General features: G+C 37.5%; 1 protein-coding gene across 4 annotated transcripts; it reads right to left on the bottom strand.

Annotated features, from left to right (window-relative positions):
- Positions 1 to 55,603: 55,603 nt before the first annotated feature.
- Positions 55,604 to 118,156, bottom strand: NAF1 (nuclear assembly factor 1 ribonucleoprotein). Of its 4 annotated transcripts, none has more exons than XM_070257357.1 (13): positions 117,989 to 118,140; positions 116,864 to 116,950; positions 108,732 to 108,984; positions 107,576 to 107,696; positions 106,036 to 106,081; positions 98,719 to 99,903; positions 95,650 to 95,824; positions 80,106 to 80,199; positions 76,946 to 77,028; positions 70,343 to 70,503; positions 66,890 to 66,941; positions 63,251 to 63,353; positions 55,604 to 56,478 (listed from the first exon to the last, which is right to left on the bottom strand). In XM_070257357.1, exons 6-13 carry the CDS (start codon positions 99,075 to 99,077, stop codon positions 56,018 to 56,020), a joined length of 1,488 nt encoding a protein of 495 aa, XP_070113458.1. In that variant the 5' UTR covers positions 99,078 to 99,903; positions 106,036 to 106,081; positions 107,576 to 107,696; positions 108,732 to 108,984; positions 116,864 to 116,950; positions 117,989 to 118,140; the 3' UTR covers positions 55,604 to 56,017. The 4 variants fall into 4 exon arrangements, with proteins under 4 accessions (XP_070113458.1, XP_070113460.1, XP_001498495.3 ...); XM_070257359.1 differs by having other exon boundaries at positions 98,719 to 99,805; XM_001498445.7 differs by lacking the exon at positions 108,732 to 108,984 and having other exon boundaries at positions 117,989 to 118,156.
- Positions 118,157 to 132,856: the final 14,700 nt, after the last annotated feature.

The following is a 132,856-nucleotide window of genomic DNA, read 5'->3' as shown; positions in this document are numbered from 1 at the left end:
TCCATCAAGTGTCCCTCACCATTAATAGGTTAACATTCTAGTAGGCTGCCCAGAGAAGTTTGGGATTTGCTAAGGTCAGTGGTTTCCAGAGAAATGCAGTAGGGCTAAAACTTTATTTCATTCTAGTTTAACTTTATCTTTTAATATTATTTTGGTTATGAGATGAAATAATGTCATATTTCCATTTCTGTAGTTAACAGAAAGTTAAATATGATTTTATTGTCATAAACTAGGATTGTCATTTGCCTAGCCCTGCTATAGAATTAATTACCACCACCAGGAATGACTCAAGATAAACTATTCCAAATCTCAAATCCTTATTTTTAGGAGCAAACTCCCAACATTTTATTAGCATAAAACTCACAACACAGAGCATTTCATGCTGTAGGTATCCTAAATATTCATGGTGTATGCCATAACTTGAATGAAATACACCTGAAAAAATTTTGGCCTTCATAGAAGACACTACCAATAGATCATAGCACTAACTTATATCTACGTGTTATGTCCCATTTATGTTTATACCCAGTTTACAATAACTTTGAAAATTCTTTTCAAATTACTGGCATAAATTCCAATTTTCCTGCCAAATACTTACTAGGATTCCCCAGGGTTTACACATATTCATGAACCATTCACTAACATTTACCAAGATAATGGAGGAACAAAGTTTCTGCCCTCTAAGCCAGAACCCACAATTCGTGGCCCATCTGCTGGACTTGATTGCTTTTACCACCATCACCCTGTGTTTGGTAGTGAAACACCACTGTCACTGATGCTGGAGCTGCCACTCCACACAGGAGGGCAATTTCATGTAATACTCAATTGGGAGATGTCATAGCAAAATTCCCTGGCCTAAAATGTCATAGCTCATTGAATTCAGGCACATATTACTATAATCATTATATGTCTTAGATTCACAGATTTTTGTCATAGGTTTGTGCTGCATTCAATAAACTCAAATGAATGCTAACATGTGGTTTAAAATAAAGAGTATTAAGGGCATCCAAATAAAGACTCCACATTGTCATTTATAAGAATACCCTTTTACCTCTACATATTTCCCTCACTCTCTACTGCTATTCCAATATGTCCTTCCTCAAATTCCCTTTAAAAACTCTTTATCCAACCACTGAATTATAGTCTGTTTCCCTTCTCTTCACCAAACTTTGTCTGTCTGTATTTTCTTATGCAGATTGACTCAGTCCCTTTACTAGCAAGAAGGCATCTTTTCTTTATTAGAGGAAGAAAGAGAGATGATTATCAGTAGGGAATTTGCAGATTCTCTGTGGTGCCTGCAGAAAGGAAATTTAATTTTTGTACCATAACTATAGGCATTTTCCTCAATGCAAACTTCAGCATTAGTATGAATGCTGTGAAGATATTAAGCAACTTTGGAATAAGTTCATACAAGCCCTATGTCCCTCCAGTAAGATCTGCCTTTGTGGTTAATACAGGTCAACTGTGTAGACTCAACTCTTTAACTCAATAAATTCACCTTTAAAATCCCATATTGTCCTTGCCTACCGTGTACCACTGATTGGGACTATCTTAGTTTAAAAGATACTTTGTTAAGTATTTTAACTTTATGGCAATGGAGAATTCAGAGTCCAAACTCCTATTTGCTTTTTTTTTTTTTTTTTTAAAGATTTTATTTTTTCCTTTTTCTCCCCAAAGCCCCCCGCTACATAGTTGTATATTCTTCGTTGTGGGTCCTTCTAGTTGTGGCATGTGGGACGCTGCCTCAGCGTGGTTTGATGAGCAGTGCCATGTCCGCACCCAGGATTCGAACCAACGAAACACTGGGCCGCCTGCAGCGGAGCACGCGAACTTAACCACTCGGCCACGGGGCCAGCCCCCCTATTTGCTTTTATTTAAAACTGCATATTCAAATTAATATATTTGAGGAGAGATCCAAAATATTTCTCTCAGGCATAGCAAAAGCTGAAACGTAAATGGATTAATCAGTTAAAGGACGACATTATTGCCCCCCACCAGCAATTCTATCTACAAGTACTTGCCCAGTTAAAGTTTTGGATATATCTGGAGCAAAAATGGCTATCTGTCCACAAGCCCAGGTATGCTAGAAATAAAGTATTATTCATTTTATTGTATTATTCAAATTAATTTCTCTTGATATTCCATTCTACTGGAATTGTAGGAAACAATTTCATTCCATGTGTAGTTTCCCGCCATTTCTTCAGGACTGTATCTAATTTCTGAGGAGCTTACAAAATACCAGGGATCAGAGTCCTGTACACTCAGATTTCAATGTCCTCTGTGTAAGCAGGCATCTGCTGAGACATTCATCTTCATGTCTGATCCACAAGTCCTTAAGTCAGAGGATTCTATATTATTTCTCCACCATACTAAAGACCTAAGAACCACAATTCTGCTCCAGTGCAGGTCCAGTGCATGGGAAATTGGGCAAGGTGATTTAATCACCCTCCCAGAGCCAAACCCCTCTCCAATGCCTTGCTGCAACCCTGGGATTCTGACCACAGTGCAATCCTCTTTGCAGTCAAGTCTTCCAAAACTTTCGAGGATCTTGCCAGTTCTGAGGACCCTATGGCCCTTTGATATCTATCTACCCTCCTTCAGCACAGCATTTTTAAATGAAGAGAAAAAGGAACAGCAGAGTCATCCTTTATTCAAGGATGCTCTCAGTATTCTGTATCCTTGGCATTCTGAGAGCCCAATAAGAGACATGACTCTCAGAAACCCAGAAATATTTTCTTATCACAAAAACTTATTTAAACAAGTAAATTGCTATGAATAATATAGAACTCCATCAAAGAAAGTCAGGTAGAATTTAAGGGAAATCCTGGACCAGTGTCAGTTGCCTGCTATCCTGATAGAAATCTTTGTATTATTTTCCTTCTTCATCTGGCATATATAAAACTTATAAAGAAAAATCAAAATTTTCTTCCTATTGAACTCACAAAGTGAATGAGCCACTTCTGTGTAAGCCTGTCTTTTTCTGTTTATAGAACTGTGTTTTTTCTTTTGATGTTGTGAAGATGTTTGATGAAACATCAACATTTTCTACAGGTTTTTTGGAAAAGTTTAAACCAAAGGATGGTGAAACATGAAAGATGACTTACCATCTTCCCCTTTTTAAACTGCATCCCAAGACAACAGGGAAATAGAAAAAGAAACCCCATCTTTAATGGCATAAGGATACACCTGTAGCCAAAATCCATACAGGATGTTTGCTGGAGCCACGGAAGACTGGACCACAGTGAGAGAACACATGAAGAGGATTCCAGCAGCTAAAATGTCCGTCAGGGCACAGGGTTCTCCAAAGTCATGGCACACTCTGAGGGACACAATCAGTGACTCCTTACTTGGAACTACAAGATTGGGATACATGGACTGTCTACAGATGCCATCCTAGATGCTTTCCTATTTCTTTCTGACATCACAATGTGGCAGAAGCAACAACTAAATTTGGAAATGTACAGAAAACGCCATCTCTGCAAATGTGCTGTGATGCAGAGATGTGTGAATGATCAGTAGCTTTGAAGCTTCTAATTTCCCTCAGCTAAACAGCTGGAAGGCTTCACCCTGAGCCAGGAAAGGTTTCCATGACCACAGTCAACAGCTCTGGATCTCTAACAATGATCCTCTAATAAATTGCTGATCAGGAGAGACATCATCTCATTTAAATATAATTTTTTTAATTATGTGAGGTTTATAAAATATACATATATGAAAAAACCAAAGGAACAAAAATGAAGGGTGAAAAATAAAGAGAAAAATGATGCCTTCAAATAAATGAAAATCTTGAGTAAAAACATTTCTAGTAACTCAAAAGCAGTGATGAAAATATTTCATCTAAAACATGAGTTCGAGAAAGATACAAAATTTGGTGAAGAATTAAGAAGACAACCAAAGGAAATGAAAAATGACATTCGGAGCTTAAGAAAGAAATAGTAGAGAAAATAAAATACATCATGACAGAAATAAAGTCCACAAAATTTTAATTCCAGAAAACTTTCTCGAAATAAAAAAAAAAAAATGTGCTTGAAACTATGGATTAAAAGGGTACATCATGGGTCAGAATTTTCAGCTTGAATACATGTACCAGGAATGTCATTGATTTTCCAAGAAAAGAGAGGACTTTTGACAATCTGGGGAAAAAAGTCACCATTTCCTTTTTAAAAATCAGAGTGGCCTCTCCCTTCTCAGAGCAGTTCATTGTTGTGCAGAACAATGCACACAGCATCCTCACAAGGGAAATCATTACACAAGAAAAATTTACCTAGCCAAGCTATCCTAAAAGTTTAAAGACCACAGAAAAATATTTCCAACGTATAGAACTTAGGAAAGGTGATGCAATGATCTCTTTTTGAAAAATGTATTAGAGGAAGAATTTGAAAAAGAAACGAACAGAGACACTATGGTAAAAATTGCTGATATAGAGCATTGAATCCATTTAGATATAGGACATAGGCTAAAGCAGGTAGAGAAGTTCTGGTTACAGAGAAGAATTTTAATGTGGCGCTGTAGAAATAGTAATAAAGGTTGGGATGGCAAAGTACAGAGAACATATAAAGAAGGAAAACTATGCTGCTGTCTTCATCTTTTTGTACCTTGAGACCAAAAGATATAGTTTAAAGCTGATAAATCTAGTAATAGATATATACTCAAAGGTTCAAAGTTAAACACAAAGTGAAATAACATTAATAATATAAAATCAGATAAAATAAAAACAAAAATCAGACAATGGAGGGAACAGAGGTATGAGGATGTCAAATCATGCTTATTTTATCATCATTCATAGTAGAGAGTCAGTAAGTCAATAATGATAAAATAAGAACTAAAATTATTATATCAAGTAATAGTAATAAAGGTAACTATTTGAAGAACTAAAACCAGGCTGCAAAAATTATAGAATATCAAAAGAATAAACACATGAAGCCAAATAAAGAAAATAAGTGTAAACTTATCTCTCCATATATAGAGTAATTGTGGAATGATAAGAAGCCAATAATAAGATCAGGGGAAGAGGAGATGTTGGCAAGAGACTTGAACAACCACTGATCCAAAGAGGATATCTAAGTGGCCAATAAATACATAAAAAGAGGGAACAAACTCATTAGTGATCAGAGAAAATAAACCTCAAATTTCAATGGGATGCCACTGCAAATCAACCAGAATAGTTAATTTTTTAAATAAATAGGCAAATTTTGGCAAGGATATGGAGAAAGTATGAATTTCATATATCAATGGTCAGCGTTGTGTAAACTAGTATACACCCTTTGGAAACTTTGACCTTACCTACTACATTTGAAAAGATGTATACCCCATTATCAACAGAAATGCTTTCCCATATACATCAAAAAGTATGCACAAGAATGTTTGCAGCACTATTATTTGTAGTAGTCTATCAGCAGCAAAAGGAATAAATGAGTGGTCAGATGTTTATACAATGAAATACAATACAGTAATGAAAATGGAAGCAATAGTGTTACATGCGACAAAATGAAAGATGATGCTCAAAAACATAAATATCGGGTAAAGGAAGGCAGACATCAAAGAATGCATAGCACAGAATTCTATTAAAATAAAGTTCAAAAACTAATACAGAGTTTTAGAATTAAGGATAGTGGTGACTTTAGAGATATGGGTAGAGGCAGTAATTGGGAGGGGCCATGACAAAGCTTATAGAGTGCTGAGAATTTTCTGTGTCTGTTTGGACCTATGTAGTGTATATATACAGGTGCTTCCAATTTGTGATAATTTATCAAACTATACATATACGATTTGGAAACTTTTCTATACATATATTTAAATATTTAAATAACTTATTTCTAAAAGAAGACAGATTGGAAGACCAGATTTGTTTTTGTTTAATCTATAATAATTACAGTAGAACATTGGTTCTGAGAGTGTAGTTCCTGGACCAGCAACATTAGCATCACCTGAAACTTGTTAGAAATACACATTCTTGGGCTCCGCTCCAGACCCGCTGAGTCAGAAATTCTGGGAAAGAGCCCAACAATCTGTGGTTTCATCAGCTCTCCAGGTGATTCTGATGCACACTCAAGTTTGAGAACTGCTTCTGTAGATACACCTAAAACTTAGACATAAAAATATTGAAAGTAAAAGAATAGAAAAATAAATATCTGGCAATCCTAATCAAAATTAAGTCAGCATAGCCATATTAGCTTGAAATAAAATAGAATTTAAGTAAAAAGAATTATTAGAGATACAGAACAACTTTTAATAGAGATACAGGGTTAATGTCACTTCTTTTTGAACTGATAAGGTCTATCTAACTGAAATTACCACTTTTATATTATTTTATTTTATTGTCCTAAGAAAGTTTAACATGAGATCTACCCTCAACAAATTTTTAAATGTATAATAATATTATTGAATATAGGCACAATGCTGTACAGTAGATCTTTAGAGCTTATTCATCTTGCTTGACTGAAACTTTATGTCCATTGATTAGTAACTCTCCATTTCCCCCTCCCCCAACTCCAACAAACCACCATTTCACTTTTTGCTTCTATAAATTTACTATTTTAGATATCTCATTTAAGTGGAATCATGGGTTTGTCTTTCTGTGACTGGCTTATTTCATCTATAATGACCTCAAAGTTCATCCATGTTGTTGCATATGGCAGGATTCCCTTCTTTTTTAAGGCTGAATAGTACTCCATTGTATGTACATACCACATTTTCTTTATCCATTCCTCTCTTGATTGACATTTAGATTGTTTGCATATTTTGACTAGGGTGAATAGTGCTTCAGTGAACATAGAAGAGCTAATCTTTCTTTGAGACCCTGATTTCAATTCTTTTGAATAAATACCCAGAAGCAAGATTGCTGGACCATATGGTAGTTCTAACTTTAATTTTTTAAGGAACCTCCATACTGTTTTCCACACCAGTTGCGTCATTTTTCATTCCCATTAACATTGTGCAAGGGTTCCAATTTCTCCATATCCTCACCAACACTGTTGTCTCTCTCTCTCGTTATTATTTTTTGGATAGTAGCCACCCTGAAAGATGTGAGATGATATCTCATTGTGATTTTTATTTGCATTTCCCTGATGATTAGTGACATTAAGCAGTTTTTTCATATTCCTGTTACCCATCTGTACATCTTCTTTAGTGAAATGTCTATTCAAGTCCTTAGCCCATTCTTATCTAGATTATTTTTTACTATGGATTTGTAGGAGTTCTTTATGTACTTTAGAGGTTAACCCTTTATCAGATATATGGTTTGCAAATATTTTCTCCCATTCCATAGATTGCCTTTTCACTCTGTTGATTGTTCCCTTGTTGTTCAAAAGGTCGTTAGTTTGATCTAGTCGCTCTTGTTTATTTTCGTTTTTGTTGCCTGTGTTTTGGTGTCATATCCATGAAATCATTGCCAAAACCAATGTCATGAAAATTTTCCCTTATGTTTTCTTCTGGGAGTTTTATAGTTTCAAGTCTTACATTTAAGTCTTTAATCCATTTCGAGCTGGTTTTTTGTGTGTATGATAAGGGTGCAATTTCATTCTTTTGCACGTGTGGATATCCAGTTTGGGGAGCGCCATTTGTTGAAGAGACTATCCTTTCCCTATTGTGTAGTCTTGGTACTCTTTATGAAAGTCAGTTGACCATAAATGTGTGGATTTATTTCTGGTCTCTCTATTCTGTTCCATTTGTCTATTTGTCTGTCTTTATGCCAGTACCTGTTTTGATTACTATAGCTTTGTAATATATTTTAAAATCAGGAAGTGTGATGCCTGCAGCTTTGTTCTTCTTTCTCAAGATTTATTTGGCTATTTGAGGTCTTCTGTGGTTCCATATGAATTGTAGAATTTTTTTCTATTTATGTTTAAAAATGCCATTGGGATTTTTATAGGGACTGTATTGAATCTGTAGATTGCTTTGCATAGTATAGACATTTTAACAATATTAATTCTTCCAATCCATTAACATATCTTTCCATTTGTTTGTGTCTTGTTTAATTTTTTTAATCAATGTTTTATAGTTTTCTGTATACAGGTCTTTCACCTCCATAGTTAAGTTTATTCTGAGGTATTTTATGCTTTTTGATGCTGTTGTAAATGGAACTGTTTTCCTAATTTTCTTTTCAGACAGTTCATTGTTAGCGTATAGAAACACAACTGATTTTTGTATGTTGATTTTATATCCTGAAATTTTATTGAATTCACTTATTAGTTCTAATAGTTATTTTAGAATATCTCCAGTGAAATTTCCGTACAATTATTATATTCTTCAGCTCCACAATTTCTGTTTGATACTTTTTAAATATTTCTTATCTCTTTGTTGCAGTTCTCACTTTGTTCACACATTATTCTGTTGATCTTGTGAGCCTCTTTGTGAGAGTTATTTTTTAAATTCTCTGGTATGTAAATCATGTAACTCCATTTCATTAGAGTTGGTTTCTGGAGATGTTTCTTGTACCTTTGTTTGGAACATCTTTGCCTGATTCTTCATTTTCCTCCACTCTCTGTTTTGGTGTCTGTGCAGTAGATAAAGCAGGCATCTATTTCAGTCTTCGACAACTAACTTTGTACAGGAGAAGACCCTCACCAATCAGCCCAGCCAGAGATTCTGGGGGCCTCTACCAATTCTTTCCCTCTCCAGGGAGTAGCAGGCAGCTGTAGTTTTTGTCTGCTCATTCTGTGCCCAGAAAGGATGGGGAGTTATGGCATCTACCAGCCCAAGCTTCTGCCTTCATTCTCCCCTTGGTGGCTAGGCTGTGCTGGTTTCATCAGAGCTTCAAGACTGGCAAAATAGATCCTAGTTCTTTGAGCAGCTTTGGAGAAGTTAAGGCACTGAACACACAGATCAACTCTTTCTCTCCCCAGAAGGAAGCTGAGTACTGGGATTTTTCATCCACTCATTCTGTGCTGAGCAAGGGGGAAAATCAACAGCATCTACCAACCCAAGCCACCACCTCTGTTCTCTCCTAGGTAGCTAGACTCTGCTGGACCCACCAGAGCTCCAAGATTGGCAAGACAGAAGCCAATCCTTATGAGGAGCCCCCTGAGAAAAGTTTGGGACTGGACATGCAAACAAACTCCTTCTCTCCCTAGGTGAAGCTGAGAGCTAGGGGTTCTCTTCCTGATCTTATGGCACTGCATTGGGTGTAGAATCTCTGGCAAAAGATGTCCCAAATCTTCCTACTGGCTTTGAAGAGTCTGGGTTTGCATTCTCCTGTGATGCAGAAGCCTTTCAATTAGTTCCTGATTTCTCACAAAGGAAATTTGTTCATGAATTATTGCTGAATCAGCATCTTTGTGGGGGTAAGGAGGGTCCAGAGCCAAATGCCCTTGAGCTAATGTCTCCGAAATTAACATATTATATGTAATTAAAACATTAACACAATTGTTTTAAAATCAGGAACCAGAGAAGAATACCTGTTGTTATTGGCTGAACTGTGTCTCCACAAAATTTATATGTTGAAGTCCTAATCCCTAGTACCTCAGAAAGTGACTATATTTGGAGGTAAGGTCTTTAAAAAGATAATTAAGTTAAAATGAGGTTATTTGATGTGCCTTAGCACTATGACTGGTGTCCTTCTAGGGAGAGTAAATTAGGACACACACGCACACAAAAGGAAAATCAGGTGAAGATACCAGAAGAAGATGGCCATCTAAAAGTCAAGAAGAGAAACCTTAGAAGAAACCAACCCTGCTAACACCTTGATCTTGAACTTCTAGCCTCCAAAATTGAGAGAAAATAAATTTTTCTTGTTTGAGCCACTTTGTCTGTGACATCTTGTTATGGCAGTCCTAGCAGACTAATATACCTATCATCACCACATCTATTCTACAAGGTATTGAAGGTCCTAAAAAGTACAATGATGACAGATAGGTAGATAGATGATAGATAAATAGATAACAAAATATAAACATAGAAAAATAATAAAATTGTCACAGTTTGAAAATTTTATTGCTGTATATATACAAATCCAAAGGAATCTCTCACTAAATTAGAAAAATTAATAAGATAATTAGAAATTTGCAGAATGCAAGTATCAGTATATAAAATTTGATCTTTTTTGCCCAAGCCAAAAATAATTAGAAAAAATACTTTTAGTAAGCATACTATTTATATAAAAAAAAATAAGACACTCAGAATAAATCTTTTAAAATAATATGTGAGACCTTTATGGAGAAAATTATTTTTAAAAGTGTTGACTGATGTTAAAGAAAATCAAATTACATGAAAATATACTGTTCCCAGAGCTAGGAAGATTCAATATTATAAGTGTTCTTATTCTCTCAGATTAATATAGATAATCAATGCAATTACAAAAGGTTTTTGTGGAAATTGACAAGTTGATTCTAAAAGTTATATGCAAATGCAAATAGCCAAAAGCAGCTAAAATACTCAAGAAGAAGAAAAACAAGTGGAGTTATCAGATATCAATATTTCTTATAGAAGTACAATAATTAGGAAAGTGTAGTATTGAGAAAAGAGAATGGAGAGCCTACAAACAGACCCTTGCATGTATAGAAATTTAGTAAATGATAGATCAGGAACTGCATGTCAGTAAGGAAAAAGTAGACCATTGGTAAATATCATTGAGCCACCTATTCATCCCATGAAAGAAAAAGAAAAATAAGAAATTCGACCACTGTCTCACCACACACACAAGAAACATAGGCAATGGAAAACACAGACCTTCAGTTTAAGAGCAATAGCATGTCACGATGCTCCTTCTATTAGTTATATTACTGTCATTTTTTTTTTTTAATTCTAATTGTCTTTCTAAGTTTCTTCTAATTCTAGATCGGTTTCACAACACTGGAGAAGAGTTAAAAGTAAAGCAAATAAAAGAGTGTATTGAGATTTCTACTTGCCTCCAGAAAGTTCATGAGTAGAGTTAATGGTAAGCCTTCACTCAAAGAAAAAAAAAAAATGGAATTAAAAGAATTAGAACTTAAAGACCAAGAATTTGGAGAGCAATCAGTAATTGCCACTTGAAATTTTCTGTATGTTAGTAGGCAAAATTCTAAGATGACCTCCAATGACCTTTGCCCTTATATTGTCCCCCCCTTTCAGTGTGGGTGGAATCTGCGGATATGATGAGATAACAGTCTTAGAATTATTACCAGTTACATAATAACACAGCTTATACTTGAAAAATACACCAAGAAAAGCATTCAGGTAAAGTTACTGCTTCATTAGCTGTTAACAGGTATCCACACATCCGAGCCTTAATCTTCTATATAGATGACATCGACGTTAACGTGCAACTCATAAAGCTGGTGCATGCATAAGGGTGTGTGTGTGTGCATGCGGTGTGTTTCCAGAGCTTCAGAAAAGTCTGAAGTTAAGAGTCTGTTTTTGCCTTTTTCAGTGCTTACCCAGGGGTGCAGTGGGTGGAGGCATTAATCATCTGACTGCCCAACTTCACAGTTTGCTGTTGAAGGATTCCCCACAGACTACAATCTCCCTTTCTTTCAGAAGACTGAAAAAGGAAAAAGACAGAGCACTTTCATGTTTAGAGAACAAATTCCCTCTTACTTAGTAATCTAAAGAAGTCAACTTTCCACTTTATCCCTATGGACTCAGTAAATTTAAAATCTCAAAGCTGAAGTTCTATCTTTTTATCCAATAAACACGTGGTTTTTCCATAAGCTTTTTAGTGATAAGTTAGCTAATTACAATCTGAAATTTTCTAAGTTATAAAGATCTTTTAAAATCTTTTTAAAAATCTCAACCTGTAAGGCTCTCTCAGCAAGAATTCTCCAAAATCTGTTCGCAGAGATCATCACAGAATAGCTTGGGGGAATTAATTAATTAATTAACTAACAACTAATTAATTAACTCAGCTAGCTGGGGAGAGACTAAATGATGTCATGTGACAGCTATACCTATGCACAAGCACAAACACAGCATCTCACCATTTTGGTCAGAAAATTGCCTGGTGACACAAATATTTACATTCCTTCCTTCCTACCTCAATGCCTGTGGTGGTATCTACACAAACCCAAGGACACTCACTGTCTTCAGTCATCACCTCGTTCAGCCTACCTGGTGCGCTTGGGGTTGTACCACCCATGCCTCCCACTTTCAAGACAGCAGCACTCTTTTCCCAGCTTCTAGGAGGGCTCTTAAACTATCAGGTCACAGGATCCCCCTTCCAGGTTACTACCCTAAGCTAAAGGCAATTGCCTTGCCCAAGATTACATTCCCTTCCCAGGGCAGCCCTCAGAATGGTCTATGGGTCCAGAGAATGGCTGTAAAGACCCAGACCTCCTGCCCAGACTCAGGATCACTTGGAAAGCTTCTCTTCTTTCAGAGCTCCCTGTAGCATTAACTACTGCTTTCATGGAGATTCCTGCCGTTCAATCCTGCTTTCTTCTCTCCCCATCTGTTCTGATCCTGAGAGCTCTCCCTAACTTTGTGCAAGCCCATCACTGTCTCACAGTTGGCTACACAGGGAACTTCACCTGTGACTGTGGCAGTTTCTTAGTAAGAATATGTTATATAGTCCTAAGGCCTGCTTATCTTGGGTTTCCTGGTTTTATAAACTGGTTCAAAAAGTGAGAGATAAGGAAATTAACAAATTCATTTAGGCAAAATAGCCAAAACATACTATATAGAAATGCATTTTGTTTTTATTCCAATCAGTTCTAAGTCATTATTATACTCCACTGGGGTGTTTGCTGTTGTTGTTTTAAGACAGGTTGTGGGTTATTTTTACTAACTCTTCTTCATGATCTGGGAGGGTGAGGAGGAGCGAGGATCGCCATGTAGGTGACTTCCCAGTGATAAAAGCATAAGCCTCTAAGTAAAATTTCACCCTGAAATCTTTTTTACTGTCCATTTCTTTCCATAAAGACAAGAAAATTTTGTTCCTACTTTGTAAACTCCTCATGCCAGAAAGAAGACACTGCCAGCATGAAAGAGAGATAATAGGATGCATTTATGGTTATTTTGATATTTCAAGCATACTTTAAGTATATTCATTTGTCTTTGATGGCTCCAGCAAATTATAAGGCAAAAAAATAGACTAGTATTTTGAATTCTGAGAAGCAGGTATATTAGAAGAAGAAATAATCTTGCCCAGTCTTCATCAGTGCTAAACTCTCAAGGCAGTTCTGAGCATATAATAAGCACTTAATAGTACTTGTTAAAAAAATAACCAAATGACTGGATCTCTAAGTATATTCTTAAACCTTGGAAGATAAGACTCAATTCTTTGGAATATATTTTCCTCATCTCTAACAAAATTAAAATTTTTCTCTCTCTTATTTTTCCTTCTCATTCTCAACATGTTTGATAACACGTGATAATGGCATATTCCATTTGAAAAGCACATAGCCTGTCCTTTCTGTTAGAAGCAGAGCTAGGAGTAGAAAAAAACCTAGAGAGACCATGGGCTGTCACCTTTAAAATGAAATTTAACGTTTTTTGAGACAATTAACTTATTTGGCACTAGTTTCCGTCAAAATTCTCCTACCCTTCATTCTTTCATCATCATAATAGAAATAGTAACACAGACGGAGAGATGGAAAAGGTTCTCCTTTGTATTCTTCCATCGTTTTAAAAAAAATATTTACTATATATCTACTGTGATTCAGACACTGCATAGCATATACAAAAAGGAATAAAACAAGGCTCAAGAGCTCATAGTCTAAAGAGGAAAAGATATAGGGCCCATATAAATAAGCAATAATAGCAAAGATACTAGTAAGGTACAGAGCTACAGAGTGCAGAAGCAGGAGAGGCCAAGTGTCTGGCAGAGGGGGAGGAGGGGAGGTGACTACATAACTAAGTCTTGAAGAATGAGTCAGGATTCACCGGATTTTGGGTCAAAGAAGCTATGCTAGATAAGGATTATGAAAATGATGGTAGTGGGAATTGGCCAGAAGGAGTAGGCAGGAGAGTTATTTAGGTGTTGGGATTAATAGGATGTGGTGATGGGCCGGAATGGAGCAGGAGTGAGCTGAGAAGAGTCAATGGGAGAAGAAGAAAAGAATTGTGAAAGAAAAGTGAATAACAGCTATGGCAAAGGTCTGGGGCAGGAGTCAGGAAACTGCTGCGGGCCAAATCCAGCCCAAGGCTTGCTTGTTTGAGGCTCATTTTCAAGGGTTGTAAAGAAAGATGAGGATGAGAATTCAGAGACCAAAAAGCCTAAAATAGTAACTATCTGGCACTTTACAAAAAAATGTTTACTGAGACTTACTCCAGAGAGTGGGCTCAGGTTTACAGACAGATTATTGTTGTGAAACTAAAAATAACATTTTTTCTATAAAATGCCAAGAGGAAAAGTTAAGAATGAATGAAGTTAGGGAGAACTTAGGAAAGAGTGGAGAAGGATAGCATTCTCTCCCTACAGCTTCAACTTCTTATAAAAAAAACATAAGGTAATCTGTTGAAAATGAGGGAGCAAAGGTCTCTATTTAAGGTGGTGGTGGTGTTATTTCAAGGGCTGGTGGTGGAAAAATAATTTGGAGGAGCTTTACTAGAATATCTTCAGACTTATGTGCTTAGCCTTTTGCTGTCATTCAAAAAATATCAAATCAGGGGTTGGCTCCATGGCACAGTGGTTAAGTTTGCACACTCCACTTCAGCAGCCCAGGGTTCCTGGGTTCAGATCCTGGGCATGGACCTACACACCGCTCATCAAGCCATGCTGTGGCAGCATCCCATATACAAAATAGAGGAAGACTGGCAACAGCTATTAGCTCAGGTCCAGTCTTCCTCACCAAAAAAAAAAAAAAAAAAAATCAAAATATTATCAGGATTTATATACTAAGAAGACCATACAATATGACCAGTTTTTCCTGAAGAGTTTCTGATAAGGCCTCCCCAAAGTGCCACTTTGGCATGTGGATTATTTTGAGCTAAAGGCAACCAAGACCCTATGAACTCAAGAGAAACTTCTGCCCCTCCCTTAACTACCTAGACGAATTTAAATTGGGAGTCTTTCTCAGAATGCAAATTATTGCCAGAGATAAGTTTTAACTGAGTGACCCATCTGTATGGCAGGGCAAATATCTAATTACCAAACATCTGTTCTTCTTCTTATCATCCCATGAAATGCCCTCCTCCCTTTTAAAGCCCCAGGTCCCTTTTCCACTCCTTAGCTCAGGATGGCATATATACCTCATTTTACCTTACAGTCTTTGAACCTCTCATGTATGTGAAATTCCCATGTGTATAAAATTAAATTTGTTTTACTCCTGTTAATCTATCACATGTCTATTTGATCATTAGACTAGCTGAAAAACCTTTTGAAAGAGGAAAATTTCTTTCTCCATAAAAATTTTGGCAAGCCAGCCAGGAGACCTCACTGGCTGGGCACTGTTCACCCCAAAACTGTGGCAGTGGAAAGATCCTGGGACCTCTGACAAGAGCCAGCAAAAGTTAAGAATTCTTACCACATCAGATGACCATTTTTCTATCTGCAGAGTCCCATGGAAGCAGAGTGGTAAGGCTTTTTTTTTTTCCTTTCCTAAATTTAGATTAGCAGGAGAAAATATTTGTGAAACCACTTCCTTTGGTTAGCAACTCTGGTTATTTGGTATAAGGATTCATGGTTTTTATCGATCCTTTTCTTCCTAGAGATGGTCATTGTTTTTCTTTGTGACTGTCTGCTGCGTAGTTCCATGTCCTAAGAACTTGGCTTTTTCTGAGCCAGCTCAATAAACTGGGGTTCCTAGAATCATTTTGCTTTCTTAGACTATCTTTGCGAGTGAACTTTTTGGATCATGGAGCTATGTCAACTGCACCTACTTCTGGAATTCCTCTTGTGTCTATGGTAATGATTTATTCTAACCCTGGTGGGTTACCTCCAGGTCTTTCCACAAAAAGCTTTATTGGCTTGAGTTGCTATTGGAATAAATATATTAAAGAAGATCCTACTCATCAATGGCTGGAAGATGTATCCCTTGAACTGGAAAAACTTCTGTATTTGAAAAAAATTTTAAAGAAATTTCCCCCCAAATAGTTCTCTTAGTGGTACTAAGGGAAGGTGAAATTGAAAAGAGGACACACAGAGCATCACGGCTCGACTTAGGGATTCTCTTAATAAGATGAAAGAACAGAGATTGGACTTAGAAGAAAAGTTACAAACCTCATCTACTGTAAACTTCCCTTCGCCTCCCTCCTCTACACTCCTTGATCCCTAGCTCCCTGTCCTCAACCCTCCAGAAGATCTTTCGGATCTCTGGACCTCTGCTCTAAACCTCTCTTCTAAAAACCCAGCTTCATCTCCTCAATCAATTCCCTTAGATCCTAAAACTCCTCCGACTTTCCTTAGGAAAACCCTGAAACAAGCAGCTGCCAGTTTTAACTTCCCTCTCTTTACAAAAGTTGCAGAGAGCACTCCCATCTGCTCTCCAAGCCCGAAGTATACAGGTTACTCAAGCAAATGCTGAAAGCCAGGAAATAAATGTAGCAGAAGCACTGCAGTATATTATAGTTCCTCTTACTTTCCAGGGCTCTGCAAACAGGCTCTGCCAGCTTCAGTCACTCCTACGCAATGTCCTTTGTGGATGCATCCTGGCCCCCACTGCAAACAATTCATGTCCCCTGAACAGATCTTTTAAATTATAAAGCTCTTTTTCCTGTGCTTTCAGAAGATCCTACCAAATTCAGAGATGAATTAGAAAGATTAGTGACCATTCACAATCCTATTCATAGAGACCTTGATTGGCTGCTAAGGGGTGTTCTCGGATTATAGAAGATTATACAATAGTTATCAGACAAGCCATGACCCTGTGGAGAAGAACCCCCTCACTGGGGCAACAGATGACCAGAAATTCTCCCAGGATCTTCTGCAAATGACCAGGATGTTCCTCAGCTGGAAGCTGATATTCAAGGTTTGGTAGGAGCAATATTAGAGGCCTTCAGCCCTAAGGTGAATTGGTCTAAGGTTGACTTACGCAGCCAGAAAGAGGAGAACATCCAAAGGCTTTTGTTGACCATTTTACACAGACTTTTCAAAGACATTCTGCATTAAACCCAGAAGCCCCAGAATGCAGAAACCTTTTAATTTCTGCTCTAGTGGGAAATTTTCTCCAATATATATAAAAAAAAAAACTTCAAAATAGTGTGGTCAGGTGGTCCAGGCAAGCATGAAGAGTCGTAATGGAGGCCATCATTCAATTCTTCGAAAATAGCTTGCAGGAATGCATGAGAAAAAAAGAGTTAAAAGCAAGAATTTTTGCTCTGCAACTTGAATTGCTAGAAAGGCAAAAGCAAAACTGAGAATTCCTTAAAGCCCACTCAGAGCCCTTCTTACTTTCCTCCAGACAATTGCAGGTATTGCAGGAAGCCAGGACCTTGGAAGAAAAATTGCACTGCACTTAAGACAAAAGGAAGTTAAGAAACAACCTCCCTACACCTCATTACCCACAGAAGGTTCATTTTTCTCCTTCTGTGGGACAATTCCCTTTCAATTGACAGGGCCAACCAATCTTCAATCATACCCCAGAACCTATGATTAAACTTAAAGTAGAGGATCATGTCGACCAAAATAATCCATAACCAATCTATAAATGAAAATTTGGGTGAGTTTATTCTAAGCCAATAAGTGAGGACCATGGCCCGGGGCCTTTCTTCCCAAAGGAAGAAAGGGCATCAAAGAAGTGGGGTGTACAGAGTGGTTATATACCCCCAAAGAGGATGTTTCACATATGATTGAAATGTCCCTTTTACAATAGTCATGAGACTGCTGTGTAGGCACAACAATTGATGGACACAGCAGATATTAGGTCTGCTGTCTCGGTGGACACAGCAGGGGGGCAGGCCTGTTGTCTTGAGTTGGTGGTCACAGGTGAGCTGGGTAGTCAGAGGTGAGCATAGCAATCAGTTCCTAGCCTAAGGAAAGATGCTTGGCCTTAAGGAAATGCCAACGTAGGGGGAAGTTGCACCTTTATCTTAAGGGCATTTGTTCTTGCCATAGTAAATGTTTAAAGCAGATATACAATGCATGCTCAATGCCCACTTCAGCCCCTTTTGGAAAAACAAAGTCAGGCCAAATTAGGTTTACACCAAATGGCTTCCTCATATACTCCAATTTATCCTATTGCTTGCCATTTCTATTTGTCAATCAGAAACTGGATTTCTTAATACACATCGATGCAACTTTCTCCACCATCCATTCAGAAGATTTATCTCTGCCTGTCACCTGTGATTCTATTCCAGCTGTTGGAGTCTCTGGGAAAACTTTTCATTGCCCGTATCTCAGCTCACTCCAATATCCTTAAGAGCTCTTGATAGCCATCATGACTTCCTAGTTTCCATCTCCTCACTAGCAAACCTTTTGGGTAGAACTTTGTTACTTAAATTTAATGCCGCTATAAAATACAATGAGAAAGGTGCTTTCATTTCCCTACCCTCAAACTGAACCCCAAATTTCCTACTTTCCTTACTGGAAGCTCATCTTGATTTACATTCCTCTGCAGAGGATGAGTCTTTAAAAGATGTCCCAATTAGTCTCTGGGCTACACATGCAAATGAAGTTAGATTGTTACTGAGTCAGAGCCTGTGCGCATTGATTGGAAGAAAAACCAACCTTTTCAATCAGGAGTCCAATATCCTCTTTCTCAAGATGCAGAGCGAGGAACTGAACTGAAATAAACTCTGTGTCCTGCAGAGTGTGCTTGTCTTTACCTCTTCACCCTGTGACACTCCAACCAGGCCAGTAAATAAGGAAGGGAAATTTGATTCAGATGGGAACTAAATCTATCAATCTGTACAAGATTTAAGAGCCATAAACCCTTCTGCAATTTCTTGCCACTCCGTGGTCGCTAATCTAGCTACTATTCTTACCTCACTTCCTACTGATGCCACCTGGTTTACTGGAGTTGACCTCAGCTCAGCTTTCTTTTCATCCCATTGCCTCTTGACTCAATTTCTTTTTGCATTTATGTTTAGAGGGAGACAGTTAACATGGACTCACATACCTCAGGGATATTGTGAGTTTCCCTCAATATTTTCCCAAATCCTTAAAGCTGACTTGGATTCTGTAGCATTTACTGAGGGCTCCACTCTTATTCAGTGTGTTGATGACCTTTTACTCTGTAATCAAACAAAGCAGGGAGCTCTTACAGACTTCCTCACCCTCCTGAAGGCACTGCCTGAACGAGGCCACAAAGCCTCTAGATCTAAACTTCAATGGGTACAAATGACTGTTAGCTACTTAGGGCATAAGGTATCTCAGGGCATTCAAAAGCTCACCCCAAAACACCTTGAGTCAATTTTGTCCATCCTTCTCCCCAAAATGGAAAAAAAGTTATGTAAATTTCTAGGGGTGGTTGGCTACTACCACCAATGGATTCCTAATTTTGCTGCCTTTGCTAAACCTCTGCTATACCCTCCGCCCAGATATCACAGAGCCCATTTCCTGGCCTTCAGAGGCACTAACCTCCTTTGAAGTCTTAACATTAGCTCTGTCCACATTCCCAGCTCCCAGCTTATCTAATTTTGGCAAACCTTTTCATCCATACTGCCATGAAAATAATGGGATTGATGCAGGCATTCTAGAACAAAATTTTTCCTCTCAGATATGGCCTATAGCATTTCTCATGCCAACTAGACCTTGTGACATAAGGTACGCCTCCATTCCTGTGTATAGCGGCTGCAGCTGCCACCCTGATTGAGAAAGCCAGGACTCTTACATTAGGCTCCCCCATTCAACTCTCTTTTTCCCAAGCTGTATCTGCTATTTTGCAAGTTCATAGAATGTAGTACCTCTCTGCAAGGCAAAGACCACTTATGAACATGCTTTGTTGACAAACCCTTCCATCACCTTACATCACTGTAACACTTTAAATCTAGCTACTTTATTACCCCTCTTGATGATGGAGAGCCCCACTCTATTCCACACATTAGCTTTGCAACTGAAGACATGGTCTCAGAGCCACAAGGGAATCTCCTAGACACCCCTTGGGACACCCAGACTTACTTCTATTTTGCGATGGCTCTTGTAAACCAAGTTTCTAGGGAAACATAATAACTGGTTATACTTTGGTTTCCCTACATGAAACCATTGAGACATAGTCTTTGCTCACTGTAAAATCAGCTCAAGCTCATAGCTATTACTAGAGCTTGCACACTGGTGGAAGGGAAAACTGCCACTATTTACACAGATACCGGATATGATTTTGGAGTCCGCCTTGCTGTTGGCACAATTTGGAAATCCCAGGATTCTTAACTTCTGCAGGTTCTTCTATTGTTAATGGGCATATAATCACTGCCCTATTACAAGCGATTCACCTCCCTTCTAAAATTGTCATTGTTCCTTGTTCAGTCCATACTGAGGAGACTCATACTGTATGTTTAGGAAACCAAAGGGCTGACAAGCCTGCTAAATGGACCCGCATATCTTTTTTCCACCCAATTTTTAAACCTGTCTTTATCCCTGACTGATACCATTAACTATCAGGCAAATGGCCCACAATCTGAAAAAAACAAATGTATATAAAAAGGCACCAAACAATGATCAGATGGATTATACTTTGAGCCAAACAAACTTCCTGTAGTCCCTTTTCTTTTGACCTTTTGGCTTGTACTTATCTCCCACCAATGGGACATATGTACGGATAGGAGATAATTAAGGAAATAAAAGACAGTTGGTTCTGCCTTGGCATCCATAAAATTTCTGACCAAATTATTTCCCAGTGTACCACTTGCAAATCTCATCAAATTTCTGGAAGAAATCAATACATCTCAGAAAATCCTTCTAGGCCTGTACTGCCCTTTGCAGCACTCTAAATGAAGTTTATAGACCTACCCTCAGCTTTAGGCTATTCTCACTATTTGGATATTGTCTACACATTTAGCAGATGGACCAAATGCTATCGAACTAGAGAAGCCGATGCTACAACAGTGGTAAAGAAATTAACAGCTGAGATTATTCTTCATTTGGGCATTCCTTTATGGATTGAATCAGACCAAGCAACTCATTTTACAGCAGAGATAAACCACTTGCTTGCCAAGACTCTGGGGTATGTATTAAAATTTCATACTCCATATCATCCTCAATCATCAGGGCAAGTGAAATATAAAAATCTAGATATAAAAAAGACTTTAGGAAAGATCTGTCAAGAAACTGGACCTAAATGGTCACAAGCATCACTTTTGGCCCTTATAAAGACCCAGAATACTGCAAATAGGAGACATGGATTGACCTTTTTTGAAATAGTCTTTGGTCATCCAATGTCTATTGGCATCTCTAAACCTTCTATTCCTGGATTAAGTGAGCCTTATGGGAACTTAAGTGAACAGATTGATGCCATGACTGATTATATTCAAGAACTAACAAGTATACTTGAAGCGTATTACCAACAGGTAAAAGAGCCATTACCCTCACCAACTGACAAGCTTCGTCATCCCTTTTGACCAGGAGACCAAGTGTACGTACATCAAGGTTTTTAGAAGAAAACACACGCTGTTACCTCCATGGACAAGACCTTATGAGGTACTGTTAACCACCTACACGGCCATCAGAATAAAAGGAAAATCTTCCTGGATTCACACAAGCCACACCAAAATAGAGCCATATCATCTCTTTCAAGACAATTAGGAGACAATCCATACTACAGGTGACCTCAAACTAAAGATTTACATGGCCAATTCTCAGGCCCCAGAAGCAGACAGCATCTCAAAGTAGACAGCTTTTCCCAATTTCACAGATCAAGAAACTCTGCTTTGGGGGCCAGCCCTGTGGCCTAGTGGTTATGTTCAGTGCACTCCACTTCAGAAGCCCAGGTTGAGTTCCCGGGCATAGACCTACACCACTCGTCAGCAGCCATGCTGTGGCAGCAGCCCACATACAAAATAGACGAAGATTGGCACAGATGTTAGCTTAGGGAAAATCTTCCTCAGCAAAAAATAATAATAGTAATAATAATACAAAGGAAACTTTGCTTTCATCTTTTGCCCCCTCCTCTCTTTTAAGCCTCTCTATTCAAAAAAACAAAAAACCCTTCCCTTTTAATGAACATTTTCTCTACCACAATTATTAGAAGGCTGACTAGAGAATGATGGTCTCTGTCTGTCCTACCTTCTCCTCTCTAAAGAGGAGGGGACCCCTCCACTGTGGGCTCTCTTCCAGTTTGTGTCTTGCTCTCCTTAACCCTTATTTTTTTAATAGGTGTGACACAGACCAAACACCCTTTTATTTCAGTTTACCAAACCCTGGCCACACTAACTAATCAAACTGATTTTTGGTTATGTCAACCTCAAGATAGGGCAAAAGAACTTGAATTAGTCTTTGTTACTGCCAACGTGAACACCTGGTGGACTAACTGTGGAAGATGGATGAATGACAGGATATGGTATCCCCAATTAGAAAAACATCACTCTGCCTCTCCTTCTGGTGAGTCATTTGGTCCAGGGAAACTCTCCATGGAAGCTCAAGGACTATTTCTTGCCCAGGTAAAGACATTAGGTGGGAATCTTTTCCTCTGCATTGAAAACAAGCATGAAACTAGAGCTTTCCTGGGTGATATACCAGGGCGATATTGCAATCAAATTCTGTGGTTTGATTCCACCAGGTGGCATCTTCAAACCTCTCAAGGAAATTGTAAGTGACTTCAGCACTACCTTTAATGGCCCAAACACTTGCCCAATCACCAAATGTGTTGGATGGTTCACAGGCCACCCCTGTGTGACTTGGGGTATCATGGTTACTCCCCTGATTAGGTTGCCCAATACCATGAACTATATATGGGTGGACCAAAAATCTAGACTAAATTGGCCAGGTGACAAAACCAAGCTTTATAGATTCCAAAACCAGACTACTGACCTCCTTTATCAGTTATTTTGCAATCTGTTCTACTTTTATAGATTGACAGGAGCACATGGAAAATGGAGGTGTGTGAATGCTAACAATACCCATGGCAAAGGACATGGACTTCTCCAGACCCTGGGAATTACAGGTTCCACTCTAACCTTGTCTATAAACCACACTGGTCTTCTTACTTTATGTGGCAGCAAAATATATAAAGAGTTCCCATCTAAATGGTCAGGATGATGTGGACCTGGATACCTGACTCCTTCTTTCACCAAATGCTCCACCTTAAACACCAGCAAAATCATAAACTGGGCTTGTTTGTTCATAAAGTCCTGCCAAGTACACATATTGGATGAAAAGTCATAGAAAATGCACTTGTGTATCATACCTTCAAGTTCTTTTCAGTGTTCCTTATTCCCAAGATTTGAAACTTAAAAATTGGAAGGGGGAATCCTAAATCTTTCCATGGCAATAGAACAAGAGTTCAGCACCACTATGCAAACCTTGGGAATACTCCAGTCAGATGTTAACAGCTTAGCCTCTCTTACACTCCAAAATCGTCATTCCCTAGATACGCTGACTGCCCAGGAAAGAGGAGCTTGTGCAATCATTGGTGAAAAGGTTGCTTCTATATAAATCAAATAGGACAAATAGTATCTAATTTGCATCTGTTAAAAGAGAGGCTTAACACTTTCCATCAGATAAATGAAGCCAGCTACTTCATTGGACTGAAGTATTCCCAGGCTTGGGAGACTGGTTTAATGGGGTGTGGGATTATGTGCTTCAATTTGTTCTCTTCTGTTTGCTCTGCCTCATTCTAATATTTGCTCTTTTCTTTGTTTGCAGATCTCTTATCACTCAGCTACTAACCTGATTCTCCACAGCCACTAACTCAGCTTTCAATGTGTGAAATTTCCAGGGAAGTTCCAGCCAAGGGAAACGAAGGGGTTCAGAAAAGGCCACCCTAAGATATGCCATTTGGCATGTGGGCTATTGTGAGCTAAAGGCAATCCAGACACTGAGGTCTCAAGAGAAACTTCTGCCCCTCCCTTAACTACCTAGAAGAATTTAATTAGGACTCTTTCCCAGAGCAAGAATTATTACCAGAGATAAATTTCATCTGAGTGACCCATCATGGCAAACATCTAATTATCAAACATCTGCTCTTCTTCTTCTGGTCTTGTGAAACTCTCTCCTCCTCTTTGAAGCCCCAGACCCCAATCCCATTCCTTAGTTCAAGATGGTATATACACTTCATTTTACCTTTCTGTCTTTGAACCTCTCACTTATGTGGGGTTCCTGTACATATGAAGTTAAATTTGTTTTTATCAGGTTAATCTGTCTCATGCAATTTGATTATTAGACCAGCTGAAAGAAATTTTGAAGAGTAGAGAAAAATTTTTTTCTCCCCAAAATTATTAAGCCACTAGCTGAGGAAAAGATAATCAAGAGGATATAAATAAAATGATCTCATCTTCTTCCAGCCTCACACATAGAAACACAAGGGTCAAAGAGTAGACGGTGCTTAGCCATGGTTGTTGAACCACAATCATCCTCATTACCCAACCAATTTTGCTTCACAGAGGAATACTAAGAGGAATGGATACGCTTTCTCTGCCAAATGCTGGCACTGAGAACTACCATGAAGGCCAATATTGGCTGATGAAACTTTGGAGTGCATCTTCCCTGGATGAGAGGAGATATAGCTTTGATACTGGCTCACCACAAGGTTGACATGAGGGAAGCAATATTGTAGAAAAGAAGCCATACTGTAACTTTGAATGACCTCTGACTAACCAACCCAGTTGGATATGTACCCTCCAGGAGATCTAACTGCTCTGTAGATTTTACGACCCCTGCTAGCACAGGTACCTCCCAGCTACCATAAGACAATAACTTTGTTCTTTTGAGTTCCTTAGGAATGAGATGACCCCTGGAGAGATAGTCTATCTGATGTGGCCACTCCTGGTCTGTAACACCAGAGGGTCAACATTCCTAGCCCCCTCCCCTATAATCCACTAGTCTGTATAACTCTCTCAAGATTCTGTGCCCCCTTAAGAAAGTTCTTTTGGACATTAGTTGGCCATCTTCCCTCTTGTTGGCAAGCTGTAATAAAATGCCCTTTCTCTGCCACCATCTTGCCTCTTGACAGTTGGCTTTTGTCTCATGGGGAGCAGATCATGCCCTTTGTGTGGTAACAGCTTCACTAGAGCCATGGGGATAGGCTTTTCTTCTCATCTTCCAAAAGAAGTCCCTTCCTGAGAGTTAAATTTCTTGGCTTGGTTTCTCAGAGCCACAACATTCGGCCACAGTCATGAGCCAATTTGATGTCCCTTTGTAGTCCAGCTCCCTTTTCTTTCTCCCTAACAGGCTCTGGTCACCAGTTCCAATGTGGGGAGGAAGGTGTTTTCCCCACACCACAAACAATTCTCAGATTACAGCTGAGTGTCCTACAATTCAACTCAGTTCGGACACTATTTATCCAGAGATAGCATCAGATTCCAAGGGTGAGGGCCTCAGTCCCACAAGAATGCCCCCACACACTTCAGGCACAAGCTGCAATCCCTGGTTGTCACCTGTGCTTCTGACCTACTGGCTATACCTGGAAGTTCCATTGACACACCTCCTTGGATTCGATTAATTTTCTAGAGTGACTCACAGGGCTCAGAGGAACATTTTACTCACTAGATTATCAGTTTATTATAAAAGGATATAATTCAGGAAAAGCCAGATGGAAAAACTGCATAGGAGAAGGTATGGGGAAAGGATCTGGAGCTTCCATGCTCTCTCTGAGCGTGCTTCTCTCCCAGCACATCCACGTATACACCAACCCAGAAGCTCTCCTGCCCTTTCAGGTTTTTATGGAGGCTTCATCATGTAGCGATGATTGATTAAATCATTGGGCATTGGTAATTGAACTCAATCTGTGGCCCTCTCCCCTCTGGGAGGTGCTGGTAGGCGAATGGGAAAAGATTCAATCCTCTAGCCACACAATTGGTTCCCCTGGTAACCAGCCCCCAACAATTAGGTGCTTTCTAAAAGTCACCTCATTAACATAAACTCAGTTGTGGTGGAAAGGGGCTTTGTTATGAATAACAAGACTCCCATTTCACCTTCAATGGCTCTGAAACAATTTCAGGAACTGAGGCTAAGAGATGAAATATTATGACAAAAGATGCTCCTATTGCTCTTATCCCCCGGGAAATTCCAAGGGTTTGGGAGCTCTGTGCCAGGGATTTAAGACCAATAGATATTTCTTATTGTTACTCACAGTATCACATTCCCCATACATTGCTTGCAGGATTTCTCAGTCTTCCTCTCCATCTCATCTGTTTTTCCCTCACAGAGCTCTCTGCCATTCCACTCGCCCCCTTCCAGCTAGTCATCACTCCCTTCAAAGTTTAGTTAGGTGATAAGGCCTGCTTACTTAGAAGATATGCCTACATAAAATGCTCATAATTAAACATTAGTACAATTCTTTCCTCTGAAGAAAGGGAGTGGTGTGATATTCTTAAAGCTTCCTAAGGGGATCCTAATTGGCAGCCAAGGTTGAGAAGTACTGTTTTAGAGGAACAATATGTTTAAAAAGAAATGACATTCTGAAGGAAATCAACAAGGAGGGAGCAAAACTGAGGCACTGAGACAAGCTAAAATTCTAACACAGTAGAAAAAGTGAGACATGATTGTGGGGGAGAGGGGAAAAGATGTTGATGGGTTTTAGAGTCATTTGGAAGGATCAAGAGAGCTTGCTAATTGGCTGAATATGTTGGCTAAAGATAAAGTATTCAAGGATGACACCCAGGTTTCTGGCTTGGGCAACTAGATCTATGTGAGAAAAGAATTAGCAGCCTTGTGTCTGTTGTCAAGTAGCTGGCCATGGTGTTCTCCTGCTGAATATAAACAATTGCACGACATCAGACAAGCTCGTTCTGCGATCATGAAGGTGCAAGACAAAAACAAGACCCTCTGTAATCACAACTGAGCACAAATAGAATAAGAACACTATGCTAATAAAGTTAATGCATATATCAGGACCCACAAAATGGACGCAGCCCCAGTGCAACAGCCCATGTCACAAATATAAACCTAAATCAGCCTGTACTTATGGGGAACACCTGTCGAGAAATCTTTACATACACCAATCATAATCCTCCAACTCAGCTTTAGCTTGCTTATGTAGGGGACAAACTATTCCTCTGTCCTCTAGGTCCTCCTGGCTGGTCCAAGAATGAAACTGACATGAGACAGAATAACAGGAGAAAATCGAACAAAATTTAATAAACATGTGCACATGACAGAAACCCAGAAAAACTGAGCAACTTGCCAAAAGAGTGGAAGCAACCACTTTAATACCATTTTCAGCTAAGGACAAAGGAGGGTGTTAGGGGTAGTGATTTGGAACTTCAAAGAGGAGGAAGGCAATTCACATGGAGATGGAAAAGCAAATATTTGGTAAACAAATGTTTGCTGGGCCATCTATAGACAACGAGACCTGAAAGAGAACTTTGATAAAAATGGGCTTGCTGCTGCCTTCCTGTCTACTGCATCTAGTTTATATTATACTATAGTTATCTTACGGCATTAGCTCCTTTCTGGAACAGGCCTTCTATCTTAACTTCTTTTAGGAAGTTTTAAGCAGTCAAAGTTTCTGTCAGAATTTTCTGTTCTTGAAAATAATCAAGCCAAAGAGACATATCTTGGGGTGACAAGTTCTGATCCCCCACAATTACCTTACCCCAGAAAATAACACCTGCTAGTCTGATAAGGAAATCCCCACACTTCTAGCCAATCATGCCCTGTTTCCATGTTCCTTCTTCTGATGCTCTGTAAAAGTCACTCTTGCCCTGAACCCCTCGAGAAGAGAGCTCCACTGCTTGTGAGGTAGTGTACTCTCCCAAACCATGGATTTTCCTTTGAACAAAGGACATCAAACTCATTAATAAATTGTTTTAGTTTTGTCATTTGACAAAGCAAACCTCAAAAATGACCAGACATCATCCTTTTCCAGCAAACATGAATGACTACTGCTTCTCTACCAACCACAGGGTTTAACTTGTGCCATTCATCCTCCCTTAGACAAAAAGCATTAAGATACTCAATTATAGAATCACCCCTATTAAATAGAGCCAATCCCAACTTCCACGAAGCCTCTCCAAAAGCACCTAACATGAGCTCGTCTTCTATAACCATCCTCTGCTAGCACACTCTTACTGAGATGCCCCATAGTCCCTGTGTGAGCAGGTTCTCTTGTGGCAGCAAATAATAAATCCAAATTTGTTTGACTACAAGTGTCTCCAGGTGGCCTTTGACTGGTGACATTTACTGAGAAGAAAAATACTGGAGAAGAACAGGATTGTTTGAGCATAAGAGGATAGCTTTTTTTTTTTTTGTGCATGTTGAGTGTGACATATAGATTTTCAGAGGTAGCTAAATTTATTGATCCAGAACTTGGAAAAAGAGTTTGTGTTGAGAAACGAATCTGAGAGTTATCAGCATAGAGATGGTAAGTGAAACCAGAGGGAGTGAGGCAGATAAAGTTTCTCTGGAGGAAATCTGTATGGTGAGAGGAGACTAGGTCCAATACAAATCTTTTTTTTTTTTTTCTGAGGAAGATTAGCCCTGAGCTAACTGCTGCCAATCCTCCCCTTTTTGCTGAGGAAACCTGGCCCTGAGCTTACATCCGTGCCCATCTTCCTCTACTTTATATGTGGCATGCCTACCACAGCATGGCATGCCAAGCGGTGCCATGTCCGCACCCGGGATCCGAACCGGTGAACCCTGGGCCCCCGAGAAGCGGAAAGTGCGCACTTAACTGCTGCACCACCTGGTCGGCCCCAACCCAATACAAATCTTTACAAGAGGCAGGAAGAGAAGAATCAGGAATGACCAAGTACTTAGGAGAAAAGTACATCACTTAGGGGTAAAGACAGTGCTTCAAGGAAAAGTAGCTAAACATATCTGTATAATGTTTTCTCTTATGCTTTTATTATAATTTGTGTCCTACATTACTTAACACTTAAAACAATTTTATCATAAAAGTAATGCATGCACATAATTTTTTAAAAATACGTACGCATGTGCTCCATGTATTCCTCAAGTACAACTACTATTAGCAATGTCGTGTGCTTGGGAAGAGGTGTTTTTCCTGGAACTTTTGTGAATATGCAAGCATACATACACTTTTTGTTGTTACATAAATAGGATTATATTATACATTGTATTCTGTATCTTGTCTTTTCTTTAATAGTGAATTTCTGCATAATAAAAATTATCACATAAATGTCATTCTTTTCAATGTATGTTTGATGTCCTATTGTGCAATGTACCATAAATTACTGTGCAATTTTGTTTCTTTTTTTAGCATCTCTTGATCTTTATTTAAAAAATATTTTGGGAAGTTTTGTATTAATATCAGTATTGAATTGTTTTTCTTTTTCTTTTTCTTTTTATGTTATTGTAGTAACATTGGATTATAACATTATATAGCTTTCAGATGTAGATCGTAATACATTTTGAATTCTGTGTAGATTACCTCATATTCACCACCCTTATAGTCCATCACCTCACATGTGAACCCAATTAGCCCTTTCCCCCCTCCCCCCTTCCCCTATGGTAACCACCAATCCAATCTCCATTGCAATGTGTGTTTGTCCTTGTTTTTATCTTCTACTCATGAGTGAGATCATATGGTATTTGACTTTCTCCCTCTGACATTTCATTTAGCATAATACCCTCAAGGTCCATCCATGTTGTCACAAATGGCCAGATTTTCGTCATTTCTTATGGCTGAGTGGTATTCCATTATGCATATATACCACATCTTCTTTATCCATTCATCCCTTGACGGGCACCCAGGTTTCTTCCAAGTCTTGGCTATTGTGAATAATGCTGCAGTGAACATAGGGGTGCATGTATCTTTATGCATTTGTGTTTTCAAGTTCTTTGGATAAATACCCAGCAGTGGGATAGCTGGATCATATGGTAGATCTATTCTTAGTTTTCTGAGGAAACTCCATACTGCTTTCCATAGTGGCTGCACCAGTTTGCACTCCCACCAGCAGTGAACAAGGGTTCCCTTCTCTCCACGTCCTCTCCAACTCTTGTTCCCTGTCTTGTTAATTATAGCCTTTCTGACCAGAGTGAGGTGATACCTCATTGTAGTTTTGATCTGCTTTTCCCCGTTATCTAATTGGGCCGTTGGTTTTGTTGTTGTTGTACTGTGCCATTTTTAACTAGTTCTCTACTATGGTCATCTGGGTTGTTTCCAATTTTGCAAACAGAGCTGCAATAAAGATCTTCAAACATAAATATTTAACTGCTTGTGCAAGTACATTTGAAGGATAAATTTCTCAGATGGGAATTTCTGAGTTAACAGGTTTGGGTGTCCAATTTTTAATAGTTAATTATGCACTTAAATGATTACATGAAGTAACATACCCACAACAATATGTTTTTATTTCCCAAAACCTCAGCAAATACCAGATATATTTTCCCTAGCCTCAAAATGAATTTCTTCTTTTGGTTACATCAGGCACAGCCCAACACCTGCTGACTCAGCATTGCTCTGAGCCCTCAACACACAACTTTGGTTCCCAAATGCTAATTGCATTAGTTCGCTTTCCAGCCTGCTAAGACTGTGCAAGAAAGTTAGGAACTCGGATTATACTTTTAACGGTATTTGGTGGTATTATATCCAAAAATATAAAAATACCTACAACCTGTCAATCATTCCCCCCTCTCCCTTCTTCCCACGGGTTTCTTGAGGTAGCTCTGTGAAAGGAAACATAGGCCACTCGAGAACATAGCACCACTTTAGTACCCGTGGAATCAGTAACCAGTCACCACAAAGAAAGATTTCTGGAAGCGGGTCTGTGGCTTTGGCTACACTGTCCCAGGCCCCCACTCAAATCTGTATCTTGGGAGGCCCTGAGCATCACATAGGCTATTAGGTGAAAGACTTGGAGAGAGTTTGTCAGTGAATTCTCTAACCAGCCACGTAGAATAGAAAGACCAGAGAGGAGAATATTTCTGGACTAACATGTATTTTTGACTTAAAGTTATCTCAACCCTGGTGAAAGACGTGGAGAGTCTCAGATTTCTATATCAGAGCAGCTGCTCCTCTTCCTTTGATGAGTGCTGGAGGGCGAGTGGGAAAAACCGAGCAGAAACGTCTTCCTCCCACAGCTATCAAACCATGACTACATCAGACTAGAATGCATCTCCCTGAAACCATCTTTTTCTGGGCAGATTAAAATGAGTGCCATAATAAAGTCGTACCTATATAAACCTCTCCTACTGTCATGAAACTGCTTTCATCTTTGTTTTTACAGAAGTAAAATGAAAACATAAAATATTTAGATAAAACTGAAGTTCATTCTGAATTTAAAGATGAACTTCATCCTTAAAGACCAATGTATGAAAATGTATAAATATGCTACTGGTTCCAATTTTTAAAAGATTACATGACAAAGATTTATCAAAGATATAATTGCTGTGATTTTGCCTAGAGTCAAGCAGAATATAAGTAAAATAAAGCTACAGTTTCATAGTCATGCTTTTTCATTACTCTCTGTCTTAATACATGCTGTAGCCTATTTTGAGTGTTATTCCCTCTCTTTGGTACCCGGAAAACTACTCATCCTTTAAGCACAGCACTACTCTTACCTCCTCTGTGGTGACTTTTCCCTACTCTCTCCTTTATTATCTCACTGTGCCTCATAAGTATGTCTACTCAGGCACCTGTATCACCAAACGGAAATCATTTACTCCTTTCTCTGTCATCCCCACTACACATGAGCTCCTTAAAAGCATAGTTTTGTGGTTTAGTTATTGTGTGTTTCCAGAACTTAAAGCAACACCTGGAACACGGGCACTCAATAAATATTTATAGAACAAATAAAGGAAAATAAGTCCTTTTTTTGCCCTTCTGTTCAATAATTGGAACCAGAAATGATAAGAAAACTTATCTTAAGGAGTATCTTCTCTGTTAAAGAATCCCCTGGGGGAGCAACTCCAATAACTAAAGTTCCTGTAGCAAGAGAGCTCCTGAAATGTGAAAATTGATGCCCAAAGAAAAATTTCAGGGATATTAGTGGTTTCTGGACACCTAGTAAGAACTTAGGAGGAAAGGAATGATTTCCAACTTCCGAATTCATCTGAGCACTAGATCCAGTGCTTTTCAGTGAGTTTCAACAATTTGCTAGGAAGGTAGATAAGTGTCCTAACAATACTTGCCTCTTTCTTCTCTTAGTCATCTCTAAGCCTTCCTGGCAATCAGAGATGATTGTATAAGAAGAAAATCGGCACTTCTGCTTAAGAGTTTGTCTGTAGCTCACTCAACTTTCTCTCTTTAGTTTAACTACTGTCTGCATCCATGCAGGCTGCTAAGCACTCTCACTTATCCTTTATAGGGAGAACAAGAACTGAAATGAAAAACATTTCTCTTCTTGTTACAGTGAAATAGAAAGGACTTGCATTGTGAGTTCCACTTTACTGATACACATACAAAATGCTTTATTTCTTCTTGTGATTGCTTATTTCTCTTTTTTTTAGTCACACATACAAATCTGATAAATTTATTTGATATTATCTAAGAAGGTTTAACTTTATTATTCCAAAACAGGATTACGTAGCAAGCAATAGCCTCACTGACAGATTTGAGAGAAAATTTTTTAAATTAACTTTTTTCTTCCCACTAGCACATCAACAACCAGTTTTGAAGAATGTAGTTCGCAGACATTTTTATAGTGTAGAGAAGGAACTGCTATCTATTATTAAAGTTTAGCTAGAGTCAGAAAGAGGAGGAGGAGAGAAAGTCAGAAGAGATGATGTAGAGAAAGTCCTTTTACTGGGGATCATGAGGAGAAAGGGTAGAGAGAGAGAGAGAGAAGGATAGTGAAGTGCTCATATGTATGTCAAATTTTAGGTACTCTAGGCTGAGAGAGAGACTATGCGATAAGACCAATTAGAGAGGGCTCTGGGAGAAGGCAGCCCCACACCCTGCCCATATCCACCTGGACACAGCCACAGCAAAATAAACTTAGCAGCACAGTGTCATCAGGTAGATGGAAGATGTTATGGAAAACTGTGCCCCCCCCCCCCAAAAATTCAGAAGTTGAAACCCTAACCCCCAATACGACTGTACTTGGAGATAGGACCTTTAAAGAGGTAATTAAGGTTAAATGAGGTCATATAGGCCCCTAATCCAACAATATTGGTGCCCTTATAAGAAGAGGAAGAGACACCAGAGATCTCTCTCTCACCATGTGTGCACAGAGGAGAGACCACATGAGTACAGAGCATGATGGCGACTGTCTGCAAGCCAGGAAGAGAGGTCTCACCAGAAACTGAATTTGCTGGCACCCTGATCTTGGCCTTCCAGCCTCCAGAACTGTGAGAAAATAAACGTTTGTTGTTTAAGCCACCCAGTCTGGTATTTGGTTATGGCAGCCTAAGCAGGCTACTTACTACAGAGGGCCTAAAGTTTAGCTTTCTTGGCTGATTCAGTACTAGTTTCCAAGACATGTTGCTTAAGAAGAATTTATAGTTTCGGGAACTTTTGGTGCAGTAAGGTGTGCTACCCATTAGCTGACAAAAGTACATTGGTCCCAGCCCCAAGAGAAGGACAAAGCCTATTATGTCACTGTAAGAGTTGGTCTGAGTGAGACACAAGCAGGCCCTCTCCATTTTTCAAAACTAAAGCTTTACTAAGTCTTCAGCTTAAACATTCAACAGTCAAGTGTACCATCTTATAGAAAAAACTTTTCAGTTAACTAAAAACCTGAATAAAAATTCTCACTAAACTTTTGTTTGTGGTTCTCAGTATTTACCGCTACTTCTCCTTCTAATTCAGAGAGACATTCTTCCCTTCTCTGCCGTGCTTCTCTTCTGAGCTCTCAAGACTTTACCAGCACTGATCTCTGAGATTTCCTCTGCAGTAAACTCCTCCGGGCTTTATTCTCTGCTGCAGGCTGTAACTTCAAACTCAGATTCTTCCCCTTCATCTGTCAGAGGACCAACTACCAAAGGAGAAAAGAAAATAGCCCTTCTCCTTTCTGATCGCTTCCCCCTATGATTTCACCTTCCGCATACGAGGCAGAGAGAAGGGCGAGGGAAAGGAAGAAAACAAGCTCCACGGCTCTGTTTCAACACTGAGAGGGCAGAACCTCAAAAGTGATCTCCCACAATTTTAAACGACTCACCGGCTCCCAGGGAGTTAACCTTTTTTTTCTTCTATTCTATCTTCCAGTTACTTGAGTTTTTGCCCAGTATTTTACTATTCAAACACTAATAGTGCACTGCTTCGTTTTGATGGAGGTACACAAGTTGTAATTGTCAAAATTTGAGTTGGTAACGTATTGACTTGGAACTTTTCTTAGATTGTTCCTTAGACATTTGTTTATTACTCAATTGCAAGCTTGTTGCAGATAGGGAATATATCTTCTACTTGCTTGGTCAAACTACTCTGCACACAACACTGCAGGGTGTACACTGGGTGATTTCAACAGCTCCTTAGACATGTGTATAAATGAACATGTGGTTAAGGCTGTAGTTCCTATTAATGCCATATTTAACGTACTTAGCATTTCATAAAAATGGGTTTTTACTAAAAGTGAATGTATCCACTTAGTGAAAAAAAGAGATGCTATTGTACAAATGTCCATAAAAATATAGGTAATATGGGACTGTTCTCTATTTCGTATATGTGATTTCTTTTTGTTCGTAGTTTTGCTGAATATGACAAAACATGGACACACAAAAAGCTTGATATTTTTATTTCTGAAAATAAAAATTGTATTGAAGTGGCCAGAATGGACATTTATATTTAAGGAGACACACCCATCCCAGTCACTAAGCTCATTAATTTATTAGCCAAAGTCATAATGAATGATCACTAAGAAACAATTTACAATAAAATGGAAATGATAAGCTTCACTTTCTGAATAATCTCAGAGCGAGTGGTTCCATGAGAACACCGGGAGAGTGGTCTTCCCAATCTCCATAGGATCACTTAAGTCTTGTGAAATTCCTGGTGATTTAGTACAAATGACTAGAAAAGCTATTAGTTGTGCATAAGATAAATCCAACTTAATTATAGCCACAACTCAATAATTTGTTCACTGACTTTTCATGCTTTGGGACATTTTAAGTCTCAAAAAAAACAAAAAAAGAAAACTAGTGTTTGAAATTTTAATTATTAGGCTCAACACAAATCTTTCTTCTTCCTTGATATTACCAAGTTATACTCTCACAGTGTTACACCAAGACATCAGCAGATCCCTCCTTTATAATCACTAGTTTGCAGAGTTCCTATTGTTCCCAGCATGTGACATTATATATTGGAAAATTCTTAAAAGGCAGTCAGTGCAGAGTTAAGATGCGAGCCCTGGGCTCTAGACTGAGGCAGGGCCTGATCCAAATCTCAGCTCGGCAATTTGCTGTCTGTGTGAGCCTTGCTTAGTTAATCACCGTGAAGGGCAGTTTACTCCCTGGCCAATTCCGATAATAATAGCTCTTATATAATAGCAGTGTTATAAGCATTGAGTGAGACAACATCTATAAAATTAGGACTTAACGTACGATCTCACTCATAAGTGGAAGATAAAAACAATGACAAACAAACACATAGCAACGGAGAATGGATTGGTGGTTACCACGGGGGAAGAAGGGGGCGGGCAAAAGGGGTGATTAGGCTCACATGTGAGGGGATGGACTATAATTAGTTTTTGGGTGGTGAACATGATGTAATCTACACAGAATTCAAAATATATTATGATGTACATCCGAAAGCTATATAATGTTATAATCCAATGTTACTGCAATTAAAAATTAATTAATTTAAATAAATAAATTAGGACTTAACATAATGCCTGGCATATAATTTCAAATGCTTAATAAATGTTACCTATAATTAGATCACAAAATGAAAACTGGAGAAAAACATGGGGAATAATTACAAGCTGAAACTTATACTTTTAAATCTATTATCTATGACTCTTAACAAAAAATACATTAGCAATTTAATATTTGACCAATTAATGTGCATATTTTCTCTCATACTATATCTAGACTTCAGAAGATAGTCTTTTATAATTGCTGTAAAATTCTGTTGGAAATGATAATTTCTTAAGAAAATGAACATGCCAATGGCATTTTTATTTTATTATAAGGAAAATGTCATTCCTACAAAATAAAATAACTGTTTAACTCTTTCTAAGAGTTAAGTAAAATAAAATATACTTGTGTTTTGGTTTTTTTTTTTTTGAGGAAGATTAGCCCTGAGCTAACATCTGCTGCCAATCCTCCTCTTTTTGTTGAAGAAGACTGGCCCTGAGCTAACATTCGTGCCCCTCTTCCTCTACTTTATATGTGGGACGCCTGCCACAGCATGGCTTGATCAGCGGTGCCACGTCCACACTTGGGATCCAAAGCAGCAAACACTGGGCCACCGAAGTGGAACATTCGAACTTAACCGCTATGCCACTGAGCCAGCCCCCCTAAAATATACTTGTTTTTAGACATAATAAGTGTTGGTGAGGGTGTGGAGAAGAAGGAGTACTTGCTCACTGCTGGTGGGAATGCAAACTGGTGCAGCCACTATGGAAAACAGTATGGAGGCTCCTCAAAGAATTAAAAATAGAACTACCATCCAGCTAGCTCATTTCTGGGCAAATATGCAAAGGAATTGAAATCAGGTTCTTGGAGAGATATCTGTACTTGCATGTTCACTGAAGCACTAATCACAACAATCAAGATATGAAAAGCTGTGTCCATCAATGGATGAATGTATAAAAAAGATGTGGTATATATATACAAGGAAATACTATTCAGCCGTGAGACAGAAGAAAATCCTGCCATTTGAGACAATTTAGGTGAATCTTGAGGGCATTATGCTAAGTGAAAAAAGTCAGACGGAGAAAGTCAAAAACTGATACCACTTAAATATGGATTCTGAAAAGACCAAACACAAGGAAATAGGCAGTAGCGTGGTAATTACCAGGGGTTAGGGGGTGGGGGAAAGGGGGAAATGCTGGTCAAAGGGAGCAAACTTCCAGTTATAAGATTAACAAGGTCTGGGGATCTAATGTGAGGCACAGTGATTACAGCTAATAAGACTCTGTTATATACTTGAATATTGCTGAAAGAGTACATCTTAATTATTCTCACCACAAAAAAAGAAATGATAACTATATGATGGGATGAGATGTTACCTAATGATATGGTGGCAATCATTTTGCAATATACAAATGTATCAAATCAACATGTTAGACACCTTAAACTCACACAATGTTATATGTCAATTATATCTCAATAAAGTTGGGAAAAAAATAAAACTAAAAACATACTTGCCTTTGACTAAGCAAGTATATTTCATTTCATAAATAAAATACAGGTACGTGGCAGGTGTGTATTTATCTTAAATCCTGTAGTAGATGTGGAAAACATGCATATTTTTCAGTACTCAATAATTGGCTGCTAGGTTTTGTCACTGAATGCAAGCTTTGATTCAGTTCCTGCTGAGAATTAAGCTTAGGATAAGTAATGATTGAGAATAAGGGAAATAACAATGAACAAGTTGCCAAATTGTATCCTGAAATGTTTATTTGCTACCATTTTGTTCTAAACTGAATGTTTCATTTAAATATAACGTCAATACTAATATTCTTTAATATCAAGCTTAACCATTTATGGAATTTCGTTTTGTTATTTAAGAAATGGCACAATTAATCAATGCATTTTCATTAGCTATGCCTGTGGGAAGCCTCTCTATTTGGATTGTGAGCCAGGGTGCTGCTATTGACAGTTATCCTAGCAGAAGACATGGTACCAGCCTGGGAGCCTAAATCTATGTAACGAGGAAAGCTTACAATGATTTGCCAGTGTTCTTATAATATTTCAGACTAAGTAGTTTGTGCAAATTAAAGTTAAATCTACAAATATCTTCATACTCTAGGTGTTGCATTGACCAATATGGTAGGCACTAGCCCCAAGCAGCTATGTAATCTTAAATTGAAATTAATCAAAATTAAATAAAATGCAAATGCAACTCCTCAGTCTCACTAGCCACACTTCAAGTGCTCTGCGTCCCAATGTAGCTAGAGGCTATGACATTAGAAAGTGCCAAGATAGATCATGTCCATCACAGCAGAAAGTGCTATTGAGTGGCACTAGTCTAGAGTTTCCATTTTCAATAGTAATGAAAACTAAGGCTAATAAGAATTACTAAAACATATAAATATTTATTTTTTTCTCCTTTTCATACCTTTATTTTTTTGTTTCTTCTGAGTATTTGTTCCTCATCTCAATATAGTCAACCATTATGATTTCAGTTTCAAAATGGAATAAAATAATTTATTTTAATTAAAATTTAATTTAGAATAAACAACTTAAAGTAAATCTTATGTTTCCTGAGAAATTTAGAGAACAATATAGAAAAGGATATTTTAAATGCTCCATTTTAAATGAATAGTTACATTTAGTTATAAATGTAATTCTCGAATAAAGATCTAGTCATCAATAGTAAATTAGGCAAAATTAGTAGACAAAATTCATTTTGATTTTTAGTACTACACAGTACAGAGAATTCTCCACCTTTTTCTCATATTTTCAAAGAAAGGTACACCTCAGTGTTATTTCTCCACGCCTACGTGTCTTAGGAAAAGTAGCTGATCTTGACACTCTTGAGCCATTTTGCTAGTAGTAGGGACCACTGGGACCCCAAAGCAGAACCCTGTGCTTCCACTTGCTAATGGCCGGTCTGTTCGCAGGTACAGCATGTTCTTTGCCTGTTGCTCCAGTGTGAGTACAGCACACCATGCTCTCCCTAAGCCATTTTCTCTCCAGAACAAGCATTTTTTCTTTCTTCTTTGAGTTGAGACCTTCTAGTAGGAATAAATTGACTTCAAATCAGCTAAGAGTGACCTCACTTCAGTCTCAGATCTAGAAACATTCTACAAATAAACTTTTACCTCCGAAGTCCTGCATTGGTTCAACTATTTAAAAAATTGGTTCCCATAAGGCTATTAGTTCTTTACCGTTTGTTCCATTAGCCAGAACCCAGGAGAGGATGAAAACCTTTAGTAAACTAAAAGCACAACACACAATAATGTTTCTTAACCTTTTTTTTCATTACTGCCCCCATAAGAAGCCTTTTTAGACATTTTTTCCTAGTCCCTCTATCATAAAATATCCTCCTCAGATATACTCTATATCTAATTAATGTACGTATATCTGTGCTTTCTACATAAAAAGACTAAAAATTTTTCTCTTTCCAAGAATCAGCTTTTATCTCCTTAGAGATAATATTTCCCCCTTGATAAACAACAATTGAAATATCAGAAATAGACACTATTTTCAAGATCCTTTCCCTATGTTGCAGTGCACTGTCATGTATATTTCAAAGCTGATAGCTCCCTTGAGTGTTGGCTTACAACTGTTATTTATTTATTTTGGGGAAGGAGGAAAAAAAGCTGAATTCATTAAAACTCCTTTATGTTCTAGTGTCTAAAACATTTCAATTTGCCTAGGAAGAGAAAAAAATCCTCTTCTTGTGAGACTAATATTTGTCGAAAGTATTTTTCTATGAGTTAGTGAATGTATAAAGTAACATTTAGGGACATGAAGAACACAGGAGGTAACAAAGGGCAATGATGTAACCCCACCTCACAGAGTCAGAAAAATGCCACAACTTGCTCTGTGAGAGCCTCTATTAGGAAGGAGAGCTCCTCCACGGGGAGCTAAAACCTAACATCAATTGACACAGAAAGATGATTTTCGGGATCGCCTCACCCTCCGGCTTGTTTAGAGGTTGTTGCCGTCCTCAGTGAGTGTGAGAGTGGCTTATAAATAGGATCAGGTGAGGTATGAATGGCCAGTGATCCATGTCTGGTCTTCTGATCTGAGGTGAAATGAAAATATAATTTCTTAACATGAACCGTGCTTTTAGAATGCAGAGAAGAAGGGCTGGCCTGGTGGCGCAGTGGTTAAGTGCTCACGTTCCTCTTCTTGGTGGCCCGGGTTTCACAGGTTTGGATCCTGGGTGCAGACATGGCACCGCTTGACAAAAGCCATGCTGTGGTAGGCGTCCCACCTATAAAGTTGAGGAAGATGGGCATGGATGTTAGCTCAGGGCCAGTCTTCCTCAGCAAAAAGAGGTGGATTGGCAGTAGTTAGCTCAGGGCTAATCTTCCTCAAAAGAAGAAAAAAATAGTGAAAATGCAGAGATGGAATCTTTACTTTTTCTCTCATTTTGTCTTTCTTCACTGCAAATATGTGCAGTGTAGAAACCTGCCTATTCGGGAGGCAGATATGGAGATCACTAAATAAGAAAGAAGACAACTTTTCATTATTTGTTTAGCCAGAACATACAGTCCACGAGATCTGTGGGTTGCAGACAGGGTTTCCATGGAAACTATTCTATAGGAAAGAATGTCTGAGGAGGCCGCCTTGATTTACCATCACCAGCCAGGGCAATGTTTGCAAACTCCACCATCTTAACTTTAAAAGTCACTTGCATAGTAGATGGTTCTTCCTATGCTTTCACTGCTGTGGAAATCTAAGATCAAGTAAAAGTGAGGCAGATGTGTTTCAAGGCATTTCTACAGATTGTAAGCTGAATACTAGTTTTGCTTTTGGTTCTTCTGTTTCCATCAAATTAAACTCTAGTATATATTTTTTGAGCCCGCGATTGATGATCTCTAGCCATTTCATAATACACATATTTATATTTGTGGTCCTAGGAATCAGGAACCACAGTCTCTAAGGATTTATTTGTATTTAGAAAATGGATTAAAGGCCTACATAGAAACTGATAGAGCTATCTGAGTTGGTTTCTCCTTTCTACAATAACTTGAAATTGTGTTTCTTTTCACATATTATAAGTTAAATCCCAGAAATTGCTTTTCAAAGACTCTTTAGAAAATTAATTATCTAAGTGGATCTTGCAAAAAAAAAAATCTTTTTTTGTAGATTTCTGGATGTGACTCTTGCTATTGCATACCTATCTTTTGTTGTTTCTTTCAAAGTGACAAATGTTGAATATGTTCTTCTAGATATCAAGCCAAAAGATTGATTTGATCTTAAACAAGTTGATAAATATCAGAGTCAAGGGAGGAAAGAATGAGTATCAGCAGAAAGGGAGGGTGCACAGAGTATATTTCTTTGGTCATTGTCAACCCATTTAAAATATTTAAATTCAGAGAGCTACCCCTAGAAAATTGGAAAATAGGTTAATTCTCCACTTTAACCACCACTGTTCCCTCCTCATCTCTGAGCATAAAGTAAAAGTACACAATCCTTATTGTTTTCCATTTTGTTTTGTTTTGAATCAAGTGTCTGAGGCTTGAGCAATGGGAAGAATGGAGTTGTCATCAACCAAAAGAGGAGAAACTTCCAGTGGAGTGATCTTGGAGTGAAAGTTTTGAACTCAGTTTTGGTCATGTTAAGGTATTTATTAGTCATCTAGGTAAAGATGTCAGGAAGCCTGAGGATTTCTAAGTCTGAGCAAAGTCTGGAAAAGAGATGAGTGTTCTTAGAAAACAGAAATGTACCAAGCACAAAGCCCTGTGGCACTCCTACGTTAAGAGTCAGAGGAAGAGAACAAACCAGAAAAGGAGACTGAGAAGCAGAACTCCCTCACTGCGTAACTCCAGGAGATGCCACTTGTATTTCTGTCTAGGTAAATGGCATCTCCCGGAAATGCGCAATCAGTGCAATCCATCTGAGAAGGCATAACCATGACCAGTGAGGTAGAATAAACAAGAGAATTTGATATCCTAGAAGCCAAGTGGAAAAAGTTTCAAAGGGTACAAAATTATCAAACATAAAAAGAAGTTACGAATGATGAAGTCCATTGTAATTGATATTGTAGAGGTCATTGATGACTTTGACAAGAGCAGTTTCCATTGATCAGTGAGGGCAAAAGACTGATTAGAATAAGCTAAAGAGAAAATGAGAGAAGAGGAATTGGAGTCCTTAATTACAGATCATTTTTAAAGTTTTCTTTTTTTTTTTTTCAAAAGAGAGCAGAAAAATAGGTCAGTAGCTGGTGAAGTCGGCCAAAAGAATGATTTTTAAAAAATTATTGTATGGATGTCTTTAAGTAAGTAAATACAGAGTACAATGAAGTGATAGGCTTTAAATAAAAACACTATCTAGGGGGGTGAGCAAAAGGGGTAAAGGGGCACACACGTATGGTGACAGATAAACACTAGACTATTGGTGGTGAGTACAATGCAGTCTATACAGAAACTGATAAATAATAATGTACACCTGAAATTACACAGTTATAAACCAATATGACCTCAATAAAGTAATTTTTAAAGAAAGAATATCCAACAAACTCATGATACTGATGGGAATGACATTCAGAGCATTTGTTAAAGGAGATTTTACTGTTACATTTTTCCATTAAAAAATAAAGATAGAGGGGCTGGCCCCGTGGCCGAGTGGTTAAGTTTGCGCGCTCCGCTGCAGGTGGCCCAGTGTTTCGTTGGTTCGAATCCTGGGCGCGGACATGGCACTGCTCATCAAACCACGCTGAGGCAGCGTCCCACATGCCACAACTAGAAGGACCCACAATGAAGAATACACAACTATGTAGCGGGGGGCTTTGGGGAGAAAAAGGTAAAAAAAAAAAAAATAAAGATAGAGTAACAAAACAAACCCCCACTATCTAAAGAAGTCAGTTCTAGGCTACTGGAACAGAAGCAGGTTGGTAGATGGACATGGTGATGGAAGTCTGGATTCTTTCTGAGGTGTCACAGATTGGGTTCTATGGAGGCAAAACTGAGATGAAGTTTGGAATGCTGGATATTTATTAGGGATCAACACCTGTGGGAGGGAGAGGGCGGAAATAAGATTAGGGGAAGAATAATTCAAACTACAACGCTTGCCTGGCAAAGTCTTCATCAACCCCAAAGACAGCTCTGGATTTATCCCTCAGTGCCTTTATGCCACGGCCACTTGCTTCCACACCAGACTTTGGATTTGGGCTTCTTCTGGAAGGGTGAACTCTTGTGAGGCGGGGCGGATCCTGAAGGAGCTGAATGCAGGAGGATATCTGCTGACAGCTCTCCCAGCAGCTGGGGTTAGTGGCTCTTTGCTTGAAGGGGGATGTGGATTACACATCTCTGTGTCCACCAAATAGAATCATTTCCGTTTTCTCAGTATGAAGAGGCAAGCAAAATTGGCACCTGAGTGTGAGGGAGGACAGTGAAATTGGGGGCGGGAGAGCGGGTGGAGGGCTTGAAGGCAGAGGAGAGATGTCAAATTGTCCTCTAGGTGAATGACCAGTGAATGGACTAGGGAAATACAGTGCAGTTCCAGGCAGTTCTAAGGGTCCATTTTAGGTTTAGTAGTTATGGATTTCAAGTGATACCAGATAGCAGGGAGGTTAGATTTGCTCCAATCATGTCCAACTGTGTATGTGTAGACACAGGAACAGTATGAGAGAGTGGGAGCAGAACTGAGAAATCAAACAGTTAACAGGGGACTTACTGAAGGACTTGCAGGCCATTAAGGATATGGTCTTTTTACTCTGAATGAGCTGGGAAGCCATTTCATGTTTTTTATTTTAATCTTTTTGATTTTGCAAAGTAATACACATATAGGAAACTGCATAGAACATAAATGTACAGCTCAATAAATGATCACAAAGCGATCACCCATATAACTCTATCCAGGTCAAGTAATAGAGCATGGCCAGCACTGTGGCAGGTCCCCCTTCTTGCCCTCTCCCAACTTTTACTCCCTTCCTCATTGTGAATTGTGTTTATTCTCCTCACATTTATGCTAATTCCTTTCTTCTTTTGTTCTTTCTTTTTTTTTTTTTTTAATAGCTGTGCCATCAAAGCTTGTATTCCTAAAAACTAAGTGTTAGGCTAGCCGGTTTTGACTTTTCTTTTTTCATCTTTTCATAAATGGAATCAATATATATTTTTGGTATCTGGTGTTTTTGCTCTACACTATGTTTTTGAGATGCAGTCGTGTTGTTGCATTTTAAGTTCAGCCAACCACAGGTTTGGTTTGGTTTTCAGAAATTTTAACCCTGCAGTTCTGTGGAGGGAGTTGTTTTTGTTTTTGTTTCCGGACAATATAGAAGTTTTCTGGGACCTCACCCAGGTATAGAGTTTGGAATTTAAAGCCCTGAGCTCATCTTTTCCTTTCTCCAAACTCTCCAGTACACTTAGAAGCAATGAACCCATTAGAAGAATGAACCCAATTAAAGAATAAATTCCTTATTCTTTATTCTCATGATAATGTTTTATGGCAGCAAGTACTTAATCACATAAAACTTTGTCTTCTCTGGATGCTAACTATTTAGTTACTGCATGCCATGGACTACTCATGTTTTACTTACCATGACAACAGAATCAATGATACCTCTAAATTTAGTCAGCAAAACAACTCCAGATTCCTATCCTTACAACTCTATTGCTTCTACTCTAATTAATTCCATTATCAAAAACTTATCAGTCAAGGTTCAGTCAGAAAAACAGAACCATTAAAAGTATTATGCAAATAACAAGCTTACTATAGGAATTAGAACATATACAAATGTGGAAGGAGCTGGAGAAGGGAAGACAGGAAGAGGAGAATTGACAAATAATAGCAAATCACTAATGTGACAGTGTGTGGGTAGGTAAGAGTATGCAGGAAAATTCAAGTTGCGTATGTCTAGCCACAGAAATGGGACCACAAGGGGGATATCTGTGGAGAGGTCTATGGCTGCTACCATCTCTGAGGAAACTACATAAAAGCATTTGGTGGTTAGCAGGTCCAGGGGCCAGATAGAGCTAGAAGCTGGGGCCTACCTCTATGTCTGAGACTAGGAGCTTCCAAGAGTATTTACCTCTCCTTCACTTCTATTTGTCCAATCTTGCATGAGTGCCCCCTCTTAATCAACTCTAATCCAGAACTACATAGAAGAGGAGATACTAGAAAATATACTTCCCAGGTTTAGAAGTGGTAGTGCCAAGTTGACAAGTTCAACATATTCTGTTTATGTGATGCACAACATTGATTGATTTTCACGTATTAGACCAACCTTGCATTCCTGGAATAAACCCTACAGGCAGTGTTGTCATATCCGTTCTTTTATGTTTGCTGAATTCATGTTGCTAATTAGCTATGTGAGTAGTAGCATTTTTGCATCTATATTTAGAAGTGAGATCTGCCTGCAATTTTCTTTTTGTGTAATGTCCTTGTCATATTTTGGCATCAAGTTTATGTTGGCCTCATAAAATTAGGTCACATTGCTTCTTCTTTTTCTATTTTCTGATAAAGTTTGTGTAAAATCACTTTTTTTTTTTCTCCCTAAAATATTTAGTAGAATTCACAAGTAAAGCTATCTGGGCCTGGAGTATTCTCTGTAGGAAGATTCCTTTTTGTAAAATATGGATTCTATTTAATAGCTACAGGCCTACTCTGATATTTTATTTTTCTTGTGTCCATTTGTATAAATTTATTTTCCTAGAGATTTGTCTATTTTATCTAAGTTTTTAAATTTGGTGGCATAAAGTTGTTCATAATATCCTTTTGTTTTCCTAATAGTGGCGTTATGGTTATTTTGACTATATGAATATATTGTTCAAGCATATTTCTTCATAATATCATCATCATAAATTTCAAAAACTAGAATCACTAGGAGCAAGGGCTGGTGAAAGACTCTTTGTACATTTTACTAAATTATCCTCCTTAAAATTTGACACTATCAGTGATAAGAACAATGCGTAATTTTTTGTAGCCTTAGTCACACTTGGTATGATAATCATGTTTCTTTTTATCTATTTTTTGCCAATTTCATATAATGGAAATAGCATTCTTCCACTTAATTTTATTTGCATTTAAGTTTACTTGAGCATTTTTTTCAAGTTTTTATTAGTCGTACAAATTTCTTTGTGAATTGACTATCTGAATCCTATGAGTTACATATTGATTTAAAAAACTACACAGGTGAAAACTACAAACAGGAAAAAAAGTCAAACTCTTTCAATATGACTACTGACCAAAGAGTGTTACTAATAGGAGATATTCTTTCTTATTTAAAACACTACAAGTTGTACATTTTTATGTGTATGTGTGCAAGAAAATTTTGCAACTAGCAATTTTACATAACTCTTCTCTGTCAACTTTATTTGTGCACATCTAGTTCCACGCATTATTTTCAAGGGAAAACAAAAGACTACACATATGTGTCTGCCAAATTATCGTGTAAATGAATATCACCATTATGACACCAAATTGCCTCGTGAAGTAACATTGCTTCTACTGTAATAAACAAACTAATAAAATTAAGATGCAACAGATGTGTTCAATTCAATAGATCTAGAAGTCTAAGTTGTTGCTAAAAATATTCAAAATCAGTTCCTCAAATTGACACAATATGGCAACAGATCCATCATCACCAGTTTTTGATAATATAAACAGTTTAATGTTAATAACCTAAAAAGTGTATGCTAATTTTAAAAACAATCTACAATTTCTTACTAATTACATCAATTTTTAAAACAACTGATTTGCAAAGCAATCCACTTTTCAAACTAATTACTTTAATAGGTACAGGAATGTTATGAAGTATTAACCCATGGACTATACATGAATGAAACTCCTGGAAATATTGTAGCTTAATTAAGTAACTGCTATAACAAGTATTCTTATCATGGAATCTTGAAAGAAATAAGTAAAACTTATAAGTGGATGAATAGAAAATTACATCATTGAATTAACCTTGAATTACTTTTGTTCAAGTGTGTGTGTGTTTGTCCTTATCTCAAGGGCATGTGTTGGTATTAAATATGTGCTGATAAATTTCTAGCAGAATTTCTCAGCACTAAAGTCACCTTAAACATAAATTTAATGGTTTTATTTTCTTAGCTTTTTTGCTAACACTTCTTTTTCTATTCCTCTAATTCCAGCTTTTGAAAATCTTGCCGTTTATGATTGCCTTGTGAGGCGGCCTAGAATGGTGGTTACAAGCTCAGATCCTAGAATCAGACAACCGTGTTCAGTATGATTTCATCACTACTGGCTGCAAGAAATTGGATTAAGTCCTTAATCTCTATAGGGATTCATTTTCCTTCTTTACAAAATTGTAACAATATTATTTTCTATCTCACAAAATTGTGGTGAAGATTAAAAGACATAAACCATGCAAAATATATCCCTTTCCTCAGGGACTGACATCTTATCCATCCACTCAACCATAAATCTGAGAGTCATTCCAGATGCTTTCCCTTCTCTACTCCACTCCCTAACATTGCAAGTCCTGTCAATTCACAGTTCTGAAACTTCTATCATCCAAAGTCATCTCCCTATCTCATCACCTGCCTACACTGCTTTCATCAATAATTTCCTAATTTGCCTCATTCCATTTTATCCCTCCAACTCATTCTCCTGGGTAGTGGTATTTCCAAAATACGAAACTGAAGGTGTCACTAACCCAGTGTGAAACCATGGGTCGGGGGCTCCCTATTAAGGCCCCCAAAGCTCTCTGTAATCTGGCCTTCAGTTCCTTTCTAGCTTCTGGGATTGGTTTCCTCCATTTCACCCTTACCGTCTACATCCATCATACTGATCCGCCTGCTGGGTTCTAAACATGCTGATCTGTTTTATAGTTCCACAGCTTTTTCCAGGCTTGCCTCTCAGTTTCTGAGAACCAGCTCCGGGATCACGTCCTCTTTGAATTATTCCCTATCTTCTTCCTCTCCTCATTCCTACCCAAGGTAGAATTGGCCTCTCTCACCTCTATGTTCCTACTGTATTCTGTACAAACATATACTTGTATGATAGCACTTGGTGCCCCTGTCTGTGTATTTCCTACTATTACACTCTAAGCTTATATCCCCAGCATCAAATGCATAACCAACAATCAGCACAAAACAAATGTCTACTGAATAAACAAGTAGATGAAAGTTCAATGGCTCAGTGATCCCAATTTCACTAGGGTGGTTAAACAAAAGAAATATGAAGAGTAAATTACATGTACTTCCCTACCAGTTGCTATAAGAGATTTACAGATTTCTGTTTTTATTATTTTTTTCATATTTACTGGTAAATCTAGTGCACAGCCTCAAGCAGCTTCCCTATCCTGAAGCTATTTTACAAAGTGGAGAAAACCTGGAGGGGAAAGCAAGTATCTCCTAGAATACTAAGTCTTCTCTTCTTACTCTTCATTTTTAATTCCCTGGAAACCTCATTATATATACATATATCATCCACTATTCTCTGCTACCTATAAGCTTAGCTCTCTGGAAGGTATTTTTATGGAGAGAGCAGCATGGACACAATTTTGTTGGATGATCAATATAGAGATCAACCCAAAAAACTCTGCAGTTATCATTCTTAATAACAAATTTGATAGCCATATTTTGATAGCATCTAAAGTCTGAATTTTTAAGCAAATTTTATGTTGTGAAAAAAATCATTAATTTTGCTGTTCCAAAATTCTGTAATTTCCACATTAGCTTTGATAGGGTATTTGCAAAACCAGTTCCAAAAAAAGTGAATCCATTTTCTATTGATCTCTCTGAGCCTTTTTTTTTTTTTTTGAGGAAGATTGGCCTTGAGCTAACATCTGCTGCCAGTCCTCCTCTTTTTGCTGAGGAAGACTGGCTCTGAGCTAACATCCTTGCCCATCTTCCTCTATCTTACATGTGGGACGCCTGCCACAGCATGGCTTGCCAAGCAGTGTCACGTCTGCAACCAGAATCTGAACCAGCAAACCCTGCACCACCAAAGAATGCACAAACTTAACCACTGTGCCACTGGGCCGGCCCCTCTCTGAGCCATTTTCAAGGCACAACTCACCTGGAAATCTGTGCCAAAATATTTCTGATACCATGAGAAATACTTTCAGGTTATTAAGAAAAAAGAATTATCAGCAGGGACCGGCTCTGTGGCATAGTGGTTAAGTTCATGGGCTCTGCTTCGGGGCAGCCCAGGTTCATGGGTTCAGATCGCAGGTGTGGACCTACACCACTCATCAAGCCATGCTGTGGCAGTGACCTACATAACAAAATAGAGGATGACTGGCACAGATGTTAGCTCAGGACTAATCTTCCTCAGCAAAACAAAAAAGAGAATTATCAGCAATGCTTGTGGCATTCATCTGGAATCAGCACATATAAACCACTATATTTTAGAAACACAAAGGAGAATCCCACAGTTTACGAATAAGCAAGAAGTATCCGGAAACAAGGCTTCAACTGCTGTCTCTTAAATATCTTTTGTGTGCTAGGAGTAGTGCTGACCATCTAGGAGATTATCTTCCAATAGGGAAGATCAATTCAATCAGTTACAATAAAGTGTCACGAGAACTATGACAATGTAAGTAGAGCACTCTGAGGACTGAAGTTTATTCTTCTATTTCATATTGCATTCACAATAAAACTTTTCAAATGAGCACTTTGTAAGGCATAATGCTGCCTCCCCACGTTGGCAACAGTCTTTAAGCGTCCATCCAGTTCAGAGCTATGTGTAAAAGTTATCTAGATGTATTCTTTGACTATAAATTTATGAAAACTAAAATATTAACTAGCATGATTGAATCTACTTTTTTACAAGAGCAATCTATATATTTTGCCTCTCTATAACAAAAATAAATTATGCAACTATAAGAGATAGTTATATACAATCTTTCAAGTCCTCAACTCTGAGAAAATGGAGAGATGCCTTAGCCAGTTATGCCTAAAAGAATGGTCTCCTTCTGACCTGGTGTCCATTTCTGCCTCCAGAAACTTTTCTGGATCATTTTCTGTGTTCCATTTGGGTGCTTCTCTTTCCTGTTGTTCTTGTGTATGGGCATTTTTAGTATTTGTAGAATGTCCTTACACTTTGTGAACTGGCTCAGATTTCACCCGTTATCACAATATGCCTGGAAGGAGCTCTGTAAACAGAGATGGACCAATAAATTTGTTAAGCTGAAGAGTGGCCCTTTCTTTTAGTGTAAGAGTGATCTCCCGTTTAAAATCTAAAGTATAAAGAAATCCCCCGTAGGGCTGAAACACCCATGCTAGACATTTTCTAGATGTCTAGGACCATTAAGTATTTCCTCCACTCCTGGCGACAATCATTCAGAAGTTTTTCCTATATAGCCATTGGAAATCCAACATTTTTTAGGACAATGTTTCTTTAAATTGAGGTTCACAATTATATACTTGCAGGTAGAAAAATACTATAAGAAATTGAAAAAATATTTTCATAGAATGAAATTTAGTTTCTTAACTCAATGTTTCCCAAACTGTGGTCTATGGATATGTTCTTGGGAGTCCATAATAAATTCTTTTAAAGGATTTGAGCATTATCAAATTTGAGAAACATTTATATCGTTATACCTGCTCCAAAAGGGGAAAACCTTGAGAGAGACTCTCTCCAGCTCATCTCTCTCTCTCTTCAGATATTACTTTAAAAATAAAAGCCATGGACCTCCTAGAAAAATATACAGTAGTCCCCCTTATCTGCAGGGGACACATTCTGAGACCCCCAGTGGACGCCTGAGACCATGCATGGTACCAAACCCTATATGTACCATGTTTTTTTCCCTCTACATACATATTTATGATAAAGCTTAATTTATAAACTAGGCACAATAACAAAGTAACAATAACATAATAAAATAGAACAATTATAACATTATACTGTAATAAAAGTTACCGCAGATCTTAGTTACATCAGCATACAAATTTTTTTTTTCCTTATTGAGAACTTTCACCTTGTCATTTAAAGAAAGCACTTTACGGCTTCTCCTTGGCATATCCGAATTGCTAGCATCACTACTCTTGCGCTTCGGGGCCATGATTAAGTAAGATAAGGATTTCTTGAACACAAGCACTGTGATACCTTGACAGCTGACTTGATAACCTAGTTGACTAAGTGACTAGAGTGCAGGTAGCATATCCAGTGTGGATACACTGGACAAAGGCATGATTCACGTCTCAGGCAGAACAGAATAGGATGGCACAAGATTTCATCACACTACTTAGAACTGCATGTAATTTAAAATTTACGAATTGTTTATTTCTGGAATTTTCCATTTAATATTTTTGGACCAGGGTTGACTGCAGATAACTGAAACTGTGCATAAGGGGGAACTACTACACATCTCAGAGGTTTTTAGTGGGTTCTAGAATACTAGGGAACAAAAAAAATGCAAGTGAAGAGTCTGCCTTAAAGAACAGTGGTTTCCTAACCTAATACAAAATATCTTAATTGTTCTTCCCTGGCCCATGATCTTCTAAAAGATTATCTTCTTAGTGGGACCAGAGATGTCTCTGACAAATGTGCCCTCCCATGAATTTCTGCCAGCTATCATGTCTTCTGGAGAATAATGGTACAAGGAAATGTTCTATGAAGAAATATAAATACAGGAAATAATATATTCTATAGTCCATATATTAGATTGAACCATATGAAACTGCCATTTTGTAGGCAATTTATATGGTTCAAGTTAACAGTATTTGAATCTATTAATAAAGTGAAAGCTGACAGTTATTTTTTTCTGCCCTTAAATATTTTCCTGCCCATTACTTTGCTAAACAGAATTCATTTGAACTTACGTTATTGCCAATACACTAGCAATTATGTGGTCAAAACCCAAACATGTTAAAGAAAATCATTTGCTTTGAATGAATCAGCTGCTAAGAGAGCTTGCTCGCATAACCGAGCCTGACAGTCCCAAAACATACCTGAGATGAAATACTGCATGATGTGCAGTGAAGCAGACATCTGCAAGACAGCTGGGAAGGGGAAGAGGGCACGTTTTCCCAGCACTCCTGCATGTCATGGGAGCACACAATCAGAGGCGTAAAGAGCTGCAATAACAGGGTTTGCACTGCAGTGGCTATTGCTGCTAAGAAAATTAGTTCATCTCAACCATCCAAACATTACAGACCACCATTATCTATCACATTTTCATAGGGATTCTATGCTAATAGATTGTATTCCTTTGTATTTGTTGTATTTTATTATTACGCGGGTCCTATCTCTTGTTGGAAACAATATTTAGCCCACGTATCCTCAATAGAAATAAAAAGCTTTTACCACATAAGGTCAGTTTGTTCTGTTTGGGGGATGGTGTAATGGCAACTAATTCCAAAATAAGCCAATCTAATATTTATTCCCATTTCATCAACCTTATGCGTAGAAATAAAAGATACTAAACAACTAAAATATGCCTAACAATCAGGCGTTTTGTGCTACCCTTCAAATATATATGTATACATACACATATAAGTATACATAATATATAGAAAAGCAGATATAATTTTTTGTTCAATGTGCAGAGAAAATTTTGATATTTTTCTTCATTGGCTATTTTACCACTTGATATACAAATTTGTACCTCGTTTCCAGGACACTCGGTAATTGCACATGCCTAATCCAATGATAAAAATTTAGGTAGAGAGTGCACACAGAGTCAAAAATGAGATGTATTTTCATTGCCGCTGGTGACTCAAAACAAGCACTCTGGCCTGATTGATGGTATTAAGAAGATATTTCTCAAGTTTAATTTCAGGCCCACTATAGTAATTGTTTCCCTGGTTTTCTGAAACATAATTGCTACATAAATTTAGGGTCAGCCTAGGTCACAGAATGAGGAGTAGAGAAAGGCTTTTGGAATAATGGCAATTTATCTGCAGAAAAGTACACAACTGTGTGGGGGTTTTTTTACCCTAAATGTATTAAATCATAAATACTATAGCTGCAATATCACCTGACAATGAATTCTCATAATTTTTATTTTTATTTTCCAGCTTGCATTCTATTAAAAGTATTTATTTCTTATAGTTACACCTCAGAACTTATTATTGTTGGTATCAAATACGCAATGTCAGAATGAAGATTTTTATGAACAAATATTGTGCGAACACAAATTAATTCACTCTACAAAATGTTAATCCATGTTTTAGTTTTTTTAAAAGGACTGAGTATTTACTTTCCCTAGCACTTAATAATAGAAGTAACCAACTATTTATTTCAGAAAATTCTAAATATCCTAAGGATGTGAAGACAGTGTCCTAAGTAAAGAATTTAATTTTCTCAAGCCTACTTCACGGACCTTAGCCAACATGAAAAAGGGTGAGAAGGAGACACACAAGAAGTTGTTTCTCTTCCTGTTTAAATTCCCTGACTTGTGTCATGCGGAGGGAGGAAGGACTGCCTTCTTCTGCAACAGAAAAGAACTCAGTGATGGGACACACCGTAAAAGAACTAGCAGAAAGCATCGAAATCAATTAATCATATTATCTTACAACTTTTGATGTAAATTTACAAAATTGAATGCAAACGCCCATATAATTGTTGAAATAGAATATATGACACATTTCTCTGCGATTCTCTCTCTCTCCAAATCCTATGACTAATCTTTAGAAACCTTGTCCTTAAAAAGTACACTAAGATTTTTAGTACCTGGGGATTTAAAATATCACTTATTAAATAGTTTAAAATTATAGTAGACTAGAACTCAGATTCTATTCATTTCTTATTTATCAAGTTCTGAATTTTGTAATGTGCTGAGTATTCACCAACTCTAAGCAAGCAACAAAAAATGTAGCACAGAAGTAGTGGGAGTGGAGGGCGGAAAGTAACAAGTCAGAAAGTTGGTGGGAAGACGGGAAGAGAGAGAGAGCCTTCTACACTCCTGGTTGCCCCAAACAACAGACCTCTGCAGACAGGGCCCCTGCCATTGCTTGTTACTTACATCTCCCGAGTCCAATCAGTATTGAAAATTAGGGTCTAGTTACTAATCATCTAGGTACACAGAAGAGAGGGATACATTTTGGTATTTAACTTTATGACTTAACTACATGGCTTTTGAAAGATGTTCTTGGTAAGTTCTAAAACTGCACATTTTATTCCAGTCTCAACCCAGTTCTTTCAATACCTATTTCTAGTAAGCGGGCAAGTCATCCTGTTACCAAGGATCTCACTATCTTTTCTGTGAAAGAAAGTTAGAGGAGAAAGACAGAGTGATTCATCTTAATAAAATACTAGCTTAGGCAATAATTTTAATTTTACCACATTTACAACCACAGATATACAAAGGCATTATCCACATTCAATCACGTGTATGTCAATCTACTTCATTATAGGAAAAGGCCAATATAAAGAATTCTCCATTTGAGATGAGAAACTGTATGAGCAGAACATTGTACTTACCTTTACACAAGCTAGCAGTTTAATGATCTAGGGCCACACAATTTTAAAAGCAGCACTGTAAGATTATGGTGGGGATGATAAAAATTGTACTATTTCTCTTGCAAATAAGAGAGATAATGGGATCCTCCTAATAGTTATAATTGAGAAAATAAAGCTCTGAGAACCAAGTGAGATGCCACGGATACAGTTTAAACAGCTATGTTTTATTTCTCTCTTCCTCCCTGTCAACTACTCCAAACAGTGCTCCCTGGAGTTCCAGAGTGAATGGCCAAGAAGTTGCGGTAGTATATTTACCCTGAAGTCTATACAGACTAAGAATAAATCCTCAAATTAATCACCCAAGGGTACCTGTTAAAAATAGTTTCCTAGATTTCATCTCAGATCTACTGAACTTGAATCTGGGGCTAGTGTCCATGAATGTGCATTTTTAATAAGCCACCCAAAGCTTAAGTTATTATTATAGGTCATTTCTAGGCATCCTGAAGTGCAAAAACCCTGAATTAAGTATAAGGAGGAAAGCAAACTGGACGTAAGTGTTTAAGTTGGTAACTTAATTGAAAGCAGGTATCAATAGCTCTACGCTTCTTCAGATAATAAATATCTCCTGTCAGATACTAGTACTTGAGGAACAGAGGTTCAGATTTTCAAATGCCATGGTGATTCTAATGGCTTCCTGACTCACCATAACTGGATGGGAATAGCTTACTCTTCCCATTCTTATAGAAAAGTTTTGTTTTGTCCTGTTTTAGTGCTACTAGATTTAATCTTATTTAACCGACAATATTCTATCAACCAGAAAAATACTGCCATAATCTATGAAGGTAACTCCTAAAAAGAAGTTGCAAAAACATTTCAAGAAAGAATACTAAAGTAAGTACAATACATGATAAAGTCAATGTATACCAAGAGCAAGAGCTTCTCAATTTGTGACCCAGGAGCTCTGCAAAAAGTCTCCTCAGCCTGCGTGGAGGTAAAAAGGGGCCAGGGCGCAACCAGAGTCCATCGGCTTTTGGTGAATGGTCTCTAGATTACCCCAATGTGCACACAAAGATTATTTTCTAAGAAGGTCAAGGAACGAAAGATTGGGAAGCACCAACTTAGTAGAAATTGCTGATCTGAGAATCATGAAAACTGAGTTTAACTCCTTGCCATCTCACTGAGTGACCTTAAGTAAGTTACTTCACCCCTTTGGAACCCTTAGTTAGGCTCCTCCTTATTTAGTAAATGATGAATAGTCTGGACTACTTCTAAGGCCTCTTCTATTTCTAAAATTCTGTAATTTTCCTTCCATTTCCCTTTCACAACGTAAAATAATACTGACTGGACATTTACTTAAAAATTCCATACTCACTAAATATTTATTAAGTACCTAAACTGTGCCAGGCATGTGAGAATCTGGGAAACAGATATGGAAGACATACATAATATGGGGTTAAATACATTTTATTGTATACAAATAACATATTTAATTGTGAATAATCCTTGTGTCCCTTTAAGTGATTAAATAGTAGAGTCTACTGAATAGTGCTCAAATAATGGGAATCTGCACAGATAATGAAAAGCTTGCTTATGCATAATTAATAAATATTAACTCTAATTATAGTCTAATATGTAAGGCCTTCTTTCTCTGTACTCTTGTTTAAAAAAATTAGGACATTTAAATTTACTGATAAGTTGCATTTATGATCAAAATCAATTTCAAAAGTATAAGTTTATAAAAATAGTTTATTTTAAAGACTCTCAATAGGACTTCAACATCTTATTTTCAGACATACCAAGAGACAATGTGTTCAGTATATTTTAATCCATGATGAAAGTTGCACCAGATCTATTATTAGATTTACATGTGTTTAAATTGGGCAGGGATGGGGAAAGCATGGATTCAAAATTTTAATTAAATATTACATAATTGGATCTCACCCAAACGAATTTAAAGTGAGATTTTCATTTGGATACAGTTTCACAAAGGTTACAAATATATATCAACTTACAACTGAATGAGTCATTTAGTATTTTACAATGTTTTAAAAATCTAGCTCCATAACCGCTTTCCTTTTAAAAAAAAAATCCTTCCCGTATAATATAAAAAGTCCACATTTCTCTGGAAATGTATACATTTGCCTAATAGTAAGGTCCAAAATGAGAAGAATTACCATCTCCAGAAGAGGGGGGAGGAGGCAGGGGTGGAGGGGGAGGAGGTGGAGGTATGGAGTATGGTAAGGGAAGTAATGGATGAGGTGCCATGCCCGGTGCAGCCCAACCCATGTTTACAGATGCAGGCGGTGGAGGTGGTGGTGGTGGAGGATGGAGTGAAAAATTATGCACGTCAAACACTGGAGGAGGAAAGGGATACTGTGGCATGATAGGATTATCTTGTCTCTGAGGTGGAAATCCTGAAGTCTCCTGAGGGACCATATGTTCTGAGTTATAAAACTGTGGAGGTGGGGGCCTGCCATGGCAAGGTTGAGGATATCTACCCTGGGAAAATGCTCGTGTAAATTCTTTGTTGCGATATCCTTTTGCATGCTCTGAAGAAGAGCTATGAGCATTCCAGTTCTGACGTACTTCTGCAAAATCTTCACCTGTGAGTGGAGGAAAAAAAACAAGAACAAAATTAAAAGTCATCTTAACACATCAAAAAACACTTTAAGATTTCAATAATGTCTTGTCTTTAATTTCCAGTATACTTTATATTATATAAGTTAAAAAAACTTATGCTTAAAATTATCCCTTTTAAATGAATCCAAAAGGCCAAGAAATCAGGAAAGGGAAAGCCTAGCAAGGCAGAAAACTTTGAGACAACAACCATTTGACTCCAGCCAAACAGCACAGAGAAAACGACACCACCCCCAACAACATTCTCAAAGGTGGAGTGGAGAGCCTCGACTTCTACCCTTGAAATGCTTAAATGAGATGCCCTGGCACCCCGACCTGGGTAGTGGCAGAGCAGGGTGAGCCGGGAGCCAGTCACAAGGCCTCCTTTCAGTGATAGTGGAGACCACATGGGGTACCCAACTTCCACCACCACCAGCAGGAGCACAGTGTTCCTCCATCTCCTGCACGGGGGTGGTGTCACAGAAGACCTAGTGGAGTCAGGACTTTCATCACAGCCCAGCGCTAATGAAGTCAGCCCCCACTGGTGTCAGGGGAGCTGTTATGAGGCACTCCTACCCCGACTAGGCATGACAGGAGGACTATCCTTGCCCAGCAGTAACAAGGCACCCCGGCCTAGGTGTCAACAGAGGCCGAGAAGAAAACCTGGACTTCTATCCCCATCTGCTAGTAAGAGTAATAAGGTGACACCCTTCTTCCTTTCTCTGACAGAGCAGTTTTAAAAACAAAAAAACAAAACTGCTAAAACAGAAGATTTAACTAAGATCTAGAGTCTCATAACATAATACCCAATATGTCCAAGTTTCAATTAAAAATTATTCATCATATCGAGAACCAAGATGATTTCAAACTCAATGGAAAAGGAAAACCAATCAAGGCCAATATCTAGATGACAAAGATGTCAGAATTATCTGAGAAATATTTTAAAGCAGTCACCATAAAAATGCTTCAAAAATATTATAAACACACTGGAATAAAGTCTCAGCAAAAACAAAAAGAAAAAGATCCAAAGAAACAAACAGAAATTTTAGAACTGAAAATTCAATAATGGAAATAAAAAACTCAATGGAGGGCTCAATAGCAGAATGGAGGGAACAGAGAAAAAGAAGAGGGAACCGAAAGACAGAACAATGGAAAATATCCAGTCTGAAGAGCAGAAAAACAATAAACTGGGGGGAAAAAACAAACAGAGTTTCAGGAACCTGTGGGACTATGACAAAAGATCTAACATTTATGCCATCAGAATCCTAGAAAGAAAGGGAAAAAAATGTAAAGCAGAAGATGCACTTGAAGAAATAATGACTGAAAACTTCTCAAATTTGCCCTAAGACATAAACCTACAGATTCAAGAAGCTAAATAAACTCCAATCAGAATAAACCCATACCAAGACACACTGTGGTCAAACTTCTGAAAAGTAAAGACAAAGGAAAAACCCAAAAGCACAAAGAGAAATGACATCTTACCCACAGGAGAAAAATAATTCAAATGATGGTAGATGTCTCATCAGAATCCATGAAGGCCAGAAGGAAGTGGCACAACATTTTTAAGTGCTCAAAGACAACTATTAATCTAGAATTCTTGACTGAGTAAAAATATTCTCAGGAAAAAGGGAAACCAAATACATTTTCAGATAAAGGAAAACTAAGAATTTATCTACAGCAGACCTGCCATAATAGAATGGCTAAAGCAAGTTCTCAAAACAGAAACAGTAAGAGAACCCTGGAACATCAGAAAGGAAGAAAGAACACAGTAAGCAAAAGTATGAGTAAATACAATAAAACTTCCTTCTCTGATTGAGTTTTCTAAATTGTATTTGATGGTTGAAACAAAACTTTTAACAGCTAATGTGATTTCAATTGTATGTATATGAAATATTTAAGGCAATTTATATTACAAGCCAGGGAAAATAAAGGAACATAAAGAGAGGCCAGGTTTCTACACTGTACTCAACTAGCAAAACAATGATACCAGTAGACTGTGATAAGTATACATAATTTAATACCTAGAGCAACCAGTGAAAAAATTATACAAAAAGATACACTCAAAAACACTACAGATAAATCAAAATAGAATTCTAAAAAGTGTTATAGTAACCACAGGCAGGGAGAAAAAAGAAAATAGAGAAATGAAAACCAGTGAGAATAAACAGAAAAGGGCAGACTTAAGCCCTAACATATCTTAATAAGCACATTAAATATAAATGGTCTAAATACACCAATTAAAACACGGAGACTGGCGGTCGGCCCTGTGGCACAGCGATTGAGTTCAGTGCACTCCACTTCAGCGGCCCAGGTTCGGATCCTGGGTGTGGACCTACACCTCTCATCAGCCACATAGAAAGTGCAGGAAGACTGGCATGGCTGTTAGCTCAGGTCGAATCTTCCTCAATAACAACAAAAAACCACAGAGACTGGCAGAGGGAGTTAAAAAAGATAATTCAACTATATGTCTACAAGAAAATCATTTCAAATGATATAATCAGGTTGAAAGATAAAGGATGGAAAAAGATACAATATGCAAACTTTAATTAAAAGAAAGGAGTAGTTATATTAATATCAGATAAAGTAGGTTTCAGAGCAAAGAAAATTACCAGAGAAAAAGAGAGACATTTTATAACCATAAAAGGATTATCTACCAAGATATAGTAATCCTAAATGTGCATGCACCAACCACACTCCCTCTCTCAATAACTGATAGAATAACCGAACAGAAAATCTCCAAGGGTAAAGAAGAACCCAACAACACCAGCAACCAACAGAATCTAATTGACATTTATAGAATTTTCTACCACATAAGAGCAACATACACATTATTTTCAAGTGCCCACACAACATACACCAAGGTAAACCATATCCTGGCCTATAAAACAAACTTCAAAAAAAGGTAAAAAAATGGAAATCATACACAGTATGTTCCCCACCCACAACAGAATCAAGCTAGAAATCAAAAGAGAAAAACCTCCAAGCACTTGCAAACGAAATAATACTCTTCTAAATAATCCACTGGTCAAGGAGGAAGTCTCAAGTGAAATTAAAAAAAAAAAAAATGAAGCCGAATAAAAATAAATACAACATATCAACATCTGTGGAACTAATTTAAGCAGTAAAGTCTCAAATAAGTAATCTAAGATCTCACCACAAGAACTAGAAAAAGTAGATCAAAATAAACCTAAAGCAAGCAGTTGCAAGAAAATGATAAAGAAAAGAAAGAATGAAACTGAAAACAGAAAATCAATGACACAAAGAACTGGTTCTTAAAAAGACCAATAAAATTGGTAATCCTCTAGGCAAGACTAACAAAGCAATACAAGTTGCAAATTACCAATGCCAGGAAAGACAACAAAAGGATAATAAGCAATACTGCAAACAAGTCTACACATAGGAATTTGACAAATCACATGAAGTGGACCAATTCCTTGAAAAACACATACTAGTATAATCCACTCAGTGTGAAATAGATATCCCTATTAAGGAAACTGAATTTGCATTAAAAACCTTCCCAAAAAAGAAATCTCCAGGCTGAGATGGTTTCACTGGAGACTTTTACCAAACACTTAAAGAAGAATTAATACCAATTCTATACAATCTCTTCAAGAGAATATCAAAAATTACCAACTCATTTTATGAAACTAGTATTACCCTCACACCAAAACCAGGTGAAGACACGTAAAAAGAAAAAAAGAAAACTAGAAAACTATAGACCAATATCCTTCATGAATATAGATGCAGAAATCCTTATCAAAATATGAGCAACAGAATTCAACAACATATATAAAGAATTACACACTATGAGCACCTTTGGTTTATTCCAGAGATGCAACAGCTGGGTCAATATTCTAAAACCAATGTAATCTACCTTATTAACAAGTTAATGAAGAAAAATTATGTGATCTTATCATTCAATGAAGAAAAAGTAATCATCAAAATTTAATACTCATCCATATTTTTTAAAAGTTCAGAAAAACAGGAATAGATGAAAATTTTCTCAACTTGATAAAAAACATTTGCAAAAACCCTATATCTAACATTATACTTGACAAAAGACTGAATGTTTTCTCCTATGATAAGAAACAAAGCATATCTATTCAACATAATGCCAGAAGTTATAGCTAGTAAAGTAAGAAAAGACAAAAAAAATAGACTGAAAGAAAAAAAAATAAATAATACTGTCCCTGTTTGCAAATGACATTAATTCGCTAGGTAGAAAATCTCAAGGAAAAAACTCCTAGAACCAGTGAGTGAGTTCAACAAGGTCAAAAGACACAAGCTAAACATACAAACATTAATCCTATTTCTACATTCTAGCAATGAACATATGGACACCGGAATTAAAAATGCAACATCATTTACAACAATTCAAAAAAAAGAAATACTTGGGTGTATATCTAACAAAAAAATGTACAAGACTTGTATTCTCAAAACTACAAAATGCCGCTGAAAGAAATCAAAGATCTAAGCTAATGGAGCTGCACACCGTGTTTGTGGAATGGAAGACTTGACATAGTTAAGTTGTCAATTCTCTCCAAACCAAAATCCAGGTTTAATGAAACTCCTATCAAAATACCAGCAAGACATGGGGCCGGCCTGGTGGCACAGTGGTTAAGTTCGCATGTTCTGCTTTGGTGGCTCAGGGTTTGCAGGTTCAGATCCCAGGCGTGGACCTAGCACCACTCCTCAAGCAACACTGTGGTGGCATCCCATATAACGTAGAGGAAGGCTGGCACAGATGTTAGCTCAGCTAGTCTTCCTCAAGCAAAAAGAGGAGGATTGGCAACAGACTTTAGCTCAGGGCCAATCTTGTTAGCTCAGGGCCAATCTTGCTCACAAAAAAAACAAACAAAAAAAACCCAGCAAGACTTTTAGAGAAGACTATTCCAAAACTCATGTGGAATGACAAAGGAATTAGAAGAGCTAAAATAATTTTTAAAACTTTTAGGGAAAAAAAATGAGAAAATCTTTGGGATATAGGTCTGGCAAGAAATTCTCAGACTCCATAAAAGGAAAACTGATGATTTGGGCTTCACCAAAATTAAAAACTTTTGCTCTGAAACAGACCTTTTAGGAGAATGAAAACATAAAGCGACAGACTAGAAGAAATTATGTACAAACTCTCATAACTCAAGAGTAAAAAAAACAGAAATACAATTAGAAAATGGGCAAAAGACAAAGAAATATGTCACTGACAGCAAATGAGCATGCGGGAAGATTTTCAATATCATTAGCCATTAGGAAAATGCAAGTTAAAACCACAATTAGATGGGGCCGGCTCTGTGGCCGAGTAGTTAAGTTCACGTGCTCTGCTTCAGTGGCCCAGGGTTTCAGCAGTTTGGATCCTGGGCGCGGACACGGCAGGGCACATCAGTCCATGCTGAGGCGGCATCCCACACAGCACAGCCAGAAGGACCTACAACTACAATCTACAACTATGTATTGGGGGGCTTTGGGGAGAAGAAGGAGGAAAAAAAAAGAAAACTGGCAACAGATGTTAGCTCAGGTGCCAATCTTTAAAAAAAAAATTATCTCTAAAAAAAAATCACAACTAGATATCACTACACAACTATTAGAATAAAAAATAGTGAAAACACCAAATGCTAGTGAGAATGCAGAGAAGCTGAGTCGCTCACACATTGGGGATGGGAACACAAAGTGGCACAGCCACAGTGAAAAACATGATGGCTGTTTCTTAAGAAATTAAACATATTAACTATCATATAATCCATTTTTCCCAGAGAAATGAAAATCTGTGTTCACACAAAAACCTGTACACAAATGTATACAGCAACTTTATTTCTATAACCAAACCTGTTAACAACCCAGATGTCCTTCAACACACAAATAGTTAACCTGTGATATCATTCAAACCATGGACTACCACTCTGGAACGAAAAGAAACAAACTTGACACACACAAGAATCTGGATGAATCTCTAGAAAATCATGCTCCGTGACAAAGCCAAAGCTGATGATAACATGTTGTATGACTCCATTTATATAACCATTCTTGACATGACAAAATATATCACAGAAATGGAGAACAGATTAGCGGTTGTCAGGAGTTGAGGAGGAGGTGGGGGGGAGGGGAATGGGAGTGACTATAAAAAGGCAACATGAGGGATCTTTTCTGTGATGGAAATGTTCTGTATCTTGATTGTATCAATGTCAGTATCCTGGCTGTGCTATTGTACTGTATAGTTTTGCAAGATGTTGCCATTGCAGGAAACCGGGTAATGAGCATACAAGATCTCTCTGTATTATTTCCTACAATTGCATGTGTATCTAGAAAAAGTTTAGTTTTAAAAAAGGAAAAAGAAAACAGGAAAGATATAATAAAAAGGAATGCATGTTAAAAAATAAAATACCTTGATTTAGGTATTAAGTATCATATCATTTAATTCTAATCTAATTAAATGATTAGATTAAATCTAATCATTTGATTTATTCATGGAAGTAAACAGGTTTCTTAAGGAAAAAGCACAAATGATACGCACAAATGACTCTAACAAGGCTTAATTTGCCTTTTACCCCAGAAGCCATTTTTATATTCTGAAGCTTGAAAAACTACCACTGAATATTCCTTGTGACTCTCTCCCACCACATCCCATGCTGTGTAATGCCTCCAATGCTAGCTGCATGACAGGAGGTAAAAAGAGAACCCAGATGCTTCCTTCAGTTTTATTGCTGATGAACTTACATAAATGTAAATAATGATTTTAAAAAATTACAAGATAATGCATTTACTTACTTGATTCATTAAATTCAGATTTGAATTTTTTCCGGCCTTGAATCTGAGATTTTTTCCTCTGTTTGGCCTCTTTTTCCTTTTCATCATCACTGAAATCTAAGGCCTTATAGGAAAAAAAGAGAGACTTATGTCACATGGATTTACCAATTCAACAGTATATACTTGGAGGTAAGTAGAATAAGCTTATTATTGAATGCCGACCCTGAAAGAAAACTACTCTTTTCAATACTTAATATTCTCCAGTAATATTCAAATTAACTACATAATAGAAAAATAGTTTTTGATGAATGCCTAATAACTCTGAATTAACAGAAGTCAGTAATCAAGATGAGTACTCAAGGATTTTTTGTTTCTTAAAATTCCTAGAAAGTTTCAGATAGGTAACTTTAAAATGCCAATCTTTAGCAAACTTCAGATATGGGTATTCCCTAGCTAGAAGTCTGACTTCCAGCTTAAAATCAAGATTCATCATAGTGCCACTGCCAATGATGCTAAAGAAAGGAGTAGTTAGGAATAAATTATCAGATCTAATATAAAAATACAAGATAATGTTATACCTTTCACTCATTCAAAAATGTACACATACCCATTATATGCGAGGCCTGTTCTAAACACTTTACAGATGCTAATTCTTTTAATAATATAACGTCAGGTATACTAAGAGTTGTAAATACATACTAAGACAAAGTAAGGGGGGAGAAAATCATGAGGGATGCTATTTAGATAGGACGGCAGGAAAAGGTTTTGATAAGCAGATCCATGCATGACCCAACTTCCAAGAAGAAATCATTTTAAATTACAAGAGGGAGAGTCAAACATAACTAAGAATTGAGATTCCCTGTTATAGCCCACCAAAAAACAAGACTTATGAGCTATATATTATGACTTCTATGATTTCTTAAAATTCAGGAATTTTCTGTTGTTAGTGCCATAAGTCGATTCCTAGTGACCCTGTAGACAGCAGACTGGAACCCCGCCTGATCTTTCTCACTTTTCAGTGCTATATCAGACAATGCTCCACTACTATTCATAGGGTTTTCATGGCCAAGTTTTTTGTAAGTGGGTGGCCAGGTCCTACCTCCTAGTCTGTCTTAGTCTGGAAGCTCCACTGAAACCTGTCCACCATGGATCACCCTGCTGGTATTTGAAATACCAGTGGCACAGCTTTCAGTGCCACAGGATGACAACCAACAGACAGTATGACAACAGATAGACTGGTAGTGTGTTTCCCTGACCTGTAAACAAACCCTGGCCGCAGCAGTCAGAGCACGGAATAGCAACCACTAGACCACCAGGACTGGCTCTCAGGCATTTTATTATTCTATTAATATCAGAAAAAGATACTACATTTTATTAAAAAATATATGAAAGCAGGCTCACTGTGCATGCATGTGTGCACATTTAAAAGGAAGAAATGTCTATGAAAAGTTTTTGTATGGGATTTTCAGTATGGACTTGCTGAAATATATGCTAGATCAAATCTTCCATGAACCAAGAGTCCATACACCTCAGAATCTATAATCAAATTCAAAAACATCAATTAATTTTAGTACTTTCAAGCACATGTTCTTTTATTAATGATTTTAGCGTGCTAAGGTTTTTAAGCTCATGTTAAATCTGGTATCTGCTAGACATTAGAAAGTATTAGGATTAGATGGAAAACATTCCGTTCTCTGAAATTGTTCATTCAAATAACAAAATAGACAAACCAATGAACTTAGTGCTATGGAAGTGTAGGGCTGAAGAAAGAAAAAAGGGCAAGGAAAACTTGTTGGTACGGGTAACCCAAGGAGAATCTCTAATGACTAGTTAGCAGCAAAAAGATGGGAAAGAAAATTTTCAAAGAGTGGGAATATGTGCAGAGGCACAGCATATTCAAGAATTGAAAATGGTTCTGTAAGGCAAAGTGAAACCTTCTTATATAGGGAAATCAGAGATGATAAACCAGAGAATAAAGAACCTTATTGTGCTATCTTAAATAACTGGGCATCATCCTAAGAGCAGGAGGGAGGTATTAAAGGATTTTAATTGGCAACAGTTTATTTTGAGAGACTACTTTGGCAATATTTTGCTATCACCTCCCAAAATCAGAGAAAAATTCACATTTTTCTTGTACACAAATTAATTTAAATTTGCATTCATCAAACACATTTATTCAACCACAAATTACATATTCATGTTAGAAACAGATATGAAGATGAATAAGATGCATTCTCTGTAAGTAATTTTTAGCTCCTTTATGCAAGCTCAACATTTCCTATTTTCACAGTATGATTTCTTTTAAAGTTTAAACCCCAAAATTCCAAACTCTAATCTATGATTAGTACCAGGCAGTAATTCTATACTACAAAATTTCATCATCATAAAATAAACTTGTGAATCTCAGAGTTTTCTATATTATGAAAATAAGGGACATTCAGTCATCTACTTAGAAAAAAACAAACCTCATGAGGTATGCTGAGATTTAATTTTTATAATTAACCTAATCAAACCAATTTTAAGCAATTAACTTTACCATAACTAGCAACTTCAATGCTTAGGTCTGAAACAACAGGAATGTACCAGAATATTTACATTTCGCAAGAAATACGTTTCAAGACCTTTGTGAATTCTCAAATAGTTTAAAAACACATAATTTCAGTAATAAGATGCCCTAAACATAACCAAGAACATTAAATGAATCTAAAGGGCCTTAATGGAAAACATACGCAATACAATGACATAAACCAGAAAACATAATCCCATGGCAATGTGGAACTAAACCAGGATCACTCACTGGTTAAGGGACTCTCTGAGTGGGCATTCTCTGATTCATGCCTCAGCAAAATTAGAAATTAACACAGACCACGAATCTTCAGCATTGCTTAAGAACATCTAAAACATCTATTTTTTCTTTTATATTGTATAAATTCATTCTATTCTCAAGAAATGTATACACTCATTGTGATTTATATTTCAATAACTTACAAAAAAAGAAAACATGCTTAAACATTTCCACAGAAAGTTAAACCAAAAATAAACCAAATTTTTAATTTAACTTTTAGGTATTAACAAGAATAATACAGATTATTCCTGACTATTCCATATCTCTAGAAAGACTGTGCATCAAGCTACTTTGGGACATGAAACTAGTCTTGCGGACATGGATTCAAGAAGGAAAATCAAGAACTCTCTTTTTAGGAAGGTAATCACACTGTAAAAAATGGAGAAGTGGGTAGATTCTAGTGATTTTGAACCTCCAAAAGAAAGGCAGCTTATTAAAAGCACCATTAATAAATGTCTTCATGTTCCACATGAACTTAACCAAACTGAAGAATAAAATCTTTTAAAATAATGACAATTCTGCCTTTACTAGGTATCAACAAAACTGATTTTAAAAAATAGGAAATTACAAGGAAAATGATAAGCTGATAATTATTAAAGTGTGAGTGAAAATATTTTCTTTCTAAAATGATCAATCAAAACATCTCACTGAGAGATAGAAAACAGTCATTTGGGAGAAGGAGAGTGCATGGGCTTGCAGAAGACAGTGTGACTGCCGAGTAGCACTAAGGACGCCTTAAGGTCAAGAATGATGAATTTATAGGATTAAGTCCTGCCTTACTTTCTAAAATTTTGTGTAAAAAGATTTACACTTACTTCTGGTGGTGGCTCCTGATCATTCTTCCATGACGCATCTGATCCCCTATCCCTAGAAAGAAGAAAAACATCAAAGGTACTTATTAAGATTCTGGTAAGCACTTATAACTTACTAGTATGGAAAATAGTAAAGTAGAAGACATGAGCTCAACCCTTAATTTTGCAATACACATGAAAGTAAGAGTAAAAAGTAAACGACCATTTATATGTCCTTTACCTTGTTTCAGAAGATGTGAGAAGCTCATTACAAAACCACAACATTTGGACATATATAAATATTTGGACCGGGGAATGAGAACAAGAAGCCAAGGCTGTGGTATGCAGAGGAAAGTGGTTTTGCAGTTCATAAGCATCTCCAGATGCTATAACTTTGACTGACACTTTCCTGACACCTGAGCTCATTCATAAAGCTTACTTCAATAAATACTTATTTTACACCAACTATAGGTCAGACACTGGTCCAGGTGCTAAGGACACAGAAACGAACATGAAGCACTCTCTATCCAAGATTTCACAGTTTTAATGGCAGAGATAACAACATGAAATTCTTTTTCCTCGATTTACCTGAGGAATATCAATGGCACTCCATGAGTAACAAAGGCTTACTCAACAGTGATTCTTTTTTTTTTTTAAAAGATTTTTATTTTTTTTTTCCTTTTTCTCCCCAAAGACCCCCAGTACATAGTTGTATATTCTTCGTTGTGGGTCCTTCTAGTTGTGGCATGTGGCACGCTGCCTCAGCGTGGTTTAATGAGCAGTGCCATGTCCGCGCCCAGGATTCGAACCAATGAAACATTGGGCCGCCTGCAGCGGAGCGCGCGAACTTAACCACTCGGCCACGGGGCCAGCCCCTCAGCAGTGACTCTTAAAGCAGACACAGTAAAATGAAGCCTACCTAGTTTGGGGAGGAAGACCTTGGAAGATTTAAAGGACAGTATAATCACAAACATTAATTACTTTTAGTGGAAAGTTTTATACTCTATGATCAACAAAACTATATATATCTATTATAAGGATGATTAGAATTTCTGAAAGCTCATTTTTAATCTTCATCTTTTTAATCTTTTTATTTCATAGTTTGACAATATCTTGTTATTCAACTACTTAAAAATATTATAAAGTATTAGGAGTAGATGTTGTCCTCACTGCTTTAAACTAGATCTCAAAAATAAATGAGATTCTTAGGAATTCATTCATTAAAGTAATTAATCCATAAAAATTCATTTACAGATGTCAATGGGCCGGCACAATATGAAAATCACTAAGTTTGCTCTAAAATTTTGATTCAGAACTTTTCACATTGTGTATTGGCATTATCAATGATTTTTCCACCACTTAAAAAAAGCTTTTACTCATCAAATACCATCTTACACCTATGCATTTAACATAGCTACAGTACTTCTCTTTGCTTATATGCCATCTCATGGCCTGCAGTGCCCACAGCCTGGAGTTTAAAGACATAAATAGGAAAAGCTCCCCAACTAGCAATGCACTTACCACAGAAAATCAAAATCTACTAAAGAAAAGATCAAGCAACATTTCAAAAAGCTCTTTTAACAAGAGAGTAAGTTCATGGGAGGCTAGAATTAAAATAGCCTTACTAAAGGTGGGTAAGCGGGAGAGGAGCTGAACTTCTCTATCTCAAAGGCAAAGTACTCCACTGAGTTCCCATAACAGACACCACAATGCAGTCTAGAATAGAAGAGGCTTTGTCAAGTGGGGCTTCTGCAGGGTAGGCCTAATTTTCCATTCTTTAGTTTATTGTTACTGCTTTCCAGCACAAAATTCTTATTCTTGCACATAAAGACAAAGACTACTCCTATTGTTTAAAGTCCATTTAATAAACACCTTCAGAAAACTTTTCAGTTTACATGGGGGTTTTTTTTGCTGCTGCTGTTGTTGAAGAAGATTAGCCCTGAGCTAATGTCTGTGCCAATCTTCCTCTGCTTTATATGTGGGTTGCCACCATGGCATGGCTGACAAGTAGTGTAGGTCTGTGCCCAGGATCCAAACCCATGAACCTGGTCCACCGAAGCAGAGAGCACTGAACTTAACCACATGCCACGGGGCCAGCCCCAAGTTTATCTGTTTTAAGCTAAAATATGTTGTTAAAAGCTAAATATATGGCATAGCACCAGCGATATCCCAATATTCAAAGCAGAATAAAATGTTAATTATTTAAGTGATGATTTTAAAACATACTAGACTCTTTATGACTGTATCATCTATTTAATTCACCTTTCTTGTCAGTGGACCTTACGCAGTCTGAAGAACTTAAGCAAAATGTTTCATCAAACTATGTGAATCCTTAAACATGAATTTAATCAATTACAAGGAACAAAATTTTCACCTCTGAAATAATAAATGAAATTCAGAGACTTGATTTAACATGTAAGTGGTATAGAGACCTTCTTATGCCACAGAACTGGGACCAGTACACTTGACATAGCACCAAGGCTACTTACTGACTGAAGTTCCTTTGTATTTCCTGCAAAAACCACATCCTTAATGCTTCACCTAAATTTCAAGTTTCCAACTAAAGACAGGACTTGTCTGTCAAACGAAGTGAAAAGTCTTTTTGGATTCAGGATTCCTCTCGCATTCCCCAATCTTTCACGGTCTTTTCTTCCACTCTTAATTGGACATTATTTTTTTAGTGCCTCATATTCATTACATCTTTCCAAAGTATTCAACTTATTTTTACAGAAAAAGCTATGCTATTTGAACTATATGTCATTGATTTATATAAATTAAATTATATAAGTTTGACTGATATAAGTAGCTCTACAGCTAACACCTGGTAACAATTAACACATGGAAAATATACAATTAACCAGTGGGAGCAAAAATATGCAGAAATACTACTACCCACACGCCACAGGCATCATTTAGCATATTTACAGGCAAAATGAAGGGCACTGGTTTGTAGGTTGTCAACCCTATTTATCACAGTTTGATATACAACTTTTCACAGACATATCTTACTTCTCTCTTCTATAAATTTGCAATTTATACACAATCTGAAATTTACTCATTTTCTTTTTCTTCTTGAGTATTACAAAGTTTATTAAATAGTTAAGCCTATGACTATAATCCAAAGAAAATTTTACTTAAGTTGGAAAAGAATTTTTTAAATGATAATACTAATACTGAAAGAGTATGTATATAAAAGTATATAATGGAAAAAACAATGGATTAGAATTCAGAAAATTTTTATGGCTCAAATGTATTCTTACTAGTTGATCATGTCATTTTGGCCAAATGATATAAATGATCTCTATCTGTAGAATATGATAATAAATTGTAGCTTTCAGAGATGTTACTAGGAAAACAAATGAACTCTTTGGAAGATACGTACCATTTAACTACAAGAAACTACCATCACTAAGAATTATTCCTAAAATATAAACATAAGACAAGCAAACAACACTAACATGTCAATCAAGTACTTACTGTTTAAGTTTTTCTGTGAATATATATTGAGTGAAGTCTTTCATTGATGGAGCAAAATACATAGTATCTTTTATTTTAATACCTTTATTCTCAATGTGCTCTGAAGAATTAAACCGTAACACATAAAATGGATGTGCAACAGGTCCAAATATCTCAAATATCTATAAAATAGAAGAAACATAAAGGCCTCCTTTAACATGACAAATGACTTGAAAAGTCAGTAATATTTAAAAAAGCAAAACATGATAATTGCTATAACAAGGTAATTTTGTCAGCGTCAGAACAATAAAATTGTATTTCTATTTGTCATTTTTGCATAATCACAAAGTCTTCATAGTTTGATTATAAATGCATTAACTTATTCCACATTTCCTTTTTATGAATTTAAAACGAGTGTAACAAGTTAGTTCTTACTAAATTCAAATCATTTTAGTAATACCAGATGTAAATTATGAAGTTTTGGTTTTATTTTTGGTCATTTAAGTGGTAAGGTATGAAGAAAAGAATTACAATTGGTAACTTTTGAGAATTAAAACGCTGTCTCTGAGTCAGTGTCTCCAGACATAAAACTTAAAAGGCAAACTTCTGCTTCAATGGGTATTCAATCCCTCTATTTCCATACAGTGATTAACATCTTTAAAAAATTAAACCACAACTTTTTCTAATTCGAAAAGTAGTAAAAGCAGGTTTCAACATGAAGTTGCTTATTTCTCAAAAATCAAAGATGCTATACAGCCTTTAACTTTTACATAAAGGAACTGCTTTTAGCACCAAGACAAATTATTTTATTTCTGAAAATGTTTTATGAAAGATGAAAGGAAGTCTCTTGTTTTCAAATTCTTCTCAAATACCTGAATTTTTAAAAATAATGTTTCTGACAACAAATTATGTATATTACAGAAACTGGACCATGACCAATGTCAGTGTAGATTTCACCATTAATGATTTTTTTCTTTTGAGATTATACTGTAGCTTTACATACTGCTCCCTTTTAAAACCTAAAGTTGCACTAAATTTTTGCATGTTACAAATATTATTCATAAGTATAATTTCAGTGGGTATATAACACTCCTGTATAGATTTAGCACAATTTATTTAACTCGTCTTATACTACAGGACATTTAGGTAGCTTCCAATTTGTTCAGTATTATAAATAATGCCATGATGAACATCGTTATCCATAAATTTCTGTACTTAAGATTTCCTGAAAATTGATTTGTAAGGGATGGAATTATTGGAACCAAGAGTATGATTATTATTAAAAGTCTTGATGTAAATTACTAAATAATTTCCAAATAGCTTGGACCATTTTAAACCAACTGTATTGAAAGTACTCGTTTTATTACATCCTCAGTTCTTGCTTTTTGATAGTAAATGTTCTCATTTTATGCTCTGCAGTATACCATTCAAGCTTTTAGTAATTCTCAATCTGGCATAAAACAACTCACCCATCATGGTACCAACGTTCTGAAGATAAGATTACTCTAAAAATAGCGAGAAATGTATTTGAAAGGATTTAGATAAAAACAGTAGACCTCTTCCAACCAGAACTGCAAAGGATAGAAAGGGATACATGCAGCACAACTCTTCCTGGCCTACACTACATACGCTAAAGTAATATATCATCTTACTTGTCACTTTTTTAAAAATCTTAAAAACAATTCACATTTTGTTTAACTCCCTTGATGAATATCGACAAATCTATACTTTAAGTCTGGACAGGGACAAAAATATCTTTAAAAAAAATTTCCTATGAATCCATTAGTACAAGGTACAGTAATGATTGTTTGTGACCCGGTATAAAAAGCTGTTTCCCAAGGATTTGTTTCCTGGATAGCAAGCTTCCATCTCCTAACTGGGAGAAATGATTTCACTAGGAAAATGCCTTAACAGCTTTGGGTTTATGCAGAGACTGGTTTGAACTAAACTGTAAGTGATTTTCAAATTCCTGGATAAAAATCATAGCATACTTAGTTGCCAATTCTTAAGATCTGAAGTGTTTATAAGACACAGCACCATAAAATCATTATAAAGTTTTAAGTGAAATAACAGCACATACAGCAGGTAACAGGAAGCTGCCTTATGAAGTCAGTACACGGCATACACCAATACTGAGCCGGATTTACAGTCCTCCTTCAAACAGTCACAGGGATACTTGACTGAGTTCACAGAAGCAATCTGGCTAATTCAGAATTACAGAAAAGGAGGATTTAACAATATTTTAACCAATGATAGCTTCAGAGTATAGATTTTAGACTGGCTAATACCTGAGAGCTAAAGTGTGAAGAGCAACTTGAGACAAAGTAGGGCTCAGGCCAGCCCACTTCCTCTCACAGTTCCCTTAAACTTTGAATCCTGCTGTCTTTCCACCTGACTATGGGGATTTCGCAACTCCCATACTGCCTGACTAGAGATAAAAAGAAAGGAATAGGTGGGGCCGGCCCAGTGGCCTAGTGTTTAGGTTCAGGCACTCTGGTTCACGGGTTTGGATCCCAGGCGCAGACATACACACCGCCTCCTCAAGCTAGCTTGTGGAAGCATCCCACATACAAAATAGAGGAAGACTGGCACAGATGTCAGCTCAGGACAATCTTCCTCAAGCAAAAAGAGGAAGATTGGCAACAGATATTAGCTCAGGGCCAAACTTCCTCATAAAGGAAAAAAAACAAAGGAACAGTCCACAAGGACAGTGTAAGAAACAGAACTCAGGATAGTAATGTCGAAGAGATTTACTTTAAGGTGGGCAATAGCTTTCTTTATACCTTAAATAATAGTATATATTCTGTAGAAATACTCATATAAAAATTTAATCCAACTAATGTTTTACACACACCCTGTTATTTGAAAGGTAGTTTTCAAAGTGTCCTTCTACTTAGCTCTAGCTTAGAATACTCACCATCACTTACTCAAAAGTAGTATCTTTCTGCTAAAAGACCTGGAAGGGTTCCTGTCACACAAAGGAGTCACAAAGACACACCACTACCACCACATAGTACAGATATAGCATAGGGTCTGTGGGGAAAAAAACTGACAAGCAAGAAAGTAAGAGTATGTTAGCGCCCCAAATTCTCATTCCACAGCATAGGCTGGGTTTAGGTGTTCCATATGCCACACTGCAAGAGTTCCAGCGGTGGGGGGGCTGCCTGGGCCAAGTGGCCGCACATGCATAAAGAGCATTCTGAGAGAATAAGCCATACTCTCCTCCCCTCTCCACACACACCATGTTATATACTTACAGGTTAGCCTAAGAGGGACTAGGTAACGCCTAGTTTGTCTAGGGAACACGAAACATATCAAGGAATCTCCAGGCCCAGGAACAATGCTGGAGGGCTGTGCACGTGGAGGGCCAAGATCCACATGCTAGTGCTCTGTGAACAGCCTTCAAAAAACGCCATTAGCCAAAGGCCTTACTGTCTTTCCAGCTGAGCCTGATTTTGGCTAAACTACCAACAGAAGAAAGGGGGCAATGAACTCCCACAGCCATCCAGAATTGTCTCTTATCAATCGCTTTATACTATTTTGACTTTCCATTCATAAAAATGAAGACAATAAGAGTATTCTAATTCATTAGTTAGGTCAAATGATTGTTTCAATCACTGTGCATATTACTATATCACAAGTTACTGAGGGAGGGAAAAAAATCCACTCTATCAATATAATATGGAGACTTTCAGAAAATCATCACATACTACCAACCAAGACTAATATAAAGTATTCTTTAAAAAGAGATCAGTAAAACTTCCTAACCAATGATATCAGACAGGGAAATTGATTTCAATGTTTTGGTTTACTAAAAAGTAAAACAAACAATAATAATACAAACAAAACTTGCTCTAATAAATACTCAAAAGTAAATGCAAAACAAATAACCAACAAATTCAGCTTATCAGGGATAATAGGTGGCATAGTTTGGTCAATTTTTTAAAAATCTCCTTATATTAAAGAACAAAACATTAAAAATGGAATTTCATTGATCATTTATCAAGAAGAACTAATTACTATTACGATTAAAGGGCAAGAAGTAGAATTCAAATCTGAGCTCGCCCTCCTTAAATCAGTGGGGAAGAGGGTGGGAGGTGGAAGGGAAAGGAATCAGATAGACCAACTGAGTTGTAAACTCAAAAATTTTGTGATTTTTCAGTAAATGGGATTTCTACAGAGTTTCAGTGACTTTAGAAAGATACACAAAGTATTTATCACCATGCCTCATTATTATTGTTATTATTGAAGAGCAGAGGGAAAAGAAGCGATGTACAAAGGTTTGACATTGAAGGGAAAACTAATATAGTATCTCGATGAGATACGCTAATGATCTAAAATCGATTCAATTTCATTTTCTAGCCATTGGGTTGTTTAACTGATACTCTCGGCCCTCCCTACCCCTGCCATTATTTTGGGGAATCATTTCAAAGTGCTTAGATTTATAATTAAATATTTTTAGGAGACTTGTCACTTCCTGAATTTACAAAGCTTTCTACGTAAAATTTAGAAATAGATTTAATTATTCCCTCTAGACATATGTCATATAGCTAAAGTCAGAGGCATAAATGTTACATTTTTATCCTTTCAAAGACAAATGACAGAAGAGCTGAGTATTAACATTATTAGTCACAATCATAGGACTGAAATTTCAAATGTATTCAGGATATAAGAAAAATGAGTTTAGAGGTTTTAAATTAGCAAAGTGTTGGGTATTTTGAAATTAAAATTGTCTAAGTTAGCTACTTAGAGAAAAAGGCAACTGTCATGAAAATCATAATAAGTTTCAATCCATAGTCAGAAAATCAAGAAATACACTTCTTTTGCTTCTTTTCCCCTCCCCTCTTCTACTACTTTCTTAAGGACAGCAAGAAATGTTTTGCTTTTGCACCTGCACATATTGGTTTCTCCTAAAGAAGTGTACCATTGGGCATGGAGAGCCACTCACAGCCTGATCATCCACTCACCTTCCATTCTTTTTGTCTCTCAACCTTCTTGGAGGTTAAGCCCCCTCATATACCTCTAACCCCTTATAAAGGTCCCAGCAGTACCCGTACTTGAAACAAAAGCATTAAGAATAGGTATGTGAAAGGGAAGAAGTACAGCACCATCCTTCAGGCATTAAAAACTCTTTCTTCCCTCACAAACTTTCTCAAGAATTGTCAAAAAATATCAGTTCTAAACTCCAGTTAATTCTTCCACTGACTGCTTTGTGACTCATTTCTCTTTGGTAAATTGGCCTATCAACCTAAAAAAAGTATATGTAGGTAGTGCAAGGTGCAGGACCCTGATAAAAACCTGATCTCTTCTAATTTATGTTAGAATGGAATAGCAGGAAAAGACAGAGAAAAGGGAAGCTCATGTGAGTGACTCAATAACATAGGCCAAAGTATATGCTTTTTTCTGACTAAATGTAAATTAATTCTATCTCCTAGAACAAAAAAAAGAAGCCTACTGTTGCTTATCTGGGAAAAACTAAACCCCATAATGTTGCTTCTTTGAAGACAGCAGCTGGTTTCTTGCTTGTTTTCAACTCAATACACATTTACTTATTAGCACATATAATTTACGAAGGGCTGTACTTTGTACAGAGGGGAATAACGAGGTGAATAAAACACTGTCCTGGCGCCAGCCCCGTGGCTGGGTGGTTTAAGTTTGCGCACTCCACTTTGGTGGCCCAGGGTTTTGCTGGTTTGGATCCCCGGCGTGGACATGGCACCACTTGTCAGGCCACACTGAGGCAGCGTCCCACATGCCACAACTAGAAGGACCCACAACTAAAATATCCAACTATGTACTGAGGGGACTTGGGGAGAAAAAGCAGAAAAAAATAAAAAAAGATTGGCAACAGTTGTTAGCTCAGGCGCCAATGTTTAAAAAAAAACCCACAAAACAAAACACTGTCCCTACTACCAGAACAGGAACACTTGGTTGGTGTTTATATTCTTGTTCTTTGAAGGCTTTATATCCTCTGCTGACTGCTCAGAATTGTGTTATTTGCTGGGTAAAATATGTGGTCTTCCCTATTAAGGATGGACATGCACTGTAGTTCCATTAGTTAGATGTTAAAAGGGACCCAACCTTAGGGTGAGTACTAAGTACACATATTCATAATTCCCCAGAATGTGCTCACAGCAATGCTTTATTGCTATCACTGAAATTTCTTTCCATTTGAAAAAGATTCCACTCTCAGCTTCCACCTGAGGAAGCCAGTCTAAAAAGTTTTGAGAGCCACTATTCAAAGGGACTCACAAATCAAAAAACGTTAAGAACTACTACACTGTGGAAAGTCTCCCGCACTCAACTGAGTACCTGAAGGGTAGGGAACTGTGTCTTGTTCACTGTGTAGACCCACTGCCTAGCAAAGCACCTGACAAACATCAGGAAAAAAATCTATACATGTGCATTTAATGACTCAAGCAGGAAAGAGTAATAAGCAATATTAAACCAATATAGAGACGGACACCAAGTACTGAAGAGCATAAAGAACATACTAAAAGTTGAGAGCTACAGACTGCTCATCTACTAAAATTAATAAACTCTTTTTAGGACAGATAGGGAAAGTCAGGAAAACCAATCAACAAAGACACAGAATAATTTGTAAGATCTGAATTTTTTACAAACCTTTCCTGCTGCCTGTCGATCACTTTTAAAAATTACAGTCTCCTCATTAACTGGAGGTAAGTTAGTCATAGATTCAATTATTACTGAAAAATGAAACAAAATAGATTATTTCAAGATTTAATCAGAAGATATAGAATTTAAATGGGAATTTAGGCTTTAATTCCAACATAATTTTAAATGAAATTTAAGGTGAGATAATATACCTCAGTAACTATTCCTCTTGGATAAACAAAGTCTACTTTTTACTGAGTGGCACCAAGAAAATAGATTCTACATATTTTTATTTAACACAAAAGCTATAATTCTAAGAAAAAAATTAAAGTACAAAACCTCATAGAAAACTTGAATCACCCATTAAAAAGTCAACCAATTCCAGCCATGTACATTTCCTTGAGCAATTTTTACCCAAAAAATATAATCACATTTAATCACAAAACTCCTGTTTTGTAAGAAATTAGTCTTCTTTCTCATTCTAGAAATTCTTTCCTACAAAGCACTGATTACTTACTGATATACAAAAAAGTTAGACTTCACAAAAGCATCTTCCTCTGAACAGATGAAGAACCATAGAACTCACAGTAATTTTTATCACTTCCCTTCTCAAAAAGCAAAAGCATTATCCCACTAGTCTGGCATAATCTCCAATTCTTGTAAGTGCCACAAATGTTAAACTGATCTACTTCAGCAAAGAGAAAAAAATACACACAACAAGTTCTTAGAAAATTAGGGCAAACGGCAAGAATACTTTGTCACATCACATAGATAATGCCACATCTACCTGAGAGAGGAAATATATTAGTTCAGATTATTAAAATTCATTCAAAAAATTTCAATTGTATCCCAGTTAATTTCAACAGTTAGTGCTTCTAAGTTCTGAACATACATATAAGTAAGAGATCATGGATCAACATTTTTTAAGTTAGATCTGCACCTGGAATAAAGATGATGAGTAAAGACTGATAATGATAATGAGCACTAACAAAATTCATTGTCACTCATCTCTCCTTTCTAATCCCTTTCCCAAAGAGTCAAATTATATGAAAATAAAAGATCACCTAATCCAATATTCTTACTTTATAGAAAAATGAGAAAACAGGACTCAAAAGACTAATATTACCACCTGGCCAATTTCAGACCGAGTTACCACTGGAACCTAGATCCCTAGTTCCAAGACTTTCTGTAACAACACAACTACTGATTGTGTTTCCGCCGTGTAAAAGACCCATGCTTTTATTACTATGATTCTAGGTGGTACACAATTTCAGGTAGTTGGGTTCAAACAAATTTAAGAGTTTGTACCATATATTGATAGAAACTTTCAAAGGCTATGAATACTCTGAAGGTATGTACTTAGTACAAGATCCTTAATTTCATGAAATCTCTCCACTTCTACCTGATGGATAATATCTAATTAGCCTCTTGTATTTTCCAAGTTAAAAAAAAAGAACAAACCAACATAACTTCTAGAAGAACTGCAGAGTACAAAGCCAAATCCTCTCTTTTCATATTTGGGTACTAATTTGAATTTGTAGATTTTTTTTGCATAATATACTAATACTTGTATTTTCTTTTTTGTAATTTGATCCAAATAATGTTAGATATTTTAGGCATTCAAAACAGAGTAGCTTGTGCTGACTGTAATTCATTCAATCTTTATTCCCACCAACTTGAGAATTTTGCTAGTCTATTAGGATGTGTTAGTCAAAAACCTATTCTGAAAATGTATTATTCCATGTGTACCATATAGTTTATATTTTTTTTCCTTGAGAATAAACATTGCAACCTAAATTTTTTCTATATATATCAAGTCTAATAAATGCTCAACTCATACTATGTAATCAAGTAATTACCTGTTTGGTTTACTTATGCATATTATTAAAGACCATAAAATAACTTAAAAACTAGTAAACGTAATGACGAGAATCACGTAAAGAGTTTTAATCATTGTGATTTTTGTAAAAAGAAGTTTCACTTTATCAGAATTTTGATTAATAAATTGCATAAGTACAAAATTATATAAGTATTAATTTTTTTAAATATTGATATGGGCACTGTTAGAAAAAGGTCAAAAGATAAAGTCCCATTTCTACCACTGACTCATTATACAACTGATCATAAGAGGAAGTGACTTGAATTTTTCCATGTCCTTGAAGTCCTGTAAACTAAGGGGGCTATGAATAATCCAGGTCTTCTGTCCAGTTCAAAAATCTCATGGATTTGTCAATGCTGAGTTCTAGTCTCAGATGTGTCTTACTCTGAGAGTTAATGGCAGCTCCAGTAACTTCAAGGCCTTTCATAGACCTACCTCACATCCTGGGGCTAAAAGAAATCTGTAATATCTAGTTCTCTATAATCCAATAAGCTTCAGATTTCATGCCGTTAATACCAGTATTAAATCACAGAACTTTCTAATTTACATGTTTACAAAATAAAATCAAAGGCGGTAGGCAGAATAATCCACCCTCCTCCAGAAAAAAAAAAAAAAAAAGGTACCACAACCTTAATCCCTGAACCTGTGAATATGTTACCTTACGTGAAAAAAAAGATTTTGCAAATGTGATGAAGGTTAAGGACCTTGAAATGGGGAGATCATCCTGGATTATGCATGTAGGCCCAACCTAAGGAGTCCTTAACAGCAGAGCAGCTTTCCGGGCTGTGGTCAGAGAGAGACGTGATGACGACAGAAGAAGGGGCAGAGAGAAGGGACATTATTGGCTTTGAGGATGAAGAGGTCCATGAGCCAAGGAATGCGGGCCGCCTCTAGAAGCTAAAAGGAACAAAGGAATGGATTCTCCCAGAGCCTCAGGACAGAACTCAGCCCTGATGCCCAGTGAGACCCATATCAGACTTCCGGCCCGTAGAACTGTAAATAGTAAATTTGTGTTGTTTTAAGCCACCAAATTTGTAGTTATTTAACAGCAATAGAAAATGAATACACCAAACCATACAAAATGCTGAAGAAATAGGTCAATAAAAGCAGACTTTAAATTTTTATAAAGACAATGTATTTATGGATTACTTGTATAAGTAAAAACAATATATCTATTCGAACTCAATGACTTACATATTTCACAGAAAATTCACTAGTCAATGTCTTTGATTTGATTATTAGTGTATGCTTGGATACAAATGATAATTTTAAATAAAATTACTTACATACCCAATTGCTCAATAATACTTGAAACCATCCCAAGAGGCTTTAATTCAATATCTTCAGGCAGAATAATAGTGAGCTCTTCAACAGAAGGTAGTTCCTGTAATAGAAAAAAGCATTAACCTTCCTCCAGCTTCAACAACTTAACTTTAGACAACGGGACATAGTTTCCATTTAAAGTACTATACACATTTATGAAGATGGAACATTAAGTACTTATGCCATCTCCTTGATGTTATCTTTTCCAGTGCCTGACAGCATTTCTCCCACCTGCAACATCTCCGCGTGGCAGTGATGCAATAGGTCTAGAACCTACACTCCAGGCTGGCTAGACCAAGAACACAGACAAGAGTACCATTCTAGATTTTTGCAATCACTCTTAAACAAGAGAACAACAACAAAAACGCTATTCTTAAGGAATCCAAGGTAAAGAAAAGAGACAATTCACATAATAATTCCCAGAGACATTCCACTTGAAAAGAAATAATTCTACTGGTCACTGCAATTTCTCCACAGAAGAAGAGTTCTCTCTTAGCTGTCTTAATTTAGGTGAAGTAATTATTTGACTCTGATTAAATAGTGGAACAGAGAAGCAGCAATCTTTTCTGGGGCTGTGTAAAAAAGAGATAAATATAAACGTCTGGCCTGTTCAGAAAAAATACAGAATTCCTGGAAACAGAATGTAGGCTTCAGCCTAGAAAAGCTGTGAAGGTGTTGCCTGGTATCTTCCCTCGCAAGTTTAAAAACTAAATTTTTTACATCTACAGATTTCTCTTTTCTGACCCAGCTGCTAACTGTATCTCAGTTGCTATAGAAACTAGATATTGAAGTAGAGCTGAAGTTGAAGAGAAATCTAAGAATAAAACTGATCTTAGGTTTTAAATTAAATAAACAGCTTTCTATTCTTGACCTTTGCCAGAACATCATTATTAACTCTGAGAAGGAAGTTTTTCCTTAAGAAGGCTTGAAAGTGCAAAGAGCCTACTGACAGCATATTAGGAGTTAGTTTGGGAGGAGAAAGATAATTTTTTGGAGAAATATTGGCAAAGAGAAAATCTAAATATGCAGTGTCCTGCAGATAAATTATCATGGGTAATCATTTTTCTCTATAGAGACGTAATCAAGGTTTTTAACAAAATCATTTAACCAGAGTTAAAGTATAACTTGCTTCTGGGAGACGCTATTTTCCCATCAAGAATTATTTAGGAAGTGCCGCACTAAGGGTTTCAACCAGCTCAAGGCAGAAGACTTACCTCTGGATGGTTAGTCTGGCTGGCGTTGGAGGAAATGAGGATGTTTTATATGTCAGAATTTTTCTGGGTACTTTTAGGGAGAGGACAACCACTTGTCATTTTATCATATTAAATTCAGAAAGCCTCTTCTTGGCAAGACTATTGTTTGAAAGTAGTCCAGTGTGTATCAGAATAGAGAAGGGAGTTCAGTTGTTAAAAGAAACTGGTAAAGAACACGTAATGTGGAACAGCCTTGTTTAGGCAGTTCTTAGCTAAAGAAACCCCACACCCTGTGAACCGTAAGAGTGGAGCACTACAATGGCGTGGACTGCAGGCAGGAGGGTTTGAATAACATTTTAGAGGGCAATTGTGATATGGGTCTCACACTGATTTTGGTTCTGGGAGTGGCACCTCTTCTAAGTGGCAAATGGCATTTTCTAATACAGAAGTATAGTGGCCGTCAGATCTGCCCCCTTGCCTAACCAAATTAAGGTAAGATCTAGAGGAAAAGCTTTCATTACTTTTGGACTGTTATAAACCCCACTGGTTAAATGAAGTCAGGAGTGCACAGATAGAAGAAAGGGTAGGTAAGTCTCCAAAAGAGGAAGTGCTGTTAGATCTTTGATAAAAACTTCTGAACTGGGTAGGAGGGCAGACCACATGCCATCAACACTTGGGACACAAAATCAATGTTATTCTCAAATAAACAAATGCTATTTGACCACAAAATGAAAGGCTCTCTGTTCTGCATGTTCTATTAGAAAGAATAAAGGCCCAGGCAATATAATTATGTTTCAGCACAAATCTAAACTCTGATACTGTTTTGACTTTTTTTAACTTTAAAGTCTAAAAACAACGCATATTCCTGTTTTTATTTTTTTAGTTTAATTAATTTCTGAGGTAACACTTCCTTATAACATTATATAAATTTCAGGTGTACATCATATTTCAATTTCGATGTAGACTATATCGTGGGTGTGTTTGGTTTTTTTTGGTGAGGAAGATTGGCCCTGAGCTAACATCTGTTGCCAATCTTCCTTTTTTTTCCTTCTCCCCAAAGCCCCATACATGGTTGTATATCCCAGTTGTAAGTCCTTCTACTTCTTCTATGTGGGATGCAGCTACAGCACGGCTTCATGAGCATTGTGTAGGTCCAAGCCCAGGATCTGTACCCTGGGCAGCCAAAGCAGAGCACGTGAACTTAAGCACTACACCACCAGGCTGCCCCAACTACATCATGTTTACCACCCCAAGTTTAATTGCCATCCATCACCTACACATGCGCCCTTTTACCCCTTTTGCCCTCTTCCCTCCCCTTTCCTCTTTGGTAACCACCAATCTATTCTGTGTGTATGTTTATTTGTTGTTGTTGTTTTTATCTTCCTCATGAGTGAAATAATATGGTATTTGGCTTTCTCCCTTTGACTTATTTTGCTTAGCATAATGCCCTCAAATCCATCCAGTGTTGTTGCAAATGGCAAGATTTCATCTTTTTTACGGCTGAGTAGTATTCCATTGTGTGTGTCTGTGTGTCTCTGTGTCTGTGTGTGTGTCTGTGTGTGTGTATCACATCTTCCTTATCCATCCGTCCCTTGATGGGCAGACAGCCTGCTTCCCAGTCTTGGTTATTGTGAATAATGCTGCAATGAACATGGGGGGGAAGGATCTTTTCAAATTAGTGTTTTCATGTTCTTTGGATAAACATCCAGAAGTGGAATAGCTGGATCACACTGTAGTTCCATTCTTAACTTTTCAAGAAATCTGTACTGTTTTCCATAGTGGCTGCACCAGTTTACATTCCCACCAGCAGTGTATGAGGGTTCCCTTCTCTCCACATGTCTCCAACACTTGTTATTTCTTGTCTTGGTAATTATAGCCATTCTGATGGGTGTGAGGTGATATCTCATTGTACTTTTCATTTGCATTTCTCTAATAATTAGTGATGTTGAACATCTTTTCATGTGCCTGCTGGCTATCTGTACATCTTCTTTGGAAAAATGTCTGTTTGGATCTTCTGCCCAATTGGGCTGTTTCTTTGTTGTTGAGTTGTAAGGGTTTTTTTTTTTGTATTTTGGATATTAACCCTTTCTGAGATATATGGTTTGAAAATATCTTCTCCCAATTCATAGGCTGTCTTTTCATTTTGTTGATGGTTTTCTTTGCTGTACAGAAGCTTTTTAGTTTGTTGTAGTCCCACTTGTTTATTTCTTCTTTTGTTTCCCCTGCCTGAGGAGACATGACATCCAAAAGGATACTGCTAAGACTGATGTCAAAGAGCATACCATTTATGTTTCCTTCTAAGAGCTTTATAGTTTCAGGTCTTACATTCAAGTCTTTAATCCATTTTAAGTTAATTTTTGTGTATAGTGTAAGATAAGAGTCTACTTTCATTTTTTGCACGTCAGTGTCCAGTTTCCCCACAACAATTTACTGAGGACACTTTCCTTTCTCCATTGTGTTCTTGGCTCCTTTGTCAAAAATTAGCTGTCCATAGATGTATGGATTTATTTCTGGGCTCTTGATTCTGTTCCATTGATCTGTGTGTCCATTTTTGCACCAGTAACATGCTGTTTTGATTAGTGTAGCTTTGCAGTATATTTTGAAATCAGGGAGTATGATACCTCCAGCTTTGTTCTTTCTTCTCAGCATTGCTTCAGCTATTTGAGGTTTTTTGTTCTTCCATATAAACTTTAGGATTCTTTGTTCTATTTCTGTGAAAAATGTTTTTGGGACTTTGATAGGGATTCCACTGAACCTGTAGACTGCTTTAGGAAGTATGGACATTTTAACTACGTTAATTCTTCCTATCCATGAGCATGGAATATCTTTCCATTTCTTGTGTCTTCTTAAAACTCAAGTAGTACAGAGGGATACAAAATAAAAAGCAAAATTCCCCTAATCTACTCCTTTCAACCTCCCAATTCCTCTCCATAGACAGCTGTTGCCAACAGTCTCTTTCAAATAAATTTACTATGCAGATATAAACCTTACATTCCTAAAATTTAAAATGTTTTACTTAAATAAAATATCCATATTGGAATGCAAGTTATCTTTTCACCTATCACATCTTGCACATCTTTCTACGTCAAAACATAAATATCTAATTTTATTTAAAACTCTTATGGTACCTGCCTCTTTTACCATTACACACAATGACACAAAAACATTCTTTTACATATATATTTGTGTAACTCCTGTGATAAATTCTTCTAAGTGAAACTGCTAGATCCAAATGTGTGACCATTTTTAATTTTGACAGATACTGCTAAATTTCCTTTCAAGAAGGTTATATCAATTATACTTCCACAAACAATGTATGAGAGATTTTCCTAAATCTTTGCCATCAATGAGAAGCAAATTTTAAATCTTTGCCAATCTAACAGGTCTAAAGCAGTATCCTGCTTTAATTTGAATTTCTTCATTAATCAGGAAGACTGGGCATCCATTCAAGTCTCCTGGCTATCTGAATGTGTTTATGAATTATTTGTATATTTTACACATTTTTCTTCTGGAGGGTTTATCATTTTATTAATTTATATGAGAACTTTGAGTTTTTAAGAACATTTTCCCCTTATCAAATACGTAGCAAACATCTACTTCCTTACCTCCCAGCACGTTTTTTAGCATTTTCACTGTTTAAGGAACTTTGCCATTTTAATTTTTATGTAGTCCAACTATATCAATCTCTTCTTTCTTTTGGCGTTTGAAATGTGTGTCACATTTAGAAAGACCTTCCCCATACCAAGATCATTTTTAAAATTCCCTGTTATTTTCGTTGCTTCTCTATTTTTATTTTTAAAATTTGCATATGTGGTCAATTTGCGATTTTTTTCTTGTATAAAAAGCAAGGGAGAGATTGGTTTTCTTTATCCAAATTACTAGCTGTTATCCCACAGGCTGTAGAATAATTCATCTTCTCCCTTGCTGGTTTGAAAAACAAATTTTAACATACACTAAATGTACTTATGTATTTGGGGAAATTTCTGCTCAGTTCTATTGTTTCAGTGTGAATACTAAACTATTTTAACAACTGTGCCTTTTGTAATGTTTTCATATTTGGGAATAAGGGCTAGTTCCCCTCCACTCAATCAATATTTTCCCCTTGGAATTTTTCTAGCTACTCTCACACATTTATTTTACTAGATAAACTCTAAAACTATTTTGTCATATTAGTGTTTTTAGTACTGATTAAAATCCTATTTAATTATAGTCATCTTCTTATAGGTCCCACATAATCCTCAGGCTTATTTGAAGCTAGTTTATATTTTATTTGCTATTATAAATTCCTAGTTATTTAATATCTTCTATTGCTATTACAAAAAGACTCTCTATAGAGAATTGTTTGAACACAGAAAATATCGTGCTGAAATTTATGTCTAGTGATTTTCTTGTGTATTCACTCTATCATATTTTCAAAAAATAAGTCCTCCTCCTCCTTTTCAATATCAGTACAACATATTTTTTACTTTTCAAATGACATTGGTTGGTATTTCCAGAATATGAAGTGTCAAGCAATTGTGATGATAGTGGGCATGATGTCTGACTCTTTATTTGGAATGTTTCAAATGTTAAGCATAATGATGCATTTTGATTGGAATTTCTTTTTAATAATTAGGTTGATAAAGTATCCATCTATTCTTATTTGTGTGGTTTTTTAAAATCAGAAATGACTGTTGGACTTTATCAAATGCCTTTCCATCATCTTCCGAGATCATTACAACACAATTTTTACTATAGGTTAAGCAGGTCCGTCTATAGGGTCTGATGAAGTCCTGATGTTCTCTGATGCCTACGAGACATCCAGCATGAGGAAGACAAGGGAAGGTACACAAAGCCAACTTATTTGTAGTGAGGCCGGGTCTTATACTTGCGGTCAAAAACAGAATCTGGCAGGCTCCCTTAATTCCTATTGCTACCCTGCTTTCCACCTATGTATTAACAGAATGAAGTTTTGCGTACAAATGGGAAGGATGCCTGATTTCATGAAGAACCAAACTTAGGGGAAAAAACAGACAGAGACACTGTTATCTGTGATCACCACCATATTTCTAACTCCAGTTCTGCAACCCCAGTACCTTGTAACACAGGAACGGACAGTTAGTTTTCTGAGTATTCCTAAAAGAGGCCAATGAAGGCATTAAATTGCTTCTTGAGAGTAACAGACCTACCTATAAAAGTGATGTGCATGAAATCTCTATTCCAAATACTCTGCAGAACATAAAAGGTATGTAAAGAATTAAATATTGTACAAAATCTCATAAAGAGATAAGTGAAATCAGCCTAGCACAACTCCAGGTTGAGATCAGTAGTGAAACCAGCCTAGTACAACTCCAGGTTAAGAGCCTGTTACAGAGTTTGCCTTTGAAAGCCCAGTTAAGTCAAGCAGTGTATTTGCTTTGAAAATGGCACACATTTTGGGGACTGAATCAAAGGAGAAAAGACTTATTTGTTCCTTTTAAATGAGCATGCTAGCAAGAGGAACAAAGGGGGAAAAAATCTCCCAAAGATCCTCAACAAGAACTCACCCAAGGGATGTGCCTTCCATGAAGATTTTTGGCAGAGAGGCAGAGCTTTAGGAGGTTCAAAGGGAAAGTCCCTTCGATTGCCATGCCAGACCAGACAATATAAGATGTTGTCTTGATGTCTGGATGTCAAATGTTACTTTCTCTTCCCTAACTTCTAAAGTACTGGACCACCATTGAGCCTAGTCACCCTTTACCAAACTGCCAGGCTGCTTTTCTTTCTTGTAAACACATTACTATCTAAAATCCTATTTGCTTACTTGCTTCAAAGTCCATTTCCCTAGCTAGACAATAAATCCAACAGTAACTAGGACCTAGTCTGCCTTGCTCATCCCTACAGCACTGGAACAATGACTAGCACACAGTAGGGGCTTAGTAGACATTTATTAAATGAACTGACTTATCTGATCAGTCCAAGCTAAACAAAAAATCTCAGAAGAGGTCACAGTCTTTTTCAGGCAGAGCAAAAATCAGATAATGGAAACATAATTCCTAGAATTCAAAAGAAACCTCAGGGAATGAAAAGGACTTCAACTCAATCTTCTCAAAAAGGAAGTAAAAAAGGCAGGCTTCCAAGGAAGTTTCGCTGCCCAGGATTGATGTGTAGATACCTCAGGTTTGCAGCAGCAAACACGATTACAATTCTTAGATTAACACTTCGCTCCCTGATAACGCAGCAGCTGCCCCCAGAAAGATAATGAATTAATCTGCTCAGTCTCATATTCTCCTTGAAGGAAATAAAAATCAATCACTTTGCTTTTCCATGAGTAAGGAAAGGATGTGTATGTGTGACAGAAAAGACAAGAAAGACACACTCCACTAAGGGGAAAAAAAGGCCAGAACACATACTGAAGGCTACTACCATTTTGACAGTGCACATAGGACATAAAGAGTCAGAAGTAAAAGCAAACTGACAACCTTAAAAATGGCAAGGAGAGGTGATGAGGGAAACCTGGGATAGAAAGACCTTCACTACATAATGAGCAAAAGTCAAGTGTACTGAAAATAAAAGACAAGAAGGCTATTTACTGCAGGTTAGGAAGATTAAAGCAGGAGCATGGGTTACCCTACAGCCCGCAAGGAAAGATGGACGAGTGAGTAGGAAAGATTCCTTTTACTCTGCTTTTCCAGTCCTAGACACTAACTACATTTGGTTATTTAAGTTTAATTAGTTAAAATTAAACAAAATTTAAATGCAGCCTTTAGTTGCACTAGCCACATTTCAAGTCCTGAATAACCACGGTATTAAGACAGCACGGATACAGAACATTTCTATCACTGCAGGAAGATCTACCAGACGGCACTGCTTTATATTCCCACAGAGCCACAGAGCCCTCCGTTACAAAACATATACCCAGGTATTAACAGCACTAACCTACTGTCAGCCATTAATACAGGTATAATTTTAAGATCAAATTATAACAGCATGCACCATATTACTATGAAGTCTTAATGCCAACCTTAATACTCCACTTGGGAAATGAAGACTGTGATAAATCTATATTTTCATCATTATTATTTCCCAAAATTAAAAAGAAACTAAAAACCTGTTTTGGAGGTACAGTCTCTGCAACCAGAGATAAAGATCTATATCATCATTTAAATAAAATTAATATTATGTTTAGTGACTCAAAATCAAAAGAAGAGTAAAAATAGTTTTTCTAGACATATTTATTCAAAATTTCTATATCTAGTAACAAAGAGTAGGCAAGGAAAGGAAGAAAAATATTTCATTCATACCATCACATGGAAATAAAAATCCGCAGACACATCACAGCATTTGGCAAATGAATAACTAAAATTCAACATACTAAAGAAATTCAACCATTTATTTCCTACACACCCTACAGTTCCAAGTCAAGGGCTTTATTGAAAGGCAATATGGTCCAAGCAAACAATTTAAGAAAGCTTACATTAGATGATACAAGCATCATTTACCACAACAAAATATGCTACAGTATTCAGAAACCAGAGTCAGGAAGCTCAAATGACCAAATTGCGACGTTGCTACGCACGTCTCCAGAAGTACTAAAGATACAGCAGGCTGGAACCTACCTGTTACTAGCTCTAAATCTGCTCCTCCCCACTTATTTTACCTCAGGCAACTCGCCTTCTTTCTGGGTATCAATTGTCTTATTTATAAATAGTGAGGAAACTAAGCAAAAGTTCTGAATAGTTCGTACAAATAGCTAACAATACAACTTAAAAAATATTTTAACCGCATGTAATCAAAAAGACAGTGCATTAATACAGAAATTACATATTAGAATCAAACAAAATTACTATGATTCTGGATAACAGATACTCACAGCTATGGCATTAAAGAAATACAAGGTGCTAACTGCACTTCTGAAATATCCACCAAAGAGCAATCATTCCCTGTGTTATAAGGATATTATCATATTCTGATGCTCAAACATTGGCATGACCTACAAGGTGGCTCCGTTAAGCAAAATAATCAGATGAGTAGCACAGAACATTAAAAGTTCACCCTATTAAAAATTAAACCGGAGTTACACCAGTCAAAAATGGGTCCCTAAGACTTCCAGCACAAAAATGGAAGGAGCTAATGGGTTAAAAACAGCCCTCTGAGAAGGTGATATTCTTATTTTACAATGACCTTGACTTTCCTAGCTCTTTGAAGCTTATTATTGGACAAGAAAAAAAAAATCAGTAATTTGATGATCTTCTGAGGCAAAATTATCTAAAGAACCTTGATTTGGGTTTTCACTCACAAGTATAGAAAAAAAGCAACAGAGGGTGGTGGAAAAGGAATCAAACATTCCAAATGGCAACTAATCCTTTTTGATGCTAGGAGAATTTTACGAAGTGAGGAAAGTGGAATGAAATTATCTGACCACTTTTCTCATATTACCCAAGAACAGAGGACATGCATATGGCAGCCAATTACCTGATGCTATTAGTTGAGCCTTCACTGTTCAGATATGGTTGGAAAGTAGGATCCAATCCCTGGAGTACTGAGAGCCATGATTGGAAACTTTATTTTCCCTACAGCTGGCAAAACATATTGGAAAAAAGAATGAATTAGGTCTGCAGACTGTGTGTCAACTATGACCACATATAACACTTAGACTAATTCATCAACTTCTCCAGGGGAAGTACTTTTACAACGTTCCAGTGAACTCAGCTACTTCTTCAGCTATCACCAATAAGCATTAATGGCCCTTATTAATTACTTTATTGTATACGACACTAAACTTAGATTCAGCCTAGCCCACTAACTATTTTCACCTAAAAAATAAAAGTCAACGCTTCTTTGAAGTGTCTTCATATTTTTTCTTTAACTGATACAATGTTCTCATCCTGTTTTTCTCTAAAATTACTGTCACAGAAACAAAGTTCATACGAATACCTTCAAAAGGTGACTCACAAATATAAAAGTAAAATAAAATTATAATCCATGTCAATAAGAAAAAACCTGCAACGATGAATATGATGTAAGTATTATCTTTTATGTTAACTGAGGAATCCATTCTTCATCAAATCTAAGACAATGATTTTATATATCATGAAGATAAAAGCACCACGAACAATTGCAAAATGCCATAAATTATTAGTTCCAACTTCTCAGAAATGTTAAAGGGTGAAAAAAGTGTCCATCTTAGAACTGACAACATTAGCTGTATGGATGCTACACGAGTGAGTGAATGAATAAACAAACATTCCCTGAGCCTGTACTACGGAACCAACACTAGGAATACGACTGTCACGCAACAGATTTGGTTCTTTCCTGGGGAAAGTTGACATTCTCACCTGCCACCTTTCCATATATCTCCTACCCATCTTTCAATCTAAGTTCCAGCCATGATGCCTTCCTTGACCAGTGCAAGTTATCTCCCTGCCACTCAATCCTACGGCTTCTTATGCCCAGTCCCCTTCACACAGCACTCAATCCATAATTCTCTGGTGCTTTCAGCATAAGTATGGATGTTCTCTCTCTAGCTAGATCCTCTTCAACAGATGTTTGTCTTTATCCTCTAAAGCAATCAGAACTCACTTATTAAAATCTACTGGGGAATGAAGCAGTCTAATAAATAGACTGTTTCTGTGTAATAATAATCTTATATATATACACACACACACACACAGGACATATATGGAGACTCTGCTGAATAAAACAGTATTTATTCAAAGTTTAAGGAATCATTCATGCTTGATATAAGCTTTACTGAAATAACTTTGTACTATGAAGCACAAAATTTTAACTTTTTCAAAAAATCTGAGCACTATTTGAAGAGCACTGAGTATTAATGAAAAAATATCTCCTTTCAAGTACATAAGCCATTTCCTAAATATGAGGCATTTTGAGAAGAATGTTAATAAGTGCCATCAGTATTCTAAGATACAATGTAATGGTTCCAAATATATCTAGAGTCATAAAAAGCTGACGTTGAAAGAGGCCCACATTTAGGACAAAACTTATAAACCAAGTTAGACTTTGAAAATAACAGATTCAGTCGAAGATGATTAAGTGCAGGCCAAGGTGCAACACAATCTCATAAATGGTGGGAGATCAAAAAGATATAAAATAATCCACTATAACTTCTGACCCTTTGAGGTGGTCCAGATATTTCCATATCCTCATGTTAGGATGTTTTATGATATGTGTCTGCACCACTAGAATCAGAGAGAGAATACAGCATACTCAACCTAACTACAAAGTGCGGCGGTTTTATGATATAATATAGGCAGTCTCCAAATTATGAAGGTAAATTTACCAAGAATTGCCTACAAGCATTACATTTTTTTCTTGGTCATGCTATATTATGTGCATAAATGCATGTTATTATCCCTATCGGACTATTATCCATTTTCTATCCCCGTAAATACTGTAACCATCATTTTTTAAAGTTATATAAAACCTTTCAGGTTTTCAGAAGAGAAAACAATGGGCACTAATTTATAAAATTCATTTCTGATTAAGACTTTGAAATGTCACAATCCCATAAACGTTTTTATGGTTTTAAAATTTTAATTATATCTGATTTATTTGCATGAAGAGTTCAGGGCATAAACAGCTGAGAAAATGTTTCAAAAGAATCTAATTTTCCAATTCACTAAAACACTGAAGAAACCCTACATGGTTTAACGTAGTTCCAAAGTTGAAATATATTCACTGCTTTACATTTACTGTGTAGGTTATATATAAAGCTTCTCAGCATTAAAGAAAGGTGTATTTGTTTAAAAGAATAATTCCACTTCATCAAATTTAATGTCATATATCACATAACTGTGACATTAAGGAAAGAACCAATTAGGACTACTCTCCTTTTCAATGCCTCTAGGACTGACCAATCCCTCTTTTTTATTTTCCCCTCACTCCTTTTTTAATCAAGTCATAACTGTATCTTGTCATCCCAAGGAATTGTTGCCAACTCTGTAGGGGTTAACCTAAAAGAACAATCTCGAGGTTACTTCACTGTAGCTCCCACATACTTACAATTAAACACTTCCAATAGTTAATGGTTAGATCTCCAGGATCTAACTTTTTAACAACAGAAAAGATTTAAAAAGCTAGACCCAGGAGGGCAATATTCCTGCTTGACAAACAGACTAAATGGAGGTAAAAATTGAGCTCAGCATGCCTGAGTGACAATAGGAAATGGTCTAGAATATAAGACACTCTATAAAGAGGTGGGACATAAAACCAGGTTAAATTGGGCATGTCTATGTTCTAGAGATCTCTAAACATCCAGCACAAAGTGGTATTGTTTGGTCCATTTTATTTATGTATACCTTCCAGCAAAAACAACATGGATAAAATAGTTCATTAGTTTTCTTCAGAATTTCATGTGGAAATTACATTAATGGACTTCACAGAGGAAACAGCTCCACACACAATCCCTGCTGCCTAAGACGACGCTGCAGTAGACCTCAACAAAAGGACACATTCAAGACCAGCTGGAGCTAGTCTTAACAAACAGGGGATGTTTCTCAGAAGAGTGGCTTGTCACTTTCCGGAAAAAACAAATCTAAGCTAAGTAATAGGAATGCCCCAAAAGTCAGCAAAGAAATATAACACCTGTTATACCAGCCTGTTCATGGGGAAGCTGAAAATAGAAGATACTATATTTACAGACAGGGTCACTGAAATTCAGGTATAAGCTAGATGAATCTACAGGTAAACAGAGGAAGTGAGCCTGTAAACAAAGAATAAAGTGACACTCAGAGAACTATGAGACTGTCCAAGAGGCATAGAAAAGCAGCAGCATGGCCATCCTCAATAGCCACCTTAGTTCCCAGTGGCCTTCCTATCCAAGTATGTTTATAGTCAATACCCCTTCTCTTGAGGTTAATTTGAAAGTCTCTGTCGGAACCACAGGAGTCCAACGTAAGTCACATGATAACTGCTTCCAAGTATCTCTCTCTTCCCCTCTAGAGAGGATAACAACTTTTACTGACTAACCAGCATCCCCTTCTGAAATGGAAATACGCCTCCCTTTCCTGTCCCAGAGAACTCACCCCTTGCGTCTGTACGGGGTTGTTAAACCCAACCCCCTTTCTGTCCACTGGCTCTTATACACTCCTGCCTTCATACTCATCCTTGTGCTTTCTCTCAAGCACGCACTTTCCTGCAGACTCTTCATACAAACCCGAGTGACTAGGTGATTCACGCCCAAGCAATCTGAATACCCATTCCACTAGTCTCAATAAATTGTTTAGGCCTGGGTGCCAGGCCCCAGGTAAACCTGTACAAGTCCTCCCCATGGTTTTCATACAAGAGTCTCAGTGGTCAAACTGGCAGTCCCATGAGAAATACCTACTGAGCAACAAAGAAAGAGGCAGAGTCCTAAAGACACTGAGTCCTTGTAGCCATACCATCGTTGGTATTCAGGGCCAAGTCATTCTCTTCTCTGGAACTTCAGAATTGAAGTCCTGAAGGAGTCCTAATATACTCTTTCAGAGCCGAACTCAAAGATTTAGGGCAAACCAAGGAACCCATTACTTTACCTACCTCTAGCAGCAGAGTGGTCTAACGCCCTAGGAACATCTAATAAATTTACTCCCTAATCGTGTAAATATAAAGTAAAGTGAACAGCTAGTCAAGAATGCAAAATTGAAAAATAAAAACTATAATTACCTCCTCCTTCCTTCCCAAAGATCCCTCGGAACTGACACAAAAAGGAACAGACCAGCCCACTATTACAAGTTTTAAAAGCTAACATACCTTGCCAGCAAAAATGTACTTTTCTGATATGAGCCACACTCACACAATTCAATAGCACTTCCAGCAATTAAATTTATTTGCCTCTGCTTTATGCTTTATTGACTGTCTCTCTCCACTAGACGCTGTGAGAGCAGAAACCGGAGGGGTCTCATTTACTGCACCTAGCATGTAGCAAGTGTGCTGTAATGGTTTCAGAATGAATGAATGTAAGATGCCTTTTGACTCACTCATCCTACAATCATTTATTACTGTTGACTGAGAACCCGTTACCTGTACAGCACACTACAGGGCACGAAGAGAGCACAAAGATCAGATACGAACTCAGTCCTCAGGAACACAGGTCTTGGCTTCTCTGTGGAAACGCACCCTTTTCGACTTTCTGATGAAAATATGGGCACTCTATCCAGGAAAATATCTAAAAAAATAGACTAAGATTTTGCATTAAATTTCACGGGATTCCCAAGATAAGAATTCCGGATCTAGTAAGATAGATAAGGAAACAATACACATACAAAAGTACCGTGATCCTTTACTTGTTGATTTTTAGACTCTGAGAGAGAATTAAAGTAGAAAGGTGATCAAAACGCAGGGAAAAGACCAAACAAGTCTCTCAATACTTTCAGAACACAATCGTAAGTTGGAAGAATCTTTGTGTAGAAAGACCATCGAGAGCTATCAATGTCTGTAGCACGAAAACATGAATCAATGATGAAGTTGCATGCAAATCCAAGCGTTTTCTAACATGAAGCATAAGTGAGATAGGAAATTTCTCATTACAAGTAGAGAAAAAGAAATACTATTGATAGAAATTGGTGATAAGGTGCCCAATTAGTCAAGGCTTTTAAAGTTTTTTCAAATCATGTATTAAATTATTTCACTGATTTAAGTGTTGTATAATAATTGTAATTAGTGATCATTAAATTTTTAAAAAGCATTAATAACAACTAAACTACATGTGAGGCCAGGGAGAATAAACATGTGGCAATATAGCCTATATTCTGAAATTCTAAGAAGACCTTCCTCTTGGATCATGAGGTTTCAACGAGACTACCATCATCTTCCCAGAGACAGCTTATCGTTTAAGAGGAAATAACCCCAAGAGTTAACTTTACAAACCAAACCTATCAAGTGCCAATAAATACCATTCTACAGTAAGTTTTCTCCAACCATGATAATAAAAACACTCCAAAAACTTCAAGTAAATAGGAATCCTCAAAGCTCACCCCACCTAATTTCACTTTCTACTTCTCTACATGCAATCAATTAAACAAAAGATTTCAATTGCTACTGAGCAAAATTTTCTGACTTGTGGACTCAAAATAAGTTGTAAATCTTTAGGGAAGATAAAAAATGGAAAGCAGCAAGCTAAAGTTGATGCCTCAGCACGAACTATCAAATATTAGAGTTCGAAGCAGCCTTAGAAATGACTCAGATCAATCTTCTCTTTTACTTAAGAAAAACAAGGCATGGCAAAAGTATGCCCAATAAGAAGTTGAGAATAGTCTTCAAATTTATGGAGCAGATACAGGCCAAATGAGATCAATATTAGTACTATAATATATTTTAGAACATGCAAATTAAGTTTAGTAACAAATTTAAGTACTTACATTAAGAAGTAACTCATCTTTTGTTTTAAGGGGAAAATTCTTATTTTCCTTTTCAACTTGGAAATCATCTTCTCCATCTGACAGCACTGGAGGAAACGACACACGAGAGGAAGAGGAAGATGAGGAGGAAGATGAGGAGGAAGAGGAGGAGCTTGAGCTATCTGAATCTGTTTCACTGTAGGGAAGAGAAAGTTGAAAACTTAGTAAAGCATTATTGCAATGGTATTAAAATAAGATTATTCAACCAGGAAATATGTACCTTACTGTTGCTGGCAGATTCAAAAGCTAGCATTTTGAAGTTGACTATGGTATTTGGAAAGCACTCTTTAGTCCATTCATAACATATTCAAAACCCCTGCTATAACCCAAACCCTCTTATTACAAGTTCCACATGCCATTGATCTGTCTGAATATAATTAAGCATGTGACAAATTAGTGACAGAAGAGAGTTCTGGGCAAGGCACTTCTCTGATTAGACACCAAGGACCGGATCACTTAATTGCCAAGAAAGAGTTTCTCCTCAGTCTTCAGGCAACTTGGAAACTCCTCAAAGTTACTAACCTGTTGACCACTCCACTCTCTGCTCCGTTAGCCCCTGACTTCTATAGCAATTCTTATCACCAGTAACTCTCCTCTTAGTTTAAATTTTTTTGCTGGCTACCCTCTTCAGCCCCTTTTATGTGCTGTTTCTAAGAGTTCCGTCCTCATTTTCTCTTCTCTGTACTCTTTTCATGGATAACCTCACCCATTCCAATGAGTTCAATCACCATCCATGTGCAGATAACTCCTAAGCCTTCAGCCTTGGTATCTCTAAGCTCCAGCTCTAACCTCTGGCTGCATACTAGCAAACTCTGTATGAATGGCCTACATATACCTTACACTCGCAACAGAAGAAAAAAAGGTGCATTCTCCTTACTGAACCTGTGTCCCTCCTTGAGCTTCTATTTTATTTTACTACTTAGTCTTCAATCCAGTCACTACAGCTAGAAACCTTGGAATCATTTTGAGCTACTCCATTCTCAGTCAATGATAAAACCCTATTTTCGGATTGGTAAACATTACTCCTATTCCACTTCTCCATTCCATTTCCAGGGCTTCCATGAGCTTACTTCACATCCTCACTTCTCATTTGCTTTTCTGTAATAATTGTATAACTGATGTCAATACTAGTTTCTCCCCACAACAATCACCCCTTCATCCTATTGCTGTTACCTTCACCCTCTCATGAACTTCCATCCTAAGATTTTAAAAACTGTCCAAGACTGGACATTAAATATGAGGGAATTATTACTAATTTTATTACATGTGATACTAGCATTGTGATTATGTAAGAGAAGCCCTTAGCAAATACAAGCCGAAATATTTAGGGATAAAGTATCATGTCTGTAAACGATTTTAAAATGGTTCAATAACATATACATGTGAAACTAATAGTTCTGAAATGTTAACAACTGTTAAATCAAGGTGATGGCTCTATGGGTTTACACTACTCTCTCCACTTTTTATCAAGAAAATATTAAAACAGAGAAAACATTAAAAATTTTTCCCATAAATCTACACTGTGTACAAGATAAAGGCTGTGCTCCTTAGCATGACATCTCAGAGCCCCTTGCAATCAGCTTCCTGGTAACCTTCACAATCCCATCTCCTACCACTTCTCACACAGCCTCCATCTAGCACAGAAGTTTATACAACTTTCCAAATCCCCTTGCACTTTCATTATCTCAGGCTATTGTTTGTGTTATTTCCTTTGACGGGAATGTCCTCAGTCTAGAGAAATTCCATTTGTCTTTATAGGCTCAACTCAAATATCTCCTCTGAAGCCATCCCCTACCCACCAGAAGTAGAATTACATACTTCCTTCCCTATCTCCCACAGCACTTTCTTCAAACTGCCTACTAAAGTCTGTCCCATACTATACCATAATTCATTGAAAAACAGTCCTCCTAGCTGGATTACGAAGTATTTGAAATCAAGATACTAGCTCTGGCAAGTATTATCCTTCCTCGTATTTCACAGGAAAATAGGCAAATGCCAATTTCAGCACTTGGGCTCAGGAACCCATGAATTTGCAAGTGAACTGCTTCCTGCTATTACTGCATTATGAATCTCTCCCTCTGCCCCAGAGCATTTCCATCAGCATACCAACATTCTGTAGTACCTCTCTTTAATCCCTCCAGCTATGCCCTGATTTCTCCCCTTAAAATTTCTTGAAAGAGTTGTTGACACATACTGTCTCTACTCCTTTATTTCTCACTCAGTCTTTACCCCTAATTTAGCTTCCATCACCATCTGTCACGAGACAGAGGAAGTAGGGCAAGGGTCCTGTCTGTCTTGTTCACCGGGTCAGTATCCCACACAACACACTCAAATAATTCTAGACAATGTTCAGCGTGGTTTAGTAACATCCTACACGCTGAAGTCCCTTCCCACCAGAGATTTCGTATTTATAAGGCACACACAGGATGAGGATGCAGGTGGGGGTGGGGGTGGGGGGCTCTTATAAAACTTATGCAGAACATACAATACTATTAAATAACAACGGTTTGCTAATTTCATGAACACGTGCTCCCCACAAGGAGTCTACGAATTAACAAAACTGTCAGGAGCCAATTTGGAAACACAAAATCCTTTAACTGATCTTCAATTCATCTGCTTCAAAAAACACGAACACACACTAAACTTGATGGGGAAGAAAAAAGTCAGATCTGACACAAACTCTAACCACAAAGGGACCTGCCAAACTGAGTAGTTATGAAAATAATCCAATATGCTCAGGTTTTCCATATTCTAACTGCAAATGATACGATCTACACGTAGGACTTTTCAGCCTACCAAACTGAGGGAAAAAGAGAGATCTGATTGTGAAGCTCACATTCACAACGCGATTTGCTGTGAACAGCGAGGAATGGGCGGTCCGAGCTACGTGTAAACACGTGCGCCCTGAGCTCCAGCGACCTCCCCGCCTCCGGAGCTCACGCGGACACCCTCTCGGCTCCCCGACCCCGGCTCCCCGCGCCCGTAACACAAGCCCTCTCCCCGCAGCTTCGGGACCGGCGAGCATCCGACCTGTCCGAGTCCGAATCCGAGTCCGAGGTCTCCAAGGAGTCTGGGGTCCCCGCCAGCTCTGCAGCGCCCGGGCCGGTGACGCAGTTCCCTGCGGGTGGCAGTTGTGGCTGCGACGGCGGCGCGGGACTCCCTGCCGCCGCAGTGCTCGGCGCGAGCGCAGGTGGCTGCTCCCCGGCCGGCTGAGCCTCGGCGGCCTGCCCAGTGTCCGGGGACCCCTCATCCGACGGTGGTGGCGGCCCTGGCTCTGGGATAGGAACAGGGCCGGGAGACGGCACCTCCTGACCTTGGCCAGCCCCAAGGCCCGTGCCGTGGAATTTCAGAGTTTCCAGCTGAGCAGCGGCGGCCTCCACTACTTCCATGGCGTCGCGCCAGACACCCAGTCAGGCTCCGGTCCTGGGCCCCTGCACAGGCTCGCGGCTCGCTCCGGAAAAGACCAAACCACCTCGGCAGGGAAAGTACCCGCGCAGGGCCCGCCGGCCCGCGTTTCTCTAGCAACTACACGCGGAGCGTCTGCAGACACGCCCCCGCCGTTGACTCAGCGGCACTTCCGGGAGAGCAGAGGACGTAACGTGACGCGGCTGCGCTCACTTGGGGCGGCGCGGAGCCGCAGAGCCTTGGAACTAGATCCTGGGCGGCCCTAGATCCGCCCTTTTCATTGCGTCATCGGAACTCCGCTGACGGTGCACGACAGGAAGGCTGGAATTTCCTATTGCTCGTTGTGGGCCAATTTGACTGGAAAGGAAGATTTGAAGGAGAGCTTGTAGGCCAGGTTAGACGCCTGATTGTGCGAGGCTCTGTACATCGGAAACTTGAGCCAGGAAGTCCTGAGCAGACACTTCTAGCAAACTTCTTTAAAGTTAAATGAAGTTTGATCGATAGACTGCAAGCACGTTGACCATTCATCTCAAAAATATCACTACTACTGTTCCATTTTTTTTAATCCGAAGCACTCTCAAAGAGAGCAGTAACGGTGGACGGAATTTTGCTGCTTGTTGATGTTATGCTGATGTCTCTTGTAATTGATGCTGCTTCATAGAAAGGGTGGCTGGGACTAAAATGCAGTAACTTAGCCTGAGAAATCATTACTCTGTATCATAAGGAAGGAAAGCAAAAAGTTCTTAGGATTGAGGTAGAGATCAGAATTTTCTAGTTTCCTATTAGAACTTCAATTTGATGCATCAGCCCCTGTAGTAGTAATAAATAATCATTGTTACCATTTATTAAGCATGCAGATGTGCCAAGGACTGTACTAAATATTTTATCAGTTATTGACTTAGAATTTATTGTGTGCCCTCCATAGTAATAGACCTTCTTAGAAATTTAAGACGAGTAATACATAATCTCTGGTTTTAAGGAGGTTACAACCTAATTGAAGTAAAAAGATCAATCCATGGGAGATAACTAGAGAGAGATTTGAAATGTGGAATAGAAGATGCAAGTTCAGCAGTAATCGGAAGTTAAGGAAGATTGTATCATGGAAATCCTCCAAAGAGAAGCAGGAATTTAAACTTAAATACTATTCACTAATGCAATGATTAAGCAGAGCTCAGTGTTCCTGGCTAAAAAGACCCACGTTCAAATCTCAGCTCTACCATTTCTTTGTTGGTGTAACTGTGGCTTTGGGCAGATAGCCTAACATACCTAAATCTCATTTTCCTTATCTGTAAAATGGAAATTAAAATATCTCATTTACTTCATGTGAACATTAATTAAGCTTTTGTACAAGAGAAAGAAATGTCATACACATTTTGTGTGCAAAAGTATTTAAGGAGAACAATGCATGAACTTATGAATAAGATGATATTTCAGTGACACTGATCTTGCAGCGATATACAGTATGAATTTGAGAAGAGAAGAAGTTTGAGTCAGAATGACCATCCAGCCAGCCAAAAGTCAATTGCATTTTTCCAGGAATTAAGTGATGAAAGTCTGAGCCAGGGCCAGAGTCAGTAAAATAGAGTAGACGAAATCCTGAACATCATCATCAAAAGAATCAATGTACTCTCAAATTTCTAACTGAGGAAACTGGGAAGAAGTTGGTATTACCAATAAAAAAGGAAAAGTTAGAACAAGATACTGAGTTTATAATGTTGACTTTGTTGATGCAAAAACCAGTAATCAATCTATAGTAAGAACAGAAGAGAGTTTTTTATTCAAACCAAGCTGAGGACTAGCCTGGGAGTGCAGCCTTCACCAGGGGAGAAACCACTCTGGAGAAGCATGGTTTTTGGCACAGTTTACATACCATTGCAGAACAAAGAACATACGTCAAGCATGGCAGGGATATGATTTTTTTCAAGGTGTCAAGAAAATATTTTTGTTACAGATTAGCATGTACTCAGTGGGTTGACATGGCCCTGGCACCATGGGAAGAGAGTCTTATCTGCCATCACAGGAAGGGAGGCATTAATTTTTTTTTTTTGAGGAAGGTTAGCCCTGAGCTAACTACTGCCTGACGTCCTCTTTTTGCTGAGGAAGCCGGGCCCTGAGCTAACGTCCGTGCCCATCTTCCTCTGCTTTGTATGTGGGACACCTACCGCAGCATGGCTTGCCAAGTCCATGTCCGCGCCCGGGATCTGAACCAGCGCACCCCGGGCCGCTGAGAAGCATAATGTGCGAACTTAACCACTGGGCCACTGGGCCGGCCCTGAGAGGCATTAATTTTTATGTTCACAGAGCACCTTCCTGACAGTAGGGTAATGATGGAATGCATCCTTTAATGGTTAAAGCAGAGGTATAATGTGTGTTTGACCGGCCATAAGTCAGACTTCTTTAGTTCACACAAAGTTCAGGCCGAATCAGGTATAAATCAGAATGGCTTCTCTAAATACCTCAATATGTGAAATTTTCTTATCAAGTTTGAGGAAAAATTTAACAGTCAATTGAAAATGCCATAGGCATTTGAAAATATGAGAGTGGAATTCAATAGAGAGGTTATGACCAGAAGCATAGGTCTGCGAACAATTCAAATAGCGATTTGTTCATTCAGTAATCACTTACTTACTACTGTGTGCTATGCACTGCGCGGTGAACTGGGCATGCAGGAATGTGAATAAACACACAGTCGCTGCCCTTAAGGAGCTAACAGTTTAGAAAAAAGATAAGTTGGAAACAAGTGATAAGTACTTTAGTGGAGAAATGTATTATAGTAGAAGCATGTACTACACAAGACGGGTGTGCAAATGGGAACACTAAGGAGAGAAAGTACTGGGAAAGTTAAGGGAAGTTTTACAGTGACTATGACATTTGAACAGGGCCTTTAAAGAGAACCATGACTTTGTTAATCTGAGAAAGTAGGAGAACGTCGTAAGGGAGAATAAATAAGATCATGTAATTTACTGCATAAAACCCTAAATATTTGCAATCACACTTAGAATAAAATCCAGACTTCCTACTTGGGTCTTCAAAGCTCTGCCTGATGTGGCTGCTACTTATCTCTCCAATTTCTGGCTCCTACCGCTTTCCCCTCCCTTGTGCCGTTCATCTCACTGGTCGTCTTGATCTTCGTTCAACACACCAAACTTATTCTTTACATATGGCATTTTGACTTTACTGTTCTCTCTTCTCTTCATATTAATATGGTTCATTTTTTCATTTCACTCTTGTCTCTACTCAGATGTTACACCCTAGATAGAACTTTCCAGACCACCCAATCTAAGAGTATCCCCTAATACCAGTCACTTTCTAGCTCATTCCTGTTTTCTTTTCTTAATTGTATAGTCATGCACTGCATAACAAAGTTTCAGTCAACGACAGACTGCATATACAAAGGTAGTCCCATAAGATTAGTACCGCAGAGCCTAGGTGTGTAGTAGGCTATACCATCTAGGTTTGTGTAAGTATACTCTATGATGTTCACGTGACAAAATCACCTAACAACTCATTTCTCAGAACATCTCCCTATCATTAAGCAACACTTGATTGTACATATCTTCACATGAAATTATCATATGTATTTACTTCTTTATTGTTTCTGTTTTCCCATAAAATTAAGTCTCATGAGCTCAAGATCTTTGTCTAACTTAAAGTTGTCTCAGTATCTAGAATGACAACAAATCCCAAAAAGTTTTTTGATTGGAAGAGCAAAAGAGAAAACGAATAATATAACTTTACGAAACAATCAGGGTAAAGGAGAAATGACTTACAGATGAAGGTACAGATCCAACCTATGTTATTCATTCAATTTAAATGGACCTAGTGATATCTAGCAAATACTACTGGTTTCTAAAAAAATCTCTTTGTCTTTGGGGTGAGGATGGTCTCTGTGTTTCAGGATAAAAATAGCTATACCTCTGCCTAGCTTTAACTAGGTCACTATTTTGCAACTGATACTTTTAAGCGCTTAGATGTCTCAAAATGTCTTGAATTTACCTATTTCCAGAGCCTGCCTCTCTACTGCATTATTTCTAACAGCTGCTAAACCTAGCCTGAAGTCTTTTGCTTAACGGCTAAAAGCTAAAATAACTTCTTGAAAGAATAAATAGTTTATAGGATCACTATTAAAATCAAGAGAGGGTTTGTCTTGAATTAAATTATTAATTAAAAGCCATATTACATTTCAAAGCAAACATAAAAAACCTAAACATGATCTTTAAAATGCAAAAACAAAGTTTATGAGACGACATTTATTTGGAAAAAACCCCAGGATTTTACAAGTTCACCAGTCTCTAATTATAGTGATTGTAAAATTTTACAGAAAGAAAAAAACAGCTGCTAACCAACTCTCAGTGCCATTTGCACTGATTTCCAGTGCCTTGCGACTCAAAACACAGTGGTGAAGGAGCAGCTTAGGCATCACGTGGAAACTTGTTAAAAATGCAGAAGCTCGGGCCCTACTTTCTCGGTCAGAATCTGCATTTTAACAAGATTCCCCACATGATTTGTTTACACATTAAAGTTTAAGAAACTCTGCCCTAATGGCCTTATGAGAGCGGGAAACATCCCAGGACTATTATAGTTTTTGAAAGTAAAAAAGAATGAAAGCGTTTTCCAAGAGAAGCTTAAGTGCTGGACCATTGAGTCTAAGCTGAATAGACTGACTCTCATTGTCTGTTGATACCTCTATGTGGATGCCCCACAAGTACCTCAGACTCAAATCCAAAACGGATCTCAGCATCCTTTTCCCCATACTTCCCTTCCTTTATCTCCTATCCTGGTAATGCTACCAATATCTACCCAGTCGCTTGTTATATACTAAGTCTCAGCCTCATCAATGCTGTGTTATTTAGTCCAAGTCACTTAATTTTCTCTGTCGAATATTCGTTCACTCATTCATTTAATAAATATTCACCAGGCAACACCTTCGTGTCAGGTGCTGTGTTAGGTATTGGGAATAAAGTGGTAAACAAAACAGAAAAGGCCCCAGCGCTCAGAGAATTCCCAATATAAATTATCAACTTTAAATGATGAGTCACCAGAGTAGAGTTCCATAGACCCTTTAAGAGTGCATAAGGAGCCAGTGAAGGTGAGGGTTAGGGAAGGGGGAGACTGGCATGCCAGATCTCTTAAACATGTTGAGTTTTAAGTAAGATTTCATCTGAAGAAAGGGTTTAGAGGCCAAAAAAAAAAAAAAAAAAAGGAACATCCAATAAATTAAGACCTTAGGCAGTTTCTAGAAATATCATTTCACAGCCTTTGTTTTTTGTTTCCAATTTTTTTAATTCAGGAATTTATATAGATAAGACATTGATTTATCTTAATTTATTTCTTGTTTAAAAAGACATGAATTGACACATGTACAATTCAGTTAGAAGCCAACAATGCCCTTATTAAATGGAAATGATAATATTTTCTAGTATTTGTCACATAATGATTAGAAGCAGTGTTTATCACTCCCTCCACTTTGGGCATTTGTACCATTCTTATATTTCTCCCCTTTCTGCTTTATTTTTGTTTTCTTAGTTTTATTTTTGACTCTTCCTCCACTTTCTCTTAACTGTCGGTGTACTGATCAGTTTCATTTGTCTCTAATCTATCCTCTACACTCTTGCCAGAATAAGATTTCTTAAATGCAAATCTCATCATATAATTGTTCTAGCTTGAAACCTTTCAATAACTCACCATTGTCTTAAGATAAAAGCAAACTCCTGAATATGACGTGAAAACATAGAATTATAAGTCAGCCACCCAAGCGATGATGGGAAAGAAGATGGTGTTGTCAAGATAATTTTAACCAAAGCATGGAGACAGGGAAATGTTGGACTGGTTCAACTTGGGCTGAAAATTTTGTGATTTCTACATTCAACACACTGCTCTCAGATATATTAAAATATGCTGGATGTAATCTTCTAATACTTGAGGGTTCTTGACAGTAGAAACTATAGACTTTGTCTTAGACTGCCCTGAGGACTCCACATGCATTGTTGTTGACCCTTAAAAATGATCATCTATCTATTGTGTTAGATCATCCTCTGCTCAAACCACTAGAACCCTGCTTTTATGGCAGGTGTATTAAAGTCCCCCTAACCACATCATACCTGATTAAGCACACCAGCTGGTATCAGCCTTCCAGGGGCTCTTCCAAGCTCTCTTAGGACAAATGTACATTCCCACTGCCACTGCTACTAGAACAACCACCAGATGAACCATGCGAATCTGGTCCTTGAAGAATGTCTCCAGGAAAACTAAGCCTCTAGGCGGAATTACAGGGTTACCGCTTTCCCTGAGGACAGAACTCACATATACCTAACTGCTATGGACTGAATGTTAGTGTCAATGCATATGTTGAAAATTCATATGTTGAAATCTAATCCCCAATGTAATGGTAGTAGGAGGTGATTACATCATGAGGGCAGAACCCTCACAGCTGGGACTAGTGTCCTTATAAAAAAAAAACTACCCCAGAAAGCTCTCTTGCTTTTCTGCCATGTGAGATTAAAATGAACAATCCGTAGTCTACATACAGGAAGGGGGCTCTCATCAGAATCCAACCATACTGGCACCCTGGTCTTGGATTTCAAGACTCTGGAACTGTGAGAAATAAATTTCTGTTGTTTGTAAATCACCCATCTACAGTACCTGGTTATAGCAGCGCAAACTGACTAAGACACCAACACTTCATGACATAGTTGCAACAGGATATTAAATTGGAACCTTTGAATGAAGCAGCAGAATACACACAGTACTGCATTCAAGGAAGTGTGAGACTTCCTTGCATGCAGAATTTCAAAGAAAATAGCCAAAATTCATTTAAACCCTCCTACATCAGAATTATGAAAAAAATAGAAGGACAGTCAAAGGATTTTATGAAGAAGGTTTTGGAGGAGAAAGTTGATGGACTGTTGTGATTTTCCCGCCCCCTGCCTTAATCCCCCTTACCTCTTCTCTCTGCTATTTCCCATCAGCACAGGAAGGACCAAGAAACCTGAAATGATAAAAACCTGAGAAAGGAGGAGAAACAGCAGGACAGGATAAAAGAGAAAAGAAAGACCACATCCCCCTTCCTACTTTCAGTAGCCAGCTCAAAGAAGGCTAAAGCTGGAGGGAAGTGAGAAGATTTTATGTTGAAATCAGATTTAAAGTTTTGATTATTATCTAGGACATATTGCATTTCAGAGTTGTGACTATGTTGTCACTTTATTTATTTATTTATTTTTTAGTTCTTAGGTGATTTTTCATTCATTTCAGTTTTGAGATACTTCATTCTGCTGAGGCAGTAGCAACTGAATTTGTCAATAAATTTCTTAGATTCAGAAATGAGCCCTGAATTTTACAAATCACATTCAAGCATTGTATTGGGATGGCATACAAATTAACATTATTGCAGAAAATATTATAAAATACTTGAAATTTATTCATAAAATACTTTAATTTAGTCATATGAATTGCTGTCATTTATATTGCAATGTTTCATCTCTTAAAGCAATGCTGTCACTTTAAAAGATCATAGGGCTTTCTCTTATCACAGGGTGACCAGAAAACTCAGAGGGGTTGCGTTTTCATGGAGACAGAAGGATTCCACCTACTGGGCAGATTTAATGGGACAACAAAAGACAGAAGTAAAGCTGTTTTTTGGATTACACTGCATGAGTCCACCGTGTTCAAAGCACCAGTTACATAGTCGCAGCCCCCAGAGTTTCCCAGCCATCTGCGCATCCATCCCTGAAAGAGCTCCCCACTGCATGTAATATTTTGTAGTCGAGGCTGAGTGTCCCTCACAGCCTTGCAGAAAGCACGATTTGCTGAGAGCCACGCGTATTTTAAAGACACAAACCGCTGCCAAGTGGGAGACTAGGTTCTTGACTTGTACCAGAGATCCAGTGTTATCGGCCTCATCACCTTCTTGCCTAAAATCGCTCACTTTGTCTATTAATCTCATTTTTCCTTACTCTTTATTATGTGTAACTTTGGAAGCTGCCGCATTCCTCTTTGCCAAACCAGTCCTGACAGTCTGTTTCAGTGCCTGGCTAGGGCGTGGCTAGGGCCTCTCACCTCCTCAAGCGCACTTAAGACCATGCACATCGGTGGTTAGGGTGGAGAGGGCAGGAGGGGACGGGGGAGTGATTGTGCCCCTCCTGGCAAGCCAGTTTCCGCAGCAGGCTCAGAGCTCCTGGTTAAAAGGGGTCTCTGAGACACGTTGAACTGCTAGACCCAAACCATATTCTACAACTATCTTTGTTTAACTCTTTATTCTTCTCATAACCTCTTTGTAATTTTTTTCCAGTCCCATCTCATCAGACTTTGCCTTCATTATGATATATCTATTTACGTTTGACCCTATTAAATGTTGTCTCTTCATCCCACCAACATAGCTCAGAACCACCTGGGTTAATACAGCTTCAGAATCTCTACTAACCTCAAATAACCTCTAACCTAAGGGTACATCACTGTGAGCAATGCTGCCATCCACTTGGCTTACCTGGGCTACATGGACAGCATCCGAATCGAGTCAGGCAGGAATAGCAGGCACAGGGGTATAAGAGAAGATGGTGTCAAGAAACTTCAAGTCAATTGTATACACCAGTTATACCTCAATAAAGCTGAAATTTAAAACAAGAAGGAGAAGAGAAAAAGAAACTATTTTTGGAACTGCTGTAACCCAGAGTGGATGTAAAGATAATACACTCAACAAATTTCTTACACTTGATTTTTCTTTATTTTCAGTTCTAAAGCCAGGGTTTGCATTCCCTTTTTCTAAATTTTAGTTTACAGGCCAATTTTTTTTTCAGTCTTTTTTTTTTTCCTCCTCAAATCACCCCAGTACATAGTTGTATATTTCTAGTTGTGGGTCCTTCTAGTTGTGGCATGGGGGACGCCACCTCAGTGTGGCCTGACGAGTGGTGCCGCATCCATGCCCAGGATCCGAACCAGCCAAACCCTGGGCCACCGAAGTGGAGCACATGAAAACCACTCGGCCACAGGGCCAGACCCCACAAGCCAATTTAGAGTATTTTTATTTGTTGCCCAAAATTCAGCCTTGAAGTTACTAGAATCAATTTCATTGTTCCAAGAAAATGTCTTCCTTACAGTAAAACAGTGTGAAAGTTAAACAGAGGTCGACCCATAGTCGAATGGTTTCCTGAACCAGCCAATTAGAGTGTAGTGGCTGTCATCATTTCCACTTTGGGAAAGTAGAAACAGATGTTTTTGTGGTTTGTTTGTTTGTTTGCTGGGTCAGAGAAAATTATTTTCACACTGCCTTGTTGAGATTTACTAATGATTAAAGGAAAGTTCTTACAGGAAATACTTCATTTTCCTCTAGATTCCAAATTCAAATATGTCAAAGATTCTTGTTCAGTTCTCTGAATTAAATGACGATGCTGATCTGTGGATTATTTACTGCATATATCACGGGAAAGGTGATATTTGAATGATAGAGTGAGGAAAAGTTGCTTTGGCCTAACTGGCCCTGGAGTGTTTTAGTCAAAAACCCTCTAGTGCCCTTGTCGAGGTAGGCAAGAGCACTTCAATATTTTTCAGGGATCAGGTGATTAACTCACTTTTCCGTGCTTCCGAATCATACCTAAAGATAAAAGCAGTGGCCCTACCAACTCTTTCCATTCTTCTCTTTTCACCTGGAAAACGCCAATGTCAGGACTGCTTGCTTGTTGCAGGCAGCCTACTCCAATAATATAGTCAGCTTCTTCAAGAGGCGGTGAGTTTAAAAGCATGCTGGAATAGTTCAAGCAGAGGCTAAGCGAATATTGAAGAAAGGCTTATATCGTGCTTGAAGAAGGCCTCAAAGACTTCTAGGGTAGTGGTCTCCAAGATTGTTTTTGGTATGTGTGCCTGTTTTGTATTCTTTTATGAGGTGGTCAGACAAATTCGCTACAGGAAGACACAAAAGAGAGACTGAGAAAACAGCAAAGTTTGTTATACGCACAGGTCCTAGAGACAGGAGGCACAGCATGACTCCCAGAGCCACATGGGTGGTCAGCAGACAGAAGACAGGAGCGATTAGGCCACAGTCTTTATTGGGGTTTCCCTGGGGAAGTCAAGGCAGAACAGGGTGAACTGTTCAGGATTGGCTACTTTGAATAATTTTGATGGGTTCTAGGCTGTAAGGGTAGTCCCTAGTTGCCTGGTACATGGCTATGGGATGATTAAGGCAGAAGAATATTGCATCTGGGGCGTATGGGCCAGATAGAAGAGGCTGGTTTTAGATTGGTTAGGTTGCATATAAAAGATGTGCTCCTAGCTGGGTTCTCTGCTATTTCTAAGAATTGGCTAGTCCCTGGGGAGGCAGTCTCTCCCCAGCCAGAAAAGTGTTTTTTTAAGGTGTCAAAGCATGGGCTGGCTCCCTGGCCCAGTGGTTAAGTTCGCGCACTCCACTTTCGTGGCCTGGGCTTTAGCTGGTTTGGATCCTGGACATGGACATGGGACCGCTCATCAAGCCATGCTGAGGTGGTATCCCACATGCCACAACTAGAAGGACCCACAACTAAAAATATACAACTATGTGCAGGGGGGGCTTTGGGGAGAAAAAGGAAAAAATAAAATCTTTAAGATGTGAAGTCAAAACATCATAATATCCGGAAAATTAGAAATATTTACAGTACAGCACCTCATCGGAAAATATTTTGGGAATATTGTCCCCAAAATATGCATATTCATTTACTTATAAATTATATGCATACACTACATTAATATTATATTAAGTGCATTAAAATAGAAATTAGAAAATGAAGTTTAGATGAAACTTTAGATAGAGTAAAGCATACTATTAAATAATTCAAATTTAAAAGCAATGCAAACTTTTGAATTAATGGTACAAAAAGTTTTGCTTTCTTTGAATACATATCAGTTTTAATAATAGTTTAGTGAGAGCAATGCTATTGAATATGCTTTATTATTTGAAAATATTGTGTCAGCATTATGTGATACAACAAATTAAAGGTGGTGTTCTAAATTAACACTTTTTTACCTTTTAAACATGGAAACTTTTAATAGTTAGAAAAATAGAGTTCGTACTAAAATGAACCCTTCTGTGTTCTTCATCCATTTCAAACATTATCAGCTCATAGAAATCTTGGTTTATCTATATACTCCCCCTGACCACTGCCCTGGATTATTTTGAAGCAAAATCAGATATCACATAATTTATCTGTATATGTTTTAATGTATTTTTTCAATTGTTGTGGATTTATGCCATTTTTCTTATCTCTTTTTCTTTTTCCTTTTTGGAAGATTGGCCCTGAGCCAACACGTGTTGCTAATCTTCCTCTTTTTTGTTTCTGCCCAAAGCCACCCAGTACATAGTTGTATATCCTAGTTGTAGGTTATTCTAGCTCCTCTATGTGGGATGCCATCTCAGCATTGCTTGATTAGCTGTGCTAGGTCCATGCCCAGGATCCGAACCAGTGAACCCCGGGCCACCGAAGCAGAGCTTGCAAACTTAACCACTCAGCCACAGGGCTGGCCCCCTTAATTTGTATTTTTTAAAGATGTATATTTTTAAAATAAGCCATAACATTATTAACACAGAAAAAATTAACAAAAATTCCTTAATATAGTCAAATATCCAGGCACTATTCACATTTCTCTATTATGTTTTTTTACAGCTAATTATGATTATTTCGATACTTGATTCTCATTACTGTGATAGCTGTAAAGAGGCATCGCAAAAGTATAATATAAGCGTTATACATTTAAGGTAAGTTAAATTATGAATGATAGTGGATGTGAAAGCATATTTCAGAGTGTTCTTGATAATTTTGGACATTTTTGTCCAACTTTATATGATCTAATTAGACTGCCATTGTTTTTATCTTGTAATACATTTGACAAAAGAGCTCTTTTTTAAATTATTGAGATAAAATTAACATATGACATTGTGTAAGTTTAAGGTGTTGATTTGGTATATTTATATATTGCAACATGGTTACCACCTTAGGGTTAGCTAACATCTCCATCATCTCACATAATTACCATTTCTAGCAACTTTTCAAACTATATAATACAGTATTGTTAACTATAAAAAGAACTCTTACTAAGAAACAGAATGCTTGGCTCTGCTGTCTTCTTGTTTCCTTGCTTGCTTTACCATCACTGTCAAGCCTGATTCCTTGGAATAGTCTTTTAAAGCCACTCGTGTATATTATGAGAGCTACTTTAGTTAAAACCACATGTCATATATCATAAAATTGTATATAAGCCATAAATCTACTTGTTACATTTAAAATCTGATGTGTTACCATATAGCTCAAGTAAAAGGACAAGGGAAGACACTCTTATCAAGCCCTTGGTGCTGTGGAACCATCACACTCTCTCCCAGAATTCCTCTCTTATTATCGGGAACTCTGGACTAATCTAAAGGTAGAATGAGGGCACAAGAGTCAATGCATATATTTAATATCACCAAAGCTTTTTCCCCCCAAAATTCTTCTTTTTCCAAAATTAAAATATAAATATAAATGGAAATTCTAAAACTATTCCTACTCAGTGGATTGTCACATGTACCCCTTTGGGTGAACATACCAATTTTATGTTTAGAAACCACCAGAGCTTTCTAGCGCTATGATCAGTCAGTACTTTTGTAAAGCTCTTAGCTATCATTACTTTAAATATTTCTTCTGCTCCACTTTCTCTTTCTTCTCCATTTGGTATTCCAACTACACATATGTTACACCTTTTGGAACTGTCCCACAGTCCTTGGATATTTCATTCTGTTCTTTTCATTCTTTCTTCTCCTTGCATTTCATTTGGAGAAGTTTCTGTTAACATATCTCAAGCTCATTGATCTTCTCATGTTCAGTCTACTGGTGAACCTCTCAAAGGCATTCTTCATTTCTATTAAGTGCTTTTTATTTCTAGCATTTCCTTTTGATTCTTAGACCTTCCACCTCTCTGTTTATATTACCCATCTGTTCTTGCATGTTGTCCACTTTTTCCATTAGAACATTTAACATATTAATCATAGTATTTTAAATTCCCTGTTTCATAATTTCAACATCTGTGTCATATCTAAGTCTGGTTCTCATGCTTACTTTGTCTCTTCAGGCTGTTTTTCTCTTGCCTTTTAGCATGTAATTTTTTCATTAAAAGCTGGACGTGAGATATCAGGCAATAAGATAGGTAAATAGCCTTCAGTGTGAGGTTTTATGTTAATCTGGCTAGGAATTCAGTTGTGTTTAACATCTTTGTAGCTGTAAGTACCAGAGGCTTCAAATTCCTCTAGGGTCCTCTTTTTTCTCCACTGTTGACTTAGGCTTCCCTAAGTACTCCTCCTTAGGCAGAGTCTATGTTTTGCAGCTCTTTCAGCATAATCCACTGTTATTGTACTGGAGCACCATTGGTACATGGTGAGGTGTAGGGGAGGGGAAGCATTCTATAATCTTATGATTAAAATTCAGTCTTTTAGTGGACCTGTGTCCTTGAACTGTTACCTTCCCAAGTATGTCTTCTCCTGTGTGAGACAGAAAGGCCAGAGGGGGCTGAAGTGAAATGCCCTTCCCTCACTTGGGATAAGGCTCCATAAAGATTTTTCCGTTAAGGAGTAGGTCTTTGTTATTGAGAATTCTTTCAGAGTTTTTCACAATGACAGTTCTTTCCTTCTTCCTATCACAGCCACAGGGAGATTTTTCTCAGCTCTTCATCATGAGAATCAATTTTGGAAAAAAAAAATCTCAGGCATTATCTCTTCAAATATTGCTGCTGTCCCATTGCCTCTCTCTCCTCTCTTTCTAAGTCTCCAATTTCACATGTGATGGACCATTTTACCATGTCACATGTTTCTTGTGCCCTTTTATGTATTTTCTTTTTGTCTCCCATACGTTAGTCATTTTTTTCTGACCCATACTCCAATTCATTCATTCTCTTTTCACTTTGTTATGCCTGGTGATTTTTCTTTTAATATCAGATATTATATATGGAAAATTACACATAACCTGAATCTCTAGATGATATTTCCCCCTAGAGAATTTACTTTTGGTTGAGGGGCTAGGAATCTCAGGTCATCTTAATCTAATCAGGGATTGAAATGATTCTAATTTGAGCCTTAATTCTGGCTCACCCTTGATTCCTAAGATGGGGCCCTCTAGGGTCCCAGGGTAAAACCTGTAATATTTACTAGGCTTCCTCCTTCTTTGTAGTCCTTAAAACCCAGCTTTTTGTCACTGGAACTTCTCGAATCTATCAAAGTCTCTGCTTAGCTTTGCAGCCTCAGCAGTTACCTTTGGAATTGGCAACCTGGATTTACCTCTCTGAGCTTCCATTCTCTCTGGGATCTTGGTCTTATAAATCTTTACTGTTTGGCAGACTTCCTGGGCCTCCAAATAGATTTTATTTTGTTTTATTTTATTTTTATCCAGAACTTCTAGTTCTTACTTAGGATTAGAATTCCTGAAAATACTTGTCATTTTTTCAATAGGAGCATAGAAAGTAAAAACATTTGTTTGGTCTCTGTATCTTAGTGATCTGAAATTTTAGTCCCCTAATAATTCAAGTATCAAATAAGGTCTGGTCCAGAAATGGTAAATCCTTTTTGGCAGACTACTAGGGATCTAAATAAGCTAGTTTTTATAACATATTCTTTAAAATTTCACCAAAAATTTCTAGTGGGTGTAAAATGTACAAAGTTTCTTTTTGTAATTTTCCCTGCAAACACCAGTTCTGGTTAAGGCAACAAAATTTCATGACGTACGACAATTGCAAACTGGCCTGTGGAGTTCCATACAGTTGTCTGGGAATTCTCTGGTTAAGCAGGCTCTGTAGGTGACAGCTTTCTCTTGGACACCCCACAGCTAGTTCGTTCAGTTTCATGATTATACAAACTTTGATTATAGCCTTAATAATTTTACATATTTTAAAGGTCATCCCAGGGGAAAATGAGCAAGCTTTCCAAAGTTGCCTTAAATAGATTTCAAATTCCTAAAAAGGATGTTCTCCCACCTTAAATAGTGCCTTTTATGCTTCCTGGACCACGCAAATGCTCAATAAGTATTTGATAAAGGCATGAGTGAATGAATGAATGAACAAATGAATGAAAACAGAAAGCATTCTCTAGATTTTCAATGTTCTCCTGAAAATAAAAAGCCTCAGACTGAGCACAATATTCTATGTTCTTACCAACATCAGGTAAGGCAAAGGAATCACCTCTGAAATTCTGGGAAGTTTTTAATTGGAGGAAAATACTAAAAAGAACAATGTACAAGTGTGGACAGATTTGGGGGACCCCTCTCCCTGGTCTGACAGGTGAATCTAGCAAGCACACTGCACAGGCTTAAAGTCAGTACAATAAAATCCATGCTGTACTGTGACGCAGCCACGCAGGCCACCTTCAGCTGCGTCAGACTGACCTTGCAAACCCCTCGTCTCAAGGCTGAAGATGCCAGCTGGAAAAATCAGCAGTAGGAAGATATAAAGGGGACCTCACTCCTACATCCACAGCTGCATTTCTTAGCGATCAAGGGAATAAAGAACAGCTCTAGTCCTTGCCTCCCTCCACACATAGATAACATCAGCATCTCTGAACTTGTTTGATGTATAACCAAGGAATTCTTGTTTATGTTACCTTTAATGTGTAATCTAGAGAAAAGCCAGGTGTACTCTATCCCTTTTTGACATATATGAAATCTAGTTGTAAGCTTTTTTTCCTCCCCCCTGCACATGCACTGTTTTGTGAAGGAGCTTTCAGCCGTGCTTAAACTCACTCACCTCGGAGCAGTTCCTCAGAATACTCTGCTGGACTGTTTCCTGGGATGCAAATTCCTCATCTTGATTGTCAAATCGACTCCTTTAATTAACCTTTACCTGAACTCTTCATTTCAGTCGACACAAGTAATGCAGGAACTCAGATTTAAAAAAAAATTAGATTGCCTGTGCTTTAGGCAATTATTTGCCTTGAGGGCTTAAAATATTTCCCAAAGGTTTGTATGGCTTAAATCTGTGCCAAATCAAGTTTATAATATTTTCATAATAATTTATTCTTTCTCTGGAATTATAGTAGGCTACTGCAGTTTTTATCTTCCTATAGTCTATGTATGGAAAATGTGAAGATGCACTAAATATCACTAAATTAGGAAAAGTAGAAATTTGGGAAGCATTTGATGACATAACTATAGCTTTCTTCAACATGGTAAAGCTATTCACTAATCAACATGGTATTATTTCTATGCCAATCTTTTATTTATCACATTCTACCTAATCTTCAAAACTGTCTTTAAAGTGATAAAAATAATAATGGATGATTAAAGAAGAATGTGCATGTTTGATAGATGATAGAGTGGCTGATGGTTTCAGTTTATTTAAATGTAGTCGGTTTGTTCTAAAGCAGGTTTTCTTGTTTTCAATAACAATACTATGATCTGTTTGAACTAGAGCAGATAAATAGATAGTATTATACATAATCCTCTTTTTATTATGACAGATGGTGATTCGATCCCAAACAAGAAATCCTCCAATTGGGTATTCCCTGAACATACAGCATTTAATGCAAAAAGTCATACTTTTGCTTGAAAAGCATCATTAAAAGTACTATATTTGGCATTGTTGATGTGAGTTCTTTTGGTGTCCTCACAGATAGTTTTTTTTAAAATTATGATTGGCACCTGAGTTAAATCTGTCGCCAATTTTTTTCTTTTTCTTCTTCTCCCCAAAGCCCCCCAGTACATAGCTGTATATTCCAGTTGTAAGTCCTTCTGGTTCTGTTATGTGAGATGCTGCCTCAGTATGGCTTGATGAGTCATGCTAGGTCCACGCCTAGGATCCAAACCTGCCAAACCCTGGGCCACTGAAGCAGAGTGTGTGAACTTAACCACTTGGCCACAGGGCTGACCGCTCAGATAGTTTTATGAGCAGAAAAGAAACTTCAGAAGTTTATCTCGTGTATACTCAATCTATTAAATTTGCAATTTTAAAACCTTGATACTTTCTCTTTTTTTTTCTGCTTTTTTTCTCCCCAAATGCCCCCAGTACATAGTTGCGTGTCTTTTAGTTGTGGGTCCTTCTAGTTGTGGCATGTGGGATGCAGCCTCAGCATGGCCTGATGAGCGGTACCATGTCCATACCCAGGATTCGAACCCGTGAAACCCTAGGCCACCAAAGCTGAGTGCACAAACTTAACCGCCCGGCCATGGGGCCAGTTCCCGAACTTGATACTTTCTTAAATTCATCTCATAATCTTATTATTCACTTGTAAGACTGGTAAATTTTAATAATCAATTTTAAGACATCTTTGAATACCATTTGGAACTTCTTCAACAGTTACACCCCTTCAACATTTCAAGTTGCATTTATGAATTTAATGTACTTTATTTCCTTCTTAAGTACTTCAGTTGTCTGAAAATAGATCCTGCCTGATTACCTAAATAACTCTTATACATCTAGTAAATTAGATAGTTAAACGTGGTAAACCTGATAAAGTTCTGTCAGATATCCTAACACTATGCATACTCTTAGTAATGTTTCCACTTAAAAACCACCATTCTAAATAAATTATCCAATTTTACATAATGAAGTGAAGTAACAAGACTTTCATGCTAATAAACTAAATTCTGATTAAAATTATTATTATATAAGGTTTTAATGTGTAATTTTCTTCTAAATGCAAAAATGTTAATTTTAGTATTCTGCTTCTACATCTCTAAATTCTTAATCTATCATACTCCTCTGGTTAAAAGATGCATACTTATAAGAAAATAAAATCAAACTCAACTCACTCACTCGTTTATTTGTTCATTCATTCAACAATTATTTCTTTAACACCTACCATGTGCCAGGCACTGTTCTAGGCACGGTGGACAGCACCATGAGCAAAGCAGGGAGAAAACAAGACTGCATTCATCGAGTTTAACTTCTTAAGGGAGAGGGAAATAATAAACAAAATAAATTTATCATGCAATTTACAGTATGTTAAAAAGTGATACAACACCCATTAGGCTACCATCAAAAAAATCCCAGAAAATTTTGGTGAGCATGTGAAGAAATTGGAACCCTTGTGCACTGCTGCTGCAAATGTAAAATTGTACAGACTCTGTGGAAAACAGTATGACGGTTCCTCAAAAACTTAAAAACAGAATCACTATGTGATGCAGCAGTTTCACTTATGGGCATGTATATTTCAGAAGAATTGAAAGCAGGGTCTTGAAGAGATGGGTGCACACCAATGGTCATGGTAGAATTATTCACAATTGCTAAAACATGGAAGCAACCTAAGTGTCCATGGAAGGATGAATGGATAAGCAGAATGTCATGTATACATACCATGGAATGTTATTTAGCCTTAAAAATGAAGGAAATTCTGATATATGCTTACAACATGGATGGATCTTGAGGACATTATGCTAAGTGAAATAAGCCAGGCACAAAAAAAACAAATACTGTATGATTCCACTTATATGAGGTACTTAGAGCAGGCAAAGTCATAGAGACAGAAAGTGGAATAGTGTTTGCAAGGGGCTGGGAGGATGGGGAAATGGGGAGCTGTTGTTTAGTGGGTATAGAGTTTCAGTTTTGCAAGATGAAAAGAGCTCTGGAGATGGGTGGTGGTGATCATTGCACAACAATATCTTAATACCACTGAACTGTGCACTTAAAAGTGGTTAAGGTAATAAATTTTATGTTTTGTGTATTTTGCCACAATAAAAAAATTGAGGGGAAAAAAGGTGATACATACCATGGGAAAAAATACACTTGGAAAGGGGCCTGAAGCCATTTTAAATTGGACCGCCAGAGATCTGAGGTTACTTAAGATCCCAGATTTGAGCAGGACAGGAGATCTGGATCTGAAGACACTCAGAAACCTTGGTGTCCTTGTCATCTGAGCCTCCATTTGTGGTCACTAGGTCACCAACTGTAAAATGCATGTAGAGGTAGGTCTCACAGCTCAGCTTACCTGACTTTCCTTCCACTCACAGGTGTCTTGAAGTCTCTTCCAGGCAGACATTTACGAGAATTGTACTTTTGTTTGACTTTTAAGATATGCAAAGTTTCCCTTCCGGGGCTAAAATATCCTGTGCATATTTTTCAAGGCTACTAAACTCTTCTGGATATTTAAAATGTTACCTAGTAACAGTAGAATTTTGGATATCTCACATGCTTTGTCTGATTCATGGTTACATTTATGAGATCATTCTACTTTCAGAAACATACGATTTTCTTTCTGAATGCACAAAACATAAAAATCGCTTGGCATTGTATTAATAGATGTTTTTCCTGAGAAAACCTATTTATTACATTTAGACTCTCAGTAACAGTATTACTCAGAAAATGATACTTGAAATATATTTAAAATGCTAATAGTTCCAAAAAGTAATTATATTAGATTCATATGAACAAAAGATTGAGAAATTTTGCTAATTTGTATCTAAACAAAATTAAATTAACAGATTTTTAACTTGATCTGGCCAATTTCATTGTAATGAGCAATACCTGCTTCCACCAATGGAACTTGATATGAGAAACAGCAAAAATTTTCCATGCACAAATACACTTTATTCAACAAGAAAGAGTGAATTACCAATCTGTTTAGGTGCATTTTCAAAGTTTGACAATGGATTTGCTCTGTGACTTTAAAAACAATACCAGACATGCTTGATTAAAATTTACTGACTACATTTTAAAAAGACATGATATAGAAACTAAACTGACAAAAATCTCTATTTCACATTAAATTGCACTGCTTGTGTGCATACAAGTCATGTCATAAGTTGATTTAAGCTTATTTAACTTAAAGTTTTAAATAGAGGCATGTGTTCGCACACAGGTAGAATATTAACTCTCTGAAGTAAAATCACAGTTATTCCTAGTCGCCACTCTAAGACATAAATCGCTTCAAGTAGCCAGAAGGAGGAAGTCGCTGGGGCTGGAAAAGCTTTCCCTAAGCCTGGAGAGAGGACAAAGGCAGGTGTGTTTTGTGAACAGCTCAGGCAGCGAGGTGACAGGGGCTTCAGAGGGAACAGCGACATGGTGCTCTATCACAGTGGTGCCTTTGCTCTTCCTTGAATGTGTCAGCCATGCTCCTGTCTAAAGAGCGCTTCCGTTGCTCTTCCTGTCTGGAAAGTGCTTTCTTTTGTTCTTCAAATGTCATGTCAGTTCTTTGTTCAAATAGAATGTTTTCAGTGAGACTTTCTGTGGCAGACTGTATTTTTTTCCAAATAACACAGCAATATTTCCAGTCCCACATGCTCTTCCAGAACCTTGCCACTCTCCAGTGAAGAGGTGGCATCTAATTCCCACCCCCTTCAAATTGGACATGGCTTTGTAACTACCGCAACAAATAGAAAGAAACAAAACTGGCACTACATGACTTTGAGGCTAGGCTACAAAGAGTTTCTGCTTGGGTATCTCTCTCTTCAGACCCATGTCCTTGGAACCCAGCTGCTATTTTGGGAGGAAGCCCAAGCCATGAAGAAAGGTCTTACCATGTGTAAGTGTTTCAGCATCACCTGCCCCATATTTGAGTGAGCAAGTCTTCAGATGATTCTAGCCCTCAGGCTTCAAGTGTTCCAGGCAGAGGGCAAACAGCAAAGACCCTGAAGTGGGAATGAGCTTAGCGTGTTTGAGGAATTGATGACGTTGAGTGTGGTTAGAGGAAAGGAGGACAGTGGAGGGAAATGAGGTTATGAGACCATCATGATCCAGAAAATAGAGCTTTTTAAGCCAATCTAAGACGTTTATATTTTACTCTAACATGAATGAAAGCCATTGGAGGTTTGTGCACAGGAGAAAACATGATCAATGGAAAGTGAGTGAGCAGGCAGTTAGAAGACTGGTCAGACCAGAAACAAGAGGACTTCTTAGGGAGGATATCATAGAAGCACTGAAATGTGGGCAGAGTAGTTAAATTTAGGAATGGTTGGAAAAGAAAATCATTCAACAGGCATTTATCAATTACAGTGTGCTTACTTACAGTATGCTAGGTATTAGAGAGAGAGAAGTTAGTAAAATGCAGTCATAGGACTTGCAAGAAAAAGAAAATTGAACAACGATAAAACCTTGTGCTGGTGTAGCAGTCATCACACAGGAGTGTAATTTCATTGTCTGTTTTTCCCACTGGACTAAGAGGAGCCATAGGGAATGACCTTGCCTATTTTATCTTTGTCTGTTGTCTTTCTTTTTTGTTATTTCCAGCTTTGAGTGTAGTGACTATGACACAGTGAACACTATAGATGTACTTTATGAATGAATGAGTAAATATGAAAGCAGTGATGAAGATATGTATGGGTAATATGAGAACACAGAAGGAAGGGACATCCGGTAAGATTTGCTAGAGATGGTGCTACCTGAGCAAGTGAGAAGAAGGTTTGATGTTCTAGGAAAATAGGGCTGCTTAGAAAATTCTGGGAAAAATTGGTTTGAGGTTATAGAGTATAACTTGAGATGTGAAGACCTAAATGAATTAGGGTTTAAGAAATAGGCATGCATCATATCATGGATGTATTTGTAAGCCGCCTTAATATTTATTCTATACACAATGGGGAACAGCAAAAAGTTTTCAGCAAAGGTGTGATGTGCTTTAGGTTGATGTGGTATGCCACTGATTCGGAAGATGGATTTGATGTAGGCCACACCAGATTTAGGAAATCAGTCATTATCTGCTTTAACAGGCAAGGGGCAAAATGTTTTGTTGTTCATTTAGTCTGTGGTTTTGGAGTGGAGACAAACTAGAAGGCTGACATAATGACTTTCTTCATTACCTACTCCCCCTATTCATTTATACCTGTATTGGAGCCATTTGACTCCCATCTGCAGTCTTGACCTTGCCCTGGGACTTGAGATCAAATCTGTCTACAGTCAAAAGTAATTAACAAGGGAGATATCAGAGCCCAAGGGATTAAAAACCAGGTCAACCCTGCTGCTTCTTTTCTTCTGACTTCATATCCTAAATTTAATAACCTGGCCTTTGCCTTGTTCTGAAAATCAAGACCAAAGCTCTACCCCATACGTCCACCAGAACTGGAGCCATGTCTTGTTGTTACTAATTGCCCTGATTGCAGAACTACTGATAGTCTATACAATATTTCTGTGAATGAGAAAAAGGTGTCTTGTCTGGAAAGAAACAGCTAGAACTTAAGACTCACAGGATTGGTAGTTAGCCCTTATGGACTCCCTTGCTAGATACCTTTGGGCTGTCCACAAACTACACAACTGTATATGTTGGTCCTTCCTGAATCCTATGTCTTATCCCTGAACCTCAGCCTCATGATCCTCTTCTTGCTACCAGACCTCTAATACTGGATTGACCACCTGGAAGGATCTCCAGCCATCACCTTCTCCCTGAAACCCAGCTGAGTAACTCCTACCTGCTAAGATAACTAAGGATATTAGGGGGGAAAATGGTTTTAATTCGAGTCATTTTAGAGAAATATTTTTTATTTTTTTGATTAGGTTTAGAAACCATATAGTAAGACTTCAAACTGCTTATCTTTCTTTTGTAAGTTATTTACTTATGTTACTAGAAAATTAATATTTGGTTTTATCATATAGTTAAATTTCTTTATCTATGATTGGTCAAAGCGTCTATTATCATATTTTCTTTCTCAGGAGTCCCACTTAAATTATAAATCAGGTGGTCATATATGTATGGATTTCTTCCTGTAATCTCTATTCTGTTCCATTGTCTACACGTGTATTGTTGCAAAAATACAACATTGTGTTAATTACTCTAGCTTTATAAGAATATATATATATATTCCTCCTTATTTGTACTAATATTTTGAGGGGTTTTTTTGCCGGAAATTCTACTAGTTTGATTTTACTATAGCTACAAAAACTTTCTTTTAGGTAATGTTTGTATGAGACATCTTTCTCAATTCTTTTTTTCTTTACCTTTCAGTATCATATTTTATGTGAATCTCTTGTAAGTAGTGTATAGTTGGCCTTGTTGTTGTTGTCCAATATGATAATCTTTGCCTTTTTTTTTTTTAAAGATTGATACCTGAGCTAACAACTGTTGCCAATCTTTTTTTTTTTTTCTGCTTTTTCTCCCCAAGTCCCCCCAGTACATAGTTGTCTACTTTCAGTTGTGTGTCCTTCTAGTTGTGGCATGTGGGACACCGCCTCAGCATGGCCTGACGAGTGGTGCCATGTCCGTGCCCAAGATCTGAACCGGTGAAACCCTGGGCCACCGAAGCAGAGCATGCAAACTTAACCACTCAGCCATGGGGCTGGCCCCCAATCTTTGCCTTTTAATTGGAGAAATTAGTTCATTTTTCTTTACATTAATAACTGATATGTTTCGGTTTAAGGCTATCACTTTGCTATTTTGTTAAGCACTTATGCTGTTTACCTTGTATTCCCTTTCTCTCATTTAGTTCAGTCAGTTGCTCAAAATACATATGATTTACATTAAGTTATCTCAGCAGGATTCTTTCACTAAGATACAAATATCCTCAGAAATAGAGAACTTTTAACAAATATAAAATCATACTTTAAAAGAGGCAGGATGTAAATGAACAATCAGGGGTCTGAGGCCAGGATTGGGGAAACAGTGGGTGGGCAGCTTTTAACGAGACATGGTAAGTCTTGAGAGAAAATTAGCATCTATTCATTCCCAGTATTGGAGGCACCTAAATTATAGCTGGAAAAGAGTCCAAGGCTCAGGGGTGTAGTGAGTAAACACTGAGCATTCTGATTAATTCCTGTAGCCCTCGGATGTCTGTATTAGCCAGTCTTGTCTACACATAAAATATCCTCACTGTTGCTCTATCATATAACAATAGTACTTATTCTCATACTCAGACCATGTTGATCAGCTTCTAAGCCTCTGCTTCAGATGTGGCTCCACTCTAGGGGTGTTTATTCTGGGGCCCAGGTAGTAGGAGCAGTGGCTACTTTGGGAGAGGTCAGAATCACCTACTGAATAAGTGTGAACAGACAATGACATTTAAGATCTGGACTTGAACTTGTACACTCTCACTTCCAACCACATTCCATTGATCAAAACAAGTCACATGGAGAAGGCCAACATCAAAAGCACAGGGAGGTGGCCTCCTCCTCAGGAGGTATGGGGTTAAGGAATAAACATTTGCTGAAGAATAGTTTAGTCAATCTCAGTGCATAGCAAGAGAACACTTTTAAGGCACCCATCATTTTTTCTTGTGCTTTCTGCTCATGCAGCAAAAAGCATCATCCTTGAGCTTCTATACCTTCTTAGTTTGTTTTTTATGAATCTTTAAATGAAATCTGAAAAGCATCTGGGTCCTTTCTTTATAAAATTAGCTTGCAATCATCTACCATATATTTTAGAACTTGAAAAAAATTCATATAAGATATTTGACTCCTCCCTTCCTCCACCCCACAAGAGGGACTTCTGTAGTGCTCTTCAGATGCAATAAGCATCTATTTCAGTAGGCAATTTCAATGAGGTTCCATTAAATGTGGGAATATGTTCTTGGGCTTTAGCATGCTTGCAATTATAGTCTGAAATTATACTATTTTGAAATTGACTCATATAATAGGTATTAGAATAGCAGAAATTCATAATGTAGATGTAAGAATAATGCTTTCATCATTTTATTATTGTTAGTATTAGAGAAAAATAGCATGTTTCCATTGTATTGGAAATATTGCACAGAAAATAAAGTAAAGGTGCTTCCAAGAACGCATTCCCACAAAAATAATGCATCATACTATCTGCTTGCCAAATATAAATCACAAAAAAGGTAAATCCTCTGTACAAGAAACACCCAAGTGAAAGATAAATAAGAGCAAGATACATATCCAAAAGAGTACGAATAAAACAAACACATGTAAGCCATTGAATATATGTAGCAAAACCAAAATTATAGGATAATATGGCAGAATATTGGAGCAGCTATTATTGCTGGTGGGAGTTTCATCATTGCCTAATATCTTCAGAAAAGGGAATTCATAGGAGGCACTTTAAAAGAAATGAAAGAAGAAGAACTGAAAAAAAAAGATTATGACAATACTGAAAATGGCATTACTTTTCCAGAAATTGGGAAAGAATAAAACAGACTCAATGACAGTTTTAATGGCTTTGGTTGACCTGGAATGGCAAAACATTACTGATGCTGAAAAGTGACAAAACTACCTGAAGAGAAGGTAAAGTAAAAAAGAAACTGGAAGACTTGGAAAGAGAAAGAAAGAAAGGAAGGAAGAAAAGAAGGAAGGAAGAAGGAAGGAAGGAAGGGAAGAGGGAGGGAGGGAGGAAGGAAAGACAGAGAACTAGAGAGAGGAGGGAAGGAAGGAAGGAAGGAAGGGGAAGAAAGAAGAGAAGAGAGAAAAGAAGACAAGAGGAAAAAAGAAAGCAAATAGCTCTGGGCAATTGCCAGCTTTAACTCTCCTGTGTTCAAATGGAATTTGCTTTGTTATTGTTTTTATTCTATGAGGATTTTTCCTAATTTTTTGCTCTAAAAAGAATGTCTTAAAACTATATCCAGCATTTCATACGTGCTGTACTGGGAACGTTGCTCTGAACACAGACTATTGGTAGAAGTAAAAGTCTCTCCTTACGAAAATCTTTACCAAGTCTTAGGCAGAAATGAGTCTTTTGCACTAACATACAATTTCCCAAATCTTTTTGTCGTGGTTGTTCTGAGATGCTCAGTTTTTGTAAATTAATGTCTTTTCTTTTGAGATAACTTACATACGTAGATTTGTAAAACTCCAAGAATTGCTTTCCTGTCCTCTGTTTCTATAGCGCGTCCATTTTATGAGGTAAAATGCAATCCTCAAGCAACCTGGACTGTGGAAAGGTCCACAGGGAACATTATAAGGAATTTTCGGAGGAAAATTATTTGGTCAATATTCAAATTTTATCCCACCCTGTTCAGTTTTGAACTCCAAATTTATGAAGAACGAAACTCAAAGTGCAAAGCATACATCATTCTCACTGGTGCCTTAAGGTCAGGATATGGCGGTGAGTGAACTTTCTTCTTACTGCTACCTTCCTTCTTCAAAAACCATAGCTTCTTTGAATCTTGTTCACTTGAATATACCACCCACCAACTTTCTTCATTTCTATCATAAAGCCCATTTTCTGGGTCATTCTCCATCATTCAGAGAAGGCTTGAAATCCTTATCTTTTGTATTGATCATTCTCAGGGTAGATGTATTGACCTCTCAGTTCTTTGATCTCATTATCTTCAATTTTCTTCCCCTGCCCTCATCTTTACCAGCCATTCCTGTCATCCCTCCTTACCCTAGACCCTATCACCACCAGTAACTGCATGCTTACAGAAATGTCTATCTCAAGTATCTCACCCTCCGACCTGTCCACCTAGGTCTGGTAGCTCTTAGCAGTTCAATTACTCCAATGTTCCAATCTGCTCCAATTCTTTGATCTCAGCCTGTGTACCTTTTCAATATCACTACTCCCTCCTTTTTTCAATTTCCTCTTTACTTGTGGTCAGTGATCATCAGATAACTTTCATGCAAAACTCCCAAAATCTTTTGCTCTCCCTCTGTTATATACACTAGAAAAAAATCCCGTCCGTGGACAGCCCAGTGGTGCAGCAGTTAAGTGCACAGTTCTGCTTCAGCAGCCCAGGCTTGGCTGGCCTGAATCCCGGGTGCAGACATGACACCGCTTGGCAAGCCATGCTGTGGCAGGCGTCCCACATATAGAGTAGAGGAAGATGGGCACGAATGTTAGCTCAGGGCCAGCGTTCCTCAGCAAAAAGAGGAGGATTGGCAGCAGATGTTAGCTCAGGGCTAATCTTCCTAAAAAAAAAAAAAGCCCATCCTTTGCTAAATCTGCCATCTACCTTCGCTCATTACAGAAGAAAAAATATATACTCACATAACTTGTGATTGAATGTGCTATAAAAATCATGAACAAAGCCCTCAAACTGGTACTCAAAAGCGCCCAGAAATCCTATTATGTTTGGCTAGAAGTTTCACTTTTATCCTTTCTAAGATAACTATTTCATACCTTCTCTCTTCAGATTTCTAATACCCCTTTCTTCACTCCCTTTATTGATGGCCTCACTTCCCACTTTATTGTAAAAATACTCAAAACCAGACATAATTAATACATCAATAAAGCCACATGCATCCGTATTCACATTGTCTATGTCTTCCTTCTTGCCACAAAGGGATAAGCGTTTCTGCTCCCCAAAAAAGGTCCACCCTACCATGATGCTCTGTATTCTGTCTCCCTTTCCTTTCCCTCTTTCTCCTGCAGCAATTTCTTATCATTTGGGTCCTGGCTGTTCTCTCTAGCACATTGTGCTACCTCAGTATTTATCTTCCCTTCACTCCACATCCTTCTTTGCTTTCCATTCTGTCTGTGTGCGCCCTTGACTTTATCTTTGATTTTCCCCCTTCTTATTTATTCTTGAACCTACTCAAATCAAGCTTATGTTCCCATCAAATTTACTTACATTGTTTTCGTAAAGGTGTCAAACAGTTTTCAAGTTAGTAAATTCAATGGACTATTCATTAGTCTTCTCTTGATTGGGCTCTCAGCAGTACTGAGCATCATTGACCACTCTATGCTCCTTGAAATAATGTATTATTCTTCCTTTGGGAAGAAAGGCCCCGGGTCATGGTCCTCAGATTTCAGCTCAGAATAAAGTCACCCAAATTTTCAAAAAAAAAAAAGAAAGAAATAATGTATTGTCTGCTTCTAGGATGTAATTCTCTTGTTTTCTACTTTACAAGCAGTCTCAGGATCCTTTGCAGATTTTGACTTCTCTAACTAACCTCTAGTATTGGAGTTCTCCAAGCTGAACCTTGATCCTGGTTCTCATCTCTAGATGTCCGTCTCCTTGAGTGATGTCTAGCTTCATGTTTTTATAAACATATTAACAGGGGCCAGCCCTGTTGCATAGTGCTGAAGTTCATGTGCTCCACTTTGGCGGCCCAGAGTTTGCTGTTTCAGATCCTGAACATGGACCTACACACTGCTCATCAAGCCATGCTGTGGTGGCATCCCACATAGAAGAACTAGAATGACTTACAACTAGGATATGCAACTATGTACTGGGGCTTTGGGGAGGGAAAAAAAAGAGGAAGATTGCCAACAGATGTTAGCTCAGAGCCAATCTTCCTAAAAAAAAAAAATTAACATATAATGTTAACTTCTACATTTAGATCTCTTTCTCGACCTCTCCTTTGAGCTCTTGACTCATACCTAACTACCACCTAACTACATACCTGGAATCTCCACTTGTATAATGTACTAGTTGGGGTAACACTAGCTGCTTAAACAAATTTTCCAAATTTCAGTAGCTTAATGTAATAATAAAAATTTATTTCTCATTCACACAAACATTGCAATTTCAGGGGTTCCAAAGGCATCTTTCCCCATGGTGGTGAGGTAGGTCCCAGACTCCTTCCTTATATTTTCACCCTTACCTAGGGCCTGAGGGTACTCAGTTGATAGGAGAGAGAGAATAGATAAAGCATATGCATATCTTGGTCTCCTCTGTCTGGGATGACACAACATGTTGTCCTTTGTTCCATTGGTGAGAACTAATCATATGGCCCCTCACAGATGCAATACGAGCTGGGAAATATTATCTCTGGCTGAAAAGCTGCTCATCAGCAGCAATTATACTATACTAAGGGGAGTATGAATTTTGATGTACAGCTAGCCATCTCTGCCACATTCTGCCCTTTTTTGTTGCCACCAAATAAGCATCCTTATTCTCCTACACAAAATACAAGCATCCCCTCTTTGAGGGATGAAACCAAAAGTTTCGTCCAGCTACCACACCCAGCTAAGAGTTCAGGAGCTCTGGGTGATGAATGATTCTCTCTAGCAGGGTGGATATGGTTCCTTGTACTCTGGCAACAAATGATATAATAGAAAACTTTTCTGTCTACTCAATCCTCTACCCTGACAATGTCCAATACACAGTGGTAGAGCAGAGACCAAAAAAGTGTGATAAAATCTCTGATTCTGAAAAGGGAAGTACCTGGGAAAACTTCTCTTCACGAACTAAAAAAATGCTGTTTCTTCCTCTATTCATGCATCACTCCATTTCTGGCCACCAAATTTTCTTTCCCCGCATTGACCAATTCTCCAACACCAGCTAGGCATCCTACAGATCAGTTCAGTTCAGTTCTGATACTATCTATCTGGAGACAGCATCAGATCCCACAAGTTAAGGGCTCAGTACCACAAGACTGCCTGCACTTTAGAAACCAATTGCAAGTCCTAGGTTGTTACCTGTACTTCTGATGACTGGCTATAAATTGGGGTTCCCATGACCCCCTCTACTTCAATTATTTGCTGGAATAGCTTACGGAATTCAAGAGAACATTTATTAACATTTATCAGTTTATTATATAATAAAGGATACAGATGAACAGCCAGATGAAGAGACACATAGAGTGAGGTCTAGAAGGGCCCTTAGAGCAGGAGCTTCTCTCCCCTTGGAGTTGGGATACGTCTGCCTCCTGGCTAATGAATATGTTCACCACATTTTTAGCGATTTTTATGGAGGCTTCATCACGTAGGTATGGTCAATTATTAACTTAATCTCTAGCTGCTCTCCCCCTCCCTGGAGGATAGGGGATGGGGCTGAAAGTTCCAAGCTTCTAATCATGCTTCATCTTTCCGGTGACTGGCCCATATCCAGGAGCTCACCAAGAGTCACCTCAATAGAACAAAGCATGATTCTGTTACCCAGGATTTTCCAGAGGATTTAGGAGCTCTGTGTAAGATGTTCCTATCACCCCCATCACTCAGGAAATTAAAAGGGTTTTAGGAGTTTTGGCCAGGATCTGGGGATGAAGACCAAAATATGTAATTCTTGTTATATCACAATATCACAGTAAGCATGGGAGACATAGCAATCACCAGTCCATGGTAATGATGAAAACCCGAAGGCAGGTGCTGTGTGTGCCTTTACCCAGGCAAGAGGTAAGGGGAGAAGTTACTTATTTAGACCCTGATTCTGTTTCCTGGGAGGAGCTCTTTTGTTCATTGTCCTCCATGGCCCCTATCAACATGGACCAGAACTATCTTCTGAGATGTTCTGTCGTGTCCATTATCTTGATGGCCTCACCTGAAGTGGATTTGGTGATATGTGCCCTTCTTGGTGGTGTACTTCTTTTGCAACTATCTTCCTGTTTATGCAAGTTTGGGAGCCCAGTGGTTGTTTGAAGGTTCAATGAGTCAAAAGTAGTCTGCCGGTTTCTTTAGCAATACAGTTTTCAAAATTTTGTAGGCTTCTGAGCTATTTGGCTCCAGTTCCATGTACCATAACAATATTAAAATTTCTTTTTTAGAAAATAGTTCTCAGATCAGTTTTATTTTTTTTCCTTATCTAATGTTTCTCTCTTTTAACATGATAGTGACTACTTTGAGGCAATCTGAAATAATATGTTCATATCATAAATCTATATCTTTAATGCATCTCCATTGCTCAAGCTTCAGTCATAAGACTAGTGTCTGCAGCAGTTTTTTTTCAACTTTGAAAGGTCCTAAATCTCTGAACTCTTATTCGCTTTCAATTTTGCTTGCAAATTAGCTAATTCCTGTCTAAGCTTATCCCTTTCATTTAATACCATGCTAAACACAGCCAATAACAACCAACCCACATAACTAACATGCCTTTTTAATTATTTTCTCCTAGAACGAAGATTCTTCCCTTTTCTTCCCCATGGACTCCTTTGGCAGTCTATGGAATCCTACTGACTTTTTCTCAGAATGATATATTTAAATATGTAAAGGAAAATACCGAAGATCAAAAAGAAAATAAACTAGATAGAAATACTGTTATTAAAATACTCGAAAAAACTTGTAATGTTGGAATAGATGTGTTACTTTATTAATGCATCTAATAATAAGATAATACAGTACATTTAAAATAAAGACAAGTTAATGTTAATTTTTTAAAAAACATATCAGTGTAAGCTATTGTTACTTGGCTTAAATAAGAGCATTAAACTTCACTTTGGCTTCTGATTCATCTTCCACACATAGGAAACAACTGGTGTGTCACTGGAAAACTGTATGCCACCTATATATAGGTTATCTTCCAGGCTACCTGATTCTAGCCGTTCATTGTCTTTGCGTTATTGTATAATTCTTAAATTGTAGTAACTGACCAACATGAATCCTGTCCTGTCTGCAAGAGACTTAGTTGACTTTCCAGGCCTCCTTCCTCTCCCTTAAACACAATTCTGCCTCCATTTGCAATTCATTTCAGCATTTTCTTTACTTTATATACATCTGTGCTTTTTTTGACTCTTCGTTTGAACTGGTTATAACATCTGCACGATTCCCTCATTCAATGTATAGAACAAAATCTTTAACAAGTTTTCATTTTTATATCTATATGAGAGTCATGATTTTACCTTTTTTCTGAAAATTATCTTTTAACACACACAGTGATCAACAAACAATTGTAGGTGAGAAACACTGGGAAGCAACACGGGTGTCTGTGACACAAATGATTACACACAACTTACAAGGCAAAGAGTCGCCTGACGGATCACATGGGAGTCTGTAGAAAGAAAGACACTCACTCCTTGGCCTGGAAGTGACATGTAAGCATTCTACCTCACATTCCTTTGGTCAGAACCAACGACATGGCCTCACTTAGATGAACAGGGCCAGGAAATGAAATCCCTAACTGGGTAGCTATTTACCAGCAACAACTCACATTAAAGAATGGGAACAAGAATATTTAATGGACAATTAATGTCTTAAACAAGGATATAGAGCGGATAATTAGTGGCCTTTGCCACATATCATTAGTAGACATCTCAAACTTAATGCACTCCACATGAGACCTTACCATATCTGCCTTCAGGAAACAAATGCTTTTTTCACAGCTGGCAAATGGTTTTCTTATAAACGGCCTTCTCGTTTACCTTTTTGTAAAAAATTAACTTTTCCAGCTTCTATTACTACTGAAGAATTAAAAACTTTATATTACGTGTCAGTATAAAGAGATTATAGAGAGAAAGGTATGTCAAATTCTTAATAAATCTGTAAGTGCTATAATTATAGAGTAACCCATGACAACATAGCCTACTGTGAAATACACGTAATCTTTGCAGCTTTATTTTTAGAGAAATCTTCCAAACTATGAAAATGTGCAGCAATGAGTTCAGGTTGCATATCATTTCTCAGAACCATAATTAAGAATCATGTAAGGGAAGTTTCCCTATCTATCTTGATTTGCTTTTTTTTTTTTTTTTTGACATAGTGGATATGTCTGTTTTCCTAACTGCATATGCTTCTCCTGGAATATACTATTTCCCCTACAGTCAGCCTAAATGCTAGCCCTAGCCTAGAATATTGAGTTTAGATAAAACTGTATGTAATTGTAGCAATTTTTAAAATTTGAAGTTTGAGATTTTCCTTTGGAAGTATTTACCATAAATTGAAACATAAAGGGGCATATTTGTGTATCTGTGTAGCTAGCAAACAATACATCACAGCTTTACATTCCTTCCCATAAATTATCTTTAACTGACCATGATACGGATTTTTCTTTCTAACTAATTAAACTATACATAATTTGGGACTACCTAAAAGGCCAAACCAGGGTTTCCCAAGTGTGTTTAATGGACACTGGATTCTCAAAGTGTTTGTGGGTACAATGTTTAAAAAAAGTTGTAAGAGCAAATTTGGAAATCATTGGCTTAAATAAAGTCAAATACGTTTCTTTGCTAGAGAACTTCTTAGAGCCTTTAACGTACGAATGTTTATTGTTGAGTCATCAAGAGGGAATACAGTGTTTTCAAAACTTATTTTATTATAGATCCTTTATTTGGCACAACTAGCATTATTAGTGATCTGGAGAAACATTTTAGGGAAATATTGTCAGTGTTTTGGGCTTATTCATGGGTTCCTCATGACTCCACCATTTAAGTGTGTTTAGAGGATAGCATAAGGAACCTAAACCAACCCAAGACCATCTAGATGCCAGACAATATGGCTACAGGACATGTCTTGTGTCTATGGTTTGTCAATCAGGTTATATAAATTACAACAGAATGTTAATTTATTTCTTTTCTCCTGTCATATGGAAAAACATTGCTACTGAAATAACCAGTTATCAATGTGTATTGCAATATTCGTATATTTGTTTCCTCCAAAAGAAAAGATCTGCATTGACTAGCCACTTAAGGCTGTCACTAATGACCTTAAGGATAACGAATATTTACTGTCTTTTAAATGACAGGGATTTTTCTCTCCTTTTTTTAATGTTATAAATTTCGTATGAAGTGAAAACACAAAAGTATCCTTAAAAAATAGCTAATATTAGGGGTCGGCCCAGTGGCACAGTGGTTAAGTGTGCATGTTCTGCTCCCCGGCAGCCCGGGTTTCGGCAGCCTGGGGTTCGCAGGTTTGGATCCCGGGTGTGGACATGGCACTGCTTGGCAAGCCATCCTGTGGCAGGCGTCCCACAGAGAAAGTAGAGGAAGATGGGCACGGATGTTAGCTCAGGGGCAGTCTTCCTCAGAAAAAAGAGGAGGATTGGCAGCAGTTAGCTCAGGGCTAATCTTCCTCAAAAAAAAAACAAAAAAAAGAATAGCTAACATTACTCTGGGCTAAGCACAGTTTAAATATGTTGACTACTGTAAATGTATTAATTTATGTACTCCTCACAACTACCTTAAAAGAAAGCACTTATATTGCTCTCATTTTAAAGTTGAGAAAGAAAAGACACAGGGACTTTTTTTTTTAACTTTTTCCTAAGTCATGCTACACTATAGTAAGAGACAGAATTTGAACCCAGGATCCAGATCGTTCTTAGTCAGTGCTGCACAATACTCACATGGAGAAATCACTTCCAAGATTCATTTGCATGCTATCTAAGAGAACTAT

Source organism: Equus caballus, chromosome 2 (genome assembly GCF_041296265.1).
Source record: "Equus caballus isolate H_3958 breed thoroughbred chromosome 2, TB-T2T, whole genome shotgun sequence".
Taxonomy (NCBI): domain Eukaryota; kingdom Metazoa; phylum Chordata; class Mammalia; order Perissodactyla; family Equidae; genus Equus; species Equus caballus.
This window is presented reverse-complemented; position numbering and strand designations above follow the sequence as displayed.

Coding starts and splice junctions, on each gene's coding strand:
- NAF1 (XM_001498445.7), bottom strand. CDS start 99,077: ATGGAAGTAGTGGAGGCCGCCGCTGCTCAGCTGGAAACTCTGAAATTC. Junction 80,200..95,649: donor AAGATGAGTTACTTCTTAAT/GTAAGTACTTAA, acceptor TTTCTATTACAG/GAACTACCTTCTGTTGAAGA. Junction 56,479..63,250: donor ATCTGAATTTAATGAATCAA/GTAAGTAAATGC, acceptor CTCCACTCACAG/GTGAAGATTTTGCAGAAGTA.